Here is a 144,179-nt window from a genome sequence, read left to right as displayed (position 1 = left end):
GGATTGCGTATGAAAAGATGAACCTCATGACTTAAAAGTCAGGCCTTAAAGCACTGCCTTTAAAAAATTAAAGATGCCTATCTCTATTTTGTCCAAATTGCAAATCCTAGCTTTTTTTACTGAGATGACTTTAATTCTTAAATTTTACAAATATACAAAACAAAAGTAAATGAAATGGGATTCAGTAAGCTTGATATATATCTAAGATAGCTGCATAGTTTGATGACAATCCAAGTTGATTTGAAAAAGTTATTAAAAAAATTAAAGATGCCTATCTCTATTTTGTCTGAATTGCAAATCCTAGCTTTTTTTACCGAGATGACTTTAATTCTTAAATTTTACAGCAATACAACAAAAAAGTAAATGAAATGGGATTCAGTAAGCTTGATATAAATCTAAGATAGCTGCATAGTTTGATGAAAATCCAAGTGATTTTGAAAAAGTTATTAACAAAATTAAAGATGCCTATCTCTATTTTGTCCAAATTGCAAATCCTAGCTTTTTTTACAGAGATGACTTTAATTCTTAAATTTCATAGCTATACAACAAAAAAGTAAATGAAATGGGATTCAGTAAGCTTGATATATATCTTAGATAGGTGCATAGTTTGATGAAAATCCAAGTTGATTTGAAAAAGTTATTAGAAAATTTAAAGATGCCTATCTGAATTTAAATAATAATTTTTATTTTTACCTATTGTAAAAAAAATTTTTTTTTTTATTTCACAGCCAGTAATCAAACTACCTAATAAGCTTGAATTTTGTAAGATCAATATTTAATTTAGTTAGATGGGCTTCTTTATACCAGTCAAAACTAAATTTGAAGGTCAAGACTAGTCGAGACAGGTCGAGACTGGTTCAGACTGAATCGAGACTAGTCGAGACAGGTCGAGACTGGTTCAGACTGAGTCGAGACTAGTCAAGACAGGTCGAGACAGGTCGAGCCTTGGTCAAGACCATTTCAGACTACGCGGGTATGTTAATGCTGTATTTTCGAAAAAATGAAAAATGATACTTAAATTTCGACTTTTAATAAAAAGACTTTTTGACTCATTTATAGTGTAATTTATATATTTTTTTAGATTTGCTAGTAAGTTGACAATATAAATTTTCGTTTTCAAAAATAACATTCTCAAATTATCACGTGGTTATCACGTGACACTCAAAATCTATTTATAAACGTGAAAACAGTAAACTCAAAAGTGCTAGCGTGTAGACAGTCTTGTTTTTCTAAATATTGTTATCTGTGGATAGCTTGTATACCAAAGTATTAGAAAAGTGCTACTCGCCTCCTTTGAATAAAAAGATTAAATACATAAACGGAGATTTTCGACTGAATTGTGCCAAAAATACTTTAACCTTCAGATATTACAACGTCTAACACTTAAACGGTATTAACAACATGAACCGAGTAGCAGTTTTCGAAAAATATTAATATTCAGCTTTCTGTACGTTAACTTGACTCAAAAATTCATCATTTCTACACGCTAGCACTTTTGAGTCAAAGTTAACGTGTTTCACATTTTTTTGTGTCCGACATTGTTTACAAACGCACAAGTGACTTTAAAAGGGAAGTAATTCTGTAAACAGAAATAAAAATTTCAGTCATCGGGAAATTATTGCTTATCTTTATTTAAATGTACTTTTTGTTGCATCTTCTCCATAACCAAATATTTAATAAAAGAAACAAACTATTTAAATATACATATTTTACTCGGAGAATAGCATGAATAGATCAGAATGATTATAATTACACATCGGCTTGGGGTATGAAGCCCCTTTTCTTTCTGTTTGGTATTTTTTGGCAAAAAAAATATGTATTGAATTTTTCTACGGACTCTGTAGCTTTATCTACCAATAAAACATGACCTCCGTGTATTCGCACAACAGTGTGGGAAGTGTCGTTAAACACCATTCAATCAATCAGATAGCTCTTTGAATTCTATTTTGTCAGGTAAGGTGCCTCTCATGTTTGGGTTTTGCCACTTGTAACAGTGTAAACCTTTAGAGTGTACAATAAAATCATGAATCTTGCTCATTCTTCATAAATCATACAGACCCATACACTGTTCATCATTCAGTCGTTGGTCACAGTGGCAATCACACCATATATAATGACAGCTTGAAATATATATTCAATGTCCTGCTTTTTCTCTCTCTCAATAAATGTAATTACCACATGCTGATAGAAAACATACTTTAAGAAAAATAGATGATGATTTCATAACAAAAAAACTTATGGTGCCATGGTCAGTAAGTATGGGACTATTAAATCAATTTATACCAAATATATGACAGTGCAAGAGCTAATGGAAATTTAATTATATCTCAAATCCTGCAATATTTTTTTCACACATACCCTTTATACACCATGTACACATTCAATGAATATTCTGTGTCTCATTCAAGCATACTTAAAACTCCAAAATATGTATTTATTCTATGTATGTATATATATATATATATATATGTACCATTATCTCTGTAACTTATAAATTTGCAGAATATTTTCTTTTTAAATAAGAACAATGTCTATTTATTCACACATGTCTTTAATGTAGAACAATGACCACGGTCATCTGTAATGGAACATAAAACATTATAAGCAATAATAGGCACAGTTCAGTTCATAGTTATAAGTAGCAAATGTACATAAGCAATTATAACCCTCTATCTCCCCTTAAGTTTTTGGTTCCTGTAATGTTCCATTAAAGGTGGCAAATACTTGTATACTGTAATATGACTAAGATGATATCACACTAATCTCCGTTAGTTGAAATGCGAACTGAAAATTCAAAATGTCAATGTCATGATTGTTAATCCATACTATAATCTGAATGCCAGGCAGGTGGTCTACTAGCACGACTAGATTTACGTTGTGGAGTAATTTCTGTCGGAGTAATAATCAAAGGAGGAGTGCTGGTGGTCGGCTGTGTTCCTTTGTTCACTAGTGGCGTTTCTGTGAATTCCAAACGACGGCGCTCATGATGTGTGTTTTCAACTGTAGGACTTTTGAATGAAGAAAGTCCTGTCTTGGGCGTTTCCGGAATGTGAAGTTTTTGCTCGCTAGGCAAATCTTGTGAATAGGTAAATTCTGGTGTAGAGCTGTCCTTGGAGTCTGAAGTTGTCTGACCAAGTGGATAATGCTTGTCACGAGTAGAATCTTTAGGAGTGTCCATTAATGTATCAGACGTCGGTTGTGGTACTTGTTTGGTGTCCAATGATGACGGGACAGGTACATTCTTATAAAAAAGGTCATCTTGTATGGTCTTTGTTGTTTTTATGCCCTTGACAGGAACATACTTTCTGAGAAATTTCCTGTTGCGTAAAGTTACTCTCCCAGAGCCATCAACCTTCACAGCATATTGATCAAATTGGCGGACTTCAATGATGATGCCAGTTTTGTCCCATTTGAGTGGGTAATGCCCTATTTGGTTTTGAATACGCACACAATCGCCAGTTGCAAGTTGAGGCAATCTTTTGGTATGTTCTGATAAGCGTTCACCCTGTTTGATGTGGCGGTTTCTTAAAGCTTCTTCACGGGCATCTAACGTTTCCCTCCAAGTATTGTGAGGAGAATATCTTCCTGGTGGAATCGGAATGAAATCCCTGATTGGATGACCAAAGACGCACATTGCAGGGGAAAGTTTTGTGTCTCTATCAGGTGTATTTCTGTACTGAAGCATGGCCCGTTGGAATGCATCCGTGTCTAGATCACCTTTAGGACCAGTGTTGTCAGCAATCATGCGTTTGACGGTTTTTACTCCAACTTCCGCCCTGCAATTGCTATGAGGGAAGGACACTGACGATAGGCGATGGTGTACACCCCAGTCACGAAGAAACTGTCTTGTAGCAGTAGAGGTAAATTCAGGACCACCGTCAGATGCTAGTTCGTCGGGAATTCCAAAAGTGACAAATGTGCGTCGAAGACAGGTTATGAGTCCGGCTGCTCCATTTGATGATCTTTCAACAATTGGCCAGTTTGAGTATCGATCAACTATGACCAGGTAACAAATCCCTTTGTATTGAAAAAAATCAGAACAAACACATTGAAACGGGTAGTCTGGTGACATTAGAGGTGTAGGTGGAGCACTCGGGTTAGAAGGTGCTATCCGATTACAATGGTTGCATCCGGCTCTTTGTGCTGAAATAGCAGGGGTAATACCTGGCCAAAAAACTGATGACTCTGCTCTAGAAATCATTGTTGTTACTCCTTGGTGAGCTGCGTGTAAAGCAGACAACACTTCATCTCGGAGGCTGGGGGGAATGACGATTCTGTCCTTGTATATTATAACACCATCAATAGTGTAAAGGTGTTCACGGAATTGGAAGTATTCCCGTAATTGCGGAGGAAATTCATGACGAAATTCAGGTGTACCAGACTCAATTAAGTTGATAAGTTCATTCATATTGTCGTCACTTGCTGTAGCGGTACGAACTCTGTCCCAAGTGACTGATTTGACTGCAAGCGAATCAAGCGATGATACGGCTGATATAAAGACACTGTTATCTATTTCAGTAGCATCCAATTCTGAATCTTGATGGTGTATGTCTGATAAAAAAGATGTAGCAGGTGGCAACGACAGCGTACTATTCTTGATAGCTGCTATGTCATCTAAGAGAATAAGTTTTTCAGGATCCCCAGTTGGGTGACGTGATACACCGTCAGCAGCATGATGTTTGACGCCTGGTATATGAATCATCCGGAAACGATATCTGAGTGTTTTCTCTTTCAAATTTCGAAGGCGTGAATTCGAGATGTCTTCTAAAGATCTGTCACTGAATATTTTCAGGAGTGGTTTATGGTCAACTGCTATAATGAGATCGTCGCATCCCAGTACAAAATACCTCGCTTTGTCCAAAGCGTCGACGACGGCTAGCGCTTCGCCTTCTACTGGCGCATAACGGGATTCAGCTGGATGTGTAAATCTACTCCCGACAAGAGTTATTCGCCATCCTGTGTTACAACAGAATGGTTCACTTCCTTTACAGGAACAATGTTTCTGAAATAGCCAGAATCCGATACCAGTTTTTGACCAATCTGTAGCAAGACATGTCGGTTTACTTTTATCAAAGATGCGAACACCCTCTTCTATTTCGCTTATAATAGCAGCTTTCGATTCCTCGAACAGTTTGTTGATGTGTTCATCCCAGAAAAATGATGTTCCTTGTTTCAATAATTGCCTGAAGGGAAGCATCTTATCAGCCATGCTGAAGGCGTAGGAGACTTGATTAACGAGACCAAACCATGAACGTACATCCGTGATATTTCTAGGTGTTGGGAAATCTAGGATCGCCTTAAGGTATTTCATGCAAGGACGAACAGTGTTGGACGTGATCTCAAATCCAGCGAATTCTACAATATCTTGACCGAATATGAACTTCTCAGGATTGAGAGTGATGCCATGACGACCACAAATGTCGAGCCATTGTACAGCTTGAAAAAAACTTTCCTCAATTGAATCAGCCCATAGGAGGACGTCATCGACACATTTGGTTTTGTTTGGAATATCGGCAACAATTTCATCATATCGTCTTGTATAGGCGTCGCCTGAAGCTATGTAACCTTGCGGAGCCGTCTTGTAACGATATCTGCCCCAGGGTGTAATGAAGGTAGTCAGATGGCGATCTTCTTCAGGAATTGGTACACTATGATAGCCGTTCCAGGCGTCAAAAACTGTTTTCTTCTTTCCATTCGGTACAGATCTAGCCTGGTGAAAAGGTGAAGGCGTATGGTGTGTTTCACGTGTTGCATGCACATTAAGGGGTTGAAAATCAACAGTGCGACGTGGTTTTCCATTTTTCTTAGCACATACGACCATTCTATGGCACCATGTGACAGGTTCCCCAACTGGAACAGGTTCCAATACGCCAAGTCGGACGTCTTGATCAAGACCAGCTTTGACTTCCTCTTTCCAGTGGATTGGTACTGGAACTGGAGTGTGATGAGCCACAGGTTCAGCTTCGGGATCCACCATCAATCGCATTGGTGGTCCATCCATCAGTGGCAATGGCTGGTGATCACATGTATTGAAAGTACTAGATTTATAATAGTCCATGAGAAATTGTTTTATTTTTTCAAGGTTGTCTTCAGTTGCTGGATAAGGTAAGTTCTTTGGCATTGGAGGTGGCAGCTTCCGTTGAGGACAGTTACATGTGGTATCTACACTGTTAACACTTCCGGTGTTGTTTGTGATGTTGTGAGACTTTACAGTACCGAGAGTTTGTTGCGTATCGTCAATTTCACCAATTGTTGGGAAGCTGTCGGAGATCATTCGAAGAGCAATGCAAGCTTCTCTGCTGATAAATAGCTTATCAGAGTTGTCAGTAACATATGTCATTTGTCTCGTTTCGACATGTCTGCCTTGATCATCTTTGCCTGAAATGCGGAGTATGGTTGCACCAAGGATCGTGATACCTTTGTTGTTGGCAGCATGCATTTTCATATTGACCGGGATTAATTCAGTCTGATTTATTCCTAGACGATGGATGACCTTGATACCGGCTAGGCAGCTCTGGCATCCTGTATCCGCCATGGCAGAGATTGCAACAGTATTTGTTCTTTTTGTCATGTCGAAACCAAATGCTTCATAATCTTCCGGTAATATTCTTAAAACAAGGTTGACGAAGGGTTGTGGTTGCGATGCCTTGCTGATCCAGGTATCTGAGAGATTATCATAAAGGTGATGGTCTATGGCTAGCGTTCTACCATTTATTTTATATGAATTGCTGGACATGCTACACAGTAAATCAAAAACAGCACCTTCACAATCGTCCGTATTTTGAGTAGCCGTACCAGTTTTTGATTTGTCCTTGCTCCTACAAACCTTTTCAAAGTGGTGTTCACGGTTGCAGTATCCACACTTATGGCCATATGCAGGGCAATCTGATTTTCGGAGACGACCTGGTGCACTTTTGCCGTGTCCCTTTTTGCCACAATATGTACAAATTTCATTTTTGTCCCTCACGGCTGTCTGTTTTGCCTTTCTATAAGAGCTGCTAGCTGCTTGAACTGTATGAGAATCAAGTAATCTAGATGCAGAACGTTTCCCTGAATCTTTTGCTTCAACGAATTGAGTGACTTCTTCTAGGGTCATGTCTTGATTTTTGTCACCGAGGAGATCTAGTTGAATTTCTGGATCAGAAATGCCACGTGCAAGCACGTCACGAATAATGGTGTCTGTATAGTTCACATCTGTGTTACATAGAGGGCACTGTATGAAGAATTTGCAGACACCAGCTTGTCCTTGCAAACGTGCACAAAAGCTACGCACTGGTTCGTCACGGTCTTGCCGCATATTATGAAGTGTGACTCTTGCAACCATTGTATTTTCTTCACGAACAGCAAGTTTCTTGATTGCAGCTAACACTTCTTCCACAGGTTTGTTTGTTAGACTACCCCCTGCTGATCGTGTCAAGTCCTTGCGTAGCTGTTCATCGCAGCATTCTAGAAGCTGAACTACCTTGTCACGGCCGGCAATTTTCGTTGCTTCAACATAATCGGACCACCGTGATTCAAAATATGCCCATTCCTCACTAGTTCCAGCTGTTGATATAACCGGTCTTCTTACTTTTTCTACTTTTGCTGCTGTGACTGGTCCCGGAGCGTGTGTTGTACTATGAACAGTGATGAGTACAGCTACGATTGCTGCATCAAGATCGTCAGTGACATAATCACATCCAGGTATTGGACACTGTACTGCAGGCATTGTCGTATAAGTGTTGTTCCTCACAGGTCTTGAGTAATTACTGGCCGTGGTCATAAATAAGAACAATGTCTATTTATTCACACATGTCTTTAATGTAGAACAATGACCACGGTCATCTGTAATGGAACATAAAACATTATAAGCAATAATAGGCACAGTTCAGTTCATAGTTATAAGTAGCAAATGTACATAAGCAATTATAACCCTCTACTTTTACAGCTAATTTCATAAAGCTTGTAGAGTAAAACTTTGGTTGACTTGCTTGTCTTGTTTGTATAAATATTTACGTAAGCTTAAAGCTTAAACATGTTAAAGCACTTAAGATTGTCATCTTCAAACAATAAGTATAGGCAAACTTAAACCTGTAAATATTAAAGTGAAATTCAATTGGATGTTATCTAAATTATTATTGTACAATATACAAACAAAGCAAGCAAGGTAACCTAAGTCTTGCTCTACATGCTTTAGGAAATTAGCTGTAATCTCTTTTTAAGGTACAGGAAACAGAAATATAGGTATATATAGGGTGTAAAGTTTATTTAAAGAATATATAATAATAATTTTGCAGGGTAAAGAAAAGATGCTATTTGAATAAAAATAATAGAGAAACATTCTCATAGCAACTAATTGACAACCCCCCCCTCACCCCCCAGTTCAGACCCCAATTAATGAATCTGTGGCCTAAATCTGTATAAATTAGAAAAATCATGAACTTGGACAACTGTTTTGATTATCTATATTTTATTAATATCAATTTAATATATTATCTTTTATAATTGCAATGCTAACCATCAATGAGGTGTTTATTTTTAAGGATAAAGCAACATAAAACTAGCAGACATCAGTTTAAATCATGTAAAACTGAATAAGAAAAGTTATTATAATATTTATCATCTTTTAAAGCTTCATGTAATTAGATAATTGAATTAATATTGATAATTGCTCCTCAATAAGCATTATTTGGTACTTTCTGAAAAGGGTGTGTGAATGTTTTTGTAAGGGAATATATGATCAGTGTCTGACAGAAAAACTCAAAGTTTTTCATTTAACCCAAGTAATTTAAAATATACATTCACTGATTGATTGACTTGAAATTGTGTATTAAATGCAGCTAACATGACTTATTTTACTTCATGTGGTATGTTTTTCAATGTGTCACAACTTACCAAATAACATAGATTTTTTTTGTTTTTGTTATAAAACATGTTTCACAATCATTGAAATTAGGGAATGAGTGTTCCTATTGATGAATCTATATGCTAATTTGTATGTGAAAACATTTCATCATTCCTAACACTTTTGCTTTTGTTTCACATTATTATTAATAAACACTATTAATGATTTTGATTTTAATATTCCATGGAGCACAGCTAAATATAATTTATCCACTGAATGAAATCACAATTTGTACACAGTGACACATTTATGAAGTAAAAGTTCTGTGAAACATCCTCTCCTCAGTGATCATAATTAGGACACTATATCACATATGTATTCCACTTTCTTATAAATTTTTCCTTTGTTTGATCATGAACTAACACATGTTCCAGAATCATTGCAGTTAGTTATTCATTCATTTAAACATATTTCCTTTTCCTGAACCTGCTTTTTCACAGTAAATTTTTTTCTCACTTTTTTTTAATACAGTCAATTAACTTCTAATTTGTATTCCTTTAAGCACAGTTAAAACAGTCTTGATTCCATTAATTTTGTCACACATATGTATAAGTAAAGAGTTGTCTTTTCAGGAAAATGAATTTTCTCTTTATATCTCATGTACAGGAATCTGATATGAAAATAATATCCTTGTTTGGGTATCATTTGTTGATCTTCCTTAGAATGAAAAGTGCAGTCCTTGTGTCTTATTCATTTTATCAATTGTGCTATTGTATTGGAAGTAGCCATTGTTTCTCATTCATCTTAAAATCCTGCAAAAAAAATGATATCATTATACACAATATAATTAATTTATAAGCCCCATTGCTAAATATATATGCATACTATCTATTACTTCAATCATTGTACTTGATTTATATAATAATATGCTCTTAATGTGCCCTGTTATTAATATTTTGAACATAACAATTATCTTATCTATATTCTTATTCTGATACAAAAAGAGAACTTCTATATAATCAAATTTTAGTAAGCATAATAGCTATAGCCCTTTAATAGTATCAGCAGTGGTTGGTAAAACTAATAGTAAACTTACATGTTTGTAATAAAATAATTGCCATGCTTTTTTACTTTCTTAACACATAAATATAATAGACAGAGTAATCTAAACTCATAAGCAATTAATCTTTAAATAGCTTTCATATCACTTGATGTGACTAAAAAATATTAAAGTGTCCGTAACAATAATATAATATTTGAATGCTTACATCATAATGCAGACTTCCTACATGTCAACTCACTTGGAAGCAGTAAAAAAAACAGTGAATACAAATTCTGCAAAAGACAAATATAAAATTGCATTTATATAATCAAAAATTTTAAAAGCAATAAACACACCAAAAGTTTTTTGTTAAACATGTAGGAAATAGGCAATAAAGGAGATACTTAAAAAAAACTGTTAGGTATTTAATCTGTATGATATTGAAATATTTACATCAATGTAGATTGACACCTTTTAAAGTCACTTATTTGGATTAGCAAATCCTACAAGTAATCAATAGTCTTTATGTCAATTGAATGAAAGTGGTGATCAATTTAAAATTTTCATGTCTATTACTAAAAATTAAATTGGATAATATATTAACTGAGATGCGCAAATTATCTCATTTTGTAAAATCTCAGTAGCCTGATAACTGAAATATAACTTTAATAATAGTACATTTTATTTGTTTGAACATGCATTTATAAATTCTGGTATTTTTTATAAACTTAGAAATGACAATGGATATATAAATACTATTTGTGAAATAAATCCATGTTTTATTTTAATAAAATTTATGCTTAAATCACAATGAAAAAAAAATAATTCTGAATTGAAACAATGTCATTCTCTGTTGAAAATGTAAAAACACCAACACTGTTCATTTGCGTGGGTGGTGTATAAAAGTATAAACAAAAAATGACTAAGCTTAAGGATAGTTAGACTGGGTATGATAATATAGGGGGTGCACCCCTTACTACCAAAGTAAAAATGAATAGTTTTTATTTATTGCATACACTAAACCAAGGGGGGAATTAAGGGGGGGGGGGGGGGGTGTTGTTATTATTATGTAACAGTTAGCTTGGGAAAAATCAAGTCTATAAATATAACTAATATAATATTAAAACAATCTTTCTCCGAGCATTCTTTTGTTTCCATTTAGCTTACTTTATTGATTCGTTGATTGATTCATAGGTCAACGGTTTTCGTCGTCGGTTATCCAAATAAATGACGAATTTTAAATGTTTTGATTCACTTCAACAAATTCAACAAGAAGAAATGGGTACTGGTGATAAAGAGTTACAATTTACAACGTATTTACCTCAAATGTATGCAAAATCCACCTTTCCATTGTAATTTCCATGTGCCGACTTCTGTGACAAGGTGCTCAACAGCTGATAATAATGACTGTGACGTGACAAGCTAAACATTGACGTTGATGAATCTTAGTTTTTGGCGATTTTCTTACTTAAAACTGTAAGTGTTCAAGGGAACAATGGTCATGTATGAAGATATTGTTAATGTCGCAATGCCGTTGTCGAAAAACAACAAGTTGATAAATCTTTGACCTCGGTGAAGCCAAAAAATCACCACTCTATAGCAAATTCTCCCAACGTCCGATTTAGCCAATCAAAATTCGTATAGTTTCGAAAATGACGTAATAGATGAGATTTCGATGCAATCACCAAAAATTGTAAAAAATTATTTGAAACCACATTAACCTACCCGCGTAATTAAGTAAAGTCGAGACCTAGTCGAGTACACTTAAGTACAGTTAAGTCCAGTCGAGACAATGTCGAGACTAGTCGAGTAAAATGTGTGCTCGATTTTACTGGTCGAGCACAAAAACTGGTCAATTCAGACTCTGAGCAGTTTGTAGTGAATGCCCTGATGAAAGTTTACTAGAAATATAACACCACAATTTAGACGGACTATGAAGCTAACGAACATGTTAAAATAACAGTAACTGTTCACGTAAAAATCCAATGGCTCACTTTTAAAAAAATCTACGCTGTTTTTGGTATAAATATGGCTGTAAGTTCCTTAATTGATTATTTTTTCATATTTTGTTTTGCTGATTTAGTAAAGGAGAATTACGGTATAGGTTGTATCTTACTGTTAAAGATCGTATCGGTTGCATATTCATATAATAGTTATTGAAAACAGGTCATAATCATAATATGTGGACTGCCCACACGTCGTTTCATAATATCCATTTAGGAAATATGTTAAAGTGTAGTGTTCTTTTATTCAGGAGTGTATTTTTACCGGCCTGAAAAATACCGTTTGGAAATTTGATTTGTAAATAGTGTAAAGGAAACCTATAAAATTTACACACATAATGATTATTTACTTTAATCTCTTGCATTATGTTACCAGTTGACTGATAAAAGTAATTGAAATTTTACGATAATCATATGTTGATGGTTTACAATGGGAAAATATAGCACTTTAACACGGAAATAGAGGGATCAGGGAAAGTCATCTTAAGATCATATTTGCATCAGAGACCATGATGGTGAAAAAATATTCTTGTATACAAGAGATAACCAGGTATTGTTAAAAAAAAATGTATCAGATCGTGTCATAAGATTCTGTCAGTCATCATAGGGAGGATCACTAGTGATTATTCTCCGGTACTGTATCATTCTCTAACATAATTCTATATTATTACACCCGGATCAACCTCCCTTCCCTTTCCCCTCTTTCCATTATTCGGAGATCCTTTAAGAAAAGAGTTTTCAAATTTTTTACATGCATAATTTCCCTATTGGAAAGGAGAAATTGTCTGCAAAATGATGATATGATTAGTTTTCCATGTTGAATAAAACAAATTATAGAGATTTAATTAACTTGTAATAACGGTTACATGCTATTTCTTCAGGAGCACATGTTTATATCACTTCTGGTTTGAATTTGCATTGGTTAACACGTAGGGTCAAAATGTTCGTTGTTCGTGTAAAGTATCGGACACACCTTACCGGATAGCACGACCGGACGCCCAACGGATGAAAATAAAAGTTGTCCATTGACAAAATTGTTATCCATTGGGAGTCCGTTGATGTACTGACCGAATAAAACGGACGTGTAACGGATGCATAACGGACTCACACCGGATATGCAACGTACGAGGAACGGACACGTACCGGACAGAACGGATGTCGAACGATTATCCAACGAACGAGTACCGCATAAAACGGACACTTAACGGAAGCGTACCTGAAAAAACGGATGAACAAGATATACGGGAAAATCAAAGGCGACAATAATTATACATGTAAATCGCATAAATAAAAATATTTTCTGTGTAACTGGTTTTGGTTTGTTCTTCAAAATTCAGCCAAAGGGCAGTGTCTAGCCTGAATAAGAACTGCTTGATGTGAAGACGTGTCTATACTCTAAGATGGATTATGAATAATAAGAATTCATGAAACTTCAGAAATCTGACACACCAATAATTGGCATTTCTGACGCGAAATTTTCAATTGTCATTTATCCGTTTCAGATCCGTTGATCATCCGTTTTATCCGTTATACGTCCGGTAGAAGTGCGTTGGTGAATTATTCTTACAGACCTGCAACGGATGTAAACAGGGCAAGTAACGGATACAAAACGGAAACGAAACGGGCGAGTACCGTACAAAACGGACGACTAACGGACGTTCAACGGACATTTTATCCGTTGGACGTCCGTTCAATGTTTTGAAAATGCTCAAAATTTTCCAACAGACAGAACGGACGTCGATAGATAAAACATACCCTTAACGGACATGCAACGGTTATGGACGGACGTTTAACGGATAACAACGAACGTCTAACGGATATGAACGGATTGAAAAAACTATCTGTTAGGCGTCCGTTCGAGCTTTCCGTAAAACCTCGGTCACACCTTACCGGATAGCACGAACAGAAGCCTAACGGATGAAAATAAAAGTTGTCCGTTGACAAAATTGTTATCTGTTGGGAGTTCGTTGATGTACTGACTGAATAAAACGGACGTGTAACGGATGCCTAACGGACACATACCGGATATGCAACGTACGAGAAACGGAAACGTACAGGACAGAACGGATGTCGAACGTACATCCAACGGACGAGTACCGCATAAAACGGACACATAACGGAAGCGTACCAGATAAAACGGATGAACAATATATACGGAAAATTAAAGGCGACAATAATAATACATGTACATCGCATAAATATTCAAAATGTTTAAGTGTAACTGGTTTTGGTTTATTCTTCAAAATACCGCAAAGGGTCAGTGTCTGACCTGAATAAGAGCTGCTTGATTGTGAAGAATCGCCCTTATTCTCTTAGTAAGGTCGATTATGAATAATAAGAATTCAAGAACCTTAAGGAATCTGACATACCAATAATTGGCATTTTTGACGCGAAATTTTCAATTGGCATTTATCCGTTTCAGATCCGTTGATCATCCGTTTTATCCATTATACGTCCAGTAAAAGTCCGTTTTTCGTCCGTTCAACATTCGTTTTATCCGTTAAACGTCCGGTAGCAGTCCGTTGGTGAATTTATCTACCAGACCTGCAACGGATGTATAAAGGACACGTAACGGATACAAAACGGAAACGAAACGCACGAGTACCGTACAAAACGAACGCCTAACGGACGTTAAACGGATATTTTATCCGTTGGACGTCCGTTGAAAGTTTTGAACATGCTCAAAATTTTCAACCGGACAGATCGAACGTCGACGGATAAAACGTACGCTTAACGGACATGCAACGGGTATGGACGGACGTCTAACGGACATGAACGGATTGAAAAAACGTTGTCCGTTAGGCGTCCGTTCTAGCTATCCGGTAAGGTGTGACAGAGGCTTAACGGATATCTCGAACGGAAGCCCAACGGATTACTTTTTTTCAATCCGTTCATGTCCGTTAGACGTCTATACGTTATAAATAAAATATACTAGTCAACAAAAGAAACGATACACGTCTTTGGAATAAATTTTATCAAAAAGTATTAAAACTGAAACAAAATCAAATACACTATTTTAAACAGCTTTTATTTGAAATGTATGCACATATGATAATGAAAATCAAAACATATCGAAAAATAACTAAATTCCTTGTAAACGATCATAGGGTGCAAATTATTTTTGCGGAAAATTGGACACAAAATTGACACATAATTTTCAAAGTACAAAACACATTTTCAAATTTGTTTAAAAATATTCAATATGCTAATCAAGTAATGTTCATATTGTCACTAATTGGTTGAAATATTGTTTGTTTTTTTAAGTTTTGGTAAAAAAAAAGTTTTTTTTCTGTCATGTCAATGTTTTTTGAAATCTCAAAAAAATGCAAAAATATTAAAAAAAAATAACGATTTCTTGTGGGTCCAAACTTTGCTTTACACATAAACAAAGAAATTGTATGATTTTAAAAAAAAGAGTTGATGGCAAACATTGTCTTTATCTTTAAATGAGAGTTTGGCATCATCAGTTGGAAATTGTCATTTCATGCACATTTTGTCAACAAAAAAAAACAATTTCGCAAATGACGTCATGAGAACAATAAACTATTTTTTAAACGGATTTATATTTCCATGGTCATTAAATATTACTACCTTCAATATTAGTCCTTTAAACAGAAAACTTCATCTTTAATTTGAAAAACATGTCGTGTATCGTTTCTTTTGTTGACTAGTATAGTATGAGTCACAGATCTTTTTCTCACGCTACAGTTGAGACAAACTGTCAAGAGTTTGTATTAATAATACAGGAAAAAGAATGTATGTGATAGAAATAAAATTAAACGATATAATTTAAGATAAATATTAATTGACACAGTCACTGCCTCTTGAGAGAATATGTATATTCCAAGAGTAAATTAAATGTGAGACGATATAAATATACAATTACTTAGCCATATGTTCAAAAACCTCACGTTGCAACTATAAAAAGTAAAATCACAAAAATACTAAACTCCGAGGAAAATTCAAAACGGAAAGACTCTAATGAAATGGCAAAATCAAAAGCTAAAACACTTTAACGAATGGAAAAACACAAGCAGGACTATGAGCAAACTTTCATTCAGAGGTGTATTTTTACAGGCATGCAAAATATATTAGGGAAATAGAATTTGTAAACAGCGTAATAGAAACCCTATATATGTTACATGGGTAATGGTTATTCACTTCAATCTGTTGCACCTTTATAAGGGTCGACTGGGAAAAAGAATTAAAATTTTACGATAATCGTATGTTGATGGTTTACAATTGGAAAACATAGCATTTGAGCACTGAAATATAGGGATTAGGGCAAGCCATTTTAAGATCATATTTGCATCAGAGACAATGATAGCAAAATAATATTCTTGAATTCTAGAGAAAAAGAGTATTCATGTTGTTAATAATAAAGCGAATTGTATCAGTGATTCGTGGCATAAAATTATGGCAGTCATAAGTGAGGATCACTAATGAATATTCTCTGGTACCGTAACATTCTGTAACACAGTTTTAAAAAACCTGATAACATTATTCGTAGATCCCCTAAAAAACTCCCTCTATAGAATTTAGAGCTTTCATGACTGTTGCATGCATAACTTCCCTAGAAAAGGAAAAAATATCATACATGACAAAATGTCTGCTGAATGATGATATGATTTCTTTTCTTTGCTGAATACAACCCACTATAGTTTCTATACAATTTGTAACAACAGGTACATGCTATCTCATCCGGAACACATGCATATATCACTTTTGGTTCTGATTTCTATGGTTAAAAAGTTGGTTCAAAATGTTCGCTGTTCATATTAGTTTGTATAAGTTTTTCGTTCTTTTATACAACAGTCTTATTATTCTAGTGTAGACGATTCTAGAAAGGGCTATTGAATTGCGTCTCTATACATATGTCTAACTACTTTTGCATTTGTGAATGCTAATGAAGATGTTGGTCCCTTTTAAATTTTTACATATATACAGGTTGTTTTTGTACTAATGGGACTTTCTGGCCGAGTGGACTAAGAGGTTTACCGGCTGCCTCACTAGCCTGTCAACACTCAGTGGGGTTGTGCGCTTGAATCCCGCACGTGGCAGGTACGCTCCGATTACAATCTTGACAGGGATTATCAGTTTTCCTACCGATGGTCTACACTCTTGGCTTCTTCATTTAATAAAAACTGATCGGCCAAAAAAATAGTAAATAGTGCTGGAAGAGGCGTAAAACACTAATCAATCAATCAGTATACCACAACTTTGACAAACTAGAAGGTAGATCTGAAAGTATTAATGAAAAATACGATGAGTTGTGTCAATCGGACTTGTACACTTATATAACAATTTAAGTAAATCTCTGATCCATATACCGTAAATACAATAAAAAGCTGAAAGCAAAGCTGGAATCGACACAATTATGTTTCGTTAGACTTTCTTTTACGTAAAATATATTACTGGAAACACGTTGTTAAATGAGTGATTTGATCCACCAGATTGACCTGAATAAAATAAATAATTCAAGAAAAAATAATGTATTATTTAATAGAATTTTATTTTTTAGGACAGAGATATACTTGATACTGTGACCGTGACTGTATGTTCCATCCCATAAACAGTGCAAATCTGTCTGAGCTTATATGTCAGGATTTTAAATCCCTAATTGGAAAAATGAATAAATCTACTGAAACATTTATTATCCTTAAAACTATTTTTTTCAAATATTTACAAAATATAATCAAACCAGTTTTTTCCATACAAATGTCCAGAATTATCACCGTAGGTCCGTCTATTTCCCGATTGATAGTTTTTTTTTTACATTTGCTTCCAATGAAAGGAAAATCAGATGATTATATTACGAACAATTATAGATGATAACGTTTCCAAAAATATTAACAACTATTAACACTTTTTGGTCTTTGTCATAATGCGTGCCGACTACATTTTCAATACCATCTTCTCTGCCAAGTAACTGTCTTTTTTGTTTTCCATCAGTTGATATGAAAACGACATTATATGAAGCATTTCCTAACACATAAATGTTTCCATTTGCATCCGATGTAACGTTTCCAGGCGTGAGTAATAAATTTTTGTCAACGAACTTCCAAAGAATGTTTGCTGATAGATCAAAGAGTAGTATTTCGTCTGTCTCCTGGTCGCAAACACATAAATTACTGTTAGATATGGTAACACCACAACCAAAATTCACATAGTACCCAGGACAGTAAAATTCAGATACTGTATAATCCAAGAGTGTAACCATAAACACACCACGACCATATACGCAAAAATATAGAAGTCCCTTGTGATGTGCTATTCCCATGGCACTGGTTGTACTGTCAATAATTCTATTCGTCTTTTTGTTTATATCAACCAGACAAATGTATGTCTGCCCATCTCCGTCAGCATTACACGCAAGAGCAATTGTAAAACTATCTAGTATTGATACTATACTTAATGTGAACTTACAATTCATTGAAAATCTCTCCTGAAATGAACCATCCTTTTCACAGATTGTAAAATAACCCGATCTATCAACAAACACGAAGTTTTTATTTGGAAGTAAGCAAAATGCACAAATTTCTGGCTTTGGTGAATCTGCTTTCTCAACATTGAATTTATGAGCTATTCCTAGCTCCGTATTACGACTTCTGATTGGTATTTGAGCCCCTTGATACAACTCTCCTACTGGCGTTGTTTTGTGATTAATTGTCTTATTGGATGTGTTGTGTTGATACCTACAAACACTACATAGACCGCTTTCACATTCTGGACACCATATAATTGCAACTTTATGTTTTCCATTTTTAAGACAAATACCACAGCTTACTCCAGACGACGTAGCCATTTTACCTGTGAATTTTTAAATATTGTAACGTTATGCACAGCCGAACATGAAGTAAACATTCTCATAACTAAAGAGTATTTAATGTCACATAGTTTTTTTTATTTTATCGATGTGTATATATCAAAGATGGTGAATCTAATTACATTATTTTACATGCATCAGTTGACAAAGATTTGAAGAAAAAAAAAATATATATTTTTATTTGAGGATTTTCACCAGACGAGTCAGACTTGCACAGATGGATCCACGGAGAATTTACGAGGGAAAGTATTTTATATAATACAATCTCATATTACTATATTGGAATGACGAAAATATCGAGCTAATTAAATAATCAACTTGACACTTTACAGACCAATATTTGTAATTAAAAATGCACTTCTCATATATGCATCTTAAAATATATTTTCTTCTTGATGTTTATCAAAATACATATATGCTCCAAAAACAAATCATAACATTCCATACGTTTGAAATGTTTGAGCTTATGAATTTGCTATTTAATTAGGGTTTTCCGTTTTGAATTTTACGCGGGTTTCAGTATTTTTGGTGAATTTACTTTTTTTTCCACAAGGTTGAAAAATATTTAGCAGATATTTTCCGATCTTGTTAGATATGGAACACTAAAACTATTGCGCTGTGTTCCCTGAAACAAGACCATTTAATTTTGCTCTCTGTCTCATATCGGAAACACAAACAATCAAATACTTCAAGTCGAACTGTTGATGACCCATTTCTCTTATATTGATTTTAATGTCAGGTGTGCTTTGAGGTTTATGAACATAATGTATTTTCCTTGAAGTGTAAAATTGTACCCATGATGTATTCTTCATTTTTTATGATTTTTATTTTGTCATTCAAGAAAAACATCTGTTGCAAATTCATTTACAAAAACAAAGTCACTAGTTTTTAGCAATACGCAATGTTTATTTATCATTATTATTGAAAATGATTTTTTTATTTTTTTAAGGTGATTATTATTGTATTAAGAGAGCCTTATTGAAAATTGGTGTAATCCAAATCAGTTACTCTCTCTAAATAAAGGTATTATTATTATTATTATTATCATTATTATTATTATTATTATTATTATTATTATTATTATTATTATTATTATTATTATTATTACCATTAAGCATGATAAGGCTACGTTTTTTAAACCGAATTCAGCCTATTATTTGAAATGGTATAAGCAGTTAGTGCTAATTTCGTTGAATTCATGGTATGTACGTTCCTCTACAATTTTCTCCTTGATGAAAAAATTATTTATTCTGCACCATTATACACGTGTTTATAAATCACGGTTTCAAATCAGTTATATGAGATGAATCTCAATCCTCTCAACATTGATTACACAGATTAAATATAGTTAAAAGAAATATGATCAGACCGTTTGGTTTATATTTTCTGTAGATTTTCACAAAATATCATACCAAGGCTGTTGGTTTCTTCAGTTCAAGAGTTGATAAATAATTGCTATCCTGTTATTTACAATATTTGGCCAATTTCTATTACAAAATAAATCATCATCAGATACAACTTGTTTTACTGAAGTCAAATTTATATCAGAATGAAATATATTTTGCTCTGCATCCTTGGCAGTGTGTTTGGTTCAAATTCAACTACTAGTATATTTGTTGGTATAAAATCTTTCTTTTATTCAAAATAAGCTATTTTTGGAAGACATGCACGAAATCTCCGGACATTGGAGGAACTCTCAGAACAGGGGGCTCCCTAATTTTGGACACACTTTACAATACATCTTACAAACAGAAGATTATATGAAATACAAGTACTTTATGAATGTGTTCACGCAATATTATCCAATTATTGGTTTTATCTGTTGAATGAAGTGAAGTGATATATATAAGTCTTAGATGCGCGGATATACCGGACTGCACCGTACTTATATATATATATATATCACGGGCAATTGTAGATGACAACGTTTCCACCCGTATTTACAGTTATCAGAATTTGTTGTTCATTGTCATAGTGTATATCTGCTACGCTTCCAATGCCATTTTCTCTGTCAATCAACTTTCTGGCTTGTTTTCCATGAGCTGATATACAAACAACTCCGTTGTAATTCAATACGTAAATATTTCCATTTGCATCCGAAGTGGGTCTATTTGTCGAGCTTAATAAATCTTTGTCAAGAAACTTCCAAATAGTTTTTGCTGATGTGTCAAAAAGTGTGACAGTGTCTTCGTAACTATTGCTCATTGAAAAGAATTTAGAAATGGTGAACTCAGAAAGATTTGCCGAATACAGACCACCGCCATAAGTGCCCATCCATAGCAATCCATTGTTATAATCTAAACCATAGCATGCGTTCGAAGTTGGTATAGTTAGTTCCGTTTTCTGCTTTTGCTTTATATCGACTAGAGTAACGCGAATTTTTCCAGCGGCAACAGCAATTGTAAAGTCGTCAATTGATGTTATATCTCTAATTTCATCTAATTCAATGGCGAATTGGTCCTTGAATGAACCGAAAATATTACAGATTGTAAAAATACCTGCGCCATCGACAAACACGAAATCTTTGTTTGGGAGTAGGCAGAATGCAATAATTCCCCGCGGTTTTTCTGAATCGGACAATTTTACATTGAATTCATGAGCTATTCCTAGCTCCATATTACTGCCTCTAATAGGCAAGTGTGCCGTCTGAGACAACTCTTCTACAACTGTTGTTCTGTGATTAATTGTCTTATTGGATTGTTTATGTCGATCTCTACACATATTACATAAAGCACTTTCACATTCAGAACACAATGTAAAAGCAGCTTTGAATTTTCCATTTTTCAGACAAATACCACAGCTGATACCAGTAGACGTCGCCATATTTATCTGTTAATTATAAATTCAATTTAATGCACATGCTAGACACATTCAAAATGTGATGAAATTTTATAAATGAAAGATCGATCAATAAGAAGAAAATGTTTTCAAAATATTTATTAGAAGCAATGTACGGTTTTTCAAAATTTCGTAAGAAAATACAAAGTTATAAAAAAGATATAAAAAAAACCCTGAGAAAATCGTGTGAACATGCGCGATCGTAACGTATGCATTAACATATATACGTACAAATGTATACGCAATACAATGGTTCAGTGGGTTGTTTAGAAAATGCGACGTTAAAAATTGGAAAAATGAAAGCATCATTCACGCTGTACGTTACTCAATAAGCAGTAAATATTTTGTTTAATTAGTTCAATTTAGGCTGAAAAGATCGAGTGCGTGAGTTACATGTAATCCAAAAGAAATTAAGATTTTTTTCTATCATTTAATAAACGCATTAAAATAAAATAAAAAGTTTCAGTTGTTTTAATGTACAGGTCTAGATTAATCAAAATGTTTGAAATTACGAATATTGACTATGGGATAACTTGATAAAATGTAATACATTCTTGAAAATAATCATATAGACGAAACAGTGCAATCTATAGCATATATATGAGGATGAAAGCAAATACATACCTACGTTAAAAATGTACCATCGGTTTATCAAATTGTTGACATTTGCAGTTTGATATATAATACATCTAATCATTTGATACGTGGTTACTATTTAAATTAATTTGAATACACAACACCCTTATACGTGTACTTTTCAAACTGAAAAACTAATCCTGGACAATCATCTTCAAAGCATCATAAGGAAATGGGTGTACCATGTCAGGAATAGGACGGAATAAAACTGATGTTTTACATTCGTTTGATGATGTGTCCGAACTTTTAATTTTGCCATTTAATATGTGACTGTCTTTTTTTTAATTTTCCTACACAGCCAATTTTGCATAGGTACTATGTCTGTATCAAAAATCTGTAGTACTGGAAATCTACTTTTCATATTCAGTACTATTTTGTTACTCTAAAATTATTGTAATATTTAATTACCTGCTTTTTACACTACTTGATTTGTACTTGAAAATTTAAGTTCTACATTTTTGGGGTTACAACCACAGGCACTTGTTTCAGAAAAAAATCCTATATAGCTTTAATTAATATCAAGGTATATAGGAAAAAAAATTCTGAGACAAGTGCCTGTGGTTCAGTACAACGTTACATTTTCAGCATTTTGATAGTATGTCTATTTTCAAACATGGAATATTGTGATCGCGATTGGTATTATTTCTGTACCAAAATTTTTAGTGCAAATCAAGTACTGTAAAATACAGGTACGTAAATAGTACCATAATTTTAAAGTAAAGAAATAGTACTAAATATCAAAAGTAAATTTTCAGTGCTACAGATTTTAGGTACAAAAATAATACCTACGCAAAATTGGCTGTGTAGGATTTCGGTATTTTTGTTATTTTACCTTTTTTCATCTTTCAGTAATAATTTTTATTTTTACATAGATTTACTTCGGAATGTATTTTTTCAACTTTTTGCAAAAAGCATTCTTAAAAAAACGCTTTTCGTCTAATGATATGTTACACAATATACTCTATTTACTCAAATCATGTGTGATCGTCGTTAATATTTAGAATATAAAAAATGAATTAATAGAAATATTATTAAAAAATAAGGAAATATGATAAACATGATTACGTTTGTCAATAAGCAAACTATCCAAAAGAGTCCATTGAATTCGGTCTAAGCAGCTATATGCTTGCACGATCTTGAAGAATGACCATAATCCATATCATAAATTATAAAAAGGAAGATGTGGTATGATTGCCAATGAGACAACTATCCACAAAAGACCAAAATGACACAGACATTAACAACTATAGGTGATCGTACGGCCGTCAACAATGAACAAAGCCCATACCGCATAGTCAGCTCTAAAAGGCCCCGATAAGACAATTTAAAACAATTCAAACGAGAAAACAAACGGCCTCATTTATGTAAAAAAAAAATGAACGAAAAACAAATATATGTAACACATAAACAAACGACAACCACTGAATTACAGGCTCCTGACTTGGGACAGGCACATACATAAATAATGTGGCGGGGTTAAACATGTTAGCGGGATTCCAACCCAAAGTCAGTTTTAAAAGGCACTGGCATGAAAATAAAAGAAACAACAATAAGTATAAAACAAATATGTGACTGACACAAACCAACCACAATCACTGAATGATAAACTCTCGAGGCTTGGGACATACAGGAACATATATAACGTGATATGATAAAACATGCATGCATGTATCAGCGTTCGATTTTCTGAAATCTAGTTTAAAGCCAATAAAACAAATATATATAATAGAGTTATGATGGTTTCCGAGACAAGAGCGCCAATCAGTACTCACCAACGGATTTCGAGTACATACGTCTTAAACTGTCGAAGAAAAGCATGGCTTTATACAATGCCAAAATATGATTACATAAAAAAAATGGATCGAAGCTAGGACTATCATGCAGCTTTTGTATATGTAAAAGCAATACATATATAATCGTATATTTTTATTGAGCAGTCAAAAATACTATCCATCCTAGATCCGATAAAAATAATTGTAATTCAACTGAGATATTACTGTACGGTGTTAAATTGATATGCTTTGAAGATAATTAAGTCCCTGACTAGACAATTTTCTAGTTTTGCATAGATAACGAGAAGGAAAACATACAGTCGCACAGTAAAAAGAGGCCAAATGTATATAACCGTGCAAACAAAAATAAATGGTGGGAACGAAAAATCGTCTCTGTCGAGGTAAACAGTTGTGTTGATGTTCCCATGTGAAATTGAAGTATTCCAATCTGTGCTAGCGCTGTTGCACCATTTTATACGTACGCGTGTTCTCGTTATAGGAAAACAAATTTCGTAAGATATTAGTTGTTGACCGAATGAAGTATAGTAAAATTGAGAATGGAAACGGGGAATGTGTCAAAGAGACAACAGTCCGATCAAAGCGCAGAGAACAAAGGCCAACAAATTGTTATCCAACACATCTAGGAAATTTCGCACCCGGAGGCGGTCTTCAGCTGGTTTCAAACCAAAAATGTATACAAGTTCAGCGAAAATAGAATACCTTAAAAAACTCCGAACCATATACTTGAAGGGGTTGATCCAGCCATTTTTCAAAGAGAGGTTCCCAACCGAGGAGAAAAGCGGGGGTTCCAACTACTAGTAAGTGTTATGACGATCCCCATTCAAATACATTGATCGTCCAAAAAACAGGGTGAGGTTCCAACTGTTGGATCCGCCACTGAATTGAACGAAAATTTAAAAAAAACATACAAGACACACAAAGGCCAGAGGTTCATGAGAAGATGAGACTTGCGCAAAAAATGCAGAGGGTTACACATTTTTTTATGAGAAATCAACCCCTAGCTATCCCTCTAGCCAATGAAGAATAAACAATCATATTCATGTTCAAATTGATCATCAATATCTACTAGATAATTAATAGTTATCATAGTCGATAGACAAAGATGTTAACCACAAGGGTAAATAAATAAATCAAAATAAAGAAGGTAGAATGTTGTCCATCGGTTAAGTACTTACTTGGGATGGGTCAAGAAGTATTACATTGACATATTCGACTTCCGGTTACCGTATATTGAGGGGTTACTGCGTTTGTTACATTGTTAACATCGACTATTAAATAAAAGACCAATTTAAGAAATGAATTTTTAAAAGCTTATTAAATGTTAAAAGTAAAGTTTATCACTGTGTTACAAAATTAAATAATTTCAAGTATTAAATGTGTATTTATAACCAGCAACGCACACATAAGGAAATATATAAGGTTGTGAAATGCAGAAACAGTGTCGACATGATATTTTTATTGTCCTTAAATTTGTATATGCATTGACGTATACAAAATAAATAATTTAAAAAAGTTATACAGATTCTTTTATTTAATGAAAATCAAGTCAGGTTTCTGCCGATTCGTAATAGTCTCTCTATTTCCCCGCCCATATTCGATCAGATACATGTACATTTTTGAAATACCATGTGTTTTAATTAATTTTCCGTGTTATTATAATATATATAATACAAAATGAAAAGTATGCTATGTTAAAACAGCTTCTTGCGAATACCTCATTTTCCTACTGCATATCCATATCTTAACACAAAATTAGTTAACATTTTTTTTAAAACTGCAAGATGGGCCGGGATAGTCTGGCCGTCACACCTTTGCATTCTTTTTTATGTATATATCAAAAGCAAACGTCGGGGAAAAGATCAAATCAAAACAAATATTGAGAAATAAGTACCTGTCCCGAATTATCTCAACTATTAGATATAAGTATTTATTACTGATAAACAGTGAGGCTGAAGTCCATCAACATTGATTTTAAAGATACTTTAACACAACATTCATAAATATTTATTAATTAGTGAAATAGATCAACCATGAAATAGTCGCAACTATGAGGATTTTAGTGGAAACTGTTTTAGTTTTTCTTCTTTTCTATTTGGGTAAGATATGATTATAAAAAGTCGTGTGAAACGTACAACCAGGGAAAATACACTGTACAGAGAGTTGTCGTTCCGCCCTGTTAGATACTGAATGAACGAGCTGGACTAATACTAGTTCCAGTTTTCAGTATAGTATAATATTAATAATTTCGGAAAGACACTCGACTATCAACGTTTGTAAAACAGATACGGCTTACGCCTTTAAAAGAAATAACTTAATCAATACATGTGATATGTGACAAATCGAATTATTAATAAATGTTTACCTAGATTCTAAAGTTTCGATTTACAAATTTCTTGTAGTATGTGTCGCTGACTGAGCTTTGTTCCCCTCCTTTTTTTAAGCTCACTCCGCCCAATGAACCAAGTCAGCTTTTCTCTTCACTTGATGTTCATCGTTCGTCGTCCGTCGTCCGATTTTTTTTTATTAAAATCTTTTCCTCTAGCTTCACAATATTTTTTTAATAATTTTTTGTAAATTTTTGTAATCTTTTAAAAAAATCTTCTCCCCTAATACTATATAAAGAGACAAATTTCGCCAAACTTGGCCAACATTGTCTTTGGGTATCTAGTTTTAAAAATGTGTCTGATGTCTCCCTTCTGCCATTCACATATCCGACATCATGGCTAACAATAGGACAATGGGATAGAATGCAGTTTTTGGCATATATCTCTGAAAATAAAACATTAAGAGCAACAACGCAGTGGGTAAAAATGTTCATCAGTTTAAGATCCATCTGCCCTAAAATTTTCAGACAAATCAGACAACACGTAGTTGGGTTGCTTCCCCTGAATAGGTAATTTTAAGGAAATTTGGCAGTTTTTGGTTATCTGAAATATTATTATAGGTAGAGATAAATGATTATAACAGCAATAATGCTCACCAAATTACAATCTACAAATAAGTTAATATGATCAAACTCGTTAACTGACCCCTTAAAGAATTATTGCCCTTTGTAGTATTTTTTTGGAATCTTTTACAAAAATATCCTCCCCTCAATCTACTGGACCAAATAGAATTAAAGTTAGCCACAGTTTTCAATAGGGTATCTTGATTGAAAAACGTATCCGATGACCCTGTCGTTCAATCAACATGACCGCCAGAACTAAACATAGAACACAAGGGTAAACTATAGAAGTCTAAGGGCACTTTGAATTGTAAAAAAAACCACAATTTCAAATGGCAAACTTGAAAATAATTTGAATAATGATGAGAGGTCTTCGATAACTATATTGTACGACTAAATGATAAGATGACCTGCTTTTGAAAAAATTACAGTTCCAAATTAAACCAAAGTTGACCTTAATCATTTCAAGTTACGGTATTCAATACTATCTATTATATGATTTTAATCTTATTTTACATGATTTCCAAAAACACAGAAGATACAGGCGAGCGTGAGTGAGAGGGGTTGTTTTGTTTGCATGCAGTGCAATCATGAATGAGATAGGTTGTTTTGTTTGGTTTCCAGTAAGGATGTGAGTGAGCTTGAGATGTTGATTTTTGTTTGTTTACAGTATATATAGACGTGTGGGATTTTTTTTTAAATATCAATAAACTAGGGAATAAATTCCATAACGGCTTGCAATAGAGTGCTTCCGCATAAATCAGTGTATATAACATGTATAACAGGCTGAGATTACTCTAATATATATCTTATATACAATTGTGTTATAGTCATGATTCTCAGCTATCATTCCGGTGGATCACGGTAGACTCTACCAAGCGGAGCCCGGACACAGAACCTCATAGTTTAGCCCTCTGTGATCCCTACTATAAGTACGTGTTAGATCGTTGTTGGGCTCATATGGAAGGATCCTATACTATATCAGAGACACTAATGTCTCTGCCTTTATGCTTCAATTTTTAAAAGATATATATGTAGTAAGCCGGGAACGACCATTCAGTTACAGCACATTTCAGTCAGTATGTAGCTAACGGTAATATCTTGCTCAGGAGCTAATGTGTCACATTCTCTGTCTCCCCCTTTTTTTAATATAAAATTTCCGTAATTTATACCCGGTACGATTTTGATATATCAAAAAAGGGGACGTAACTATGGCGGGACAGTAGTAAAATTTGGATTGACAGTTGGAGAATGGTGCATAATCTGCCCATGATTTACACGTTGATGTATTTATCAGAATAATGTATTAATAGTATTATAAGGAAACATACATCTAATATAAGCATCCATTTGTTGCAATGAAATCGTATCTAAACTGTAAAACATTATTTCAAACATATGTACTAAAATTAGTCAGTGACTGTGGAATGTTATGTATGTAACTATTAGAATAAAATTTCATATTAAGGTTCCACTAAAGTCAAAATATAGGACACTTCATAAACATCTAAACTTTGCCTGTATTTTTCAACCTATAATGAATAAAGTCATAAACTATGAAAACATATGTTCATTAAAACATACTTTACATATACACACTGTGTAAATTGTAAATAAACTTGAAATTGTTATGTTGTGGCCAAACCGGTTCTTGGGGTGAACACTAAATTTTCCAAAAAATCTGCAGGCCTGCAAGACGACTTAATTTGCTTAAAATTGGTATGGACGAATAATATTACATGTGAGCCGCGTCGGATAGAAATCGACCTTATGCAAAAAAAATCTCAATTTGAGTTTTGTTCATATTAATTTTGCTGATAGTCATACAATTTGAATACAAAAAAACGTTTAATTCTAACTTTCTTCTTTAAAAAGTTTCGCCATTTCAAAGTTTTGACGGATGATTATATTTAACATCAGATCTCACGACAACGTCGTGAAATTAACGTTATCGTGCATTGATTTTATTCTGTATCGGTCCTTTTCTCGCAATAAATAAAGACATGAAATCATACATTGGTATACGATATTCAATTTAATTTATAAGATTGTTACAATGAAGCAATACATGATTCTCAAGTTTTCAATCCAACTGTAACCAGTATATGTAAAATGTTACTCCTCTGATGCATGAGGACAAAATTCGTCACGGAAATTAAACTGAACAAAAGGACAGACTTCATTGTACAGATAACGCCTTCTCTCCTCTGTGAGCCCTGCTGGCTGAATAACTTCTGGAAGTGTCGTGAGCAACTTCGGTAGGTTTGCGCTTTCCTTTAGGAGGACCAGTCTTTTCTCCGGTTCATCAAGAGTTTCTCTCGCAAATACGACTCCTACTTCGTCACTTGTAAATCTGAAGTGATGGAATTTTCCTATACCTCTGAGTGGTTTAAAATATTTAGTGAAGAAGTTATCCCATCTGTACCACTTTAAGCTGTTTTCGTCATCGTCATTTTCATTGAAAACTTCTGACCTATTGCATTTGGCAGAATTGTCAACAATTTTAACCAGTTGCGAAACAGTGTTTACGTCCGACTTTCTAAAAAAAAAATTCAACATGCTAAAACATGCGTCACATAAACATTTTGTGTGCCCAGCAATCATAAAATGCAAATTAATAGTTTTGTGTAAACCCTTTGCGCACCTCCACAACAGATAATGTAAAGTAGTTTATATTTGTTTTGTCCCACGGAATTATCAGCATGAAAATGACACGCTTTTTCATCGTAAGTATTACCATGCAGATAATGGTGGAGCATACTTAAAACAGCATTGGGTCCTTGTGTCCGACTTCCATTTTCTCCGATTGTTTGTTGCTCATCAATCAAATAATTAGTTTGCATTGGAAAGTTTTCATCGCAAACTCCAAATATTTGAACCTTTCGAGGTGTTAAAAAGTAAAGAGCTCCAACTTGTTGAGACGAATGTGGCAAATTTACATATTGTGAACATTTTCAAAATTTTTTGAACATGGAGTGTTATACTTTCCTATTGGAGACTCAGGTAACTTTAATTCATCACGTGATCTTTGTGTACATAATTTATAATATTCACGCTCCGTCCGCGCAGACTGTATATGGTCAATTAATTTTTGAGTTGTCACTAATTTCGCGTCTTCTGAAATAGATCCGGAAATATCCTCCCTCAACTGAAACATGTTTTACACAGATCCGTCTTTGGTTTCATAAATTGAATATGAGGGACACATGCATTCCAAACTTCTTTAAATACGGTTAGTTGAACATATTGTTGTTCTGAGTTTAAGCATGAACTAACATATTTGGAGTGTACATATTTCTTGCTCTCGCTACAAGGTAGTAGAATAGGAGGGGTATTGTCGGTTGCCCGAGGCGCAGCCGGGAGAGGGAGCCCAAATTCATCAGCATACCGCTTGATAAATTTGATCGTATTTTCAATCACTTCAAATGAATGTCCGTGATTCGATTTTCTTCCACAACGACCATGTGATCGAGGGGTTACGCCATTTGCATTTAAGTGCTGTTTTAAACTTTTAAATTCGCTCCTCCCAATGTTATAAATATTTCTCCATGTGAACTCGCATATCTCAACTCCTTGAAAAGAATATCGGTATCGTTTTCGTTCTCTTTTTCCTCCTCTGAAAACCGAGTCTATTATTTCTAAGTTTTCTAATTTTGAAAGCAAGTATATGTCACGCTCTGCTTTAATAAATTCACAAACAGATAACGATACATCAGAGGCCTGTTTTCTGAATGTGGAAAGCTTTGTAAAGCATTTTTTTGTACAATTACAGTCGTTAGCAAATAGAGCATTTATTCGAAGTCGGGAAGGATCCTCTAATTCATCATTTTGATTAAGAGAACATGTATTTTCCAATTGATCTTGAATGACGGAAGTGGAATAAAATTCCAGGGCCCTAGCTTGAATTGTGTTACATGTATTTTCAATATCAGATTCGTCATTTTCAATATCGGAATCGCTGTTATCAGACACATTCAGTTCATTATTGCTTGATGCCAAAACCTCTGGTATTGACCCTATAGATTGTTCAAAATAGGCAACTGCTTCATTTTCTAGTTCTTCGCATCCTATGTTATTGAACCAGGACGTCCATTTCAGAAATTTACTACAACATTAAAAAGGAATGAAATTAAAGACACATTGAACCAAGAGAATTTTTCTATACGACTGGTTGTCGCGCTTTGCGCCATTATAGTATTCCAGTGATTTGTGACAGGTAGATCAAAATCTCAAATACTATCTATGTAAATTAGAGTAGTTCAAATTTCAAAATAAACGGTTTTTTTAGATGAAATTTTGGTTTATTATTTATAAATCCGACATCACAGTTTTCATCTTCCCAAATTGTTACCTTATTCACGCAGACGGACGGACGGACGCAAAATTGTAAGACCCACGGTTGCATAGATCAGGAATTTTATTGCCCGAATACTAATTTTAAAGTTGTCGGGATATGAAAAAGAAGGTTTAAAAGGTTTTATTTTGAAAGTTATTAGTTTTCGAAATACATGTACACATTTATTATGCAAATGTTTCCCTTTGTTTTTCAATTTCTAAATAGAAATGTCATTGAACTAAATTACACGCAAAACATTTCTAAATTTCTGAATAGATAAGAACAGATAAATTGCACGCAAATAGTACAAAATCCACCTAGAGCACGTCTTGGTCTTTTTTAATATTGTATATTTGTGTTAATGTTTCTTTTTAGATTTTCCAAAATGCAACGGTACAATGATATGAATATATTTTGACTTAATTTTGTTTTTACATGTGTCACTGTCATGACTGTGTGTAGCAAATTTTTTCAATACAGCACATATTTCGTTTTAAACTACTAGAAATAGTTTTTCAGAATATTACTTTAGTTTAGTTCAGCTAAAGAATTGTATACAATTATTTCTTAAGACGGGTGTTATATGCCACTGAACGAAATGAAAATAAATTTTACTAAAATAGATAGTACTTTCACTTTGCATAAAAATGTGTAAGGGTTCCGCGGAACCCAGTGTCTCGCCTACTTTTGTTGTAAATCGCAGGCTCAACAACAATGAGGAAAAAAATCAATAAAAATATTCCTCTTGATACTATCTTTTGATTGTAAGAAGCTTCTGTCTAAGTTTGGTAAAAATCTAGGATAGTTAATTAATCTTATAAATGTTTTGAAAATTTTAACTGCAGACTGTATGTAATATTAACTGGAAGAAAATTATAGACCATTTAAAAGTAAAATACAGAAAAAATGGAGTTATACTTTTACAAAATTTACTTCTGGATACTATCTTATAATAGTCCAAGTTTGGTACAAACCCAGGATAGTTAAAGAAAGTTTTAAAAATTTAACAAATTTAACAACAGAGTGAATGTAATGTTTCCCTGCAGAAAAACTAAGTCCATTTAAAAGTAAAATACGGAAAAAATGGATTTATTTTTTTACAAAATTTACTTCTGGATACTATCTTATGATCATAAACAAGCTTCTGTCCAAGTTTGGTACAAACCAAGGATAGTTTAAGAAAGTTATTAAAATTCTAAAAACTTTAACCACAGAGTGAGTAAAATTTTTCCCCGCAGAAAAAACTAAGTCCATTTATAAGTTAAAATATGGAAAAAATGGAATTTTATTTTTACAAAATTTACTTCTGGATACAATCTTATGATCATACACTAGCTTCTGTCCGAGTTTGGTATGAATCCAGTATAGTTTAAGAAAGTTATTAAAATTTCAAAAACTTTTAACCACAGAGTAAAAATAGATCGTGAACGTAAAAATAGTTCAATATATAGAACGTATTAGGAAATACATACCTTAGCAAAGTATTCCTGTAAGCCAAAACTGATACTAAGGTTGAGAAATATGTTATTTAGAAAAGGACAGGATTCAGGAACATTTTTTTTTAATTAAAGCAGACGACACGCGACACGCAGCGCAGGTGACGGTTCCGAGATAATTTGGAAATGTTCATGTCGAACCGGATAAAGCGGTTTCCGTCAAAGATTATAAGCATTTTCTCCTAAACTTATCTGAAATAATATACTAGTTTTGTCCTATTTGTATGGAATACGTTAGCTAAAGGCCCTATTTATTCAGATTAACATTGTATGGTTTCCCTGACGTATGTTTTTTTTTACAAATTTCATATAAAACCCCACTAAAAAAAAAATTGTGAAGGCATATTATGTTTGATTTTCACAAATACGGAGTTAAAAGACGTAGAATCGTCTAAAGTATACTAGTTTAATTTGTCATAGTTTTGTCGTCCATTACTTTTGTTTCTCATGTTATAAAGATGTTTATATATACAGTTTTTACAATTTGATTTCGTTGAAATAGCTGAACAAAAACAATACTGGTTATATAACAAATTGAAATGTTGTACAACAAAAATCTATCCAAATAAACAAATATAACTGTGACAATTTTGCTTCTATTGGTACCTAGTACATTAAAATCAGACCAGAAATGTCCCCATAATAATATTTTGAAAACACGTAGTTTTATAAGATAGCGACATGGTTTTTTTTTATAACGTCAGAAACTACCTGTATGAAAACTTGTGAAACTTTATCGTAACGTTACTCGGTTTGACGTCGAGTTGCATAAGGTCGATTTCTATCCGACGCGGCTCATGTAATGCAGGGCAAGCCATTGTTGATTTTTTATAAAAGGTATTGATTTTCGAGTTTCAGTTAATTTCATGTAACTAAGTGAACTAATATGGAAGGTACAATACAGAAATTGGATAAATATGCCATTAAAACATATGTATGTGAAAAATCAACAATGGCTTGCCCTGCATTACATGTTACAGTATTCATCCATACCAATTTTAAGCAAATTAAGTCGTCTTGCAGGCCTGCAGATTTTTTGGAAAATTTAGTGTTCACCCCAAGAACCGGTTTGGCCACAACATAACAATTTCAAGTTTATTTACAATTTACACAGTGTGTATATGTAAAGTATGTTTAAATGAACATATGTTTTCATAGTTTATGACTTTATTCATTATAGGTTGAAAAATACAGGCAAAGTTTAGATGTTTATGAAGTGTCCTATATTTTGACTTTAGTGGAACCTTAATTTATTTATAACTGTGTTTTATAAACAAAACTAAAAGATAAAAATCTCTTTGCATCAAAAATTTGATAAAATATTACACAACATAACAAAGTTAAGTATTACAGACTAGGGGAATAGCTCTGGTAGCATGGATGGAGGCGATTACATATGGACACATAAAAACACATCAGCTTCCATTTCTACAATTTAATCAGACAAAGATGACGTCACAAACATAATAAATACAAAATACTGACAAAAGGGGAACAACTCTCTCTTACATACAGAAACATAGTCTATTATGCAAATTATTTGAATTGCATATTTGTTAACAAAATAGTTATTAACTTGGCTTCTGCTTACCTAATGCCAACAAAATAACATATTTTCTATTTTCAAGCACCAGCAACCGATTCACTATATTGCAGCTGGTGCCGGTCAAATAGCCATTTCTATAGAAATAGGCTATTTTGCCAGCTTGAATTAAGATATGTTTAAGTTAAACATAACCAGCAAAATAGCCACTACAAAAAATATGTGTGTTTCCTAACCATATTCTGACTACATATAACATGTATAACCAGTTCTTATTGAAAAATGACAGAATTCAGAACTTTAATTAGTTTCATGTGTTGACTAATGTGGAAAAAACATGCACATTGTAACTACAATTCTTAAATTCATAAAATGATAAATTAGTGTGCGGTTTATAGAAATGAGATTTGCTCATTGTTGAAGGCTGTATGAATATATATAGTTGCTTACATCCACATGATTTAGTTGTGGAGATATTCATTCACATTACCAATCATACCACTTATATCCATAATCTTTATATTTCATTGTATTTATAAACATGATAAAGCATGTGATAGTTAGGGGGTATTTTAAAGAAAAGGAAAAGGATTAAGTACATGTAGTATGCATAAATTTAACTAATTTCTCCACTTTATTCTACAGCAAATCAGAGTGAGGCTGCATGTCCTGTAAGTTGGAAAGAATACAAAGGAGACTGTTATTACATTTCTGAGAATAGATTCAGTTATACAGATGCAGAAATTACATGTTCATCCAGAAATGCATCTTTGTATGTTTTCCATAATGAAAAACAAAAGGTCAGTATATAAATTAAAAGATAAATAAAACTAAGGCCAAAACAAATAATATGTGTGTTTCCTATTACATCTTTGAAAAAGTAGGGTTTGTAGGTAGGGATAATTTTTTATTGTACCATTTGTTTTTACTATGTTAAGTCTATGGGAGGGACATTTTGACTACTGTGAAAGTACTTTTATTCGTAGGAAACCAATTTTTCATGGTTTTCGTGGGTGACTTTATTCACGAATTTAAGTGTTCAAAAAAATTAAAACAATCGTTGTCCAAATCAAGACATGGAAAGATCCCATGTAGGTTTGACTACTGCCAGATATTATATATCTAGAGAATATATTGAATATCACCAAATCTGAGAATATTATAATAGTAGTCACAGGGAAAACACACTATAAACTACAACTGCAGACAGGATTATACCCATTTAATCTTAAAAAACCTAAACTGTACAACTTTTTATCTTAATTCTCATAAAAAATATTTTTGATCGATGAAAGTTAGATTTCCGATATTGATATGCTATGATAAAGTGTTCATTTTATATCCTCTTAATTCTAGTACAGTACTGTTCAAAAATATCGATTCGATAACTTTTTTCTCCGATTTCCGATTTTCTCGGAATCACACCGAGTACCGCGGATTTCACTCCTAAAATCCTCCAAAGATTCTCTCCCAACACCGCGTGGCTGTTAATTGGTTTATTGCCCATCGGATGTACTTCAAATTAACGACGCGTGACAACATAATTGGATTACCCAGATAATTTACCTTTGAACATTTAATCGATCTTGGTTGCACAGGTGTGCTTTAAAATCACTGTATTATAAATTGAACAAATGTTTTCCTTTCTTTGACAGATAAAGATGTGACAATATCATTTAGAATAAGATAATTATTATCTTTTATATTTGTGTCTTATGCCGTTATCTTTAAAATAGAACGTACATACGAAAAAGTATGAAGAAAATTGTTATTTTGTGTTTCTATTACAGTCCGGTCAGGTCATACATTGTGTTCTTTCAGCAAGGACGATTTTGCCACAATTAGTTTCTTTTATAACTTATTCAATAAGCAATATCAGCGCATTAATTGTTCATTATTAAAAAATCAACTGGCTAATAAAATCATGTTTTTTTTCGGTAACCCGATTCATCGGATCATCAAGTAAACTTAATTTATTGAGCAATGTAAAATATGATGTTTCACCACCTCGGTACATTTATACAGACTTGAATAATTCAAATTACGAACAGAAACTGTTAAATGACAACTCTGTTGACAAAGGAAATAATTTCAAGTGATATTGATAGTGCTCGTCATTTTCGCATTTTACGGAACGGTTTTCAAATTGACGAAAGTATTTATATCAATTTCGTCATTTGAATTTGGAAAGTGAAAAATATTTTCACATTAATTATATTATAAATGTACTATAATTCTACCGGTGTTTGACAAGTTTATGACGCTCAATCATTTTACGTTTACAAAAGATGTTAAAAGTTGTGATGATAAGTAATCCGCTTATCGCTATCCGATAGGTCACTAATCCTTTAATTATTAATAAAATTTATCAAACCTCATAATTGCCCATCATAATATTCTATTCCAGTTAAATCAGTCATCATTTTATTTTCAAAATTTCCCAACCGCCTACAATTGGCATTTCTTTATCGTATTATCATGATTATTGTCATTTGAATACAATCAGTCACCCCGGACAATTTCCATCATAATTTCAATTAATACATCACCAACTGTAAATCTATATTATTGACCATGGACATATAACTAATGTACTTTCTTTTTTGAAAGATAAAACATTAAAATTCAAATAGTTAAAAATGTGTTCACGTTTATTCGGATAAGAATTATATTTTCCCGATAAATCAATTGTAAAAGGACCTTCTGGAGCCTCAATACGATTGCACAAAAATGTCGTTCTGCAACTTTAGAAACCTTGAATGGACTTTCCCACGGTCGGCCAGAAAGGTCACCTGAGTTTACTAGTACGCGATATTTTTTCCCGCCCTTTAAAAAACTCGTGCTGTGGATAACATTGATGTTAACTATTTTTAGCATTTAACATTGTTAAGTAAGTCAAGTTCAAGTTCAACCCAAACTGTTGATAACTGAGATGTGTATCGTGGAATTGTCTTCGCACGGCAAATAATTGTTTTTAAAATCTTTTGTTGAAAATACACAAATTTATATTCATTGTGCGAAAGTTAATATTAAACAAAGACGAATTAATGCAGCTGGAAGTATTCCTGTTGTAACGGAAATGTATTATTATTCTGCTGTACTGCCAACAAATCGTAAAACGAAAATGCCGTAATTGTTAAGCATAACGAATTGTGAATAATATTTTCCTTTTAACTTGAATATACAAAACTTTCAAACACGTAATTTTATTTAACTGCTCAGATTAATTTAGCGAAAGTTTCCGGTTATTTTTACACAAGTATGCTCATTTCGTAAATAAAATATTAATTTACTAGTGAATACATCGAGGGCAAAATTAAGTAGTTTTTCATTTTTTATAAAACTTAAATACAATTAAAAGAATTAACAACAACATTTTGCTTTTAAATCTTTTATTCATTCCAGCAATTAGATAATCGTAAAAAGAAAATGCCGTAGATTTACACAATTAATACGGGGCAATCATTTTGTCTAATGAATGGTGAATAAATTTTCCTTTTTACTTGCATATATAAAACTTTTAGACTTATAATTTTTAAATGAAGACTTTAACTTTGAAGTAGAATATTTTGTTTTTCACATATTCCGCTATATTTTATAATCGGTTTTTTTTTTAAAGCAAGTACATTAAGGTTAAGATATTTTTAGATGGGCTAACAAAAAATACGAAAATATTTTGACTTTAGGTTTTATTACCACAAATGAAATTTAATTAGTATAAAAGACATTTAAAATTGTACACCTGTTTGACACTTGAACTGGTACAGTAGACCGGAAATATAACTCTTTATTACTTCAACCTTTACCTGTCAGGTAATCCAATTACCCATTCAGTCTTGTGCCGGTATAGATCAAAGTAGGATAAGGGCAATTAATTCCTCGGTGTAGAGAGTGAGCTCGTTATCACAATAAACATTTACCTGATTTTGGGAGAGATTACTCCCAAATTCCTCCCAACATTTTGGGAGGAATCTCGGAGTTTGTCGGAGTGGCTCCGACATTTTCCTCGGTGTAGGGTGTGGGAGAGTTGGTACTCTTGAACTGTACTGTATGTATGGAAAATAATAATTTCATGCTGGGCTTGCTTTTGATAAGAATTATTTTTTTTAATTCAAGATACGTTTATATTATTTGTTTATGTAACTGTTTTCTTTAGGTGACTTGTTTATGGCCTAATTAACACCTTTGATGGTCTTTAATGGGTTGATAACTTTTTCTCAGGTTAATTAGTGTGATCACTACGATTTACACTGGTCAATGTATACTTTGCAGTTTCCGTCAATCCAGACAATTTGTAACTTTCGTTTCTAATCACTAATGGCTTTAATCATGTTAATTTTTCAATTTATTTTTTTTAACCTAAAATCCAGGAATTTAAAAACCCACAGACATGTAAATGTTGCTCAAACCACGAAAGTGATACACACAAATTAAAGTACTTTCACAGTATATATACCAGTGCTTATTGAAAAAAGAAAAAATAACCTTTAGGAAACAGACATATTTTTTTATTTTGTTTAAGGTGGAAGATGTAGTATATATTCTCACCACAACAGTTTAATAAAAGGGTATACATATTTGGTTGAGCCAACCAAAAATATGTGTGTTAACTGTACCCCTACCTACTCTGATTTTTTTATCCCCGACAATAAAATATTTTTGACCATTTTTGATTAAACACACACTGTTAAAGTTGAACAATGTTGCTCCTATAGACTCAATGTAAAAAAAACAAAATCCTTACCTATAGCTATCTATCCCATTTTTTATTCAGCATGTAATTATAGATTATTGGTGATCATCTCAACGAGATTGATTTTCTCGCTTGAGCCAGGACGGCCAAAGCGAGAAAGGCAATCGAGTTGAGATGAACAATGATAATCTTTTTATCGCTATTTTACCTATGACGATGTTGTCAATTTCATGTCAATTTTGTTAGCAACGCCACATGCATGCTTAGTTTCTAGCGATAATTTTCCATCTCAAGCGAGTAGCATGATATGAAAATTATCACAAAATAAGATCAAAGGAAAACTGCACAAAATAGCGATAACAGTAATTACGCATACTTTTTTGTTTGGCCTCATATCTAGACTCCTGTCTGGCAATAAAACTGATTGACATGATACATAGATATAGGAAGATGTGGTGTGAGTTCCAATGAGAACTCTCAAGCCAAATAACAATTTATAAAAGTAAACCATTATAGGTCAATGTAAGGCCTTTAACACCAAACAACAAGCTAAAAAAGGCCCCAAAATTACTAGTGTAAAACCATTCAAACAGGAAAACCAACAGTCTAATATGTACATGATGTATGTAAGACTGTGATTACATATTACAGTAAATTTCATAAATTATTGTGAGGTAATATTAAGTTAATTTAACCCTTTTGTAGACAAATTCTGGTTTACCATGATTCATACTAAGACAGCTGTCAATGTGTCCCAGATTACGAATATCTCTTGCAAATAGTATACTGCTGGATAATGATCCAAATAATAAGAACTCAGATATTGATATCAGATTAATATATACATGCATCTTAGGGATTTTTTCCCTGAAATTGAAATTATTAATTTTGCGTTTTTTGTCCTATCTTAGATAATTACATTAATTTCTGAATTTTCAATATTTGTGCATGTTGTGACATTGTACAGGTTTGTTACATCAACATATCTCACGAAAAATTAATAACTACAATGTAGATGACTAAAAAACAACAATTCATGCATGAATATTATAGTTTAAAACCCAAAATTGTCAAGAGCTTGGTGGGGAAAAAAGTCACCTACATTTGCATCATATGTGCATTATTATGTATACCAGTAATTTTTAATTAATTCTACCAATACTTGTCAGAGCTTCATGAATGGCTACAGAAACAACAAAACCAAAACACTGAATGATTGTCTGAACATTGTTACTATATAAGATAATAACCTGAAATGTTATATATACTTAGGATTATCAGTACATAATTTATATAGGTAATCATCTTATATTTATCAAGCATTGATAACAGACTCAGATGGTGTATTTAGTACTGTGAAAGTTTATCATAGTTTATATTATCATGTTCATCATGTGTACGTATATATATGATATGTCTCGAGCTCGTTATATAATACATGATTTTTGAATCATGTTACAAAATGCACCTAGAGCATAAGGTCATTTGAGTTCACATTTTATACATTTCTTTTAAAATAAAACAAGATTTACTATCAGCAGCGGTAATACAATTATACAGTACCCACATTTTGTACATTGTAGGTTTATGGTAGATTTTAGTTTCTTAGTCCTTAAATAGTTTTGTAGGTCATGTAGGTTTTAAATGTTTTATCATATATTTTTTTTTTTTTTATATTTTTCATATTTGCTATGGCAAAAACGTCATAGTTTTTTGCAGTAATGATCAGTAATGAGCTCTGTACCATCATTTGGCATTTTTTTTTTAATTGTTCCCTTAACATAGATGCCAACCATTACGATTTTTGCGTAGTTTCTCTGATTTTGCCATTAAAACTACGCTATTACGGTCAAAGTCGAATAGTTACGGATTACCAATCATCGCCGTTCAATTTTGTAAAACACGGATTTTTATCATTACTTTTCCGTCCTGGTCCGGTTTTTAGAAAACGCCAATGTAATGCTTCCGGTTTCTCGGGAGTTATCAACCTATTGTCGAGTAACTAACTGACTTCGGAATTATTATATATATTGCCAATGAATTATAAAACAACTAACTAAATTAGGCTGGTCTATTTGGTTTTCATCTGTTCGTCACAACATAATTGGTAGCACACTAAGGCTTGTTTTAAAGGGAAATAACTAGAGTTGTAAAGTGTGATTTTAAGATTTTTTGGGTACCATTTATATGTTGATTAAGTGGTTATTCATTGCTGTAAATTTGATTTAACTCATTAACTTGATGTTTACTTTTTTGGGGATTAGATTTGTTTAATGTCTGAAATCGAGAATTATCCAAAATGGGAAAAAAAACACCCCCAAAAACTAAAAAATACAATTTACTGTCATTATGACATGCATGGTCATGTTACTGTAGAAAATGAAGACTAAGAATAGACAACTTTTGAGTTTGATGGTCAAGGACTCAAAATTAGTCTACAGAAATTGTACTGTAATTACCTTTCTGTAAATCAATTTTTTTGTGTGAGGAAAACACCACTTGCGTTTGTTTCACATTTATTTGAATTATTTTTTCTAGCAATGGATCGATGATCAACTATTTCATGGTACTCGGATGGAATTCTGGATAGGACTACAACGTGTAAATAAAACATGGACGTGGATTGATAACACAACATATGATGCCAATTCTACGTATGTATAGTCTTGGATTTATTACAAATTTTCTAGTCTTTCAGTGCTTTTAAATTTTATAGATAATTAAAAATGGCAGTAACATGTACAGTCATTTAAGAATTTAGGTGAACTGATTCAACATGTATTAACTATTTATGATTTTTCTACCATATTATTCCATTATTTTGTTCTTTAAAAATCAGATGCCTTTTTACTAACATGATAGTGGCAGTCTGTGCCAAACAATTTGTAGACAATTTTCTGTCTTCAAGACTGAACCAAATTTCACAAGATCAATAATCTCCGATATTATATGTTTGTACATGTATTTCCTTCATTTTGCTGTAGGGAATAAAATGGTCCTTGCTTTAAGAAATAGAATTAAGAAATAAAGACAATATTATACAATTTATTTGATTTGTATCCCTTTGATTTAAAACAAATACCAATGACGATTTCACAAATGCTCTCAGATATTTATTTGACCCATCACCAGTGTTGATATGGGAGGTTTTGGCTACTGCTTGAAGTCACAGCCTGTAATGATAATTTTAGGTTAAGGGAGACTACCATAAAATGGAAACAATGGCTCGAGGATTCAGCTTTGAAGAAATGTTGATGCATGTATTGATTCTAGAATTTCTTTTAATATAAATATTGTCATAGAAGAGAGTTGATGGACATTCAAACTAAGTTGAAATAAAAACTGACTGTCATGGCAAAAAAAAAAAACTGACAAAATTACAAAGAATATTAACAGTATACAAAACACAACAAACAAAACTAAGACTTAGCAACACCAATGTCGCCTGAAACTGGAAAGGGGATGGCAGCAGTGGCGGATCCATCCATTTAAAAAAGGGGGGGTTCCCAACCCAGGACAAAGGGGGGGGTTCCAACTATATGTTCCCATTCAAATGCATTGATCGGCCAAAAAAAAAGGGGGGGTCCAATCCCCAGAACCCCCCCCCCCCTGGATGCGCCATTGGGCGGATCCAGAAATTTTCAGAAGTGGGGGCCCACTGACTGCCCAAGATGGGGCCCCGCTCCAGTCATGCTTCAGTGATTCCCTATATAATCAACCAAATTTTTGCCAGTAAAAGGGGGAGCCCAGGCCCCCTGTGCCCCCTTCCAAAGCTGCCTCTGAAGGTTAATTAGATTCTGCTGCATACTATGTACATGGCACCAATATCATTCCTAATACATATCATGTGACTTGAGGAAGCTCCAGGGTATAAAAATTTCAGAAAAAAAATAAACATTTTTTTTTTCTGAAATTTTTATACCCTGGAGCTTATAAACATTTTTTTTTTCATTACAAATTTTATTTATTAATTTTAAATTATTAGTTGTTACTTTATCATAAAGTACAAAAATCACTCTAATAAATCAATTAGTTTTGGTGCCAGATGACTTTTAAAATGTATGTATCATTGAAAAGGTATTCAAATTATCTCCTTTTGGTGCAAAATTGCCATTTTTTGGTATGAAAATTGAAATATCTTTCTTAAATCATCGGTGTCCTATATTTTTTTATTAATATTTTCAAATAAGCTGTACTTAAACTAAACTATTGTAAAATTTTAGCTATTTCTGTAATTAAGTTCTTTTTTTATTTCGATATTGCCTCGTTTTCTCCTAACAGTTCAACAGAAAATAAGTACTTTTTAAAAAATGTATGCTTCTTTCGAAAGCAGATGTGAGTGTAAATGGTGGGTGACCCCATTTTTTTATTTTATTTTTCTATCAAGTTTAAGATAAAGTTCATTCATAGAAAAATACAGTGAAATCCTATATTAAGATAAAAAATTGGTTTAGACCCGCGAGCCCTCTTAAAAGAAAAATTTCAGTATTCATTCCTCCATTTTGTACATTTATTGTACTTATTATTTTAGGATATGGTTGAGGAACCAGGTTGGTGTAGCAAATGATGCACGACACAGATGTGCTACAATGTATTCCTATAGACCTTATACTGGACAGATACATCAGAATGACTGTAACCGTGGAAATGGAATCATTTGTGTGAAGTCAAGAGGTAAGAATGTTTGATTTTGGAACATTTTTCTTTTATATCATTTATACTGGACAGATACATCAAAATGACTGTAACTGTGGAAATTGAATTATTTGTGTCAAGAGGTAAAAACTATTTCAAAATTGAAATTAAATTTCTGATAAAGACTTCAAATAAAACCACAGAACATCCATTAATATCAGATTTTAGAGATCGATAACTTTTATCATGTTAATTTCTTTTTAGAAATAAGAAGATGTGGTATGATTGCCAATGAGACAACTCTCAAAAAGAGACCAAAAGACATAGAAATTTACAACTAAAGGTCACCACTTAGCCTTCAACAATGGGTAAAACCCATTACTCATGATCAGATTTAAAAGACATAGGAACAACAAATGTAAATAATTCAAATGAGAAAACTATAGGCCTGAGTTATGTACAAAATAATGAACAAAAAAACAAAAGCATATGACAACCACTGAATTCCAGGTCCCTCACTTGGGACAGTCAGATATAGACTTGGGACAGTGATGTAAAAGTTCAACATAAGAACATCCTATGAAAATCACTTAAAAAGGCTGAACTCATACACTAGATCAGTACAAAGCAGAAACGCATTGTACAAAACACGGAGTGAATGTGGCAGGGTACTAACAGTACTTGAAACCTTAGGCGTTACTGTTTGACGTGAACTTGACTGATCGGTGAATGATCAGTGACGGATGTTTGACTGATCGATGAGTGATCGGTGATCGGTGACCCATAGGATCCGTCAGATAAGTCAAATAACATGTATGAGAGTTACCCTGACAACAGTCACCGATCGATCAGTAAATTAAATTTATGCACGGATCGGACGGATACGTATATATTTAAAATTCTTATGTAAACCGAACTCAACAGTGTTTACAATCGATGAACGCGGACCTCTACGAAGACACCTTAATTTACACGTTAATTTGTAATAAAATTAGTTGAAATAAAAAAGTGAAAATAGTATAACAGAATAAGATGCTTAGAGCCTTAAATTGTTTGTGTTGATTACTAGTTTTGTATTAAATATTGTTAACATCAGAGACATATATATTACATAATTGTATTATATGACTCTGTTAACATAAACTTCTTTCTACGAAAATGATTATTATTAACCGCCATTGTATTTGAAAACTTTTTATAGTTTCGAATAGGTTGTTTTTCCATGAAATTAAAAGAATGTCAAAGAAATAAATATAAAATTTTGTTCGCACTGTTTAGAATTACCAAAATTAATCTTCTTTTTATCAAAAATGATACTATTTTATTTGAAATCAGTTATTTTTACCATCTCGAGACAAGTCTTCTAATCAGAATTGAGATAAAATGAGAATTAAAATACATAAAATATTATTTTTTTAGGAATAGGAATGCAGTTATTGATTTATTTTGATACAAATTATTAACCGTCATATGATTTCAGTACTTTTCGTACATAAGCATGATAAGGGTTCGCTGTTCTTCATAAAATATACTTACTTTAAGGAAAAAGATATTAAATGTTGTACGCGTTGCCTAAAATGCAAATATCTTCATTTTACTGAAAATTATTGACTGCCATTGAAATCTTGTACTTTTTATAGTTTAGAATAGTTTTCTTTCATTATATTAAAAAAATGTCAGAGATATCCAATTAAAATTTTATTCGCATTGTTTAAAATAACCAAAATTCTTCTTCTTTTTATTAAAAATGATACTATTTTATTTGAAATCAGTTATTTTTACCATCTTGAGACAAGTCTGCTAATTAGAATTGAGATATAAGAGACTTAAAATACTTAAACTTTTATTTTTGTGGAATAAGAATGCAGTTACTGATTTATTTTGATACAAATTATTAACTGCCGTATGATTTCAGTAGTATTTGTACATTAGGATTGGCTGTTCTTAATAAAATATGCTTACTTTCAGGAAAAAGGTATTAAATGTTTGTACACGTTGCCTAAAATGCCAATATTTATTCATTTTACTGAAAATTATTGACCGCCATTGGGTTTTTATACTTTTTATAGTTTAGAATAGTTTTCTTTCATAAAATTTAAAAAATGACAGAGAAATAATACTAAAATTTTATTCGCATTGTTTAAAATAACCAAAATTATTCTTCTTTTTATTAATAATGGTACTATTTTATTTAAAATCAGTTATTTTTACCATCTTGTATTCTTGAGACAAGTCTTCTAATTAGAATTGAGATATAATGAGACTTAAAATACTTAAACGTTTGTTTTTGTGGAATAAGAATGCAGTTATTGATTTATGTTGATACAAATTATTAACCGTCATATGATTTCAGTGCTTTTTGTACATCAGGATTGGCTGTTCTTCATAAAATAGGCTTACTTTAAGGAAAAGATACTACATTTTTGTATGCGGTGCCTATAATGCAAATATTTCTTCATTTTACTGAAAATTATTGACCGCCATTGGATTTTTGTACTTTTTATAGTTTAGAATAGTTTTTTTCATAAAATTAAAAGAATATCATTTTACTGAAAATTATTGACCGCCATTGGATTTTTGAATTTTTATAGTTTAGAATAGTTTTCTTTCATAAAATTAAAAAAAATGTCAGAGAAATCCAACTAAAATTTTATTCGCATCGTTTAAAATAACCAAAATTATTCTTTGTTTTATTAAAAATGATACTATTTTATTTGAAATCAGTTATTTTTACCATCTTGAGACAAGTCTGCTAATTAGAACTGAGATATAATGAGACTTAAAATACTTAAACTTTTATTTTTGTGGAATAAGAATACAGTTATTGCTTAATTATGATACAAATTATTAACCGTCATATGATTTCATTACTTTTTGTTTATCAGTATTGGTTGTTCTTAATAAATTATGTTTTTAAGCAATAAGATTTAATTTTTTTGTACGCATTGCCAAAAATACAAATATTTCTTCTCATATTGGAAAATATTGTTATTTCAATTGCAATCAGTTGTTATACCCCCGCTTAAAAAAAGGGGGGGTATACTGTTTTACCTCTGTCTGTCCGTCCGTCCGTCAGTCCGTCAGTCAGTCAGTCCGTCCCATGAAACTTTCGTCACATTTTTCTCAGGAACTACAATACATGGATTTCTGAAATTTGGTTTCAGGGTTTATCTAAGTCAGCTATACCGTGTGATGCGTTTTCAGATTGATCACTTTACAACTTCCTGTTAACCGAACACTTGTATGATTTTACACATGATAGCCAAGTTGAAAATTTTCGTCACATTTTTCTCAGTAACTACAATACAAGGATTTCTGAAATTTGGTTTCAGGGTTTATCTTAGTCAGCTATACCGTGTGATGCGTTTTCAGATTGATCACTTGACAACTTCCTGTTTACCGAACACTTGTATGATTTTACACATGATAGCCAAGTTGAAAATTTTCGTCACATTTTTCTCAGGAACTACAATAAAAGGATTTCTGAAATTTGGTTTCAGGGTTTATCTAAGTCAGCTATACCGTGTGATGCGTTTTCAGATTGATCACTTGACAACTTCCTGTTTACCGAACACTTGTACAATTTTACACATGATAGCCAAGTTGAAAATTTTCGTCACATTTTTCTCAGGAACTACAATACAAGGATTTCTGAAATTTGGTTTCAGGATTTATATAAGTCAGCTATACCGTGTGATGCGTTTTCAGATTCATCACCTGACCAACTTCCTGTTTACCGAACACTTGCATATTTTTACACTATTAATATTATCCACTTGCGGCGGGGTATCATCAGTGAGCTCACAGTTTACTTGTTATAAATGATTTTCATATTTTTTTGTAGAAAATGTGAATTATTCAAGAATAAATATGCTTAAAATTATTTCTTTCTTTTTAAGGTATATATTTATGTTTACCACCATTGGATTTTTGTACTTGTTATTGTTTATGAGTAGTTATTTCTTATCAAGGTAAAAAAGACTATCAGAAAAATATAATGTAATGTTGTTTGCATTTTTTAAAATTATTCATATTTCTTGTTAGAAAAACAGCATTTATTTTTGTAATTCGTTATTTTAAAGGTACGATTGTGACGGGAATATAGAAAGTCCGTGATTATGATAAGTTTTTTTTAAAGAATTTTATGATGATATATAAGGATACAAAAATTTTAAATATTGAAAAAATAGATCACATTTTTCAATAACTGATCCTTTCATTTTGTTTTTCCCGAGTATGTTTGGAAAATAATAAGATCAAAATCGCAATGATAGACACCGATTTAGAACTCGCCAGGTTTGAAAACATATACCTATATGAAACGAAAAAAAAAACACTTTTTAATGATGATATTTTAGTTTAGGTTTTATCTGTACATTTCTTTTCATTTCAATTCATAAAACTTTGCTAAATAATTAATAAACAAAATGTATCATTGAACGTTCGATTTTCACGAGTCGCCATTTTAATTAAATTAAACGAAACTAAGATTCCGTAATTTGTATTAGTTTATCATGTGACGTATTAAAGTTCAATCCGTCATCAAGGTGGATCGGTACTATACGTCCAATCAGTCCGATCAGTCAATTACTTTTACTATAAGTCTGACGGATTGCTGACGTGAGTTTGACGCGAACTTGACTGATCGGTGACTGATCGATGACCGCTGATTGATCGCTGAAATAGTAACGCCTAAGGTTGCAAGTACTGTATACCATTTTGTATACCTGTTATTAAGTTTTTCTCAATTTCTAGGATTATTTTGTCTTCACTTTTACAAGAATTCTAGCAATTATTCTGTCTTTTCTTTTGAATTTCATGATTGTCAAAAATAATTTTTGGAGAAAAATCTTTGAAAACATTTTGTAGATTCTTTTGAACTATGCAACAGAGATGATGGCTGGATATTAATTGAACAAAAATGTGTTAAACTATTTGAGGACAAATCAGCGTGGCTTGATGCTAACCAGACATGTACAAACAATAATGCCAATTTATATAGAATGATAAATGGAAGAGAGGTTTGGGCCTTAGGAGAAGTTGTTGGTTGTAACACTGATGATAACCAGATGTGGATTGATATATCTGATGTGGTAAGATGGATTGACATAATTTGAAATTTATGATGAATTAGTTTATAACTAGATAAACTTCAAAAAAACAATTTTATATTCTATTTCTTTTTAGCTCACCTAGCCCAAAGGGAAATTTTCAGATGAAATGGGTTGTTCAGTTGCTGCCCCTGAATTGGTAATTTTAAGGATTTTTTTCCGTTTTCGGTTATTATCTTCAATATTATTATAGATAGAGATAAACTTTAAACAGCAACATTGTTCAGCAAAGTAAGATCTACAAATAAGTCAACATAATCAAAATGGTCAATTGACCCCTTAAGTAGTTGTTGCCCTTTATAGTCATTTTTACCAATTTTTCGTAAATTTTTGTAATCTTTTACAAAAATCTTCTCTGATGAAACTACTGGACCAAATTTAACCGAACTTAGCCACAATCATTATTAGGGTATCTAGTTTAAAAATTTGTGTGGTGACCCAGCCAACCAACCATGATGGCCGCCATGGCTAAAAAAAGAATATAGGGGTAAAATATAGATTTTGGCTTATAACTCTGAAACTAAAGCATTTAAAGCAAATCTTACAAGGGTTTACTTGTTTTATCAAGTAAATATCTATGTGCCCTGAAATTTTCAGATGAATTGGACAACTGGTTGTTCAGGGTTGCTGCCCCTTAATTTGTAATTTTTAAGGAAATTTTGTCGTTTTTGGTTATTATCTTGAATACTATTATAGATAGAGATAAACTGTAAACAGCAATAATGTTCAGCAAATTAAGATCTACAATTAAGTCACCATGACCAAAATGGTCAGTTGAACCCTTCTGGAGTTATTGTCCTTTATAGTCAATATTTTACAATTTTCATTAATTTGGTAAATTTTGGTAAGTTTTTCCAAACGTTTTCCTCTGTAACTAAAGGGCCAAGTTCATTACAGATAGAGAAAATTGTAAGTAGCAAGAATGATCAGTAAAGTATGATCTACACACACATCACCATCACCAAAACACAATTTTGTCATGAATCCATCTGTTTTCTTTTAATATGCACATAGACCAAGGTGAGCGACACCGGCTCTTAAGAGCCTCTAGTTTTATTATATGAGTGTTTTTAACTAAGATTTTATTAAACCCATTTTCTATGATACAATGTGGATTTGAAATTGAGTTGGTGGAACTGTATTTTAAAAAGGATACATCAACAAAATAAACACAGAATGAAACTTTTGTCTGGATCATAAATAAACATCGGGTGAAAAAACTATCAAAATAAATGCAATTTGGGTCATTCAATTGTTATGTTGAAAAAGAAGAGGTATCTCAAGGAAAGAAATTTGCATTTCAAATTTTTAAAACATTATTTCTATGAATCATTTTCTCATCTAGCATTTTTTGTGCATTGTTTAAGAATTGCAATAATAAATGAACAGAAAAATTTGCAATAATAATGATTTAATGACAACTTCTTTATTTCTGTTAATTTGTAGCCATACCCTGGTCAGTGGAGGTATAGTAATAACATGACAGTAAGGTACCAGCCATGGGCGTCGTCTGCCAGAAAAATATTGTAAGTTCATCAATTAATGGTATATTAAATATTTTAAACTCATTAGAGATCAGTAAGTTCTTGAGAATAAAAATAATAAAATTGTGAGCTGAGATAAGCTGTGGATTCATTTAATTAAGTGGATACCAATTTTTGTCTACGCAGAGAAAAAGGTTTTCTGTGGAAACTTTATTTCATGAATTTTCCAAAATTTCCATATAAGCCTACATCATGTAGCTTTGATAGACATTGGAAAATGTCCATCATGCCCTTAAAGTATATTTGCTTTATAACTTATCTGTTTGAAAAACTTTCTGTTGATTTAATGCATTAGGCGTCATAAATAAATGCACTTTTAAATAAGTCCATTTCTAACTGAAAAAAAAAATGCACAAAATTATCAGTTTCCTTTTTAGAACTCAACCAATGGCTTCATATTAATTTCAATTGTCTTAAGACTTCCCCAATCCCTTACAATCATTCAACCTTAAGGATAAAGTTTGGTAGATTGCTATGTACATTATGTACTTGAATAATATATTTTCAGAACAAAAGGAGGAACCTGTGTGTTTGCAAATCCACGTCAGAATTTCTACTGGGATGTAGAATTGTGTACAGAAGAAAAGAAATTTGTTTGCTCTAAAGATACAGGTAAAAACAAAATATATTTTTTAACAAATCATTCTTATAAGTCAGTATGTGTAAGATAAATATGCCTCTTTGATCTAGTTGCTATTATTATCAAGACCAAAGACATAAAAATAGGTGTTTGCTGTAAGCTTTACATGCAGCATTTAGGTGAAAAAGCAAAGACTGGATTGGATGGCTCAGAGTCGGAATATTGTGTCCTGGTAAGGTGACATGGCCAGCTCCATTTAGTCCAGTTCAAAATTGAGTTAATATTCATATACATTAACATATGTTCATCTGACTTTTTATGTCATCTGAAAAATCAGGAAATATTTCTACATTAGACATGTTAGATATAGATAATTTGTCAAATGTCTTCTTTTGGGATTCTTTTTTTTTTTTTAACTAGTTCTGATATTGGGGAAAAAGGATCAGAAATCAAACAGTAAAAGTGATTGTAAAGAGAAAAAAAACAGTCAAAGCTTGAAAGATTTTCTAATAGTCAAAATTCTTTTTCTTTGTAATATTGTACTTTTCATTGAAACATATTTTTTTCTACTTTTCAAGACACAAAAACCCGAACAAAGAGCAGATAACAACCAAAGCCACCAATGGGTTTACAAAACAGCGAGAAAATTGAAACATAGATTTTGATCTACATAGAAATTTCAATGATTTCAGTTTAATACTAATTTCATATTTTATTTTCTAGGAACCTGTCCTCAAGGTTGGGCTCAGTTTAGAAATGAATGTTTCCAGTTAGTCAGCATCTCTTCATTAAAAGACAGCTGGTTTGGTGCCAAAACTTACTGTGAAAATCAGAATACAAAATTATTAACAATAGTCAGGTAAATATCTGAGGGATATCTCGCTTTTGGGGTGAGGGATTTAGGGGATTGAAAATGTGAGTACTGAGGATTCATCATGATTCTTTGGGTACCAATTTTCGTGGATTTCAATGTACCAGGTGAACCACGAATTCATATGTTCAAGGAATTACAAATTTTATAGAAACTTTAGATTTGAATGCAGAGATAAGCAAAACCACGAATTCAAATATCCATGAAATGCAAGTTTTCCTCAATCAACAAAAATTGATACCCAGGAAAATAAATGAATCCACAGTATAAGGGATATATATTTGGTAAAACAAATTGGGATCTATGAAAAAGTTCGAAATGTGAAAAAAATTGCACAAAATTGTGGCATTTTGGGAATGAACACCCTCAAATATCGAGTTACTTAATTTACTTCCATTGATCATGTATAATAGAAACTCTAGCATTTATGTAATATTTCTAGGATAAAATGATTTTGATGCATGAAACACAAAATTGATGTAGTAAAATATTAAGCATTAAATTGGTGATGCGTCTTGGAAGAAAATATTTTTTGGTTTGGTAAAAAGAATATTATTGATTGATTAAATGAATAATGTAAATTTTTAAGAAAGAATCAAACAGGTTACACTTTTTGCTCATTTTAACATGGGTACACATTAATTTTATTGATATTTTACCCTGAGCATTTCAAAGAGAGCTGTAAAATATGGTCAAATATAATGTCTGGCAAGGTAAATATAAAAAGAAGATGTCGTATGATTGCCAATGAGACAACTGTCCACAAGAGACCAAAATGACACAGACATTAACAACAATAGGTCACCATACAGCCTTCAACAATGAGCAAAGCCCATACCGCATAGTCAGCTATAATAGGCCCCGATATCACAATGTAAAACAATTCAATTGATAAAACTAACAGCCTTATTTATATAAAAAAAAAAAAATGAACGAAAAACAAAAATGTAACATATAAACAAACGACAACCACTGAATTACAGGCTCCTGACTTGGAACAGACGCATAAATAAATAATGTGGCAGGGTTAAACATGTTAGCGGGATCCCAACCCTCCCCTTAAACTGGGACATTGGTATAACAGTGCAACATAAGAACGAACTATAAAAATCTGTTGAAAAAGGCTTAACTCATCAGATGGACAAAAATACAAGTGGACGTGGCCAGGTACTTGTACATCCTGACAACAAAAAGACACTAGGAACAGATCTGAGAGCAGCTAGTACAAAGCAACTAACAACTATTAAAAAAAAATCATGCATCTAAGACCAAACATACATGTATATGACGTTTTTAATATAACAATATATAGTAAATTTGACGCATAAACCAGGTAAAATATATATAATACTTTATTAGGATAAAAATGAAAGCAAGTGTGCATGTGTCAATCATATTTTGTGCTGTTCATGACACGGTTCTGTTTACAAAGCCAAATAAGGATGACATACTAAAAATCTGCTTTTATATATATATATATCTTATCCAAAGGTGTTTTGTTTATGACAATAAAGAGAAAAGGAAATATATGTGCCTGAGAAAATCTGAAATTACATTTTCATTATAATCTGCATTTAAATTATTGTATATTTACTTTCAGTTCTGATGAAGAAGGATTTGTACAGAATATGATGGTCAGTCAACAAGTTCAGCGAGCATGGCTGGGATTTTCTGGTATATACACAATTTACATAAAATAAGTTTTGATCATGAAATATATTCTACTTACAATAACTTAAAGTACTTGTATATTGTAGCTGTTATGCAAAAACTTTGTATCTAAGGTTTTGATAATTTAACAACAGGCAGTAAAAACTGAAATCTTTTTATCAATTATTTAGAATTAAATATGTATGTTCCACTGTTTGCAAAAATATCTTCTAACCAATCAATTACCAAGACGAGCAACAATTTCAGCACCTATATTGTATTTTCAAAGCTTTTCATTATTTCTAAGCTATATTAGCTTTGAGAACCTTAAATCGATAAAAATGTACCTTTTATAATGTCGCTGCCGTGCCATGTGTTTTTCTTTTGAGATACGATTATTTCGCGCAACAAAGTGTCTCAGCAATCCGACTACACTTTTTCGTCACATGTCAGAATTAGGGTTAATGATTGGTTAGAAGATCAGATATTTTCGCATACAGTGGAACATACATATTTAATTCTAAATAATCGATTAATACATTTCCGCAAAAAATTGAGATACAAGGTTTTTGCATAACAGGGACGATATATGTCTATACAGCATATAATATGTGTTGTGTGTACAAGATGACTCTTGTGTCAAAATCACAATTGCTTATTATTTTTATTTAAAATTATTTTTAATTTTACTGTGAATGGTTAATATTTATAATCCTTGTGATCATATCCTATAAATATTTTTACAAGTGTGCACTTATTTAAAAGTTTGTTCACTTGGGTATATGTTTAAGGAATGAAAAATTGTCTACAGCTTGAAGAGAAAGAACTTAAGCAAAAGGAAAAAAATGTTTAATATTCTACTTAGATGCAAGAAAAATTTAACCAAATATGCATTTCACAGCCAAAAACATGCAAAACATTAAAAACCTTTGTATAATAAAAGAGACAGGTACTGCATTAAAACATTTGTAGAAAATGATTAAAAAATCATTTAGAAATAATTTTTTGACAAATGTTGATCTCTTCTTACTTTAAATATATTTTATAATTAAAATTGATTTCCATATTTTTCAGATTCAGCAGCTAAACCTGATATTCTATCTTGGATTGATGGATCTTTGGTTTCTGCAGGAAATTATACTCACTGGGATTTAAACTACCCTAAACTTACAAAAAATAGAACTGATTGTGGAATACTTCAAGCTGGTAAATTCATAACAAATATAATATGTCATGACTATTTTGCTTATCATAGCATAGATGCCAACCATTACGATTTTTGCGTAGTTTCTCCGATTTTGCCATTAAAACTACGCTATTACGGTCAAAGTCGAATAGTTACGGATTACCAATCATCGCTGTTCAATTTTGTAAAACACGGATTTTTATCATTACTTTTCCGTCCTGGTCCGGTTTTTAGAAAACGCCAATGTAATGCTTCCGGTTTCTCGGGAGTTATCAACCTATTGTCGAGTAACTAACTGACTTCCGAAGGGGCAAGATTGCATTCCCCCTTTCTCTACTTCTCCTTGACAAAACGAAACTGTACGAGTCGAGAACATCTGAACAATTAATTAATGGAATACATACTACAGACAACATTATAAACGACAAATTTTAGTGCACATTACCTTGCAACCACTCGTCAGTATTTTTTATTGGTAAGTGCACATTTATGAATGATTACTGAAAACTTTTCAAAAATACGGAAAATTTCATAGTTTGTTACTGATTGTGTCAAAAGGGGGTTGGCATCTATGTCATGGGATATCATGGGTATAAGTGCATAACAAATTTTAAACATTAAACGAAACCCAAATTTTTGTTCGGTCTGTATGAAGAATGTGTTACAACTATTAAATAAGGTATTTATAAAATACAATTTTTTCCAGCCTTTCACTCTAGTTGACAAAGCAAGACATAGCCATCCTACATTCCATCTTCAGCCTTATTAACAACAAAATTTATGAAAAAAACACACTCCTGAGTGTTTTTCTGTCATTCCAAATTATAAGTTGATATTCCATAGTTTTGATTGACCTTCACGAGTACTTGTTAATGTTTATATAAATGATCTGTTTTCTTGTTTTCTAGGACGAATAGCAAGTGCTTGGTCCAATGGATATTGTTTTACATCCTTACCATTTATTTGTAAGGCAACAATTACGACTGATGTAGTACAGAAGACCACACCAAGACGTAAGAAATTTTTTATTTTAAACCTTCCATTCTTTTAAAAACACAATTTTTTTTAATGTGCTATCATTTCAAATTCCCAATAAGAATCTTCTATTATGTGAAAAATTCTTTTTTTATTGATTTTTTTGTCTAACATATATAATCACTGTTGTCATTTGAATTATAGTTTATTCTGAAATGAAAGACAAACATTTAACTGTTGTAATTTATAAAATGGACTGGTATCCTTATCAAGATAATATTTCTAATGTTTTTCTCCCTCCAGCTGATGTCCACTGTGATCCAGGCTGGATATTATATAATGGGCAATGTTATTATTTCGGTGCATCACAGAACTCTAGTGGATACAGTTGGGATGATGCACAGCGATTCTGTTACGCAGCAAATGGGGATCTTACCACCATCTCAAATGCAAATGAACAGGCATTTATTAATAGTAAGTGCTAGCAATATTACAATTACTGGTCCCGTGACACCATTTGGATTATTGAAAGACTGATTTATTTGAAGAAGTTTTGTTTTTATGACTACAAATGGTAATATACTTTAAAGAAGAGAACTACAAGAACTAAAAGCTTGATTTTATGTAAAAAACAACAAAGATAATATATATATACAGTAACAAATGAAAATCACCGAAATACAGGCTAAACAATCTTAACATTCTTAGTTAATTTGGTGAAACACTTAATTCTAATGACTTCAAACTTGAAGCTAAGCTAATGCAAATTAGTTTTGATTGTTCTGTTAATTTGTACACATTTTGTTTTACAGAGAACATATTGACAGTAGGCTCTGCCTGGATTGGTCTTAGGTATAGACCTACACAAAAAGGCTTGGCATGGGTGGATTATACTCAAGTAAAAATAACACATATTTCAGATACAATTCTTATCTAATTATAACAAATGGTCCATAGATATCTTGCCATAGTGTGTCATCATCGTGAAAATTCATTGATATGCATGAAATGTCAAGAAATAATTTTGTCATTTTTAAAAAATTAGGAAAATTCTATGAGATGTCAAGTTTCAGGTGCCATTTGCAAATTTGCCATTTATTAGGAGATCTTTTGAGATGTAATAAGATTGATAATGGCAATGGGGAATATGTCGAAGAGATAACAACCCAACCAAGGAGCAGACAATGGCAAAAATAGTTTTTTTAACATATCAGCTGCAAATTATTTGTATATTTATCGTTTATTATGAAAATTCTATGAGATGTCAGAAGATTTTCTTACACTTCAGGTGGTATTTATATACTTGTGATATTTGATTGGGAAAATACTTTTAGATGTCATGAGATTTTTCTTACATTTCTTCTAAATTTGTGTTTCATTAGGAAATTCTATAAGATGTCAAGTGATTTTCTTACAAAAAATTCTTACATTTTCAGGTTGTATTTGTAAATTTCTATCCTGGTGAACCTGATGATTTAGGTAATGGTCAAGACTGCATTCAAATTGTTGGTGGACGACAGGATTTTACAGGGGCTTGGGATGATGGAAACTGCACCAAGCAACAAGATTTCATATGTAAAAAAATAGCATGTAGGTATATTCTAATGATACAAGAATGAAGGTTGATGATAACTTTAATTTATTTCATATGAGCTGCTTCAGATAGATATCGGCCTTATGCAAGTGTACCTAAATATGTACATGTATAAGACTATGATTGATATTGGAACAAATCAAATCGAATTAAATATACTTTATTGCTCATCAAAGCCCCCACAAGGAGCAGAACAATCAACATTGATTACATACAAATGAATACAAGCGATTCAATATGATTAAGACACAATGTTATAAAAAATATTTTTGAAGACAAGCAGAAGAATACAACAAGCACAGTGTTTAGGAACATTCATGTAGGAGATACAAAGAAATAAAAGACAAAGTTTTGATCTGTTCTGTAGCACATGTAGCACACAATTAACAGTTCAACTTGCAAACAGTCCCAGACTTTCCATTAAAAAATTTTACAAAACCAAAATAAGTTAACAGATGTATTGATGTTGATTTGCATAAGGTCGATTTTTATCCGAAGCATCTCATTCTGATCAAAGGTTCTGGAGGGTCATCAAAACCCATAAAGTCTGAGAAACACAAATCCAGTAAAAAACCGGGAGTGTTCTCAGGTGCTCTGAAGGGTAAACAGATCCTGTTCCATGTGCTTTTTATATGTCTTAAAAATACAAATCAATGCAAAAAATGTGTCGCCATCTTTAGTAAAACATTTAATGTTTATATTAGACCAACAAACAGACAAACAGATTATTTATATCATTCCATTTTATTATAAAATGTCTTGGATGTTCAATTTAGATTTTATATCTAAAAGTATACCTTGAACATTATATATTAATCAAAGAATATACATTGTACACCTGCATGTCATGACCAAAGAAAAATATAATGTTAAGGTTTTTTTCTGGCCAAGATATGTTAATGTGGTTTATTATTATTCGTTGGATACCAATTTTCATGGATTTCATTGGTAAAGGTGAAACACAATTAAATTAATGAACAGCATAGGATTGTATGCCGACTTGCCAAAGCTATGAAATTATTTATCCACAAACACATTTTTCTTTAATCCATGAAAATTGGTACCCATGAAAATAAATGAATCCAGATTTTTATATTCTTAACTATTTAGCATTCATCAATACACACCTATGTTAACATGACAACTATTATTATTTCAGCTCCAGGATTTAACACTCTTGTTACTTTACCACCAACAACTTTAGGTAAGGGTTGTCATACAGATATGTTAAACATGTATGACAACTTAAATAAATAGATAACAAAGGTTTAAATTTTTTTAATTTCAAGTTCAATATGAAAGAATATTTTGTCTTTCACAATTCAACTGCTGCATGATGTGGATGTATTTTTAGTTCAGTTAAAAATATGTACTTTGATTATTGTTAATGACTGTATTAAAGTTAACATATAAGACAAAACTACTGATGTGAAAATATTTTTGAATCAGTAAAAAAATATGTGCTTTGACAAATGTTTGATTACTTTTTATAATTGTAAGTCAAATAAATGGGGAAAATGCAGAAACGCCTGGGGTTTTAAATTTTAAAATTTACCTGCCTTAAATAGAGATTTTTTTTATAGCACACTCAATGTTTCCATTTTTTTATGAACAGAGAAATATATAAGATATTAGTAGTTGTGATAGATATTCGGTTGTGTGAATTAAATTACATGCATTTTCTATTAATTGAAACATGAGCACAAGGCCACAATTAAAAAAAATTTGGTTTGCCCAAACCCTACCCAAAGGTTGAGACAACAACAACAACAACAACAACAATACTTTATTTTAAGAGGGTTACACAGTTAGCTATATAACTAATCTTCCCTGAGGCCCTCGTAATGAAAAATCAAACAAAACACAAACATATACTAGTACATTGCATACATACATTAGCATAAAAAGACAGTGGGTAGGTAGGTAGGCATTTTTTTTTTTTTTCAAAAAGAGAAATTGAAGTATCGGGTGTTTATTAGTCTTCATGCCTATCTGATTAAAAAAAACCTTCTTCAAATCAGGACAATAAAAGCATTTGAGTAGGCAGCTTTTTTTCTGGGTAGGTAGCGTTTGGGGAAACAAACCTATTCTTTTTTATGGCCTGAACCTTTGACGTCACTGCAAGATAATAATCTAATATTTTCAAGTATTAGATCCTATCCAAAATATACAAAAAAATAATGCTGTAAGATTAAATATAACATACCTTTTATAGTCTACCATACCATATGGGTTTTTCTCAATGTTGAAGGCCATACGGTTGCCTGTAATTTCTTAGATCTACTTCATTTGAACTTTGGTGGATAGATGTCTCCTTGGCTATCATATCACATGTTCTTATTTTTTTTTATGTATTCCAATAGGCATTAAAATAAGTTATTTTACTTTTGATTGACAGGAGTCTATTCCTATCGGTGTGGACCCCAGTGGATCTATGACTCTCTAGATGATTATTGTTACCAGTTTGTACTCTATCATCCTAAGACTTTTGCCAATGCTCAGTGGGCGTGTCAACAAATGGGGAGTAATCTACTGAGTATTACTGGACCAAGGGAACAGAGATATATACAAGGTATAGACAACTTTCAATATTCATATACTTTGCTTGAAATATTCTACATCACACAAAAGGCTTGTGTTATTAAGTCACAATAAGAACTGAGTATGCCGTGTATAGTGTTGTTTACATGGATTGATCTTGGGTCAACCAGGGTAACTCATTCATAAAAAACAATTCAAGATTGGTGTAAAGATTAAGATATGAAATTGTTAGCTTTTTCTTTTTTTAATGATGTAAATAGTTTTTGTCGGTTGTTTAGCAAAAGTAGTTTATAACTTTTTAGAATTCTAATGATTCACTAGGGCAATGTAGGGTATGAAATCCATAAATTTCAAAATATCAGACAATAAACAATACACATATTAAGATTGTAACCATGCAAAAGTTTAAGTAGAATTGTGTATTATACACTGTATTATGCAAAACTAAATATTCACTTCATTAGTTAGTTTCAGTTTGCTAAGAATACAGGTCTTGTGTCAAGCTTAACTTACACTGATCTGACAACACTCTGTTTTATCTTCTGTTCTGGTAATAATTACAACAGCCAATGAAATTTCAGCTTTCAAATTTTGGAGGTGTGTATTATTCTGACAAAACAAGAGGATCCTGAAAGATCTTTGAAACAGAAAGTAGAATAGACGTTTTAAATCCTTGTAAGCTAAGATTTGACACAGGATATGTATTATAATCAGATGGCAGTTAGTTTTGATATTATATGCTCACTTTTAAAAAAAATTTCAGCCATACTGAATACAGGAAAATATTTAAAAGTAAGCAGTAACTATTGGATAGGTGGATCTGATGCCACACAGGAAGGTGGATGGTCGTGGATTGATGGATCACCTTTTGCCTATCTGAACTGGCATCCAGGTATGGACTGTTTTTTTTTCATGGTTTCATTATATAGAGTCATCCATAGGGTCCGATTTGGGATATAAGTTCTTACAAGACTCTAGTTATGTATTATAATGATGAAATGTTATAGTTAGTACTGGAGTAAAAAGTCGATCAGAATATATTAAAGTTGGATACCATTTTCAGCTTAAAAATCTAAGCATTCAGTGTTGACCCATGGTAAAGTTTTTCAAAACTTGAGCATTTCCCCCCCCCCCCCCCCCCCCCCATTTTTAGGCCAATTAATGCTCATCAATCCCATTCTTCCAAAGTGGACTAATTATATTTATAATGTTTTAATCTAAATGAAGAAAGGATGGAGACATTTAGTGGAGGTTATACAACTTTGTTTGATGAGGAATATACAACAGTATGTACAAGCTGATAGTAGAACAGTGTGTAACTATACTCCTAATTAGGTCTTTCCACTTTTCTGTGGAAAGACCTATTGTTTTTCTTCTGATTATTATTATTATTATTTTTTTCTTCTTCCGCCACTTTTTTCTAACGGTGCTTTTTTGTTTCGCAAGATGTCGCTTAGATTTTTTGCATATGATATCGAACAGTTATTACGATTTTGAAACTGACCCTGTTAAGCCGAACACTTTTTATTGTAAGAGTTATCTCCCCAAACACTGTTTTTCTTGTGTACAAATCTCCTTTGCAACCGTTAAAGATTACGACAAAATTATTTCACCAATATGCTCGTTATATCCTCAGGATCTTAAAAATAATTTTGACCGAAGCGGTCCGGAAACTCCATATGAGAGTTATTTCCCCTTCTGTATTTAAAATACGTAAACTGTAATTGTAATTGGTAAACCATAAGTGATAGAGACCTAGGTTCTTTTGATTTGAGGTCCTTGGTCCAAAAAAAAGAAAATAGGGTCAAGGTCAAAGGTCAAAGGTCATTTCTAAATTTGGATTTTGGCTTATTTTCACCTCTTTTCAAACAGGATATAAGATATCGACAACATATTTTTACTTAATTGTTAGTTGCGACATGTCGTAACACATACATATTGGTTTAAAGGGTACGTTACTTAAAAATTAGAGTTTTCTATCCTCTTTTATTTAAAAATATGCATATGGTGATATAACTCATGAACCAAAAATAATCAAGATATAGGGTCTAATGATTTGAGGTCCTTGGTTGATGACCTTGAAATTGAGCTCAAGGTCATAGGTTAAATTGATGTTCTACATTTTGACCTTTGCTTTTACCTCATATGTATACATGATAAAGCCATGGGACTTTTTCCATTAGTTTTCAAGCCATTTAACCTTGGAAAAGCCAACCGGAAGTGGCCTTGTGTAAACCGGAAGTAGCTATTTTTTGTACTTTATAAATATAAAAGTATATAAAACGACATATTTTTGGAATCAGTGTCAAGTAAACTCAAATAATACCAGAAGAAACATTTTTCAAACCGGAAGTAACAAATTATCTCCCTCATTTAAAAAATATTTCATAGAAACCATATATTTTTGGAATCAGCGTTCAATAAGCTATCATTTGACGATGGAAATTACATTTTAAACCGAATTTTACTACTTTCATATCAAAATACATGGTTTTTGGTGGAAAGACCTTCAATTGTTCTCTGAACAATTGGTTTTTAATTAATTATTCTATTAATTAATTATTTTTGTTTAGGAGAGCCAAATGAACGAATGTTTTCCCCATCAGGAGAAGACTGTATTGAGATGGTGCCTAATTGGAATTATCAATGGAATGACAAAAGATGTGATAAAGAACAGTATTATATCTGTAAAAAACAAGGTTTGTTTAATGCTCAGTTAATTCAAAAACTTTTGCAATGCATTTAGTACAAAAAAAGAAATTCACAAAATAACTCAACTTTGAGGAAAACTCAGAACAGAAAGTCCCTTAAAACAAATGGCAAAATAAAAACCCAAACACATCAAATAAATGGATAACAACTGTCATACTACTGACTATATACAGGCATTGTTATAGGTAGAAATTGGTGGATGAAACCTGGTTTCACAGCAAAATAGAATAATTTATCTCACTTTTTATTCGTTTTGCTACATGTTTTACACAGTATACAATTGCAATAATTTTATGAACTAGCAAATGCTAATTGCTTTTTTTTGTATTGTAAAATGCATGTTCTGTTAAAGTTTTCAAACTCTAAATGAGAAATCACTTTATTTTCTGTACAGCAAGTAAATCTTTAGGGTTATTCCATTAAGATGTATGTGGAACGGTAGAAAGGGAAGTTTAATTATTTAATGTGGGTTATGGGTCTTTTCAATGTGTGTCTATGATTACCATTATGCAAAATTTTCTAAAAAAAATGGTTCTTCTTTGTAGAGATATTTTGAAAGTTCCTTCCCACTCTCCCACAAACATTTTAATGGAATAGCCGTTAAACAAATTGCTTACTTCAGATTTTTTTTAAATCTACTGGTACCCAATGTTTTATGAATTATCTGTTTTTATATGTTACATTTGTTTTGCAGCACTACCATTGACAACGACTGCATTGACTCCAACCTCAGGTCCTATTTGTAAGTTATTTAAATACAGGAATTGGAAATGACATCATCATCAGATATAAATGAGTCGTGGAAAATAAAATGTTTTAGAAATAAGATATTTCATGCTTTGTACACTATTTATTTGTATTCATCTAATACAAATTTGGTGACTTTTAAAAATTGTTCCAGGTTTTAAATGGGAATTTGTATCCTGGACAACTGAGGAAATTGAAATCAAGAGAAGCTTGTAATGAACAAGTAACTATGTATCTATTTAAAAAAAAAAATGTTAATAAAAAAAATAATTAAAAAGTTAATTAATTTCTCTTTCAAATGCCATTTTTAAAAACCTTGTTAAATGAATTTTCCAGTAGAATAAATGGAAAAAAGTTACATTTTTCCTACTGGAAAATTCATGTAAGAAGGTTTTTAAAAATGGCATTTGAAAGTGAAATTAATTAACTTTTTGTTTTTTGTTCTGAATTAGTTGATTAAAGCAAATAACTTGTTTGTCATTTGCCAGATTCTTTACTAAATCAGTTCTCAAAACTAACATTACCATAAAACTAACATTATTTCCTTTTCCAAAATCAAGTTCAGTAAAACATATTGTATTTCCTTCAATATGCAAAACGGATGAGAGACAAATTATGCAAATATCTAGTCTTCTCCCTTAATTAAAAAGATGCAGTTCCACATGATTATTTTTCATATTTTTACTGGATCACCTATTTACTGCAGTAAGTTCAGAAAATATTGTGTGCACTTGTTATTGCATTCTTGGCCTTTTAGACCAAAATGTCATTTGTATTTTTGGGATTTTGAGAAAATTTCAAAATGCGAGCTGAATTTATGTGATTATAACACTGTTGCATTTTTCACAATAATAAAAACATGGCAATAATTACTGAATGTAGGATACATAATACTTATCTGATATGATATCTTTATTTGCTTACAGACACATGTGGAAATGAGCCGATGATATCGGGGAACTACAGCTTGTTAGATGGTGACACTTCATTAACTGCATCATCAGTTCGAGATCCAGGTCATGGTCCATTTAATTCTAGGCTCTATTTACAAACTGGTCTAAATGGTATGTATTATGTCTGCTTCTTGGTGCAGGGTTTTCTTGCTGTATCATAATAATAATAATAATAATAATAATAGTAATAATAATAATAATAATAATAATAATAATAATAATAATAATCACAGTTAGTTACAATTACTAATCTTCCCTGAGGCCCTCATATACATGAATACAATACAAGTAAAAGAAAATAATAATAATAAGAGAAAAAGCAAACATACTGTACAACATTTAAACACAATTGTATAGACATAATAGTTCAATGTACATGTACCATGATTAAAAGATACAAAACAGTTACAGGTTGCATGTAGTAAATAGATATAATGTACAAATCATTAAATCATACATTCTAAGAGTAATAGCTGCAATCATTTTACTGAAAAATGCTAAGGTAACACCAGTTTATAAAGATGGTGATAAGGTTTCAGCAACAAATTATAGACCAATTTCTGTACTTCCATCTCTATCAAAAGTATAAGAAAGGCATGTCTCAAATAATATGTATAAGTACTTGTCTAAATTTAAATTTTTACATCCTACACAATCAGGTTTTAGGCCACATCATTCTTGTCAAACTGCGTATTGAAGATCCATTGATGGCCTTCAGCTTGTTTTTGACACATTCCCCATTTCCATTCTCTATTTCATAACTATGGATTCATTATTATTCATTGGATAACAAGAATTTATTTTTGTGGATCCCATGGGTACACATGAACAACAAAGGAGTAGGGGCATTAAGGCCTGGTTTTGGCCCAAGAAAATGAAATGTTTGATAACTATTTCAAATTGGCGCACAATGTTTAGAAATGCATAGGGTCAAGAAATATAAATGAAAAACATCCAAGATTTTTATCTGATGACGTCACAATTAAGTCATTAAATGTTCTGTTTTCACAAAATCAATGAAAAATACAGAATTAATGCTGTTTTCTATCTTTATTTTCATTATGGAAACATCGTGCGCAGCCAAGAAACATCAAAATAATTTAACAGAAGCTTTATTATAACTATTAACATTATCTCACCAAATATAGAGTTGTTTCTTGGGTGCGCACATACTTTTTCCGTCTAAAATATACTTAAAATTTTATGACAAACAAGGAAAAATCATGAAATTTGACAAAATATGCAAATTAAACTCATGATTTGTTGCCATGGTATTTATTCAATGTCAATTTTGCTTTGTTTTTTCTGAATACCTTGTACCTTAGTCAAGTTTTCAGTAATTTAATAATATGTATGATAACTTTTAAAATTGCAGTAATTTTTGGGCCAAATATGGGCCTTATTGCCCCTACTTCTTTAAATGTTCAATGAATTAAAAAAAAATCTATAAGGTTCACAGTGTTCAGTCATTTTGGCAAAACCATGGAATTAAATATTTATGAAATTGAAGTTTTTCTCAATCCTCAAAAATTTGTATCCCTCAATCCTCAAAAATGTGTATCCCTAACAATGAATGAATCCACAGTATACGGAGAATATAAGAACAGACAATTAGAATTTAAAAGAACATTGTTAAAATATTATAAGGCTCCATATTAAAGGTCATACTTTGACCTAAAGTGGTTTACTTTTATAAATTGTGACTTAGATGGAGACTTGTCTCATTGGCTCTCATACCACACCTTCTTGTATCTTTTTCAGTAACTGCAAGGATTTATTGATTATTCATATGATAGTGATATTTGAAAGTTTTGCTTGAATCTGTGTTTAGTGTGTTTTTTTCTCAAATGAATTTATACTGTTAATTGTTGAAAATATTTGTTATTCTGGTGAGTAAAGTAAAAAGTTGATAGTTGAGTACAAATAAAAGAAAAGATGTGGTATGGTTGCCAATGAGACAACTCTTCACAAGAAATTCACTGTAAAGCCTTCAACAATGAATAAAACCCAAAATGACATCTATTTAAAACAATTCCAACAAGAAAACTACCAGCCTATGATGAACAATTTTTTTTTATCAAAAAACGAATATGTTACACAACAACAAATGACAACCATTGAAATACAGGCTCCTGACTTGGAACATAGATACAACCATATATATATATGTACACATGAATGAGCCATTAACTGGAATTCAAATTATGTTTTATTCAATTATGAGCAGTAAATGAAATTCACTCAACTTTTTCAGGAGCGTCTAGCTATGCTAATACAGCAGGGTGGTCAGCACTAAGGATGAATAAAGGAGAATACATACAGGCCTACTTCTATAATCTGATCACATTTAAAGGCATTACAACAGCTGGTAAACCAGATGGTTCAGAATGGGTAACGCAATACAAAATTCAATATCAGTATGACTATTTCTCTGAGTTAGTTTGGTATGAGGAGCCACCAGGTACAATCAAGGTAGGCATGCATGTGTTCCTGGAACCTAAACTAAAATTAATTTGTCTCGTTAAATTTTCATAAAATTTTGACAAAAAAACTAACTGACCCTTCGACAAAAATACAAAAATTTGAAAACATTTGAACCAACCAATTTACCTGAAAAATTACACTGGTTATATAGCAGTTTGACAAAAACTAATTTTGATCATTGATATGCTTTATATATCCTTTACAACACAATGTTATCAAAACACTTAGCTGATTTTATCTCCCTGTTGTGTTAGGTACCATCATAAAAGTTTTGTCAGAACCATATCCCATTTATCATTGTAATAATAGCACTTGTACTTTCGTGTCTCTCACCAGACTTTATTTACTGTTTTCACACAAAATATTTTGTCTTTTCACAAATGTCACATTTACAAAAAAATCTGCTTAAATCAAGTTACATCCCAATGAGACCCACTTTTAACTGCATTTTTTTTTAAGTCAGATATTTACTTGAAAAACAAAAATAGTTCACAGTTTTGCAATTATATATTTCAGGTTTTTAATGGTAACACAGACAATACTTCACCAGTAACAAATGTTATCCAGTTCCCATTTCAAGCCAAATATATCAGATTGTACCCAGTGAAATGGCAAAATGCTATATCTCTGAGGTGGGAAGTTCTTGGATGTGTTCAGGGTAAGTGTACCCAGTGAAATGGCAAAATGCTATATCTCTGAGGTGGGAGGTTCTTGGATGTGTTCAGGGTAAGTGTACCCAGTGAAATGGCAAAATGCTATATCTCTGAGGTGGGAGGTTCTTGGATGTGTTCAGGGTATGTTTGTCTGACCATTAGTCAAGCTTTTGCCTTGTAAAGGACATTATATTTTAGAAGCTTCATGAAAAAATCCTTCCCTGTACATTATGTAACAGTAATCAGGCCTTGTTTTGTAGACATTTTGATGTATTTAAGCTATATTTTATCACACTCATAACATTAAAATACCGGTAAACCTTTCAAAATTTCTATTGTTAATTTTAACTACAAAGGGACTTAATCCATCTCTAATGGTTTTCTATTATGGGTCATTGAGTTTTCAGTCCAATTTGACTATAAAATAATATATATATGCATTTATTGAACTAAAGCTAAACTATTTATTTAGATACTGTAAACTCAGAAATTATTGTGTGCATTTATTATTGTGATTTTGTCTTAAATGCAATTTGAATTTTTAAGATTTTGAGAAAAATCCTGTTTAATTTATATGAAATATTTCAAAATGCGAGTTTAAATTATTGCGTTTACAACTCTGTCGCATTTTTCGCAATAATAAAAACCTTGCATTAATTTCTTAACTTACAGTACTAGAAAACCCAAAGATGACTATTCTGACAAATGACTTGCATATTATTTTAGAATTTTGTATTTCTGACTATGCCATCAGTGGGCCATTAATAACTACAGACAATGGACTTACAGCATCAAGTTCTCTGAGTAGTACAAATTCTCCAGCAGCTGCCCGTCTTCATCCATTAAAACCACAAACAGCCCCATCTTGCTGGAAGCCATCTGCTGCGGATAAGAATTGGTTCCTCCAGGTGGATCTTGGTTCGATAATGATAATAAGGGGAATAAGTATTGCGGGAAACCCTAATGCACCAGAATGGGTGACAAATTTTAGAGTTGCATATGGATCTAATCCAAATCTTGTCACTTCTTATTATCAGGAACCTTACAAAACTATAAAGGTGAGTCAGTTATGGGTTAAAATAGGTTAATGTAACTTAGGCTTGATTTGAAAGTTTTATTATTCATTTTTTGTCAGCTTCAATAACTTAAAATATTTTGCATAGTTAACATTTTATTTCTATTAATCTAATCTATACAATTGAAATAGACAATTTGGAGGGAAATAATTTTCTTAAGATAATTTAACATAATCACCTTTTTTTCTTTTGAAAACTATGAAAAAAGGACAAGGATTTTCTAAGATATGTTCAAAAGATATGTAATACAGATATGCAAAAGAAAGTAGGGGTTCAAATAGCGGATAAATTATTAATGGCGCTACATGGGTAAAACCAGAGATTTTCAAATATCTGACAAGGAGAATTCCAAAGGAGTAACAATTAAGTGATAACTTTAATTTAGTGTGAACAACAAATATCATGTAACCTTTTAAATTTAATAAAGACTCTTTACTTGTTTTAGATTGAGTAGTAATTATTAAGGGGCATTATGTTTTCTGGTCTGTGGGTTCAATCTTTTGTTTGTGTGTTAGTTTGTTTCTTTGTCCACTCATCCGTCTGTCTTGTTTCAGGCTAAAGGTAAATTTTGATGAAGTTGAAGTCCAAACAACTTGAAACTAAGTACACATGATCACTATGATATGATCTCTCTAATTTAAATGCCAAATTAGACTTTTAATCTTTCTTATTTAAATGCCAAATTAGATTTTTGATCCCAATTTCAAAGTCTGATGACCATAGAAAATGATAGTGCAAGCTTCAGGTTAAAGTTTTTGGTCAAGATAGTTTTTATACGCCTGTCAAAATTTGACAGGACGTATTATGGTATACAAATGTCCGATGTCCTTCCGTCTGTCTGTCCGTCCGGCTGTCCGGTGTAAACATGTTGCACTGTAACTTGAGAACGACTTATCCAAATTTCATGAAACTTAAGATAGTTGTTTCTTATGATGGTCAAATGATCTGTATACTTTTTGGTGAGAATAAGATTAAAACTTTTTGAGTTACGGCACTTTGTAACTAAAACAGGGGTGTGTTTTTTTTTACATGTCGCACCTTATCTCAAAAACGATTCTTGATTATGGCTTAAAACTTTAAACACTTCTTAGTTATATTAATCTTAATATCTGTTTACTTTTTGGTGATGATTCAAAATTTAATTTTTGAGTTATTGAGTATTTTGTAAAAAAGGGGGAGGTTTTTTTTACATGTCGCACCATATCTAAACGATTTATGATTATTGCTTAAAACTTTACACATGTCTTTGTTATATTAATCTCAAGACCCGTATATTTTTTGGTGATGATTTAAAATTTCATTTTTGGGTTATTGAGTATTTTGTAAAAAGGGGAAGTTTTTTTTTACATATCACGCTCTATCTCAAAAATAATTTAAGATTATTGCTTAAAACTTTACACACTTCTTTGTTATATTAATCTAAAGATCTGTATACTTTTTGGTTTTGATTCAAAATATTATTTTAGTGATATTTAGTTTTTTGTAAAAAAAAAAAAACAGGGTTGGGGGTTTCACATGTCCCGCCGTGTCTCAAAAACAATATATGGTTATTGCTTAAAACTTTCTCAGAAACTATTGATGATTATTGCATAAAACTTCCTCACAAGACGTCGGGCGTATCATGCGCTCATGGCGCAGCTGTTTATTATGAATTTGAAGTCCAATCAACTTATAACTTAATATGCATGTTCCCTAATTCTCAATTAAGGAGGCTCGCGGGTATAAGATTTTCAGAAAAAAATTAAACTTTTATTTTTCATTTCAAATTTTATTAATTACATTTAGCAGTTGTTGCTTTATTTTAGGGTACAAAAATCATTCCAAAAAATCGTTTCGTGTTGGCCACAGATGACTTTTAAAATGTAGATATCATTGGAAAAGCTCCAAATTATCTCCCTTTGGTGCAAAAATGCCATTTTTGGCGGCATTTAAATTGAAATATCTTTTTCAACTCATCGGTGACCTATATTTTTATGGCTGTTTTCGAATAAGCTGTACATAAACTATATAATTGTAAAATTTAAGCGATTTCTGTAATTAGGTTCTTTTTTTATTTCGATATTACCGATTTTTCTCCTATTAATTCAACAGAAAAAAAGTACATTAACAAAAATGTATGCTTCTTTAGAAGGCAGATTGTGAGCGTAAATGAACGGTGACCCCATTTTTTTATTTCATTTATTTATATAAGTATAAGATAAAGTTCATTTATACAAAAATAAGGCGAAATCCTATATTAAATAAAAAAATTGATTTAAACCCGCGAGCCCCTTAAATGTCGAATTAGATTTTTGACCCCAATTTCGGTATGCTAGTGCGAGTGGGGCGCCCATGTACTAAGAACACATTTTTGTTTTATTGTAGGTATTTGATGGTAATGTAAACAACAATGAGACTGTCACTAGATACTTTAAAGGACATTTCAAGGCTCGGTATATTAAAGTAGAACCGACTGCATATGAAAAAAATATAGCATTGAGATTTGATGTCATGGTTTGTCCTCAAGGTAAGGTATTCTATGAAGAGAATTTGCTGTCAGGTCAAATTGAAGTAAGGAATAATGTGATTACTATATTTCTATCGTGTTAGAAGTAGGAGATTGATATTACAGAGACATTGTTTTCCTTATACAATTTTATTCTTTTTTTACACTTTGAAGACTCAAATTAAAAAAAATTAAGTAGATATCACAAACTGAAATCTGTAATTAGCATTGAAACAAACAAAAGTACACAAATTCTTCACTTTACAGCTAATTTCCTAATGCATGTAAAGCAAAACTTTGGTTGACTTGCTTGTTTTGTTTGTATAATTGTTTATACAAGCTTTGTAAATAAAATTCACATCTTTAAACAATATATATAGGCATAGTTTAACCTGTATATATCATATTTGAATTTAATTTGGTGTTATCCTAATGATTGTACAATATACAAACAAAGCCAGCAAGCTAACCAAAGTTTTGTTCTACATGCATTAGTAAATTAGCTGTAAATTTACTGTTTGAAGATTTTCTCCTCATCGTGTTTTAGTTATTTATTTGACTTTTTGATCCTTAGAATTAACAAAGCATGAAATCTTGATTTACAATTGATAAGGATTCCAAAAAATAACTCTTTGCAATGCTGGGTCTTAACTTTTTCAAAAGAAACCAAAATTATCACAAGAGTCACTATCTTTATATGATATTTTTTTAATCTTGTTCATACTTAATTTTATTTATGACAGGTTGCAACCAGAAAACACTGCTGAGTGGTAAAACAGGTGTAAATGATGATCAACTCTCTGCCTCCACAACTCAAGACAATTTTGTGGGACCAGCACAAAGCAGACTGAACCAACTAGCAATAGGAAATACGGGGGGTGCATGGTCACCTACGTACAATGACCAAAGGCAGTGGATTCAGGTTAGTTTTATTATAGAATTTGGTCACTGTGACCTATATTTTAGAATTGAAGACATTAATTAAGTTCTGGATGGATAGATAGATGAATCAATGTTTAAAGTCCACATGAAAATCAAATGCATAATCAGGACAAGAACATGATAACGTGATATGAATATAGACCCTGCTCTGTATTAGACAGACATGCTGAACCAAATATTTTAACATGCTTGTTCACAATATAACATCCTTTTTTTTGTGTCTTTGGAAGACACTTTATTCTGACTCAGTGTTTTAAGTTTTGGAATAGCCTACAAAGCATATAACAAATTAAAAAGATTAGGGAATCATATATATAATAGACAGGGCCAAAAAAGAATTAAGATTGATTGATGATATCTTCCTTCCCACCTATAAACAGCCTTCCAGTACCCTGAAAATTTTATGACACAAATCATTTTAGATTTTATTTTCAAGTTTTTTTCATGCTTCAACATGTTTTCTTGTTTAAAAGATGTAAACATTTCATTGTGCGCCTTTGCTCTTACAAATTAATGTTTTCAATACAGGTTGATTTACAAGCCATGATCCAGATAACAGCCATAGCTACACAAGGAAGAGCAGGCCATGATGAATATGTTACTCAATATAAGATTGCTTCCTCACCAGATGGCCATTCATTTATTATGTATTCAGCCTTTCAAAGAAATGCTTTGGTTAGTCATACACAAGTTTACAATAAACATAGAAAAGCAACAAAATTTTTGAATTCACAGTATATTATCCAAAGACATGAATTTAATTCAAGCATTAATACCTTACTTTTGGAATAATAAAGACAACACAGATCTTTCTTGCATTTTAATGATATCTGTAGGCCCCCTTTTAAGTCAATTCTTGGTAAAGTGTACATGGTGTACATTTGAATGTATTTTTGCTAAAAATGTTTGCACAGTTTTATTGTGGTATATTTTAAGTCATAGTATTGAATTGACAAATATGTATAAACAGTGTTTAAATTATTTTAGTTCAGAAAATATTCAGATTTACCTTGAAAGTTCTCTGTACTGAAAAAAAAGCTTTATGAACAGTGATGAACAATTTTTTTCAACTGATTTTCTATCTCTGTCTAAGTGCACCCAAAATGCAAGATAATTTGAGTTTCATATCACATTTTAAATTTAGTTAATCATTGTTTCAGGTGTTCATGGGTAACATGGATGACAGTACACCTAGGAAGCATTACTTGACATTACCAATTGTTGCCAGATTTATCAGAATATATCCATTTGCCTACCATAAAAAGATATCTCTTAGGTGGGAAGTGTATGGCTGCCCAGGTATGTTTATGTTAGTCTAAAAATAGATTTTTCAGAAGTGTTTTTTATTTCAAAATATTAAGTATGCTCGCAGCTTTGTTTAGAAAAATGCAAGCTTTTTAGTGGAAGAAGACGTCAAGTCTTCTGAAGACTTAAGGGGCCGACCCTTGGCATTGAGTCTCCGTATGCCGCATTCATTTCGTGTATTACAATTTCAAAACAACTTAAGATTCCTGACACCGATTTTTACACATGATTAGGCATCTGAATCATTTAATTTGTAAATTATGATTGTAAAACAATCACTATCGTAAATATGACCCTTTTATTTATGTAAATTATTAGATTTCATCTCATCCACATGAACGTTATTTGTTTACTTGTAACAGGATGTTTTAACTGTAGATATTTGTATTACGCATGCGTGAATTTGGTATCGGGACAACTCGCCCTGTTTACAAGTTCGCCCTTGAAGTTACGAATTTGCAATCCTGCAGACAAGAAGATTTTGTTTTTATATAAATAAAAAGGATATATAAAGTGTTGTCTTTATTCATGGTTTTCCTTTGTCATGTGAATTAGATGCCCTTCGTATTACATACATGTGAACCTCCCGACGGGAGTACAAAACTCCCGTTTTCAGGGGTCTCCTCCCCTCCTCCCGTTTAGGAGAAAAAACTCCCGTGTGTATGAAATATTTCGTGAATGAATATTTGATCATTTCTTACTACTGTACGGGTGTAATTGACACCTGTGTTAAATTTTACCTGAACATCAAAGAAGATGTATAATTATATGGCTTCACTTGACAGCTTGGGTGTCAAACATACTAGTAATCAACGATGTTTACCTCCGGCTAACTGCCGTTGTGTTATCAAAACGATGTGTATTGGGAATATTGAAATACTTTTTTGTTACTTCCCTTTGTTTTAGCCTGTTTTCAGTTATTTTGCTTTCAAAAATGTAAATTGTAAAAAGACTATAAATGATTAATATTTTAATCAAATAATCATAAAATGATGTTGATTAAATGAATTTAAATGATTTTGGACAAATAAAAAAATTAATGCTTAAAATCCATGCAGTACTAGTGCTAGTGTATGTTATTTTTTTTAATTAATTTACGATGTTGCAAATATACATGTGGAGCTTATTTCTTTCTTATTTGTCTAAACCTTTACAAATGATAAGGAGATGGAGACATGAATAAAAATATATACAGATAAGATATATAAATATAATGATTCATTTGCAAGCAGTGAACAATCATTTGTCAAAAACAAAACAAAACAAGAAACAGATTCTTCTTATTATTTTATTTTATTCAAATAGAGAGGCAATAAAGGAACTATAAACATTACAATTTGATGGAAATTTGAAGAAAACACACAATTTCTACATCATTTGGTTACATTTACGACAAAATTTATGTCGATAAAAAAACATGATGTTTTGACCATTCAGTACTTAATAGATGCATAGTTCTTGGGGAAAAGTTTCATCAAATAATATGAATATAAATGACTTTTTTTGTGCTCATTTTTTATAGTGGGTTGTGATGATCTTCCAGTTAGTTACCCTCATTTGGAGTGTTGTTCCCAACCTGTTAAAGGTCCATCTTTGTGCATTATTCAAAATTGGAAATTTCAACAAGCATCTAATATTCTTAATCTGGAAAATAAACCCTGGTCTGCTAGCTTCATGTATATTTTTTCTACCGATTTAATATATAACTAGAATCATGCAAACAGACTTAAGGAAAAGGCATGCAAGTTCATCATACAAATATGACACTTTTTCTAGACAATCCAGATCTTGCAAAATACGTCGCTAAAAATTGTAACCTTTAAAATTGTTGTTGTGCAGTAAAAACCCATATGGGAACTTTCAAAAGTTGGCGGGTATGTAACAAGTCTTACTATTTTTATGCTCCATTTATGGGCAATATGTTTTCTAGTCTGTCCGTCCGTCCTGCTTCTGGTTATAAAGTTTAAGGTCGAGGTAGTTTTTGATGAAGTTGAAATCCAATCAACTTGAAACTTAGTACACATGTGTTCCTCTTGATATGATCTTCTCAATTTTACTGCCAAATTAAAGATTTTACCTAATTTTCATAGTCAACTGAACATAAAATATGATTGTACGGATGGGAAATCCATGTACTTATGACCTTTTTTTGTTTGAAGAAAAAAATTCATTTTAACAATAATGGAACAAAGCAGCCTGGGTAAGTGGGGCTGCTTTTATGGTAATTCAAGTTACCTTTTATTCACCTTCTTCCACTTCAGAGCTATCAGCTCTTTGATTAAATCACTGCTATGAATTGGTAGAATATGAATAAGGGACTTAACAAGCAGAATGAAATTAAAGTTAAGATGGAAATGATTCTCTTTAGAATACTCATACATTTTACATTCATTTGGCACACATTTTTTTTCAAAAGCTATAAAGAATTGAGTTTGAAATTGCATGATTTTGAAGTATGCTCTATTGTGGGGTTGTTGTCTCTTTGACACATTCCCCATTTCCATTCTCAATTTTATTAATAAATTTATCTGGACAATGCAAAAATATGATCCTATAAATTGTTAAGTTTCTGTCTGCCTTGATATGTTTAACCACATATTACATGAACTTAATGATATTGTATCCTATTTAACAAAGAAAGAGCAACAAAAATAAAAAGTCTAGTTTTGATGGATTTATTATGATTTGATAAGTAAAGTAAACGAAAAGGGAGGTAACAATAAAAAGATGGTCATTGAAATTGAACAATACTCCCTTCATTTATTATGATTATAGTATCATAGTGAAATATTAATATAAGCCATCATATGTGTGTGCCAAAAAATAGAAATTATTGATTTAAAGATAATCTTATTTATTTCAGGCCCAGATTCTGGAACATCAATTGGTTGCTATGCAGATGACAAATTAAGCAGGGATTTATCATATGAACCCTATGGCGACCCCTCAGTAGGCATGTGGCCACCAATGTGCATTCATCACTGTTTTAGCAAAGGATACTATTATGCAGGACTCCAGAATCGGTACATGTGTTTCTGTGGGAATTCCTACGGGAAATATGGTAGATCAAATACCTGCAATCAGCCATGTTACACAAGACCAAGTTACAAGTGTGGTGGAATAACATCTAATTCTGTTTATACCACTGGACTAAGTATGTTTATTCTATAAAGACCCTAACTGGACCAACTATTGAAATATATAGTCCTTGGAATGATTTAGTTGCAACTGTGAAATTTTGAAATCAAAGTTGAAAAGAAAATGTGTTTTTGTTGTGTGATACACTCACAGACCATAATTTTTTTCTAATTTGAAGCTAATCCTAATATTGATATGGATTATTGTGACCCATATTTATATTTAAAAAAAAAGTTTGTTTGTTATCAAATTGAATTTTCTCCTAAAGCTTGCCTACAACTATTCACTAGTGGAAATGAAGTGGAAGTAAGCAATTTTAGGCCACCATACAACCTTCAACTATGAGGAAAACTCGCACCTTTTTGTAAGCTCTTAAAAATGCCCATCATGGAAAATTGACCTGGAAACTAATAACTTATTTATAATGAAACAATTTACCAACAAAATTTGTCAGGCATGAACCAACGACAACCACTATAGTACAGATAGCAGGTTTAAACATGTATTTAGGGCCAGCTGAAGGACGCATTCGGGTGCTGGATTTTCTCATTGTATTGAAGACCCACTGGTGGCCTTTCAATGTTTTCTGCTCTTTAATCAGGTTTTTGTCTCTTTGACACCTTCCCAATTTCCATTCTCAATTTCATCATATATATTTTGACAGCGCCTGTGACAAAAGTGTGTCCACCCAATTGGAAGTCATATAATGACAAGTGTTACCTGTTGTTGTTCAACCAGACATCATGGCTGAATGCCAGACAAGATTGTCGTATAATGGGAGGAGACTTGGCAACAGTCAACAGCCAGGCTGAACAAGACCTGGTCTATAGTATCATGAGTAATAGTAGGTACAGTATTGAAAAAAATTATTTATGTCATTATGGTTACTCATTTCTCTGTAAAACTTATCAATTATTTAACAGTTTGCAAAAAGTTCAACATTGATTGGGATATAAAAAAAAACAAGTAGATAATGTGTAAAGATTATTTTTTTAGGTTGTTGCCTAATTTTGACAGATAAAATATGTGCCACACAAGGGACATTGAAACTCTGTTCTTTTATATGTTTTTAAAACTGCTTATGAATGCACTTGAACTGCTTGACAGAATGTATTTATGTTTTCATAATAATCTCACGCATATGATCAACACATTATAGTACCAATGTATCAATTCTTTTCAAAGCCAAATCAAAATTTATTGTCACTTTGCTCACAGTACATCTAGTGTATAGCTCATAACTTAAATTTAGTTAACGTTATATTGACATCATAACTTGAAAGAAAAGTTCTAATTATAATGTTTAAATCTGATATTCTGTCAGTTGATTTGCTGAAGTTAAAAAAAGGCAAGTAAATTTGTGCCCTAAATTATTTAAGTTTGTCATGAGCATAATAAATCAGGATTAATGTATCCCTGGAATACAGTTTTGTAGTCATAGCCAATTTTCGTGGGATATTTCTTGCATTATGCATCTTTTAAGTTACACTGCCTTAGGATAATGGAGTGTTAGCTGAGATATGACATATTATAATAAAGAAATTCTTTCAAGAATCATAATTTTTAAAATTCTAAGAATAAACAAACTTTACCTTTAACCCTTATATTCATTAATTCTTATCGGGAGTCTATAATTTCAAAAAAAATTATATTAGAGGGAGCTTCAGATGTTTGGATAGGACTAAATGATCAACAGGAACAGAACTTCTTTGAATGGATAAATGGAGAAGTTACATTGTACACTAATTGGAATGTCAACCAACCAGCCAATACAAACAGTGCAAACGAGAACTGTGTAATGATTAATCAAACTGTAAGTTTTCATTTAAGGAAATTCATAGAACGTTTGAATTAAATTGAATTTTATCCTAAGCCATTTATTATAGAAATAACACTATGGGGCATGATTACCATGAGATAACTCTCCAAAAGTGACCAAACGACACAAAAATTTACAACTGTAGATCATCGCTTGACTTTCAAAAATTAGTAAAACCAATACCATATAGTCAGCTATAAAAGCCCCTAAATGACAATTCAAAAGAGAAAACTCATTTTGGTCTTTTGTGGATAGTTGTCACATTGGCAATCATACCACATCTTCTTTTTTATATCATCGCCTGATTTATGTCAAAAATGATAAATGAAAATTAAATATGATATACAGCAACCAAGGACAGACAACCACTGAGTTTATAATATTGGCTCCCGCATTCATGTCTTCATTAACCTGTTTTCTTGCAATAAGTCCAATTTGAATAGATAGCACAGAGGTGTAAAGATTGGCAATTGTACAAAAAATTTCACAAATGAAACCATTTAAATTTTTGATGGAAGTTGAGTTCTTGCCTTGCCAAACTAACAATTGAATATGAGTTTGAAAATTTGTAATAATATAGTAAGTGTTGCAAAATGCAAGAAATTGGTTAAAAAAAGATTTCTTGTGTGACATTTTTGTTTACTATCAAGGTCATCTTTAAAACTATTTTGAAAGAGTCCATGACTTTACAACCGTTTTGATATTTAAGAATGCAAAAAAAAATGTCTTTAGCATTCATTGACTCTCCTAAAACTATCTTTCATTTCAGATAAAGCAGCATGAGTCATGAAAAGTCAATTTCGATTTTGTGATTTAATCTTGTGAAAAGTTTGAAAAAAAAAATGAATCGAAAGTCAGGTTTAGTTCCCACAGGTATTGCATTTTTATTTTTTAACGAATAGATTAAATTTGTCTTTGATTGTTGAAATTTGCTCAGATCTTAATGCAGTTTTGAATCTCTGAGATAGCAAATAAATTTTGTTTTAACAGGATGGTGGTTGGCAGGACCAGAATTGTGATGAACCACACCAATATTTATGTATGCAGGCTAAATCAGGATCATCTCAGCCCACATTACCACCTCAATCTCCCGGATGTGATATTGTAAGTTTTGGAAGCTTAAAAACCTACATGCTCTTCAGGTCCTGGTTTCCGAAAAAACCCGCATACGATTAAGGTGGTTCCCAACACTTGCACTAAATTAATTTGTCTCTTTTAATTTTCATAAAATTTTGTCAAAGTACTTACTTTGACCCTTTAACAAAAATATAAAAATTTCAAAAATTTTGAACCAACCGTTTAGTCAGAACAATTACACTGGTTATATAGCAGTTTGACAAACACCAATTTTGATCATTGAGAAGCTTAATATTCCTTTTACAAATCAACGTAATTAAAACGTTTAATTAACTTTACAGAGTTATCTCCCTGTAGTGTTAGGTACCACCTTAAGATTGATTTTAAGTCCTGAACAATTCAGTATACTTGCGTCCTATTTTAGTTGTAATGATTTGTGGAGTTTATATCCCTATTTATAATAATAGTGAAGTAATAGACAATAACAATCAAAACCAAGGAGTAAACAAAGACTCACAAAGCCAAGGGACATTTACATCAACAGTTATAAATAATAAATAAGAAACAACACGAACTCCACTACAAAACAGGAGTGTAATAGATTATTGGAATTGACACTTAAATAAGAAGATAAAGATATGACAAACTTTATAAACAATACATTTTGACTTCATTAATTTCTTATGAGTGTCATAATTCTGAAATAAAACTCAAAATATATATATATATATATACATATTTCTTTTTTTCTGTTTGCAACTATTAATTTTAAGCAGAATCATTTGTCAGTATTAATTTTATACTTCAGGGCTGGACTGGTTTTAGATGGTCCTGTTATTTGTTTATGGACCAAACTAGAAGTTTTGCAAGAGCAAACCAGGCTTGTAAGGCAAGGGGAGCAACTCTTGTACAGATAGATGATAGGTTTGTTAACCTGAAATGATCTAATGAAATAACAATTAAATAAAGCCTAATATGCTGTAGAACTCCATAAAAAACTTTTTTTATAGCTTTGAAGCTTATCATTTTCAGAAATGACAATTATAAAGTTCAAATACTCATTAAATGTATTCTTATTTTAATTATCAATTGTTTTTTTCTATGTTGTAAAAGTTCTTTAATGTGATTAATATAGAATTACTATAGCTGAAAAATGAATTAATATTTTTTTTTTATTTGAACAATTGTATTTTATGATTTATGGAGACTTTTCTGTCACTATATATATATATGTCGTTATGTTAGAAATTGATATTTATTCAATGTTTAAGAGCTGTTTTTGTTTCAAACAACGAAACTGAAAGTTAACAATCTACTATTTTTTTCTTTTCCATTGCAGATTTGAACAAGCATTTTTATCAAGCTCATTGAATTCTAAGTCAGGCATGTACTGGACTGATGCTACTAATTTAGTGTCACCTGGTACATTTAAAAACTTTGACAATAACAAAGAAGTTCTATATACCAACTGGGCTCCAAACAGACCAGGTAATGCATGATGTAGGGATGTTGAATTGAAATCATTTCGTCAGTGTAATGAAGATGTACAGATTATTGGGTTTTCTACTCATTGATATCGTAAAATATCAGCCGCGAGCCACAATGTGAACCTTTTTGGCGAAGTGAGCGGCTGATATTTTATGATATCTATACGCAGAAAACCCGTTTATCTGTTTATCGTTCTATTAATTGTCTTTTTTTCTCTCTCTAAGACAGTTTTACGCTTGACGAGAGCAAGCTTGATAACGTATCCTCTCGCATTGTGACGTCACTGATAACTTCTCCTCTCACATTGTGAAGTCGCTGATAATGCCTGGTCTCGTTTTGAAGTCTTGATATGAGAATTACTAAGCGACAGAGCAGGGTGATATAGGCATAGGGAAGGACGATAAATAGACATTATTGTATGAGAAACTTTTATATAAAGCTAGCTATAAAACCAGGTTTAATCCACTCTTTTCTACATAAGAAAAATGCCTGTACCAAGTCAGGAATATGACAGTCTTTGTCCATTTTGTGATGTGTTTGAACTTTTGATGTTGCCATTTGCTTAATATGAATTTTTTAGTTTACAATTTTTCTCAGAGTTTGGTATTTTTGTAATTCTACTTTTTGAATAAGATAATTTTAGATGGACAGATTTGGATGCTTAAGAGTTCTCATTTGCTTGTCTGGAAGGGTGGAATGATTTTTTTCAGATAACAGGATTGTGCCTTTGTTATTTCTGGAATTCAGGATAAATACTTTTAAGGACTCAAGAATTAAGAATTCATTTTTGGGAATCCAGGAAAGAATGGTTAAGATGTATTTAGATGATAAATATCTTCAAATTTTTCTTCAAATAGTTTTTTTTTACAAAGAAAATGTATATGTAGCTTTGAAAAGTAATTTTACATATTCACAATAGGTAATGCTAGATCATGTGTTGCTATGCAGACCAAGACACCAGCAGGTCTGTGGGTAGACACATCCTGTACAGTTTTATCAGGAGCTGTCTGTGAGAAACTTGGTGTCGGGCAGACAACTCCAAAACCACCTACAACAACTCCTGCACCTGTTCCCTGCCCTAAAGGATGGATAGAAGTCAACAACTATTGTTACCAGGTAGGTACCAGATAGATGAACATAAATTGTTGTAACCTTAAGTTCTTACTTGTAAGACAGAGACTGAAAATAATGTTCAAAATACTTTTTTTATTTTGGCAATCTTATACTATTGCTTTCCTGAATAATTTTCCTTGTAAAGGATAGTTTACTAATATAAATAAAATTGAGAATGGAAATGGGGAATGTATCAGAGACAACCAGACCATAGAAAAAAAAACCAGCAGAAGGTCACCAACAGGTTTTCAATGTAGCGAGAAATTCCCGCACCCGGAGGCGTCCTTCAGCTGGCCCCTACACAAATATATACTAGTTCAGTGATAATGAACACCATACTAATACTAATATAAATACATGGTTGCCTTTGTCCTGAAGTGTCTTGGGTATAAAGTGTTACCCTTGATGTTCCTTTTTTCTTTCTGACAATACAGACTGAGTGAACTTATAAATATGAATTCACTTGGTTATTCAGTGTCAAAAGTACAAGGATATTGCAAATAGTCGAGTAAGAAAAGTGCAATTTAAATGTGGAACCTTTGATTTTTTTAGACTTATTCTAAAAACAATACATAACTATTACAAAACTTTATGGTAACTAAAAGTACAAAATTCATAAAAGCATGTAATAAAAGCATAAGAGTGTAACAAATACCATAATCACACATTCCTTTTAATTCACCAGGTAAATGCTGTACAAGGCAGTCGACAGATGCCATACAGGGATGCAGACAAGGATTGTCAATCACAGGGAGCCAGTCTAGCAAGTTTTCATAATAGTTCTGACATGGATACATTGTGGAGAAATAATCTTGTGTAAGTGCTACTAGTCTCTATAGTATTTTTTTAATACAAAGTGGTGTTGCAGTATAGGTATAAGCTTGCAAACGCCAGTATTTTGATCACGACTGCAATGACTTAACTTCAAAAGATATAAATTCACTCATATAATTTCTTCTTTTATTCATATTTGACAATCATTCATATCGTAATTTATTTGTTTTCCAGTGGCTCAAACGTCAACTTCTGGATTGGATTAAATGATCTGACGTTAGTTAATACACAAAGAAGTAAGTAATGTGGCTTTACAAAAATGAAAAACTCACTTGTTTACTATAGCTAGTCAGCATAACCTTTTTACAAAATATTGATGTCAGCATTTCAAAACACTATTCAACACACAAGTATATTGAATCAGGTTCATTAATTCAAGATTTTGAATTTAATATCATATACAAATTATCTCCCTTAAAAAAAATTTCAATGAATTTTCAGATTTTGCATTAATGCTTGGTAGTTTACAGCCTTAATAAAAAAAAGAATTGTAGCTTTTAATATGGATTATTTAAGATTTTTAAAGAAAGAAATAAAATATATTGCTAATTGATATTCAACAAAATGGATAGTTATTTCATTTGCAGTCAACCGTACCACATCATATTTATATGATAATTTGAATAGATTTTATATTTGCAATCATAACACTACTTCTTATTAGATATGATTCAATTTATTGTTTATTTTATTTTACTTTAAAATAGAATACAAATGGACAGACAACTCACCACTTAATTTTGTAAACTGGGGTCCAAATGAACCAAATAATTTTCATGGAACTGAGGACTGCACTGAAGTACTAAGTGCTTCAGGTCTATGGAATGATCAAAACTGTCAGTACCATAGAAACTGGATTTGTAAAGTCAGAAAAGGTATTGTTACAGAATTTGTAATGTTATAGCTAACTGGGTAACCCTCTTTCGATAAAGAATTATTATTTTTAAGACCTTGAAAGTAAGATGTAACATAACGTAAATCGGTTGTTATATAGCTTAAAAGATAAAATATCACAAATAAGTAGTGCAGACATACTTTAAGTTAAGAAGTGTTTAATGAATTCATGTTTATTCTTGAGGCACTCATTTTTGTGAATTTGTTAAATTAAAGATTGACAAAACATTTCCCTTTATTATGGAAAGTTTTACCCTAATAAAATCAATCCACAATAAATTTGTTTAAAAAATGTATGTAAATAAGTACATTGCAGCAATTGTAATAACGTACAAAGTTATGACTTACATTTGCATTATTTGTAATAAAGACTAACTGTATTTTTAGGTGCCAATGTACATTCCAGACTAGTAAACAGAGCTCCATCTGCTGGTCCTCGTAAGTTTTTCTAGATTTTGATAAATATTTCGATATTATAAATGCATTTCAGAGTTATTTATGTGTCCACTTTTAAAAAAAAATAGTTTCTCTGTTTTGTAGTATATCATTTACTATTGAAAAAATAATCATTAAAAGCATAAAAAGGAATAAATTGACAAACCAATAATATGAATAATATGTTTTTACATTTACAAATTATGTACTAAATCTTTAAACTGCATATGGATGGATGGATGGGGAGGTGGATTTTTCAATTTTCAGTATCATTGAATAAACATGTTTTTTTCATGATATGTTAATGTGAATTGTAGAATTGGTTGCTTGTAGAATTGAATTGTTTGTAGAATTGGTTGCTTTTTGCTCTACGTGGCTAGTTTCTGATAATTTGTTTTGACTGGGTGGATTGGATGGGGAGGGGGCAATTCTCAATTTTCAATATCATTGAATAAACATGTTTTTTTCATGACATGTTGATGTGATTCATGTTTGTAGAATTGATGGCTTTGTGCTCTTATTGTTTGATAATTTATTGAAACTTTGAGAAGTTGCAAATATCTGAGTTTGAATATATATATATAGATATAAATTGTATTTCTAACATTATAATTTTTATTTTTCAGCTGGACAATGTGTTGGACTTATCAACTGGACATTCTACAACAATAACTGTTATATTGTAATGGATGGTTCAGGGAACAACGCTAAGACCTGGAGAGAAGCTAGACAAGTGTGTCAGGGATATGGAGCAGATCTAGTCTCCATTGGCAGCATGCTGGAACAGCTCTTTGTACAATACCAGGCATCAAACATCTCTTCTTATACACTGTGGACAGGCTTCAGTGAAATTGATAATGAGTTTGGATATAAGTAGGTGTATTGTATGAATAAAGTAAGAAGGTATGGTTTGATTGCAAATGAGACCACTCTCCACCAGAGACAAAATGATATGGAAGATAAAAACTAGGGTAACCGTATTGGACTGCACAATTTGACACTTGTAAGAAAATATGGAAAATTATAGAGAGCTTTCTGTAAGGGCATCGTAAATATCAATCAATCAAAAGTTTTTACAGTGAAAGGATTTATTGATTTGCGAAATATTGAATTGTTTATTTCTTGAATATGTAGAATGATAGTGTTTTAATTTGTAACTTATTTCTAATATATATATTTTACTCAGCAACTTTAAGTCCTAGTTTCTAGATACCAAGTTCATCTGATTTTGCAATGTATTGTGTGTAACACCAAGTTCATCTGATTTTGCAATGTATTGTGTTACACCAAGTTCATCTGATTTTGCAATGTAGTGTGTGTTACACCAAGTTCATCTGATTTTGCAATGTATTGTGTTACACCAAGTTCATCTGATTTTGCAATGTATTGTGTGTTACACCAAGTTCATCTGATTTTGCAATGTATTGTGTGTTACACCAAGTTCATCTGATTTTGCAATGTATTGTGTTACACCAAGTTCATCTGATTTTGCAATGTATTGTGTGTTACACCAAGTTCATCTGATTTTGCAATGTATTGTGTGTTACACCAAGTTCATCTGATTTTGCAATGTATTGTGTGTTACACCAAGTTCATCTGATTTTGCAATGTCTTGTGTGTTACACCAAGTTCATCTGATTTTGCAATGTATTGTGTGTCATGTCTTCAGTTGCTTCTATATTGACTTCTTGTTTGCCAAAACACTTATCATTTGACTTTTATTTCATATAATAGGTCATGCACATATAGGATACAAGAAATTAGTTCACATATTTTAGTCCACAGTTTTATAATTGGTTAGCCCTAGATTACAGCACATATTGATCAATGAAGCAATACATGTAGATCCAATGTTCATATAAAAACCTGGCCATGATTAACATATGGCCTTGGAACCAGTAGAAACTTTTTATAATCAAATCTGGTGAAGTATTTTGAGAATAAAAGTGTAAAGGATGTCTTAAAATCAGTTTATGAAGGTACAAAGTTTTTCAAATTTGTATTTAAGGTGGTCAGATGGTACAGTACCTTCTTACATCAACTGGAACCCTGGGGAACCCAATGATTATGCTGGAGCTGAAGACTGTGTAGAATTGATGGTGTTTAATGGTAAAGTACCATATCATTATTTGCAGATTTTTTCTTTGCATATTGTTTTTTTTGGGGTATTTTTGTAGTTTTCACCTACACAAGCAAAAAAGAAAGCAGGAATCATAATTGCTTGATGGTTTAATATTTCATTCAATTATTGTACAAAGAAAATTTGCACTGAATTTTGCCTGCTTAGCTGGTACTAAAGGGAATATATGTATTTTTTATCAGCACCTTGATTATGTTCACTTGAAGCAAGAAAGCAATTTTTGACTGCCATAAAGTCAATTCCTGTTTGTTGATATTTATGTTTCTATTGGGTGAAACGTTATCAAGTGACATGGAATAATTCAGTTAATTTTCATTCAATTGCAAGGAAGGACTAATAACCCTAAAAATTTACGACAGCGGTGAATAACCTATGGAGTTTATTGATTTGGACTTGAGTTACCTCCCATAAAAATGACATCACAGATATAAATAAACAAAATGGCAGCGTTCATGTTACACTGGAAGCCTGTCGAGAGACGAGGAAATAAGGCATTGGACATAAATACAGCTGAAAGTGCCAGCAGACAATGATATCTCTTATAAACAGTCCTTTTAAGGGCCATCAATATATTGTACAAAAAGAATCTACTTTTGTTGTACATTCGAGAAATTCTAGAACACAAATGTATATCCCTTAGGTATTTTCAAATATAGAAGAAATTAAAAGACAAATGTATTTTCAAACGTCAGTCTGTGTGTTATGTTAAAAATATAGACTATTAAGTGTTTGAAATGCCCTTCCACTGTTAGTTCGGTATAATAAAACAGTTGTGGCCCCTTAGAATCGATGAATATCAAAAATTGTCAACAATTCAAAGTTATTGCACTTCAGGATGTGCCCTCAATGAAATAGCCTTCTCGTGTTGAACAATTTTGGATATTCACCTTTTCAACGGGCCATAATTGTATATTGTACAAGAAAATGTTTATATCACATTATTTTCTTTAATGAAAGAGAATAATCTGTTATGCTGAGGTATTCATGTTACCGCAATCATATGCATGTAGTCATGCAAATCCAGACTTTTAGAAAGATCCCATCAAAAGGAACAAATTAATGAAGGTATTTTTACAATTTTTTATTATAACATCCTGTTTAGATTTTACCGTTAGTACTTCGACCTTGAAAACCTATTGTGCAGTACTTTCTAGGAAAAGGGACATTTCATGATTTATAATCATGATAATATGTCTGACATTTTCATGATTGATGATTGATGAATACGTTTAATAATCTTGATCTACATTTTCAAGATGTACAAGCTGTACAGTCTCATAAATCATGAATTATATTAAAAAGAATCCTAATTAAAATTTCAATTCTTTTTACAGGCAAATGGAATGATGCACATTGTGCAGAGAAGAAAGGATTCATATGTAAACAAGTCACTGGCGTTAAACCACCAACAACACCTACTCCTCTTATGACCGGGTATTGTCCGGCCGGATTTAGAGCTCATCGTAATAAATGTTATAAAGTATTTACCACCTTGAAGACTTGGACAGATGCTAATACTGCATGTCAGGCCCTTGGGGGTAGAAGGAAGGGATATTACCTTGCTAGTATTGGAAATGTGTTTGAGAATGGTAAGTGTACCTGAAGAAGAATCAAGAAAAGTTAAATTTGCAGAATTGAATACCTAATTTTTTTTAATTTCGTCCCCAATTACGGCAGAAAAATCGAAAAAAAAAAAAAAAAAAAATGTGTGAAAATTTTCATTCCACTAATGAAAATATTGTTAACTTTTTTGTTTTCAGACTTTTTGAAATTCCCACATTTGCGCAGAAATCTACTTTCTTTTTCCGGTCTCGTTGTCAGAAGACTTTGTGTAAAATATATATTTATCAGTCTATAGTAAAATATAAGAAGGAACACAATACCAATTTCATTTTTATTAGTTCTTTGATAAGAAAAAGCATTACCTGATGAAAGCGTTTCTTTGTTTCATTGAATACGACGTCATAACATAAAAACGTCACAACTAAAATCCCTAACAACAGAACCAAAATCGGAAATGTTACAGTATTTCTGTGTCTTTTTTTAACCTTTTTGAAGTTTGATTATGTTTGAATTAAAAAAAAATAATGCATACAGACTTCGTCCCCTTTCACAGGTTATGCCTGCCTCATATTAAGATGCTGTTGGACGGCTTTCTGGTGACATATTAACCTATCTACTTTGTTTTCTTACTATAAATTGCAACTAAAATTAAGTTTTTAAAAAATGGGAAAATTAAAAACATTGATTGGTTTATAAGGAATACCTAGTCACTGAATATTATATGAAAAATATCACTAAAACAGTACCAATTTTACCGCACCAGGCCTAGGTGCACATTTCAGCAAATAATGCCCCTACATTCAGCTTTATTCTAGCAGCATAATTGTTTATACTTTTAGCTTTTGTAACAACCTTGCTACAAGGTTCTGTTGTTGAACCATGGATAGGTTTGAAACAAAGAAGTAACCACCAGTTCTACTGGGTAGATAATACAGATTTGACCTATACCAACTGGGATGTAGGACAACCTGCACGTCCAGAAGTAGGACCAAGTGGAAATTCTGTAAGTTTATATAGAGAGCAATATTGACATCAGATTCATTTTATCGGTTCCAACATATTAAATGAGTATAAAGTGCAATAGTTGTAAATTACTTTTTTCTTCACAGTTTATCAAGGACCATTTGAACAAAATGACTTCATATTTGGTTCAGCAAAGTTGATAGCTTGATAAATTGTAAGGATTTAGTATTTTTCAGAAATGTCAGAAACACTTCTTGTTTGCAATCACTTGGAATTATTCAATATGCTGAAGAAAAATATTTTTTTTAGGAACTTTTGCATACAATGACTTCAAAAATGATCAACAGCTTGAGAGTGTTGGGTTGTAACCTTTGAGAAGCTGTCAGATCTGTCAGTTATTTTATGTTTTCCTAACACTTTGAATTATAAGTGGGTGTATGGCTATCATTGCAAAATATGCTACAATTTCTTGTCTCATTTATATGATGGAAATGATACATATCTGATGTAAATTCCTCAAGTAATGTGTGCAGTTATTATTGCAATTTTCAGAGAGTGGACATAAATGTTAGATAATTATTGCGATTTCACAACAAATTTCATATGAGATATGTATCAGATATCAGAATGCAAGTTCTTATTATTGCAATCCTTGACCAGTTGCATTATTTCCAATACAATACATTTATTCTAAAAACAGTTGTTGGCATGACACGGGTTATGTTCTTCTCATATATGTTATGATGGTATGATACTAAACCCCTTACGGGAAGGATTGTGCCTGATGTTCATATGATGAAATCATAATCTTTCAGTCAGTTTAATTGAAGTCTGGAGCTGGCATGTCAGTTAACTGCTAGTAGTCTGTTGTTATTTATGTATTATTGTCATTTTGTTTATTTTCTTTGGTTACATCTTCTGACATCAGACTCGGACTTCTCTTGAACTGAATTTTAATGTGCGTATTGTTATGCTTTTACTTTTCTACACTGGTTAGAGGTATAGGGGGAGGGTTGAGATCTCACAAACATGTTTAACCCCGCCGCATTTTTGCGCCTGTCCCAAGTCAGGAGCCTCTGGCCTTTGTTAGTCTTGTATTATTTAAATTTTAGTTTCTTGTGTACAATTTGGAAATTAGTATGGCGTTCATTATCACTGAACTAGTATATATTTGTTTAGGGGCCAGCTGAAGGACGCCTCCGGGTGCGGGAATTTCTCGCTACATTGAAGACCTGTTGGTGACCTTCTGCTGTTGTGTTTTTTATTTTGGTCGGGTTGTTGTCTCTTTGACACATTCCCCATTTCCATTCTCAATTTTAAGTTTAACCCCCGAATAATTTCTAAATAAACAGAATAAATTAATAGTTTGATAAAAATATTAATTCAGTTTCATGGTTTGTTTATAATTTTTAGGCGGTATGTACAAGAATTTATAGCGCCCTTCATAATGCTGGTAGATGGAGTGCTTCTCCTTGTAGTTTAAAGAAGGGATATATCTGTGCCACTAATAAAAGTAAGTTGCTTTTATATAAATAGCAATGGAGATTGATTTTAGTGCATATTTAACATAATAGTTTTATGGAAATTATTTATTCTAGGCTGCCATTCAATTCAAATGTTTCAGGCAATTTCAAATATAGAAATTGAATGTTGGAAATATGGTATGCCCTACCAATTTATGTTTAAAGAAGACATAAGAAATGTACGTATGAATTTCAATAGTTATTTTCTGTTTATGTTCCAGAGTCCTACATCACTACACCAGAAGCCATACCTAATCCCTGTCAATCTGGTTACCTGTCTTATGGCATGGACTGTTTCCAGTATGTACCTACCAAAGCCACATGGTCGGCAGCAGACGCAGATTGTAAATCAAGGAAGAGTTTCCTAGCAACATTATCTAATCCATTTGAACAGAACTTCCTGTTTTTGATGATTAATGATCCTAAAGTGAGACCTTCCAAATCTTCTGTTTGGATAGGACTCAATGATGTCCAGGTAAAAACTCAGTTCTGAATGTAGCTTTTTGCCTTTGGATGTAGAAAAATCTATATCTGTCCATATTTATAAAAGAAAAGAAAGGATATGATAAACCAACTCATGACACGAAATTTCTTCATCTCAAACTCACAATGAGGCCTTTTATATGCATTATTTTAAAAACTGAAAAACTTACATGAAAAAAAATGAACATTTACAGCTGTATATAAAGGATGTTTTCTTCTCACTCACTTTTCAATTATAATCAAAATACCTTTGTTATTTTAAATATGAAAGATTTTCCCTGTATATTATTAAGTACTGGAATTCTGGAAGCTATAGTTGGACACAAGCAGGTTGGTCAGTTATTTACACCAATTGGGACAATGGTCAGCCAACACGGGCATCAGGAGGTGGATGTGTGGCAGCTAATATATCTGGGCAGTGGGCAGATACTACTTGTTCTCAAGCTTTACCTTATGTGTGTAAAAGTACAACAGGTAAGTTATAATGCTGTGTACATTATAATAGGGTTGTTGAGGGTTATTTTCGTGCAAAGTGATTGTCGTTTTTTATTTCACGTTCAACATGTTAATACTTTTTTATTTGACGTTCAGTTGTGCAAGACAGGTGCCTCATTCAACGTGTTCTGCTTATTTAATTCTACGTGCATCGGGATTTTCAAATGCTTATTTTGCAAGCTCTGTAGTTTTCAAATAAATTTCAAAAAACACTAGACAGGGATCGTCAAGAGAAAAAAAATTGAATTTTGTTTTTTGATAAATCGGAAAGGCCTATGATGTTGTTCCTTTATTTGAAGTTTAAACATTCAGAAGATACTTTTTTAAAAGCCGTAAACCATGTGTATACTAAATGGGGAATATCACTGAGTAAGACAGATAGTTAATATATACATGAGGACATTGAATCAGTCACAAAAGGTTCAAATGAAAGTCTTTATTTTTCGTGCAACATTCATGACAGAAATTATTTCACGTTCAACATGAAATTGTGTCTTATTTCAAGTTTTTCCCGTGCAAGCACCCCCCTTTACCACCCTCTTATTAGTTTTACTTAAAAGAAGTACTTCAAAAAGTTTTGAATACTTGGTAGCTCTGCTCTAGTTAGAATTTAATTTGACCTTCCTAAATACAATTGGTAAACACATATATGGCTTAAGTTATACAAAAACAACTCAAGATTTGTACTAGCGAATCTTTTACATTAAATTTAACAGAATCAGGAATGATTTTTCACAAAAATTCTTATGACTTATATTAATCAAAAGAAAACTAATTGCATAAGACATCCTCCAATTATATGGGTATGATTTTAATTGAAAGGTGTTTTTTCCACTTTAAAGACCAGCAGAGCCCAGAAGAAAGCAGAATAAAATTGCCCTTTCATGATGAACGAGCAATTGAAAGTTCTTGCATGTTGATCTTTTTATTAATTTCACAAACCTTTTTCATGGCTGCTTGTTAAATAAAAATGGCAAAAACAGGTTGCACGACAAAAAACTTTACCACACTCATTATATATTATAGAAAGTAATTCCATTTGCATGATTTGTTTTAATAATTTTACAGGAACACCACCTGCCACCCCTCCAGGACCAAATGGACAGTGCCCAGGTCCAGGATGGATCTCATATGGCCCAAAATGTTATAGGTTCTATTACAAGACCTCTGTAAGCTACCTGGATGCCACACTTAATTGTAGTAGACAGCAAGCCTCCATGGTGTCCCTTCATAGCATGGACCAGAATAATTTCCTCATTAACACTTTGAAGTCCTATACAGTACAGTCAGAGGGATTGTGGCTTGGCTTTCATAAATCATCATCAGGTAGGTTTGATCATGTCATCTGAAAACTCAGTGGCTGATGCAGAAGGGGGTTAGGGGATTATCCCCCCCCCCCTTTTTTTTTTTATTAAAGATCAATGCATTTAGGTAGGATCATATGTTTGGAATCTACTTTCATCCTTGGTTGGAACACCCTTCCCTCCTTTAAAAAAGACCTGGACCTGCCCCTGGAACTAAATAGTTATCAAAGGTACCAGGTATAGTGTGTTGGAGCTAAAATTCAATAATCCACAAAGTATATGAAAAATTAATATGGTTACGGTAATCTACGGTAATCTAAGCCTTTCCCAATAGTTAAAAATGAGGTGAAAAGATATCAAATTGATATTCAGACTTATAAGTCGAACACTAACTGACAACTGCCTTATTGTCTTTACTTTAAGAAAATCTTTGTTGTATTTTCTGAATAAGTCAAATAAAATTTAACAAAATACAGAAATTCTAAAATTGTAAATTGTCTTGCAAAACAAATAAGAGTATTTTTGTTTAATTAAAATTGCAGCTGGATTCCAGTGGTATGATAAATCTACACCACAGTTCATTAACTGGGACAATGGACAACCATCAGGGAAAACTCAGAGAGGGAACCAGGAGAACTGTGTGGAGATCAGATCGTGGAATGGGAAGTGGAATGATGTAGATTGTTCAGAGACACGTGGATTCATTTGTGAAAAAATGCAAGGTATACTTAAATGGAATGTTTTTATTTTTTTGCAACAAATGTGTTCATAAGATTTGGAAACATGTGATTCTTGAAAATATCTAAGGACAACAGCTCATGAATGTAAACAATATAAGTCTGAATTGTGCTTGATAAAGATTCTTCTATTTTATCGAATGTGGTACAATATTTTTTCACTCGAGACAGATAAATGTTTAAAATTAAACTGTCAATAGTTGAGTAATATCTTATTGCACCAGATTTTGTGATGGAATAATAATTTTTGATAATCTTAATCCTTTTTTTCTACAACATGCAAGAAGATAAGTGACATCAAAGGATAATGTCTGTGATGTCAATAAGAATTGTAATAGAAAGCAAGAAAATTTGTCGTGATAATATTCAACAGTGTTGCTTAAATCCAAAAAGTTTGAAGGCCATATTTTAAAATATGAATTTTAAAATCACTTGAATCTAAAATTTTAGAGGCTTAAAGGAATCTTTGCTTTGAGTAGAAACCTTTTTATGCCCAGCTGTATCAGTAGGGGCATTAAGTTTTACCCTTTGCCATCTGTACGTAAATAAGTATGTACATCTCTCCATTCCACTGTACATCCCAAAACTGGTTTCCATTCTCTGACTTAGTTTTGGGTGGCGTCATTTAGTACTTATTACTACAAAACTCAGATCAAGTACAAATTTGGGTTGCGTCACTTTAACAGTTCTTGAGTTATGACCCTTTATAATACTACATGTATATGCAAGAGGGGGCACCATCTGTTTCCCATTGACATTTATTTTTAATAATTTAACATTTTTCAAACATGCTGTAGATTTTAATGATATATAGGTGGTCCAGTTAAAATGACTTATGTTTTTCAGTTGTAGACACAGCAGACAATTCCACCCCAGGACCACAGAGGTCAACAGTAGCCACGCCTACAAAAACACCAACAATAGTTCCCCCTACTATTACACCACCATACCCAGGGAAACAAACAGCAGGAATACCTTCAAGACCAACAGGATTAACACCAAGTAGACAAACTCAGAAAACAAATTCTCCATTGCCTACTATTCCTCATATATCTCCATACACAGGCACACCAGTACCGCAGTCTGTTCATCAAGGTATGAGAGTAGTTTTTTTAATGCCAGGCTTATGTTATTTAAGAGGAACTGATGCAATGTTTTTTCTGTGTTTTTGGTCTGTCTTAAAATTCCTTCTTCAAATTCCTGTATCAGGTTTTATTTTTGTTTTTAAGTAGTTTATCATGAAACTGTGACATTCAATCATAGTAAAGTTATTCTATAGCCATTTAATTCTTATGCTGTTTTCTGCTCTTTGGTTGAGTTTTATTCTCTCTGACACATTCCTGATTTTCCATGCTTAATTTTCTTCATTATGATCGACTTTTACAAATACATTCCAAATTAGGATTTCTGCATATAATTATTGTGTTGTTCTATGAAGATGGAAATATGAGAGTGATAGCAGGGCAGGATATCTGTTAGACATACTTTTAGATAAAACAACTTAATTCAGATTAACTAAAATAATGCAAGTTGCACAGAAGTGTTTTTAATTTAATTTATTTATTTGTTAACAGTTACAGGTAGCATACAGAGAGATGAATTTAATCAAGACTTCTCCATTTTATTTAAAGTTCAGTTTTGAAAAAAAGATGATCTGTCAACCTAATTCTTATTAAGAAAAAATATATCATCAACGAAAAAAATAACTGCAATTTAATTGAATTTGATTCAACACTTAAATTCTAAATTATTTCTTGCTCTAATCAATTTAATTTTATCTGCCGTTGTAGCTCCTTCAAGCAAGAATGGACTTAGTTCAGGTGCAATAATAGGAATGATCATTGGTCTAATTGTGGCACTAGCACTCCCAACAATTGGGATTGTTTTATGGAAAAGACGACAGCCACATACAAACCAGAATGGAACCCCTGGTGGTTTTGAAAATTCTACATATCAGCTGGACACAAAACATGAGACAGAAACCAGTGAAGAAACAGACTCATAATGATATTGGGAGAATATTGATTGTTGATATTGTTACTTAGCAACAGTGTTAAATTAAGGTTACCGCTGTCCATAAGGCTGGAAGGATATTGGACCATTGAGTTGTTTATATATTTGAACTGTTCAGTAAGATTAGATTCTATTCCAAAATTACTTTTTAGTTGGTCTCTGTTATTGTTATTCTGTATTTGTCTATCATCATTTCTGTACTAGGGTGGATTCATAGATATCTATTTGATATTTTTTTGTATGAAATGACCAATTTTGAGAACTCTATAAAAATTAATACTGTCTAAAATTAGTTAATTCATAGAATAATAATAATCTGCTTTGATTTATTTTTTTATTAACAACTCATCTCTGTAAAATGATAACATATACATGTAACTAGCATAAATATAGAAAAAAATAGGGAAATAATTGAAAGTAACATAGGTTTTTACAATCAACAGATTGTGTACAAAATAAAAAAAAAGAATGCTTTACAATCAGCCTAATGACATACATTCTTGTCAGGTACAGCTTTCGACCATTCAAATGAATTAAAAATGTTTTATTTATTAGCATTATCATTTGTTCAGATGTAAATACTTCATTTAAGCCTTTCATTTTTTTTCCCATTTCATTTTAGCTCACCTGTTAAGAATATGCCAATTGAGTTATTGACACTCCTGATAATCATTGTTACATTGTTATTAAATTATTTAAATTCTGAGAGTCTTTAAGTTTAAGTGTTGGTCTATTTTTAAAGTGTGACAGTAGGTGATGAAACAAAAAGGATGTCAATTTATGAATAAATTTAATACAAATTCTTAAAGACAGAAATCTAACAACTTGACTAAAATACAACAGGAAAAGTTGATATCAAGCATTAAGAAATGATAACGCAAGTTGAAGAAAGAGAAAAACAAACTTATGCACACACATTGCTTTACTTATTACTTGTCATCTCCATATCATTCTTTGACATGTCATTAGCTAGAAGTTCCTCTGTGACGAATCAAAGAGACGATAAATTGCAAATTCAACAATGAATCTGACTGGAATATAATTCTTTCTTAACATCCTATATGCATTTGGTAAGTAAAAAAATATATTTTGAAATGATTTGCATTTGAAGCATTTAGTGTCATGACTATTAACTTTGAAGTAGGTAGACCACTTCAGAATTGAATTAAAATATAAATAGCATTTTTTTGATAGTATATTTGTTTTGTAATAAGGATATTTATCTATGACAACATCACACAAAATTATAAGCTGATATAATCAGTGTCTTGTCTTTGTCTTGTATACTTCCATTCTACAATCACCCCATGCCTTTCAACACTGAGGTTGTGATTTATTATCATTTAGTAGTCATATGTTTATTGCTAAAGTATTGAACAAACTCATATTCCTATTGTGATTTAATATTTTACAACTTTGAACAACAATTTTGAACATGAATTGTTAACAGCCTAAAGCCACAAGTTACTGAGCTTTCCTGTTGGACCTACACTACACACACATTATACAGATGTAAATTTGTATTATGAAATCGATGTATTTCATTAAATTTAATAGTAAACATGTTTTTCTATAATGAATGTGTAGATGTTTCATTTAAGTTTTCTGGCCCTTAAACACCAATATTTTATTGAAGTCGCTTAAAAATTGAAAAAAAAGCTAGAAAGAAGACTGGAAAAAAACAATTTCCTAGTTATTGCTATATATATGATACATTTTTTAAATGACCAAATATCCTAATTTGAATTTTTGCTGGAAATAGGGGAAATATTCTGCCTTTTTTTAGTTATTCTTGAAGTGAAAGTGACTATGCTACATGTAGTTAAAATTTTTGTGTAAACAAGATCTTCAAATGACTTAGTACATACAAATTAATTTCATCAAGTTAGATTTTTCATTGTTTCATTTTAATTTAATCTGAAATTGTACTGTGCAACTACAAAGAAGATAATTAAATGAAAGATGCGACTAGTTTTTAATTTGATTTACTGTTGGTTATATTGATATATATATTGAATATTCATATTGAGTTTTGGTGTTTTATCATCACTTTTAAGCTACGCTTTTGGGCTATTTTGTAGCGGTCAGGGTTTTTTTTGGTGGAGGAAGTCAGAGTTCCCAGAGAAAACCACAGACCTTCAATTGGAAAACTGACAATCCTCTGAATATTCATAGATTTCAAGGAATGTTATCAGGTGTATTTGAATGTTTTTGGCATCAATGACTTCAACATTTAGTTTTCATGCCTTCCTCTGTAACTATTGAAGTTGTTTGCTCATACATGACAATAGTTCTGCTTTACAAAGCAAAACCTTTAGTACATAGAGATTAGTTATGAACTGTTGATCAAATCAACAATAAAGTCAAAGTCGTCAAAATTACCAGTCTGCAGCTTTTACATATTTTACGAATTACTAAAAGTCATTTTGACCAGCTAATGTGAAAGTAAACATATTTTGTATGATTGTCAATGAGACATCTTTTAGCCAGAGACCAAATTTTGTAAAAGTATAAGCATCAACAATATGTCACTGTACGGCCTTGAACAATAAGCATAACCCATACCGAAAAGCAAGCTAAAAAAGAACCCAAAATATAAAACAATTTAAAAAAAACAATTAATGAACTGGTTCATGTACATAACAAAAACCCGAACAGATAACAAGCACCCAACCACAGGCCCATGTCTTGAAAGAAGGACATATAGAATGTGATGGGATTAAAATAAGTTATAAGGTGCCCAATCTTTTCCTAACTAGAGACAGTGGTGTAACACCATAACATTAGAAGACATTATAAAGATCAGAAGGTTTGAGTGTTCCTGATGAAAGCTAATCCAGAAAAGTGTTTTGGACCCATGTAATTTATGCATTATTGTTTTCATTTTTTAAAGGACTTGACTTGTTAGATAGATACACACCACAAGTCTGAAATATCAATCAGTTCACATCCAACATCCAATAGATTTACTGAAAGACATCATTAACAGTCAGAGAAAAAACATGAACTTGTTCAATGTCAAAATATATATCGACAGAATGTAGTACCATGAACGTACTGAAATATGTGTATAGCAATAATACTTGGAAAGGTTTTGATTTATTGATAACAAAATAAATATTTATACAGATATTATAACTACAATATTCGAAGATCTAATATGGTCCCCATTTTTGTTTTGTTTTTACACAAAGTGAAATGTTTATACTAAACATACTAAACAGACCAGAAGTTCGAAGTTCTTTGCTATATTCTTCTGGATGTATTTTACATTTGTTGCTTTTTGGCTGTTATGATATAATAAAAACAAAAATAAATATTGGGAAAAAATGTGGCCCTAATAGCCCAAGGTCACTCAGCGATTGGATACAACTTTAGGCTCTTGGCGGTTAAGACTTGGCATATAGTACACAGGCTGTTTTTGTAGAAAACATAATGCTGACCATAAAATATCTATTGCTTTTTTTTTCGTCACTGAAATTTCTGTTTCATTGAAACTCCACTCCACAACGTATTTATACTCATATAAACAAAAAGGGATGGGGAAAGTTACGTTAATAAAACATATGGCATTAAAGCAAAATGAACACAAAAAAAACTTCTTGATACAGTAATAACATGATCTTTATTTTGTATATCATGCTTTTGGACTGTTTGGGTTCATGCCTTGCAATCTAAATGTAACATGTGTACCTCATTTTCTTCGTAACATGAACGGGAGGAATATGGATAGTCCCCCTTTTCCAGCTTTGTGAAATCATCTTTTGATAGTCTTTCACATCTTAAGTGAACCCAGTGCCCATTTACACATTTTACTGCTTTTGTTTTGCAGTTACACTTACATTCATAGCCTTTCTTTTCGATAGTACTTGCATTGCATTGATACATGTATTGTTTATTATCAGTCATATGATTTGGTGTTTCCCAAGTTTGTAGAGCTTTTTTAGCTCACCTGGCCCGCAGGGCCAAGTGAGCTTTTCTCATCACTTGGCGTCCATCGTCCGTCGTCCGTCGTCGTCGTTAACTTTTACAAAAATCTTCTCCTCTGTAACTACTGGGCCAAATTAAACCAAACTTGGCCACAATCATCATTGGGGTAAATAGTTTAAAAAATGTGTGGCGTAACCCGCCAAACCAACCAAGATGGCCGCATTGGCTGAAAATAGAACATGAGGGTAAAATGCAGTTTTTGGCTTATAACTCAAAAACCAAAGCATATAGAGCAAATCTGACAGCGGTAAAATTGTTTATGAGGTCAAAATCTATCTGCCCTGAAATTTTCAGATGAATCGGACAACTTGATGTTGGGTTGCTGCCCCTGAATTGGTAATTTTACGGAAATTTTGCTGGTTTTGGTTATTATCTTGGATATTATTATAGATAGAGATAAACTGTAAACAGCAATAATGTTCAACAAAGTAAGATTTACAAATAAGTCAACATGACCAAAATGGTCAGTTGACCCCTTTAGGAGTTATTGCCCTTTAAAGTCAACTTTTAACCATTTTTCGTAAATTTTAAAGATCTTGTACAAAAATCTTCTCCTCTGAAACTGCTGGGCCAAACTAATCCAAACTTGGCCACAATCATCATTGCGGTATCTAGTTTAAAAAATGTGTGGCGTGACCCGCCAAACCTACCAAGACGGCCGCCATGGCTAAAAATAGAACATAGGGGTAAAATGCAGTTTTTGGCTTATTACTCAAAAACCAAAGCATATAGAGCAAATCTGACAGCGGTAAAATTGTTTATCAGGTCAAGAACTATCTGCCCTGAAATTTTCAGATGAATCGGACAACCCGTTGTTAGGTTGCTGCCCCTGAATTGGTAATTTTAGGGAAATTTTGCTGATTTTGGTTATTATCTTGAATATTATTATAGATAGAGATAAACTGTAAACAGCAATAATGTTCAGCAAAGTAAGATTTACAAATAAGTCAACATGACCAAAATGGTCAGTTGACCCCTTTAAGGAGTAATTGCCCTTTAAAGTCAATTTTTTTTTACCATTTTTCGTAAATTTTATAGATCTTTTACAAAAATCTTCTCTGAAACTGCTGGGCCAATTTAATCCAAACTTGGCCACAATCATCTTTTGGGTATCTAGTTTAAAAATTGTGTGGCGTGACCTGCAAAACCAGCCAAGATGGCCGCCATTGCTAAAAATAGAACATATGGGGTAAAACGCAGTTTTTGGCTTATAATTAAAAAACCAAAGCATTTAGAGCAAATCTGACAAGGTTGAAATTGTTTGTCAGGTCAAAATCTATCTGCCCTGAAATTTTCAGATGAATCGGAGAACCCGTTGTTGGGTTGCTGCCCCTGAATTGGTAATTTTAAGGAAATTTTGCTGTTTTTGGTTATTATCTTAAGTATTATTATAGATAGAGATAAACTGTAAACAGCAATAATGTTCAGTAAAGTAAGATTTACATATAAGTCAACATGACCAAAATGGTCAATTGACCCCCTAATGAGTTATTGTCCTTTATAGTCAATTTTAAACAATTTTCATAAAATTTGTAAATTTGTACTAATATTTTCCACAGAAACTACTGGGCCAATTTCATTATAGATAGTGATAATTGTAAGCAGCAAGATTGTTCAGTAAAGTAAGATGTACAAACACACCACCATCACCAAAGCACAATTTTGTCATGAAACCATCTGCTTCCTTTATTTAATATTCACATAGACCAAGGTGAGCGACACAGGCTCTTTAGAGCCTCTAGTTTTTGAGTGTCTGAGCAAGGTATTGTTTTATTTAATATACGAATGTCAATACAGGAGTTAATAATTTTTGTATTAACCATGATATGTTGAAACTGTTGTAGGTCTCTTTCTTATAGCATGTCGGTATTGCCATTATGATAAGTAGGCTGCATTTAGTTAAATATGCATTAATGGTATATTCTAAGGATGGTCTATCAAACACACGAAATATGTGTTTAGTTTCGTTACTAATTCTGTCTTTAATTATTGTTTTATTGAAAGCTATCTATTTTAGTACTTGGGTTTTTAATATTGATCACAGGCATGCATAAATAGTTTAAATGATTTGAGGTCGAGCTGTATAGTAATGCCTCCTTGAGTAAAATTGAATTTATATTTGTGCAATCAAGTTTCTTCTTTAGAGATTTTTTAAAATTCAAAACATAGCTTTGGTTGTATGCAGATGCATCATAATCTTTTGCCGATTTGTTTTGATCATCATTATGATGGTGATGGACTGCTATACATATATCCAGGATTTTTAGGTTTGATAATATTTTTTAATTCAATAAAGAATTAAGCCAGTTTATATAAATACGGAATATAAAATTGTTCCACGTATAGTATATGTGTGTATTTACTTTTAATAACTAATAAATTCAGCAGATGCTAAGTTAAGGTTATATACATGTAAAGGCTGATATTAAAGATAAAATGCTTATAATTGTCAAATAAAAAAAACCAATATAAATATGACGTTGTGGTAGGACCCACCATTGATCAGTGGTTGTCGTATGTTGGTGTGGTTCATTTAATTGTGATTTAGTTACTCGATTTTTATATATATTTGACTGTTGGGTTTCCTCTTATATACACACATTTGTAAGCTCTAAATAGTTTTCTGTTTTGCTTGAGCATAGGCGACGTGATGAAGGCTGTTCTTTGACCTATAATGTTTTCAACAATTGTGTCTTGGATTGAGAGTTGTTTTATTGGCGCTCATACCATGTTTTCTTATATCTATATACAATGTATCTTCTGAATTAAATTGAATTTGGATGTGCATATGTGATAATAAAGTATCAATTAATGTTCTAATTTTCAGTTGTTAATATTGCCTTTGACCAATGACTAAAATTTTCCATAATTCGACAGAACACAAAGTAATGAATATCACAATTAATTAAATTACGTTAAATTAAAATGTCTTGAAACAGGCCAATATCAATCAATGCATTTGCCAATTATTTATTAATCGAAAAGACAAAATTCAATGGACAGATGGACCCAGTTACCAAATATGCGATTTCATATGCTATTTTCATTGTTCATGTTGTTTGAGATGAATTCATCATAAATAACAGGATTGATATGTTGAATTCGCGCTAGATGCACGTTTCGTCTAAATTAGACTCACCAGTGACGCTCGAATAAAAAAAGAAACCCAAAATGCCAATTTAAGTACAAGAATAAAGAGCATTGAGGACCAAAAATTCTTAATGTTTTGACAAGTACAGCTAAGGTTATCTATTCCTGAGGTAAAAAAAATACCTAGGTATTTGAAAAAATCAAAAATGTGTAAACATTTAAGTCATATGAAACCTCAAATTGAAAAAAAATATATGCATATGTTTTTTTTATAATAATTATAAGTAATAATAATAATAATATCTTTATTTAAAGAGAGTAACTCATTTGGATTAAACCAATTTTCAATAAGGCTCTCTACATACAATGTTAACAGTATGAATAAAACATAATTAATACACTATTACACACATGTAAACAATAGACGTATATAAAGTAATATAACAACAACAACAAAAACACCTATGGTAAACATAGTGGCTTAACTTATAAATTTAATACTTTTAAAAATAAAATGACTTGTAAGAGTTTTTGAATGCTGATATACTTTTTGATTTTTTTAATTTCACTGGACTGAATTCACACTTGTGTACCACTAAAAGAAAAACTTGATTTGTATAATTCTGTATTTGATTTAGGGACAATAAAATTATCGGATGATGAAAGTCGAGTTTTGTACGATTGTTTACTACATGTAGGTGCAATAAGATTGGATAAATATTTAAGTGCCAGTTGGTGTTTTGATTTATACATTAACAATGATTTGTGGTAAAGTATTCTCTTAGAAACTTCTCTTACTACTTTACTAGCAATGAACTTTTTATAACTAAATGGATAGTTTTCATATGACTTTAATTCGTTATTACGACTATATCAATGATTATTCATGTCAACACAAAAGTGCTGACTCTGGGCTGGTGATACTCTCGGGGAAAAAAAACTTTACTAGCAATAAACTTTTTAAATTAAAATAAACTTTTTATAATTAAATGGATAGTTTTCATTATAGAACTTATGTTCACATACTTTTTTCTAAAGAAAATTCTTTAATTTTTCAAGATTTAGAAGAAGTTTACTTTTTTAATAGCTTGCTTCTAGGAAGCCATTCGCCGACATATTTTCAGTATGCAAGTGACCTTAGCGTGATCCTTCCTCGTTAAAATCCGGTGATCGCAATACGTATTAATCTGTCATTACAATATACTATTATCTAATTGTACATATTATACATGTGATCAATATCCATGCTTCTTTGTTGATTGTTTACTATTAAATGACAATCGGTTAACTACATGTACGGCTTCAAAACACGACAATTAAGAAACTGCCATATTTTCACATCATAACAGACAGAGAGAATTATCTTTTTTGATTATACGATATTTTTGCGCCAAAAAAAATGATAAAATCGTGCACAGAAGACTAAGTTTATGATATATACATGCATTGGTTTAATAATTGAATAAACATTATTTTTCAGTAGTCACTCGTATAAAATTGAGAATGGAAATGGGGAATGTGTCAAAGAGAAAACAACCCGATCATAAGAGAACAGACAACAGCAGAAGGTCACCAACAGGTCTTCAATGCAGCGAAAAATTCCCCCACCAGGAGGTGTCCTACAGCTGGCCCCTTAACAATAGATATAATAGTTCAGTGATAATGAACGCCATACTAACTCCAAATTGTACACAAGAAGCTAAAATTAAAAATAATACAAGACAAACAAAGGCCAGAGGCTCCTGACTTGGGACAGGCGCAAAAATGCGGCGGGGTTAAACATGTTTATGAGATCTCAACCCTCCCCCTATACATCTAGCCAATGTAGAAAAGTAAACGCATAACAATACGCACATTAAAAATCAGTTCAAGAGAACTCCGAGTCTGATGTCAGAAGGTGTAACCAAAGAAAATAAACAAAATGACGATAATACATAAATAACAACAGACTACTAGCAGTTAACTGACATATAAAAAAGATGTGGTATGATTGGCAATGAGACAACTGTCCACAAGAGACCAAAATGACACAGATATTAACAACTAAAGGTCACAGCACGACCTTCAACAATCAGCATACCGCATAGTCAGCTATAAAAGGCAATGCTATGACAATTAAACTGATTGAAAGATTATATCTTCATCATATGAATATCAGGTACAATCCTTCCCGTTAGGGGTTTAGTATCATACCATCATAACATATATGAAAAGAACATAACCCGTGTCATGCCAACAACTGGGCTTTAAAAATGAATGTGTTTAGTTCCTATGCACAGACCCTATAAGTGGATCAATATTAACGCCAAAATGTGCAATCTTTAATGACCTGACAACAGTTCACAGCTACTTTAGAACAAGTTATCTCGATGTACCGTTCTAAAGATCCATATCAAATGTACATCTGTACATCAAGATTACTTGTACTAAAGTACATGTAGCTGTGTATCGTAACTGTATCCCTTCTTAAAAAGTCTATTTAAAGGCTTTGTTAGCTTCTGAGGTGAATACTGAAATTTTGTGCTTTGTAGAGAATGTTACTATATAAGATTGGATGTGAAATACCCGAACGTATAAGAAGTCTGGATGTTGAGCTATATTTACGAATGATGGTCTTATACCGATGATAACATTTAGTAAATGTTTTAACTAGTTTGTGATATCGAAAACCCTGCTGTAATACTTTTTCAGTTATACATAAATTTCTCTCGTTAAAATCTAAAACATTGTTACATACAGCTTTATAGATGTACACTTTATACAAAGCTTTACAGCTGTACAGTTTATATACATCTATATAATTTATCAGCTATCATTTATATATTTGATACATTCAATGACATTGACCAAAGGTTTTTCTTTTGACATTTTGGATACTATCAACATAAGTTACAGTAAAGTATCATCAAATACATCTTTGAATACCTCTTGCAGTTATCACAAAGTTACCATAGAAATGTTTCGTATTGTTCTTCGGTATAAGTTTGAGTCTGTTTCAGCCCACATTCATGCCTTTTTTTGCCTCTTCTGTGCTTGCAACATCTTTTTCTGTGATAAATTACGATTGATATTGTCATTATAGCAATGACAGTGACTGATCCAGAACCAATGGCATAAATAAGTGTGTTGTTGCTCTTTGTATCTGCGAAAATAATTGAAATGTTAGTCTTAACTCTGTTTATTTATGCTCAGAATTAGATAGTCAAACAAATATCAATTATTTTATTATATCCAACAAAAGCATTAACAGTTGACATTTTTCATGAGCGTGTACAAGTGTTTTTTTTTAAATATTTGTCACTAATAGAAATAAAACATACCAGATACATTTAATTTCTCATGTTTATATATCTATTAATATAATTAGAAGTCAATAGATAAATACCCATGCATTACAAACTGAAACGAAAATGTTCAGTGTTCAATCAGTTTTACACAACTAAGGTGGAGGAACTCAATTTTGGATTGATTGGATTCATGGGTATGATGTTTTATTTTAAATAATTTATTACAACAGTCACAAAATATAAGAAGATATTGTATGAGAGCCAATAAGCCGTTGAGACAACTGTCAATCCAAGCCGTAGTTTGTAAAACTTAATCCATTATAGGTCAAAGTACGGCTTCCACCACGGAGCCATGACTCACACCGAACAGCAAGCTATAAATGGCCCTAAAAATGCAAAAAGGAAAACCAATGGTCCAATCTATTAAAAAACGAGAAACAATTTTGAACATCATCAACAAACGACAACCACTAAACGACGGGTCCATGAATAGGACAGGTGCAAACAATTGCCGCGGGTTTTAACGTTTTAACAAGCGCCAACCTCCATCATAACTTGAATGTAACATCACAACATAGAAAGACACACTATAAAAAATCAATTGAAATGGCTTAACTCAATTAAAAGACAAAAACGAGTTAACATACACTGCACGATTAAATTTAATTTATGACAAAATGCAAATACAATATTAATTAAAAAACAATAAGGGGGAGATGTAAAACAATATCAGAAAGACAACTATAACCTTGGACAATGTGATTTTTTTAGAATAATGAACATATAAAGGCAACAGTAGTATACCGCTGTTCAAAACTCGTAAATCCATGAACAAAAAACATAATCGGGGTAACAAACTAAAACTAACATATCAATTTTGTTGTAAGTAGTAGGTAAACGAGAAAAAAGTCACAGGAAAAAAGTCACGGGGGAAAAAGTAACAAAATCCCTAGGAAAAAAAGTCACAGGAAAAAAAGTCACAACAAAAAAAGTCACAGAAAAAAAAGTCACAATATACTTTTGAGTAAAATTATTTATCAGAAGTTTGTTGGAATGCACATTAAATAGTCACTATGGACATGAATGTACATTTTTTTATAATAAATAATTAAATTGGAGTTTTTATATGCATAGTAAAAAGTCATAATATACACGTTCTTGTATGAGATCAATTATCTTTTTATTTCAAAACTGACTTTTTAACAAACCTTGACAAAGAGGGAAAGCTCATTATTTCCCTTTTATTTTATAACGATCCAAAATTGTATTTTTTAGGTAAACGAACAGAAAGTCACAGGACAAAAAGTCACAGGACATATAGTCACAAACTTGATAGGACAAAAAGTCACAAGACAAATAGTCACAAATAATCATTTGACAATTGTTTGAATATATAAGAGAAATATCTTGAAATATTTACTTTATAATACATATATTCATATAAAAGTTTAGAAAATGTGTCATTATATGTGGAAATGAAGATTTATTAAATTTTAATCATGCAAAAGAAAGATTTCTTGTCATCATGCAGCCATTAATGTGCCAAGCCACTTTGACATTTTGTTTTTTAACAATTATTTGATCATCTTAGACATTTTTTTTGATACATTTTGTTTACAAAGTTGGTTTATATACAATAGTTCAAGAAAAATACCAAAATAATTGTAGAAATAAGCGTTTTTTATTCAAATAAAATAATCAGAAAAAAATTATTGTGACTTTTTGTCCTGTGACTTTCTGTCCTACATTCTTTCATTAGTATGGCTTCCTACCTATACACGAAGTGAAAGGTCTATAAAGGGAAAAGTGCCACAAGAAACCACTTATCAATATCAACAGTTCCTATCAATACATGTAACTGTTGTAAATACTAAACTATTTATAGTAATGACAATGTCTTTTTTTTAATTGTTTATTGAATACTAAACTGAAGGGCTCTTATCTTCAAAAATCAAAATAACATGTGGTCAAGCCATATACTAAATTTTGAACTTTAACCCAAAGTAAAGGAAATTGTTGCTGCCTAACTCAAATCTCCTTCAAAAGAGATACAATTTAAAACAAAAACAATTACAACATAAAATGTATCAGTAGCACACCAGTATGATTTTTTTTCCCGTGACTTTTTTTTTGGGCGACTTTTTTTCCTACATTGAAGGAGTACATGGAGTACAGAAATATCTATTTTTAAAAGTAAATACATTTGTTGTTCATTGTAAGAGAATGAACTTTTCGTCTTACTAAATACTTGTCAATGGGGGTATATATTTAAGAAAGTGAGACGTGACATAACACAAAATAAGTAAACATTGAATAACCTTATGATAAATATGTATGATGTTCTTTATAGATAAACATGATAAAGTAACCTTTACTTATAAGTTTTCTTAAAGGTGCGATGAATTAATACGGATCACATTGTGATCTCCGCGCTTTCAATACAGTATTACCTATATAAGGGAATGAAAAATCGTCTCTTTGTCGTAAATTTTAGTCCGGGGCTTCCCTTGAGAAATTAAAATGTATTAATCTAAAAAGAACTACTACTACTGTTTATGTTATATTCATATAAAGAAATTTTTTTTTGGTAAATTTCCGTAGTATATTTACAGAACTCTTGATTATTTAACGAACATATATCATCGAGATAATGGTAGGTTTTGTTCAATGTATCAACCAAATGTAACAATTGAAGTATGTTTACTGAGTTTGGTCATAGCAATATAGGAATACATCTGCTATTAAAAGAGTGCAATGAGTGCCTATATGAATATCTGATACCCGTCATCACGTACTTATATGTTGTTCAATGATATCATAATTGACGCCTTATGTAACTGACTTATAATTAATAATTAAACTTCTGGTGGTTTTGTTTTTAATTCAAATACGATAAGTGATTATGTATTATTAAAATATGAAGGTATTTAGCAAAGGATAGTTGAGTCATTGAGTATAAATGTACTAGGTAAGTAAATAAGATCAATACCTCTATTCACTTGTCTTTTTTTTTAAAGCAAATTCCGTTTCTGAATTTTAGATTGATCGATTCCAGGAAACAGCCTAATTATGATGACAAACATTTTTTTTGTTATTTAATGTTAACTTATTTAGTTTTATATCTGTTCTCACTATTGATCTGATGAGGGTTTGGTATGACTATAAATTTTCACTTGTGTTCTCATACTATGAACCACAAAATATTTACTTTGAAAAACATATTTCCGTACTCCTTGACTATAACCTTAAAACAAAATTATTTTTATTTACATGTGTACGTTATTCTAATTGGTAGAATTTTGTCCAATGTTATGGTTGTCTTTCTTATATTTTTTAACTCACCCATAATTTTATTAATTTTGATTATGCATTGTGTCATATATCATTTTTTTTTAGCTCTGTGTATAGTCACTTGTTTTATTAATATGTCTTTTGATTGAGCAAAGCCATTTCAATTGATATTTTATATTGCGTTTTTCTACGTTGTGATATTACACAAATGTTTCAGGTAAGGGTAAAGGTTGGTACCTATTTTTCAAAACGTTTAAACTCGCTTTATTTATTTTCATCTATCTTAAGTCAACAACATTATGTTCAGTGGTTGTCGTTTGTTGATGTGATCCATACGTGTTTCTAACTTCTCGTATTTTATATTGGTTACACGATTGGGTTTCTTGTTAGTATTGTTTTACACTAGTCATATTTTATGCCCTATATAGCTTACCGTTCGGTGTGAGCCAAGTTTCCGCTTTGAAGTCCACACTTTAACCTATAATGTCTACTTTTTACAAATTCGGACTTGGATGAACAGTTGTCTTGTTGGCACTCATATCACATCTTCTTTTATCTATCATTTACTTTTGTAAATTAAGTACTGTCCAGACCATTTTTTCTATGTTGTGATGTTATGCTATTGTTTCAGAAAAAGGGGGAAGGTTTGGGCCCATTAAAACGTTTAATCCCGCTGCAAATGTTTGCACCTGTCCTAAGTCAGGAATCTGATGTACAGTAGTTGTCGTTTGTTTATGTAATATATACGTGTTTCTCGTTTCTCGTTTTGTTTATATAGATTAGGCCGTTGGTTTTCCCGTTTGAATGGTTTTACACTAGTAATTTTGGGGCCCTTTATAGCTTGTTGTTCGGTGTGAGCCAAGGCTCCGTGTTGAAGGCCGTACTTTAACCTATAATGGTTTAATTTTTAAATTGTTATTTGGATGGAGAGTTGTCTCATTGGCACTCACACCACATCTTCCTATATCCATTCACTGAGGTCAATGCAATACTGAGCAGTAGCTTTTCAACAAAATTAAAAATGTTGATGAAGCGTACACATAAATGAAAACTGTATATACTTAACAAAGACTGCATACTGGAAGCGGATTGTCTGAACAATCCTGTCTCTAATAAAGTGGTACAGTCGAAATAAATTTATTAGCCGAAAATGATCTAATGCTTTTATTGTTCAGTGTCGAAAGAACTGGTCAGATCTTTAACAAGCGTTTAAGATCCAAATTGATTTACAAGTGGATGTAAAAAGATACGTCTGTTTGGCAAAAAAGTTATAAAAGTGTATTTATATCAAGTTTGATAGTAATGATATGTTTAACATAGTTTCCAAACTCTCAAAGCTTTAGTGACAGGACATCCTCTATATAACAGAAAGTGAACTAAAAGATAAGGCTAGCACCCTCAAATTCTTCCTAATAAGATCCCAAAAGAAGTATGTAAAAAAGTATAATACATCTGTCGTCAATGTTTCCTTAGATAGTAGAACTTAATGATGTATTCATAGTTGACGGGATAAAGTAAAGGTTAAACTTTCGGGACAATCAGGTAAAAATGTGAAATTGTGTATGTTCCTGTGCATTCAGTCCGTTCCTTTTTAAAAATTATTTTTTCCCATTTCGATCTACAGAATAAGTGTCAATCAAAACAAATTAATGTTTATTCACTGATGTATTTTCGAATAAACAACAAACATTCAGTTCTGTTTCAAATGAGATAAACATATATTGTTTGATTATAAATAAGAGAACAGGCGACTTGAAAACGTTGCTGTTAGCAGCACCATGTTGCCATACGACCGTTCACAATCAGTCAATATCAAAACAACATTGCAAATGTTCAAGACATGGAAAAATTAAAAACAATTGAATGAAGAAAAACCAAAGAGCAGATTTATGAAAAACAAATTCATACAAACAAAATACGATATGACTAACGGCACTGATCTAAAGGCTCCTGACTATAGACAGATAGACATATGGTATGGCGGTGTCCATATGCTTCTTGGCAAGAGCCCAACCCTGTCGAAGCTACTAAAATCTGTATAGCCAGTCCAAAGGCAAATCAACAATTGATATACAGCATACATCTGTGAGCATGATTTGTTAGGATGTGTTTGCCCTAGTGCAAGTTTGCAAACTAATTTTGACCACATGCAGTCAATAAAAATTATGATATGTCATCAATAAAACTAAAAAAAAAACCACCCCAAAACATTAAAATAAAACAATTGTTTTTTTTATTTTAATTTTATTGTTGAAATATCATAAATTTTATATATTTTAAATGTTTTGGCTTCTATTATCACTAACTAACATAACTTTTTAAAATTATGTCTGATGCATTGTACGACATCTCTTTTTTAAGCTTGACCTTGTTAATTTTTGTACTGAAATATTGATTCAAAACAATATTGTGCGACAATAATCAGTTCCTTCCTTAATCATGTTAATGAATTTTGAATACCATGCTGGTACCAGGTAATAAATGGACAACACTATTTAATACCAGGAAGTACAACAATAAGGAAGTATAAGAATAATAGCTATTTGAATTAATTGTGAATAAACAATCGATTCAATATATCATCAGTGTGTGTCAAAATGAATACGCTGCAATATTTATCATAGTGTCATGTATTTATCCTAAGTTTTATTACTTGAAACCATATTGATTCTTCGATGAAAAGCAGAAATCACAACATATAGAGAAATAAGGGCAATACGACAGATCTTACTCACCTTAATGTTAAACAAATGAATTTATATATATAAGATGCAAATTGTAAAAGAGAAACAAAAGGATCAAAAAGACAATTTAGTTTGTATGGCCTATTCATTTTGCGATTTCTGTTTGGACCAATTATATACTACCCTGTTTTAAAGTAATGCAAAATATAATGTTATTTTGGTATTAATGTTTCAATATAAGTCTAGTGGTAGATTTGCCTTTATTGTTTTATTTCCAGAAACAACATGCACAACATTTAGTTTGCTTCATAAATACGATCTCACTCAATAAACATGGAATGCCATCTCTCAATAAAGTTCACGAACAAACAAAACCATGACAATAAATACATATTTGATATGACCTTTGTAAATTCTCCATACAATTGTTTAGATTAAACACTGCTCATTATTTGAACACTCCTGTAGTCCAAAATCATCTTTTGTTTTAATTTTTTAGGGATTTAATAAGAGGTATTGAGGTTTGTAATTTTGCAGGAAGTGATATCTTGAAATAATAATTATCATCGGTTACTTCCAGCATGAATACTTAATAACATGCTTGTACAAGGAATGGACGTAAAAGTTCTAGACAAAATGCCATGACACGCAAACAAAGTGAACATCAGCATCTGTACTTATGTCTTTTGTGATATTGTCAGTTGTTGAAGTGTTTTATTTTGATCAGATTGAATTGATTCTTATAGTTTGTTATTATATTATGCGGTTATACTACTGTCATGGGTTAGAAGGAGTGGAAGGCGCCCGCAAAAAGTATTTAGCCCCGCAACTTTTGGGATGGCTATTCTCCTAGTCAGTAGCCCGTAGTGTAGTGCTAGTCTTTTTATGCTGTTTATCAGATTTATTTTTCGTTCATCGTTTCGTAATTAAATCAGGCCGTTTTTTCTTCTTTTTAAAATTGTTTTACATTTGTCATGTCTTGGGTCTTTTAAAGCTTTCCATGTGGTACGGTGTTGTTCATTGTTTTTTTGATGGCTTATTATGACTCAATTGTCATTTGGTCTCTAATAAAAGAGGGGAGAAAGATTCCTGGACATTCATATGTCAAACATAAACTGACAACTCAGTTGCGAAAAAAAAAGACAAAAGGACAAGCAAACCACTTCAACTGTTATTGTCAATATTTTAATCTTAAATGAACAGTTGGTCGTTGTGATGTACCTTATCGTGTGATTTGTTATGTCAGTGTACCAAGAATACGTTGATAATTTGCGTTAACGCGCGTTTATTACAATCAGTTAAAGTGTATTTACTTTTTACAAAAATAGAAGAAGCGTCTAACTTCGCGTTCACGCGGAAGTGAACGCAAAAGTAAACGCATGTTTGCTCTTAATTAGAAGACGCGCAGTTGTTGCGTTTACGTGGAAATAAACACGAAACATGCGAAAGTAAACGCCTGTTTACACAGAGTTAACGCGGCGTTAACATGAGGTGAATGTGAGTGTACGGCACGTTTCCTCCTTCGGCCTACATGTAACGATTGATCTGCACCTAACTGTCGTGTTTAGCTCTACTAATAGAAAGTTTCCTTAATTGTTTTACTTTTGTTTATGGTAAATTATAGTTTGAGGTCATATGTAATCAATTATGACATCTAATTATATACTTCGTCTATGTCATCCTATATATGCATTGCTATAACTAAGCCATATGCAAAATATTGGTAAAATTGTGACTTTCAATTTGAACCTCTTTTCCTCTCATTTTACGAACAAGTCAGTTGTCTAAAATATGACCAATCAAAATTGACAATGGACATGGGGAATATGTCAAAGCGAGAACAAGCTGACAAAAGAGCAGATAGCAGCTGAAGACCACCAATGGGTCTTCAATGCAGGAAGTAAATCCAACACCCGGAGGTGGGAAGCTGGTTCCTTAAATAAAAATGTGTTCATGTTCATTGAAAATGGACGTCATACTAAATTCTTATAGATGGCTCCGTGTTGAAGACCGTACTTTTACCTGTAATGGTATTTTCTTTAAATAGTGACAGAGAGTTATTTCATTTGCACTCATACCACATCTCCTTATATCGATAATATTAAAAAAAACAAACATACAAGACTAAAAAAGGCCAGATGCTCACGAGAACAAGCTGTACCGAAGAATATCTTTACACAAATCAAGATATTTAATAAAAACATTATGTATTATTATTATTTCAGTTTTGCTTAATCCTACAGTTTTAAATGTTTTGCAGTTAGCGCAAAACATTTGAAAGCTAATGTCATTACGTTTATGGTACTATGAAAATATGAAAATTAATGTATGTCACACTAATGTTTAAAGATTTAATCTGAAGAATGTAATTTAACAAGTTTTATTTTCAATGTTCAGCACTGGGTAGATACTGTCGATGTAGACTCCCTTTTGTATATCACAGTGTATATGTAGCTCTTCGTGTGTATTGGAACTTATAAAGTATTGGCTTCAACTTTAACCGTTTCGGTTGAAAGCTGTTTCATAAAAGCTCTTCGGATGCAAGCACGTATTATGTTTAAGTACTGGAATAAGAATCCTTTATTCTTGTTTGCAATGAATTATCTAAATTCATTTTGTAGCCTTTTGAAATTGATCAAACTTCCTCCTTCTGAAAATTCGCGTTTTAAATGCAGCTAAACCTACATTTTTATTCTAAAAAACACAGTATTAAATCTTATAGTATATTTACAGTACACAATGTATCAGAAGTAAAATGAAACATGCTTAATATATACACAACGTTATGTATGATATATATGTATACATGAGATAACAAAGTACAGTGCAAAAAACTATTTCTCGTATACATATTCAGATATAAAACTAGAAACAGATATATTAGAATTTAGAATAGATATACGAGATACATGTACATACGAAAAACAAAACATGCATGTAAATATAAACTAAATATTTGTCCAATATAATAACTACTAGCATGGTAATTGGTCATTTTACGATCGCTGTTCAACATGCTTAACACAAAAGCATTCCTTTTGGTCTCGATTTCATGAACATTTCTTACAATTGTAATTTGACATTCCGTTCAGGAGTGACCTTTTTCAAGTAAGCTTTTCATGACTTTTTATGATAAATGCGGATACGCTATTCGCCTATGACAGCATATGGACCTTCACATCTCTGCATGTTTTCACGCTGCGGGAAAATCTGTAATTCTCTATTTGATGTGACTCCGGTTTTCATTGAATGTCTTTTTGCACTTGCCTTTGTTGTTTTGTTTTTGCGTTTAAGACAAACAACACCAGATCCAATGAAGACGGTTAATACAAAACAACACACAACATAAATCGTTATATGCGCGTTTCCATGGGTAAGCTCTGAAATAAACACAATGGTATTGTTTTTTTAATTATCCAACTTTTGGAGAAGATAACTGTATTGTATTTTAAGCTTGGCTTCCGTAAAACCCAGATTTTCGCAAAATGAGTTCAACTAGCGGCGAGCAGATAGGTCAACTGATATTTGCAACAATAAAACCAAGTTTTACGAAGGCAAAGCTTAAAATACAATACAGTTATCCCCTGCTAATGCAACATATTAAAATAAATATCATTTAATAAATATTTTGGCTTTAAAATTGCACAAATGAAAAAGTCCGCGAAACTGTTTCATCGTCATTAGCATTTAAACAATGTGACGTCATATGTATACTCTGGGTGTCAAACACGAATACTGAACGTATTTTTACTTTTCGTACGCTTCAGAATGGTTTCAATATAGAGAAAAAGAAGATTTTAAGAGATTACATACCCTTAATAAAATCGGAATTCAAAATGGTGGCTTTCTTTAAAAGACAGTCGGTTAGAAGACCCTGGTTTGACCTTATTTCTTTAAACAACCATGGACGTCATGTGATTGCCAGATATGGGCATTTTATAAGCCAAAAAAGTGAAGCTCGTTTTTTGAAATTCGTAGTTTGTTTCGTGAATTAAAACTAAATTCCTTTGAAGTGAACATTCTTGAGTATGTAAGAAATATATTACTCAACTCAATTATGGATTTAATTATTTTTTGTCTCTCAAAATGTGTCTTCAAAGTCAAGGTGTTGACGAAAAAAATGGGTCACAGAAAATTAAAATCGTAATTTTCTTTCTTAACTTCTCTGGAAGCTATGCTGAATTTAAATTATGTTATGTAACTTGGACTATGATATGTCAAATGTGTGCCACTTGATACGTTGGATACGCAAATGTGCCACTTCGACGTGTCGATATTTCTGACGAAACGGGGCCGACGATAATTCATGAGTTACGTCCCTTTGTTTGACACTATCATGAACAAACTGATGTTATATGAAGCACCGTATACTGTTATTTACATGTAGATATTATCAGAAAAATCCTATTAAACATATTTTGATACTGTAAACATGTGCACAAAAATTAGAGAAAAACATTTTATCACTTTTCAGAACTAAGTCCTAGTGAAATAGGCCCTATGTGTCCCTATATATGTGCCATAATAGGGATAATAATTTAATATTAGTTTAATATTCCAAGAGTTTATTTAATATTTATGTTTTTGGTAAGTATTTTTACTGCTGTAACCAAATTTTTTTAACACAGAAATAAATGACTACCCATTTAAATCAAGGGGGGGGGGTCAAAATATTCATGAATAATGGATCAAGACAGGATTAAAATGATAAAAAAACAGGAGTTCCTTTTCATTACTGATACCTGGACCTACCGTTTTCATTTGAACTTAAAAGAGATCATAATGAAAGTATTCTGAATGTAAAATCTTAATTAGTCTACATAAAAGGAAATTAGTTTGCAATCCTTGTATCAAAGCAGCACAAACTGCATTTGTCAAACTTTACAACCACATGCATTGCTTACTGATATGTGTATTTCAAAACAAAACTAAACAAGATTGAAATATGTGAAGTCCTGTGACTGAATGGCAAGGTTCACATCAACTCTAGTGTAGAGTCGTGTGTTTGACGTCAGAACGTAAACGGCACACAGGAAGAGACATAACATAATTTTGTCTTTCCAAGTATTTTCAAAATTATCGTAGAACAATAACATAACGACGAGATGTTTAAAAGAACAGAGCTACGTCATATTTTCAAAGGAAACACAAAATGTCACACGTAAAAAAGGAAACAGCCAACCATTTTGCATCAAAAGCCTCTATCAAAATAAATTGCAACGTATACGTATAGAACACAATGTTGAGTAATTTTACCGACTAATTTGAATAAAAACACCGTCTTTAATCTATCAACAACACCTTTTCATGACAAAACAATGTAGGAAATTAAAGTCTGCAGCTTGACTTATCTTTCCGTATGCATTTCGTTATGCTTGTCCGTGCAAAAGATCTCAGTAACAAATTTCATCTCCTGATAACTACATGCTTACGTCAGCAAATATGGTGGAATCTCAATAGTGATCGAAGTATAAACTTACATCAATGCGATGTAAATAATGCATTTCCTAGCGTTATGTTAATATAACATGTTTAAAATAGAAGGTATAAAAATTAAACAGTTAGTAAAACAAGGAGTCGTGACGAATATGTCTTCTATAAACAAAACACCATAACCAATAACAGTAATTCTTTTTTTCAAGACTGGTATAGGCAGATGGTCATAGACTTTTCTTGAACAGTCTTGTGCTAATTACAAAATTTGGTCTTCCGACGATAAATTAATATGATTTACATACTACAGATGCATTAATTCAGCAGGTAAAGCAGACAGAAATCTATTAAATTCACCAGATATGACTGCTTCATTTAGCAGTGAAACATTTATTTATTTAGGGTTACTTTCAGAACTGGAATGAGGAAAATTATTTCTAGGAATACTAACCTGAAAAAAAGAGTAACTGGCAATAAAAGACGAGATTAGTTCTGATCAATGATTTTGAGAACATGCAGACAGTCAAGAACACAATATTATTTCAGCAAGTTATCCTTTCAATCCCACATGCAGTAAGACAACACATTGGTTATATGGAAATATTGTAATCAAAAAGAGTTTTTCATATTAATATTTGCCTTATTGTGTTTGTTTTGAATATCTAGTTAGTCATAATTCTGAGTATGCATGGGAAACTTCAATTACTAGTTTTTGGAACACGCACGTTGCAAATGACCTCTTGATTAAATCGCAAAGCATATCTCAAATATCTATATAAAAGGCAATAATGAAGGAGGATTTTAAAGTTTGTCAAATTATTCCACTGGTTTTCACTGATGTTATATCAATTATTAGATTAATTTCTGTATGAACAATATAAAAACCAACCTGTTATTGTGGAAATATCTACAAATACTGTACTCGAGGTTTGTTGATGAGTCTTCAGATCTTCTGAAAATATATCAAATTACAAAAAAGAACACGTCACTCGCTGTTTCAAATATACAAAAGTGTTGCAAGGAAAGATATTCAATTTAGTATTTATAAATACTGTCATAGGTTTGGGAACAAAAAAAGCAATAGAATCATACGTCCCGAAAAAAACCAATGACGAGTGCTCATTATATGTGAAAATATCCTATAGGCATACTAGAAATTGATCCTCTTTGAAATTTTTTTTAACTTTTAGGATGTTCAGTCAATTTCGATTTCTCAATTTAACAGATAATGTGATAATAACAAAATCAGTAATATCTTCCATGAAATCGAAAACATATTATTTTGAACATGTTTAAGTTACGTAAATATTCTTGTACACCGTCGTGAAAAAAAATAGTTTGCTTATTTCTAAATACGATTAGAACTCATAAACAAAATTTAAAATATATTACGAAAAATGTTTTTACTTACAGCAATTGCCATGCTATTTGACACTAGCGTGTTCTAGATTACTTAAACTTTTTCTATTTATTCGTTGTTTTCCTTGTTTAATTGATGTGCATTATGTGAATTTGAACACTGTTAAAGCAGATGATATGGTTGTCTTTGTTGTGTATGCTGCAAATCTTATTGTTACATGATTGTTCAATATAACACACTACAACTGAACCAATTTGTCACTTGTATATCCATCATACAATATCTGTATGACTAGAATATTATTTGGGACATAAATTTAAAGAAGAAAATGAAGAAAAAATACATTTTGTTGGGGAAATTGGGACGACGAATACATTGAAAAACGCACCTGTTCTATGACCAAACATACACCCGTCTAGGTAGTCACACCTAAAGAAACAAAAAAGAGTACTTTAAGTATCAGTATCGGCAAATCTGATAAACCATATGTACTGTATAAAATATAAAAGGAAAGATGTGGTATTATTGCCAATGAGACAACTCTCCACAACAGCCCAAATAACACAAAAATTAACAACTATAAGTCACCGTAAGGCCTACAACAATGAGCAGAGCCCATACCGCATAATCAGCTATAAAAGGCTTTGTTCTTTTGAATCATTTATTGTCAAAGTTGATATTATAATGAGCATAAATTTATTCTCTGATTGTAGGTCTGGTGAGGAAGAAACAATAATTTAATTTAAAGTCTGATATCAACATGATCAATGATTAGTTAATATATGTAATACACAGTCGTAAAACAACATAATTTCAGTAAAACTATTTGATTTCAATAATTTGGACCATCAAAACACGATTAATTTTTAGAAAATATCTAAATATCGCAGAGATATGATGAAGGTAATCCTTAAAGTGCGGCATTCGGATGCCGCTGAATTATACAAATTATATGCAATCATTTAGATATTATTTGGTAACATACAACTAGTGTTATTGTCAATACGTTTCTCTTCATATAATGAATCTGGTTAATATTGAGGCTAAATAACCTTCATCAAACAATACACCGAAAAAAATGGCATTTAAAATTCACAAAATCAATATAAATTAACAATATTTCAGTCAAAAAATAAATAAAAACTAAGAACTTCTACAAATTTCATAAAAAAAACCGAATGACTGAACATTATGAAATCCATCAATCAATATGGGAAAAAGGAGAGTGGTTAAACTCTGTATCTCCTGAAGGATACGTTTAACCCATTAAATCGGATTATATATCGAGTTCGGTAATGTTAGTATGCAGAAAAAAAGACAACATGATTGTTAGAATTTGATAAAACCAGTGAATAACTTGTTTAACTGCTTACCTTTCTGAAGCGCATTTGCATTTACTTGCGCAACGCAAACCATAAAATCCACTATCACATTGAGTACAGGGTAGACCATTTACTGACATAAATCCGTACTTGCATGCTTCAAGAAAAATGCTGAATATTAATAACCTTATTATATTTATCTGATATTCATAGCAGATTTTCGTATTTGCAAGTATTAAATTTGTTAAACGCATTTAAGTTTAATATTACACGTGTAACTAAGATACGTAATAAAAAAAAATAATTGTTTAAGTAGTCTTTATGTTTTATTATATTTGTTTGTTAATATTACATGGTACCTATACGATATATATTTTTTTTTTAAATTTATAAAAAAGCGTAAGAGATCAAATGTAACGGATGGAAGCAAATACAGGCAGTTGTACGGCCTTCAAAAAAGAGAAAAACTCATGCCGTATAGCTGCATTTATCTGTTTTCGTATCTCACCTTTAACTTGTTAGAGGTAAAGATATGTATGAAGCAATTAACGTCGAAAATTGTCTGTATCCAGTCAGGAATACGACTGTTATTTACCCTTTGTTTTGTTGCCTGAAAAAGTCTTCCATTTGTGATTGTCAGTTTTGATAACTCTCCACGTTTTAGATAAAACACGTAGGTTGATATTTTCGTTAAACATGCTGAGCTTATTAACTCCAATTGAAAAATAATCTAGAACTGATTTTTTTTATATGTATGTTAAATATCATGTAGATATTTAATTTCCTTCATATGTACTAAAAAGTATAATTTGATATTCCAAATGTGAAATCTAGCTTAAATCACTTATATAAATGATATAATACTTAAAATCACTGCAGCATGATGATTGAGGCTAAATGTTTAATCCGTTATTTCTTTTGATTGGAATTAGCATTTACCTATGCATTGGCCACTGATATTTTCGTAATGGGGACAGCAGCGCTTTTCAGTGTAACTTGTGATGTTTACTCCGTAACTTGTAAAGCTTCAATAAAAAATGTACTGTTTTAGAAAATCACACCATATTTGAATTAAAATCTGCGTAAACAAAATTAATGTGAAATATGAAGGAAAATCGATCAATCAATGGCTAAACAATCTTTTTGTTGTATGTGTTGCTTTTTTAGGTGATGAAATATGTTCACCTTTGGGTTTTTAATATTTTTTTATAACATTTATCAATCACCATTAGATAGAAAAAACTGTTGTTGTTGAATAGCTGTATTTGCTTCTTTTAATACATTGTTTTTCTGCGTATTTAAAGAGTTTTGACGCGGACCAAATATGTATGTCGGTGATAATGACATATGTGCCGAATTAGAGACCACTGAAATTCGTGTGAAGGACTGTAATATGCAACTTGTTCGGTCACGGATTGTTAAACAAACGAAAAAGCATATTTTGGTCACAACTAATTAAAACCTTAAGCTTGTTTCCGTTGTCTTAGATCTATCTTTTGATACACACATTATTTGTTTCGTATTTACAGAATTTGCCATTTTTTCTTTCGTGTTTTTTTTTTTGCGCATTGTCTCCGATAGCGGGAAATGCACACAAAAATGTATTAAGAACCGGCTTCCTTTAAAGAGGCACTAGGTTTACTTCGCTGGCCACTATGCGATTCAGTCAGTTTAAAGCATGACTTTTAATATATCGTTCATTTGTTTGCTCGTAATAGGTTTGATAAAGTTGACAAGTTGACCACTTGATAATAAACTGTTGACTCTTACGTTATCGTGAAACGATCAAATTAATATCATCAAAACCTGACCGGTGTAACATATGAATATGTATACCTACTACAAGAAAAGTTGGTTTGACAGAACGAACAGCTATAACATTAACATCATGCATATACTTACTTTTTAAGCTTTATACATATTGAATTCTCTCCCGAGTGTCTTACAAATAAAAAGATAAAAAAGTATAAACACATCATATTCAATTTCCACTGACGCATTTATCATGTTTATACAGATATAAAAAGGAAACAATTGATTTGTAAAACTGTAAAATAATATTAATACTTCCAGGTACTACAGTACACTATAATATACATGCTATAGTTAGAGCCCTTAAACGTTTAATCAATCTTTATTATTATCACGTTAGCCAATAATGTCAATTTCGGTTGCTTGTACTGTTTTGCCAAAATAGTCAATTGTTATACGAAGGGGAAGTCCAGCTTAAACCAGGTATTAAATTTTCAAAGAACTTATTGTGTTAAAATGGTGATTTCTTAACACGAGGAGCCGCATCACGAAAGGATTTTCGTGGTATGCTAATGTTTGGAAAAAGTTATCTCTCTTCATATTCTGAAAATTTAACCACGTGTGTGAAAATGTCACAGCTTCGAAACGAGCTATTATATATATCCTAGTTTACGATATGGACTGACCTACAAGAAAAAAGGTTACCCTTTCAGCTTATAGAAAAACAATTAAAGATAAAAGTAGAAATGCTAAACAATTCTTTTAGAAAATTGGCCAAACGGTATTGATCAAGCGAGAAAAACAAAACAAACATTCATCTCCGTTCAACTATAAACCCTACAAAGTAATTGAAAGGAATTGTACAATATTTTCATCTAACAGAGATGGTGAACACACACTTACACGAAATATTTAGTTTTATCTTTTCTAACAATTGAATACAGTGAGGAAGAACAAAAAGAATATTTTACTAGGCATCAAGATAATAATTTATGAATTTGAAAATTTAATTAATAGTGAATAAGGAAATGACTTCCAAGGTTTTAATTGTTATAAAAAAATTCGATGAATTAAAGTACATTTAATTATAGGAAGGGCGATATATTCAAAATTAACATTGAAACTGTCTTTTATTGCTTCGTTATTTGCTCTAGAATATAGTTATTTTCAATGGACGAATTGCAGAACTGATAAGGGTCGTTTCTTTCAAATATACATTTCTATCATGGCTCCTTCAATATATAAAGTGTTTTACATTTTCGGTCATAATGTGAAAAAAGTACAGCGGCATATGCTCAATCGAATAATGCATATTTTAAGGTTTTTGTTATCATCGTAGAACACACCTCGGGGTGTCAGGATTGTTCAAAGAAAGAACTTCCTCCGGTTGGTCTTTCATTTGATCAATCATGACACCCCTCGGTGTGTTCTACGACAATTAAAACCTTCAAATATGCATTATCTATAACATATAACCTATAATATCTAAGTATGTATTTTAATAAAATCAACGGTACCAATTTTGTTGCAACAGATGCGCATTTCGACAAAACATGTCTCTTCAGTGATGCTCGTGGCCAAAATATTTGAAATCCAAAGCTAATATCAAATATGAAGAGCTATAATCCAAATGGTCCAAAAAGTATAGTCAAATTCGTGAAGGGAATCAGAGCTTTGCATGAGGGAGATACATTCCTTAATTTATAATAATTTCTAATGTTTTGTAACAGTAAATTTTAATAACACAAAAAAATCCGTATTTTCATGCCAGTACCGAAGTACTGGCTACTGGGCTGGTGATACCCTCGGGGACTAATAGTCCACCAGCAGAGGCATCGACCCAGTGGTAGTAATAAAATCAACGGTACCAATTTTGTACCCTTAGTTTCTTTCGCCTCACTTTGGTGTATACATTAACAATAAAATCAACACAATCCACAGAACAAAAAATCATAATATTTCACTACAGGCATTTTTTTGAAAGTTATTAACATTTTTTTGTCACTGTTTCAATTGAGTATGCATGTGCTTTGTTTAAGAGTTGATATTTATTCAACCAACCAAAAACAAACAAAGGCGAAAAATTACTTTAGGACATTTAAACTGTAAAATTAATACAATATTTGAAAAATTTACAACTTCATGGCTTAAAACAAGAAAGTCAAACAGACGATAAACACACAACCTAGAAACTAAATACCGAGAACCACGAACATGACTTTTTGTGACTTCCATTCGTTTGTTTTTTGTCGGATGAACTATAATAATAAATCTAATTTGAACAGAATACGATACATACAGCTAAACTGAAATTGCAGCGAGTATAATTATCTCCTTATTCCTTCTTTTCTGTCAATAATGGAAATTCACAAAAGATACCGATGATTAAATTAAGACGAACTATGCAGTAGTTCGACAATTCAAAAACTAATAAGAAGGCTCCATGGAATACACCAATACAGTTTGCAACAGAGTAAAAGGTGTCAGACAACCCTTCAAAAATCCCTACCTGTTCAAATAAATTTTGCAATTTTTACAGCTGGCCTTATATTTTACCTTAAGTTTACCTTCATATAAACCATGTATATCCTGAATTGTATATGTATCAGCTTTCTACACGCCAATTTTCATAATACCTTTAAAGCCTTTTAAGAAAAAAACTGACACTCGAACAGAGGTACTCCCAAAATAATCCCTGGTTTTCTGGAAATCTTTAATTAGTATACTATAGAGCGCATTAATCCTCCATTGGGTTATGCAAACTCATAGACAAGTAAATTTTGGCTAAAATGGGCTTTACATATTTTAAATTCACCAAAAATTCATTCCTGCAACTGTGTTTCTTAGTTTAGGTAAACAAGGACATAAACAGCACTATTTTGTGTCAGAGAAGGGCTAATGTTACATACGTTTCAAATTGATGGTCTGACACGTAAGGTCGATATAAAGAGGTGTAAATGATTGAAATTAAACTCAACGCTATAGTTTAAATGACGAGCATGTAAACTACAACAGACAAACATATTATTGCCTTCCACAATGAGCAAATTATTTGGAATTCTCACTCGGTCGATTCAAAGGAGTAGGTCCGGTAAGGACCGCTTTTGGCCTTAAATGTCGGGTTCATCTGACGAAAGATTTTGAACCCTTTTTAAACACTCAAGTGTCTATTTCATTTGATTCAATTAGCTTATGTGAGTGATTTTAACTATTTTAGTCATTTAAAACGATCCGATTCAAGTTCAAATATGAAAAATCTACCAAATATTCCGAAAAATATCACTTTTCAGATAGTTTTTGTCGAAAATTAAAGTGACCGCATCCGTGTTCATCCTCAACCTTTATATATGTTATGTATTATCATCAAATACAACTTATTACATTTCAATATTAAGGATAAACACGAATGCGGCCACTTTGGTTTTACACGGAAACCGTCTAAAATTTAACTAAAATACTAGAATGAAGATTTCATTAATTTAGAATGACTAAATAGTTTAGTTTAGTATAGTTTAAACATATTTATTTATAGTGGAATGGGAAACAAGTTTTACAACTTATATAAATCCCTTTCCACTTTGCGGGTGCGAGTGCTGCCTTGTAGCGGCATTTGCCTACTCTTTTTCGAAATCTACAAGGTTGTCTTTAACGTGCAAGAGATATGGCTCTCTCTTAACACGGGTCAGTCATTTATCGTCCCCTTCCGACGGACTATCATCGTTTCCTCAAGACCATACTCGCAAATGGTGTCAAGGGAGAGCCGAACATTGAGTTCCTGAAATTTTCATCCCGAATGGGAATCGAACCAGGAACCTTTGTGTTAGTAGTCCGATGCACTAACCACTACACCACGGCTCTCTAAATGGTGCTAGTACGCGATATATGTGCATTGTATTGTCAAAAACAGCACATACTTTTGTAGCAGAAGCATTCCACGGTTCAATAAATAACAAATAGTTCTCATTTTAACAATTTTGTAAAACTGCTATATTTTGGGGCCAAAAGGGGGTCTTACTGCACCTTCTCCTTTACACATGTGTCGAATCAGTTCGACCTTTCTGACTGAAATACAGTAATGTTTATAAGCCTTTGCTCTGTCTTAATCAAATTCCGACTATACAAGTTTTGCAATAATCATTCTAAAACCGCGGTGTGATAGTATAATGTAAATGAAAAGTATATGTATATTTTCATGTTTTTGTTTGAAATGTTAAAATGTTTCACCCTCATTGTGAATATCTTCGAGAACAAATATCTTCTACACATGACATTGTTAATATGACAAAGGTATAATCCGGTAAACAATATTTTGTGTATCTATAATTGAGTATAATCAAATGATAGCTATCGATACAACAGGTTTGTTATTTACCTATTCCATGCTAAAGCCCTTAAGGGTGATGAAAAGGGTGCATGTGCATAAAAGTACTGCAACTTACCTTAAAAAAGACGTTAAGTTAACGAGTCTAATATTCCGGAATAACACACGGCTGCAAATTGTTTTAAATGCTAGAATAATATCTGTATTTTTGTGTCCGTCTAGTCGTAAACAGTTTCTATGGTTCAATTTTTGTCATTTAGCTCTTTAATGGGATACCCTCAATTTACTGTTTTGGGTAGTAACCTAAGAATTTAAAAACTTGTTGGTTTAATTTCCCGCTATTTTCGATGCACATATCATCAATGATAATCAGAATGATGAAGAAATAAATATAATACCATCCCCGAGTAAAAAAAAACAAATTTAAAGTTGGCAGTTTTGAGAATATGATTTAATGTGTTTTTCTTTAAAAACGAGAAAACATATGATTCCAAATAGTATTTGACATTTGAGAGGGAATATTATGTTATTGCGATACTACATGCAAATTTAGTTGGTCAAATTCCACACAATTTTGACAAAAAAAAAAAAAAAAAAATAAAACATCATTTGTACCTTTTTTAATTACGGAAGTCAGCTCTCCCATTTATTTTTTCCCTCACAATGAACGATAGTTTCGAGGTGATAATGTACATTATCTAGTATAATTTTTTTTTGAGTGATTTGAATATATAAAGTAGTTCTTCTGTGTATTTTCGGTAAACGAGTTAATGTTTTGTTAATAAAAAAAAGATATTTTATAGAAGTTAACCAAATCCTTTGGATAAGATGTTTTTCCGGATAATGACTAGTTGATATTGTGTGGAAAAAATACATTGTATGTCAATATTCAACCCCAGAGCAATAACGATGCACTCAAGGAGTCGGGGGGAAATGTACTGTTGAAGTTTCGCAGATATTTGATGTGTGACAAGGTGGTGCTAAAACCAACTTCTTTTGATATTCTGCTTTCCTTGGGCAAAAAAGTGGTGCATCATCAATGATGTTACAAGAATTACACCAGAAGGCAAAAATGTTGCATCTTTAACTAAGAAATAACAGAAGCCATAAATGTGATCGAGCTGATCCACATGTATCCTCACAAACTACTACTTTTATACGACCTCCCGCTCAGTGTTCTCCTCTTAGTTTAAATACGAAAAACTGTTTTTTGTGTAAAAGTAAAACCTTTAAAAAAGACAGAAAACTACACACAACTGAATCGTCTGATCATGAACGTGTTGAGAGTCTTTTGAGATGTGCTAATGTGAGAAATCATCAATCCATGCACGACAGAGTACAGATTTATTTTCAAATGCAGTCTACCGTTCAGCATGCATTACCGAGTACTTATTGAAGTCAACACCTGTGCAATTAGGTAGAACAGTTACTGAAAAATACTGAACTTGCTGTCAATTCATTTATAACGATTGAGTGATGGTCTGTTCTTTCATATAACGGCACATCCTTGACATATTCCGATCACTTTTACCCAAGATTGACTCCGATGCTTACCAAACTGCCAAACTAACTAGATATTATGACATCTTACAATTTAGACACAGCCGGGCCAAGGGATATCAAATACAGAGTTTATCTCTTAACTCGATATAGAGGATACTATATCTGCTAATTGAAGTCTATGTTACGACTTTAAGAATTACAACAAGGTGTGTCTGAATATATCCAGGATACATCAAAAATAGAATGATGTACCGGGACGACAAAAGGTTTTACTTTTACAAAATTACTTCACTCTGCCGTCAGCGCTGTTATGAGCTATGGGTTTCTATGCAAAAGATGGTATTTACTCTACAGATGGCATTGTTTCAAAACACCAAAGAGAATTTTTGACGAAGAGATTGATTCATATCCCTATTTAATGAAGACTAGAGCGGTTGTAGGTCGCCTTTAAATGACTAAATTATGATCCATGGAGCTTTGATAACTATTTACACCACTGGGTGTCTGCCACTTGACATAAATATAAAACAAATCAACATACTTACGTCACAATCTTAATCTAAAAATATTCAATGGATATAAAGCAGTTTGACAATCATCTGACGTTTTGTCCCCGAGGGTATCACCCGCCCAGTAGTCAATATTTCGGTGTTTACATGAATATTGATAACGTGGTCATTTGTATAAATTTTTATAAATTTCCTGTTTATAAAACTTTGAATTTTAAGAAAAACTATGGATTTTCTTATCTCAGGCATATATTACCTTAGCCGTATTTGGCACAACTTTGTGGAACTTTGTATCCTCAATGCTCTTCAACTTTGTAATTGTTTGGCTTTATAAATATTTTGATATGAGCGTCACTTATGAGTCTTATGTACATTGTAGAAGAAACGCGCGTCTTGCGTACTAAATTATAATCCTTGTACCTTTTATAACTATTTACACCTCTGTGTCGATGACACTGTTGGTGGACGTTTCGTTCCCGAGGGTATCACCAGCCCAGTAGTCAACATTTTGGGTTGACATGAATATCAATAATGTGGTAATTTTTATAAATTTCCTGTTTATAAAACATTGATTTTTACGAAAAACCAAGGATTTTCTTATCCAAGGCAAAGATTACCTAAGACGTATTTGGCACAACTTTTTGGAATGTTAGACCCTCACTGCTCTTTTGCTTTGTACTTGTTTGGCTATTTAAATATTTTGATATGAGCGTCACTAATGAGAGTATGTAGCATAAACGCGCTTTTGGCGTACTAAATTATAATCCTGGTACCTTTGATAACTATTAAAAGACAAGTTACATAAGGGTCATGACTGATTTTAAATTACAACATTTGCAAATTGACAATACATTGTATTAATTTCCATCACTTCCCTGAAAAGTTGATGAGTCTTCACTTTTTTCCAAGGATAATCCAACTAAGACAAGGTTCATGCACCAAACTGACTTTGTTTTACGCTAAATTAATACAAGTCACGCTTTTGTATTTTTTAACTTCGCATTCGCCTTGGTTGACTATGCTATTTTTTGTGTTATAACTGATCTGTCCAGGCTTTGCACAATACGTATTTATCTATTACTAGGTACTGATTTTCACAAAATACACAACCTTTCAAATGCAAAATTAAAAACACTGGTTTTTTTCAAAGATAGAAAAAAATTATGAAATAACTTGATAAACTTGTGTTTTATAGTTAGGAAATTATTCTGTAATATACTGTAGTGAAAAATGATACGCAATATGAATGTTTATGGATGTGAAAAGGTCAAGGTCACTTCTTCTGTTGCTATGTACTAAATGGAAAAACGTCAGGTGGTTCCAAATCAATGTCATATTTTAATGGCAGCGCTTAATATAAGTATTTAAATTTGTCGTTTTAACATCGTACATAGCATATGCTTATGATTTAACCATTTTCATGTTTTTTTGTAGCATTCTATTGAATAAATATCAAAACATTTTCCTTTTTGTCCTTGTGGTTGAAATATTGATGTTAAGGTCTGAACTTTAACCTCACTGTACCAAAAATGTGACCACTCTGAATTTTAACGAATTTTTCCTATTTAACACGTTTTCATCCTTCCATCGATATATAATTTAGCTATGTGTTCTTCCTGAACATTAAAAAAAAAAAAAAAATGAACTCTGCTTGCATTAGTATAATGTTCTGCTTGATTTTGAGTAAAGCAGGTATACTACGTCTAACTTACACGCTTTATTGCATTTCCGTTTCAAATCAGACCCATAAATTAGTAATATAACCGAGCAAAAAACAAAAAACATTGTCTGAAATTAAAATACAATTGAGAATGGAAATGGGGAATATGTCAAAAAACACAAAAAGCCGACCAAATAGCAGACAACAGTCGAAGTCAAACAATAGGTCTCCAAAGCAGCGAGAAAATCTAGCACCCGGAAGTGGTCCTCAGCTGGCCCCTCAATTAAATTATGCACTAGTTCAGTGAAATTAAACGTCAAACTAAACTTCAAAACAAATGAATGCAATTGATGTCCATTAGAACAAAGTGGGATTCGATAAACCAGATATACAATACATGTTTTATCTTGTGTAAATACGAGATAATCTTTCTCAAACGGTTCATTTTGATTCGCTCAATTATAAATTATAAAGCTTTAGCCACCACCATCAACCCCTTCCTTTCAAACCGATACCCTTCCCGAAGGTCAAATCTCAAATTAAAAAAGGTCATTGAAACAGTATATTGCATGATCCCACGATTGTATTATACTTTTACTTGTAGCACTGAAAATAGGACCACAATCAGATGTCAGAATTTTCACAATATATATTAAACTATTGTATAATTGTATATACCTACACATTGATGATTAAAAGACGTTTCACCAGGTTTTTATGTTCCAGAAGAAAGAGTAAAATAGTTAAAGATAGAATTCTGTGAAATCGTTTCTAGATACCCATTTTAAGTATCTACGTTCTAGAGTTGTGCATTCTCTTTTTTTAATCAACAGAAAAAAATTACGTCATTTGATCGATAACATTTAAAACAAGATTTTGTGCACAAAATCAATGTTACGGTTAAAAAATAAACCCTAGTAATCATATGACTTCCAACCAACCAATTAGAAATCAGCAAGGGTACATATCAATAATAAGGTGATTTAAAATAAAGACATTCTGGTGTGATGTGTTTACTTTGTTTAAAACCATACATAGTTATATCGAGATAAAATCCAGATAAGATAAAACATTAAGGTAAGATATTAATTTTCGTTGAACAGGACATTGTTTGGTTCTGTTGTGAATATGTCCTGAATTACTTACGACTTTGTGTTGCTTTTACTATAATCGACACTGCTAAAATTAGACGTATTCAATGACAACCGGTTATACATAATCTTTTCGGTCTATAAAATTTAGTTTTAAATTACAGATTGTTAAAATACCTTTAACCATATGTCATTTTTAAATGCTCTTCAAATAAATGTTATTGAAATGAACTACACAATGTCACAATTAAATCAGTTTTTTTTATATAGCATGTCGTTTATTGAATTTACATAACCTCACAATAGTATATACATCTAGCGTTACCTTTGATCATAGTTATTATACCTCTCTATCACGTAGTTGTATTCAAGGTGATTTTTTAATTGTTTAAATTTAACATCAAATAGAAACACGTTTTGTTTGGGTTTTACCACAAATGTTTAACTTTCGATTTAAAGAAATGTCATAGTCGGGGAATACTAAACAAAATATTTAAGACTTAAGGTCAAGTTACGGTAAACGGGCTATGTCACAGATTTCGGTAAAACTGTGCATACAACTTTGGCTCGATGACCTGCAACTGAAAATTGAAAAAATAATGCATTTATCTAATATATCGTTTGAATTATTTCTGATTGATTTCTTTCATGGTGTATGACAATTTGTATAGAAAGCATACAAAATCGACTGAAAGCTTTTTAAAATTTGTCTTAAAATCATATAATCTCTAATTCTACTTCATAGATTTTTTGGAAAAAAACTATATGTTGTTGATACTTAAAGGGGCACTAGCTACGAAATATATAAAAAACTAAAGTAAGATTTGTTTTTGGTCCATCAATAATGAAAGTGAAATAGTGAAATGATAAATCGCTTTTAGCAGCCAAAATGGTTCAATTTTGTCAAATAAAGCAACGAAACATTGATAATTACTTATTCACTTTCAAGTGAATCAGTAGAACTCATTAAATCCATATTCATGTGAACTTCAATTTAACCCCTTGCTAGAGATTGACAATGCATGCATTGTACGTGTACTGGTTATTTAAAGAAAAAGGATGTCAACGGTTAAAAGCAATGAGGAAAATATATTTTTAATCTATAAAATAAACTCAAACAGACCTAACAAAATCCAGTTGCACGTGCTGGTTTAATCTATTCATATCTTTATTCATGTTTACATCGCTTATATGGTCATCTGAGGTTAAATCGATATTTAATTAAATGGTGTCTGGACTAAAATACACAGGAAACGAACTTACATATTATCTACCCAATGCTCTGTAAACTGTTAATTTATTTTAGACTTTTGGTAGTTTGGATAAATGTTTTACATTGTTATAAATCAAATATGAGATTTTGAGTCAAATCGGTGACCATGAATTTGACAGCTAGTGTCCCTTTAAATTTCCATTTTAATGGTGCAACATAAGATAGGGTCACCGACATTGTTTTTACGGTATACATCATTCACAGTCGTGTTCTTTCTGAAATCACCCCATCAAAACGTCGAAATAATCGTAACGTCATCGCGTTACAGGCAGTAAAACCCCACATGTGACGTTCTACATGGTGAAATATATTCTTATATCGTTGTTGCTTAAATTTCAAAATATATAAGCAAGCCATGATAATTTTTTGGTTGATTTTTCAATTTTACTTTTTAGTTGTTTATTGTTGTCATAATAAAAACCCAGGGTGAACATGCTTATTTTAACAAGACTCCTAGTAAATTTATCTCACATCAACAAAAAATGATTGTTTTAAGCTTAAGGGACTACCTAACATTACAGGAAGATAACTCTGAAAAATCAAATAAACGTTTTAATTACGTTGTGTTATAAAGGGAATACTAAGCTTCTCAATTATCAAAATTAGTTTTTGTCAAACCGCTATATAACCGTTGTATTTTTTTTTCTTATAAAATGGTTGGTTCTTTAAAATTTTTATATTCTTGCCAAAGGGTCAAAGTAAATACTTTGTCAAACTTTTATGACAATTAAACGAGCCAAATTAATTTTAGGGAAGGTGTTAGGTACCACCTTAATAAAGAAGCTACAAACTGTAAAGCTTAGTTCGATATTCTGTATTCCTTTTAAAACAACGTTTATCATGTTTATAGCTTTGATAATCGTTCTACTATATCATGTATTTATTAAGGGAAAATTTATGACTTAGAAATAAATAAAAAAGATTAAGTGTGGCATACAAAGTAGTTATAATGAAATGTTTACGAATCCACAAATAAACTCATCATAGATACGAGGATTGAAATTAAGTACATGCGCCATAAGCGCGTTTGGTCTAAAGAGGTAGAAAAGTCTTAGAATAAAAAAAAAGTTTTGTAATCAGTTATTTTTTTTAATTATTACCATATCAGTGTTAATTTATGTCAAACACAGAAGTGCTGAATACTGTGCTGGTGAGTGCGAAAAAAATCCTCACCATTTATACTAGGATTTGAATTTAGTATTTGCGCCAGACACGCATTTTGTCTACAAATGACTCATCAGTGACGCTAAAATCTTTAGAAAAAAGTTGAAAAGGCCAAATGAATACGAAGTTGAAGAGCATTGAGGACCCAAAATATTCAAACAATTTGCCAAACACAGCAAAGATTATGTATTCGTAACGTAGAAAATCCTTAGAAATAATTTTTTTTTTTTTTTTTTAAAACAGTCTATTGATGATCATGACAATATCAATGATAATTCATTTCAAACACAGAAGTGCTTACTACTGGGCTGGTGATATAATAGAAACCGGGATTAAAGTATAAGTAGTTGGGCCAGACGCACGTTTTGTCTTCAAAAGACTCATCAGTGACGCTCGAATCTAAAAACAAGTAACAGGGCCAAATACAATACAAAGTTGAAGAGCATTGAGAATAAATATTACCAAACAAATATAACTAAGGTTATCTATTCTTCAGGTAGAAAAAGCCTGAGAGTTTGAAATAATCACAGTTTTAAAATGACACTACAGATACGATTTTGTATAAACGTTGGAAGATCGTTTAAAAATTTGGAACATAGATCTAAAACAACTTTCTAAAATAAGTACCCATTTCTTGACATGCATATACATTCACTACAAATTTCTAAAAATAAAATATTCAGTCTGATTCAGTACATGATAATCTTTGTATAGTCTGAAATGTTCTTAACAAAAGCTCGACCAATCTCGGCTAAGTTTCGACCTGTTTAGAACAGTCTCAAATTGTTTCCACCTTTCTCAACAAGTCTCGACCTTAACATTTAGTTTAGACTGATCTGAATCAGCCAATCAAACTCAATTTCTATATTGATCGAACGATATTTGAGGTTACTTGGTATATTGCTGTCCAATTAAAGATTCGATTAATAGGTAAAAAAGCTAAAACTTTCAGTTTTGACTAAACTTAGATAGTTACCTTTATTAATTTCTAAATATGTATTTAAAAAAATAATTTGGATTTTCAAAACACTTTAAGCTATCTCAATTATACATTGGTCTAAAAGCATCTAAGGCTGTTTGGTCGTTTGACGTATTGTTGTCATTTCTGAAAAATTCTAGCCTTTTTTAACCTATCAATCAAATCCTTAATTTGTCAGCATAGAACTAACCTACCTAATAAACTGGAATTTTGTAAAATCATTTTTTTTTTATCAGATCTGATTGTTTATCATTAAAATCAAGCTTTAGAGTTACATGCATGCCGTGTTTATTGCCTATAAATTATCATTTCAGGTTTGAATAAAACAGATAAGAATGATTGTTTTATTGGCGTTTACGTTTCTAACTGTAAGTATACAACAAGAAATTTAACAAGTTATTTGAAATATGTTAGGTTGTGAAGGGATAAAATATTTGATATCAATGAAATACACTCTAAACGAGGTATACGCTACCAGTAAATAGTATTGGACTTACCTCAGATAGACGAGTTCAATCGTCATTCCTCATACTTGAAGTTTGTAAAAAGAAACGAATTTCAATAAAGTGTTGCTCAACCTTATGGTCGTCATGTATAATGTTTCAAAGAATTAAATAAAACAATTATGAATAATTAAAATGAACATACAATGTTTATTTCAAACACACAAGGTTTAATTATGGAATTCACCATCAGCATAAGAATAAGATTTTATAAACATAGATTACTCATTTTAAACATTTGCAACATAATTTCTATGCAAAGATAGTATAATAGCCAAAAGTGCAATGCTGGCCTAAAACAAACAAATAGAACATATAAATTCTTAAACGGTATATGAAAATGACACATGCTAAATAATTGATAGAACATTTAAAAAAATCCATGATGACTAAATACGTTAACGATTAAGACGGCCATGTAAATCAAATATAGATTTTTAAATAGAGAAAAAAAAAAGGATGGACAAACAATTCTTTCCATATCGAATTTCTAATTAATTGATGTGATGGTTTCCTCAAAGAAACTATTGGCTTTCAATCTTGAACATAACATTACCATATATGTTTTTTTAATACTTGTGCTGAAAATAAGGTAAACAATTTGCTATATCCGGTTTATAATTAATTTTCGGTTCCAAAAATATATGGTTTCTATACAATTTGCATGAATTAATAAGGGGACGTAGTCGGATCCTTCTGATTAATTAAAGGTTACTTCTGGAGAAAATGTTAGGTTATGTATGTATTTGAAAATATTTAATAGTTCTAGGTGTTTCGTTATGAAATTAGCGTAAAATGTCTTCTTCTGATCTACTCGAGGTCACTTTCGATTGATATTTTCCAAGGTCATACGGCAACCAACATTCAGCACTAACCATATGGCTTTTATGTGTACCAAGTATCATACCTACATCACATCTTATGAAGTGTCGGATCAGATCATAACACAAGGAAAAGTAAGAACATGATCTTGACCTTTGATCTTGTTCCCTATTTCATATTTATGAACCAAGGAAATAAACCTATCATAGCCACCAGGATGAAAAGTTTGTATTTGCGCCAGAAACGTTAACGCACATGTCGTCTTCAAAAGACTCATTAGTAACGCTCGAATAAAAAAAGGGTTAAAAAGGTCATATATAGTACTAAGATCAAAATACGTAGGTCTCTTTCATCATCATTACTTACCATTGATATGATACATTTAAATATCAGAAAAGAAAAATAATTTTAATATGAAGTGTTCGTATCGCTTTTGTCAAAATTGGACAAAACTTCCTGTAGAAACAACGAACAATTTGAAAATGATTATTTTTCTATTTCTGAAACAGTCACGCAGAAAATCTTTGCCAGTAGCAACCTTTCATCAAGGTAATAAGGATAAAAGAAAAAAGCTTTTGGAATATCGAAACAATTTTGAAATTTAAACAGCATTTACAGGTCCTGCTGAATTATTTTTTTCCATAGAAATGGAAAGTGCACAATAAGGACGCGTGAATCAACGCTTATATCATAACATTTTGTTCTCACTGACCTTCATTGTCAATTTCTATATGTTACTCAAGCTATGAGATAGACCTAATTGTATCTGTTGTATCCTTAATTTTAAATTCGCTTGGATAGAAGCGTACCACATAGTTACCAAACTGATAATGTCACCCTACAATGAACAGATAAGTTATCATGAAGAGGACCACAGTCTATTTCTATGGGAATACCGATTGGTTATACCGCAGTCATACTACACTACGATCGCATTACGATCTAGGGAAAATACAAGTTTTGACGATCGTAGTGCAATCGTGTATATTGCACTACGCTGGTATCATGGTCGTGATGAGATCTCCAAGATCGTTATGAGCGTGGCCAAGTTTGAACAATCATAGCGCTGTCGTGACGAAATAACGTCGTAGTGGGAGCGCAGTTAGGTCGTGGTAAGATCACAAAGATCGCTATGCCATCATAGCGAGAGCGTAACTAAAGCGTGATTATATTCGAAGAAACTGCGCTACGATCTCACAGCGACGTTATTACGACCTCACTACGACCATCACGTTCTCTGCGCGACTAAACTACGATTCCAATACGACTATAACACGTTTACACCACGCTGTTCAAGACCATAGTATGATTCTAGCACGCTTATGCCGTCCTCATCACGCTCGTCTTGGGACCTGACTACGTTCATACTGCGATGATTATTTTGTCATTTCCACATTAATTATATTCAAGCTCTCCAGGTTGTGTTTGTATGTTATTTCGACCTCTTGTCCTTCATCTCTAACGGCAAAACCACGCCTGACACATATGTGTCATCCCTGCGATCGTTCGCTAAAACACAGCCATTTGAGCTTGATGGACTAGCTATAGGTTGTGATTCAGGTTGGATTGTTCGATTCGACATATTCCTGCTGGATCAGGATTCGTTACTATCAAAGCTGCCTCTGCCTCTACATCTACTCATACAGCCATACCCACGTGTTCTGGTATGTTTTGGTTGCATGACTGAGAAATCTACGTATCAGTTAGAAATAGAAGGAATGGAACAGTGTTGATATGGAACATGATTTTGACATTATTGCTGAGAAATAGTAAGATCGCGGTATGAAAGTGGTATCATCGTGGTAAGCACGTGCTATGATTGCAATAGAAGCGTGGTAAGATCGTGTTGCAGTCGGATAACTCGCGGTATGGTTGTAGTGAGAACATGATCATCGTAATAAAGCGTGTTCAGAACGTGGCATAATTGTAGCAAGATCAGGATCGGTGTAGAAGCGTAAGGATGACGTAATATCATCGTAAACAAAACATCGAAAATTATGCCGCTCCGTGATCTCATCACAATCTGAATTAATTTACGATTGCGGTGAATTCTTTACAGTACATTGTATACAACAACTCTGTTTCAATTTTCAAGAATTCGAAAACAAGACTTTGAGTATTGACTTATTTTTGAGTATTTTCCTTATGTGCATGTTTTCTGAAATAAAATGTCCAGAACTTGAAACTATTCTGATAACAAATTGGAAGCAGTTCAGAAAGTTTAGTAGTTAATCATTCCACCATTTAAGACTAAGAAAATATCCAGCCTAGTCTATGTTTTCAGTCCACATTTTACTGTATGCCTATTTAGTATTATTGATATAAGTTCACAAATTCATCCTCGAGTTCATTTATATGTTTAAATGCAAAAACTTATATTTTAGAATTTCCTTCTACATCTATGTTATGAATTTGAATGTCCAAATTCATCACAATGGCAATTGCGATCAACTGCAATTTGTAACTCATCAGAACTATATGGGTGTCTGTGCGACAAGATTCAGAACAAATATACCGAGAGATGTATCAATTCACCAAGTGTAGAAAGAATTGGTAAGTTTTTACCTGTGTCCGTATGCATAAAACCACTTAAAAAAAGATTTGTTTCCGAATGAACGGATTTTTCATCATGTCCTACACTAAATTTTCGTCATATCCTACAATAAATTAGAAAAATCGATTGGATATCATAACTTAACTGGTTTTATGCATACGGGCCCAGACCCTTATGTTGTTTCATTAAAATTAAAAACACCTCCTATTTGTGATTTCAATACAACTAAATCATATATTTAATGAACAGTTTGTAATGTATAATTTCAATAAACTGCATACAACGCATATTTATTACAGGAAGAAAAAATGTATTCAGTGGAGGGATTGATAGGGTTCCGTGTGAACACAATAGATTTCAGCCTTTTACTTTTTCGACCAATGGTAATGACGAATGTGTGTATGCAAAATCGATCTGTAGCTTAGAAGGGCAGGTCGTTTTTCATAATGGAGAATCTGATATTGATACATCATGTACATGTGATTACACATATGGATACGCTTTTCTACATGAACCTGCTGCAAAATGTAAATGTGATCCTTTTATTGAGGACTGCACATGCTACAAGAAACTTTGTCCACAAAACAGTGTACTATCACCGGGTAAGTAGAAGTGTATAGTTTGATGTATATTTTGTTCTAATCATGCTAATGATACATAAAACGAACATTAGAAATCACAAAATATACTCCACAGTCAATATCAGCTTTTAACAACTGAAGTTTAACCAAACAAACATAGGCAACCAATAAAGAAGCCATATAATCTGGATTTGTAACCATTGGTTACAGTCACCAAGTTTTTTTCTTGTAATGTAAAAAAACACCTCTTTATCCCTTTTCTACTAATATCATGATTATATTTAATAAAAAATATTTTTTTATATAGTTGTGCAAAACCTTGTATATAAAATCATCATAGGTACCAGGTTTAAATTTGAATTTACGCCAGACGCGCGTTTCGTCAACAAAAGACTCATCAGTGACACTTGAATCCAAAAAAAGTGAAAAAGGACGAAGAAAGTACGACTTTGAACTTTGCATATAAGACTGATTCCGTTTATTTCATATCTTGTCTATTAATGTAACAGTATCGCATCATTATATGCCTGATCATTTTCAGACAATTGACGCTGCAGTTTTTTCTTTTTGTATTACTTTTGCATTCCTTGTTTAGTTTTACATGTTTTACTGTAATGTCATCATTCATTTCCCTCTATTATATGTAGTCTTTATTAATTCCAAATAACGAAAATTATGTTAAAAATATAGAAATCTCCCATCTCTTATTTGGCTTATATGTCATAGGGAAATAACTACATATATAATTTTTCAAAACAATATTCGGAATTTCATAGTATTATGGAGTTCGCTTAGTGGCCCGAATGTAATTCGCATCAGTAAAATATTGTCCTGTTCCGTACTAAACACAACATTTCAAATAATATTTTATTGCATATAAGAACATAACCATGGCTAGAGGTTAAGCAATCAACATTTCACCCTTTTGTTCCCTATGTTAAAGCTTTAGAAACCATGTAACCTAAAGTTTATAAAACATTCTAAAGAAACACCAAATAAAAAAAGGTGTTTGAAATACCCACGATACATGTTTAAGAAAAATACATAATTTCGTACTACTGTTAAATGCAAGGGAATATATTTTTCTTTTCCGTATGCCACTGGAGGAGACATTCTATGATTTAGTTGTAATACACATTTTTGCGAATCTTTTTCTGTAAAGATTTCATTTGATTCCCCCAATATACTTTTCGTAAACTGTTTTATTGCATGAACTTTTATTCGGCAGTACATGTTTATGTTTTGCATGATGCCTGAGTGAATAAATGTAAAAACAACACAATTATCCGACTATTTTTTTCAAAAGAAGCACCTAGCATACATAAAATTGTCAATGACAAACGAAAAAACACCTTCTCATGTCTTCTGTAATTCTACCAATATTAATAATGACAAATTAACTGACTTTTTATGTGAACGTAGTCCAACCCCGTTTTGGTTTCATACGATTCCTTCAGGTTTTGTTTGCTATATTGATTAATATCTTCCCAATTAATCTAATAATTTAATCTACTGAATTACGACGAACATTAATGTTATTACTACCACTGGATCGATGCCTCCGCTGGTGGACTGCTAGTCCCCGAGGATATCACCAGCCAAGTAGCCAGTACTTCGGTACAGGAATGCAAATACGGATTTTTTTGTGTAATTAAATTTACAGTTACAAAATGTTAATAAATATTATAAATTAAGGAATGTATCTCCCTTATGCAAAGCTTTAATTCCTCTCACGGATTTGGCTATATTTTCTGGAACTTTTGAATTATAGCTCTTCATCTTTTGTATAAGCTTTAGATTTTACATAGCGTGGCCACGAGCATCACTGAAGAGACATGTTTTTTGAAATGCGCATCTGGTGCAGAAAAAAATTGGTACCGTTAATGTTATTACTACCACTGGGTCGATGCCTCTGCTGGTGGACTGTCAGTCCCCGAGGGTATCACCAGCCCAGTAGCCAGTACTCCGGTACTGGCATGAAAATGCAGATTTTTTGTGTTATTTAATTTACTGTTACAAAATGTTAAAAAGTATTATAAATTAATGAATGTATCTCCTTCATGCAAAGCTCTGGTTCCTTTCACGGATTGGCTATACATTTTAGAACTTTGGGATTATAGCTCTTCATCTTTTATATGAGCTTTGGATGTTACATATAATGGCCACGAGCATTAATGAAGAGACATGTATTGTCGAAATGCGCATCTGGTGCCGAAAAATTGGTACCGTTAATGTTGTTACTTCCACTGGACCGGTGCCTCTGCTGGTGGACTGTTAGTCTCCGAGGGCATCACCAGTCCAGTAGCCAGTATTCCGGTATTTGCATGAAAATACGGATTTTTGTGTTATTTAATTTGCTATTACAAAATGTTACAAGTATTGTAAATTAATAATGTATCTCCTTCATGCAAAGCTCTGATTCCTTTCATGAATTTGGCTATACTTTTTGGAACTTTCGGGTTATAGCTCTTCTACTTTTATATAAGCTTCGGATTTTACATATTTTGGCCACGAGCATCACTGAAGAGGCATGTGTTGTCGAAATGTGCATCTGGTTCAGAAAAATTGGTACCGATAATGTTATTATATGTCTTGAGGAAGATCGGTGAATTTTTAATACCGATTGGTTGATTCTACTGCTGCTTTAAGTCAGTACTCAAGTACACCATGCTATTTGTGTAATAGGGGCATTGACTGCAGATGAATGAGTTGTAAATATAAAAAAAAGATGTGGTATGATTGCCAATAAGACAAATATCAACAAAAGACCAAACTGACACAAACATTAACAACTATAGGTCACCATACGGCCTTCAACACCTTAAATTGAATATAGGAAAACTAAAAGACAATGATATAGGGACGGCATTTCAAACATATTCGCTGCCAACTTTTAAAACCTTAAAAAAAAACCATATTATTTAAAAAAATCTATGATTAGAGGGTTGCCCACTGTTACGACACATGATAACAGTTTAAAAAAATATTTGGACCCCTGAATTACATGTTGACTTATGTGTTGTGTGTTCTATATTGTAAAAAAATATGTTTCATTTCAGTATATAGATAAACATTTACTATCTAATCTATTATGTGTTTTTTATATGGTCCCCGCAATGTATTTAACAAAATTTTATTCCCTGCGAATTAAATCTGATAATTAAAATCATTGAACAATTCATTCAAAATATAAAAGGACAACTTTACATTTTTATTCTTTCAAAGTCAGAGCAGTGTAAATGTTTGCATCTCGAAAATTGAAATACATTTTAACAAAAAAATGAAAGACAATTACATTGAAACCGTGTATAATGCTATATTTTAACAAACAACAATTGTCTTAAACAAATAAACAATTCAAGTGAGTCTGCCAAACAACAAACATTCGTAATTAATAAAACTTTTAAATAAATTTGACAAATACAATTCTATTTTGTTTTCAGATTTTCACTGTATTACTGTAAATAATTGGAAGGGATCAATCACATGTCCCCTAATAGATGCAACTAGGTGAGTTGATCTGTCAATACTGATTATCCACCGAAAAATGTTTTAGTAGATCTGATTCTTTACCTCCTTCTAAACGGGGACTCGAAAAAGGATTTGTATCTTCTCACTTTTTCGACAAAACCATTAAGCATTGTACAGACACCTAATCCTCCTCCTCAAGAAATCAGGTTTTGGTTCGGGAGAAGTTGCCTTCTTGACGGTTTCACACAAGGACATTTCATAACAAGTTAATTAAATTTTATAAGAATGTTCATCTCGTATTTTTTCTGTTAAATCATAGGAGGCGTTACCATTTTATTTTTAAGAAGCACACAATCCCGAGGAATATATATTTTTCTCTACTTGATTTAGCTCTGCATTGACCAAGTGATGTATCGCGTTGATAGGTTAATGTAATTATAAGACTATGAATCCAGTTTTACGTTAAATAGGTATAAAAAAAGATACAACTATTAACATTCGAATGCAATTGAATCGTACTTATAATCATTATTTGGGCTTTGAATTGTCATAAACGAGAATTTCCGTAAATTTAGCATCTTAATATCTTATATTTACTCGGGGCGTCAATTAAAAATTCAATACTTAGATACTATGGGGACTTCATATAATAGAATATAAGAATTAAACACATAATATTTGAAAACAAAGTGTCAATCCTTATAAATTTCTTAATTCAAAATGGCAACAGACTATAGTTACAGTCCAGTAGACCATGAAAACATCGCCCTTTAACATGCATGATGAACAATGAAAATTGTTTCAACGTCATTTCAGACGTTTTTGTTCAGTTTTTTTTTTAAATATTTAAATTCTAGAAGCACAAAGAAAGAAGACAAACATCCAGCCATGCCAACAGTATTTCGAGAGAACGATGATAAAGGTATGTACATCACAACTTTGACACTGAGAAATGTTATCTTGGTGTAATCAGGGTTTTACAGAATTTTACACCTTGGTTGAAAATGCAGACACCCTGAGGCGTAACGATGTACAATTCTGTACACCCCTGATTACACCAGGATAACGAATTTATTTCTTATGAACAATTGTATCACTTATTTTAAAACCAGGATGTAATAATTGAAAAATGGTAATGAAAAATTTCCAGTTCAACAGTTTGCCATAGCGAACTTGCTGTGCATTGTCAACTACTTTTTTCTTTATTTTATGGAAAATTTTGTGTTCTTATAATTGCTGGGGAAACAAAATTAAAAATATTTTTTTTGTTTTTATTTAGCAAATTTGTTTAATTTTTTTTTTACTGAAAAATTTCAATATTTTAAATTTTGGGCTAAATTTTATTTATCCCCGGGTGAACCAGGGTGGGGTATTATTTACACCGGGGTAATTAATAAATCAGATTGCAGTATTTCTGCTGCATAAGAAATAATAAATATTATTCAAATTAGATATCACTCTGATAAATTTGTCTTCAAAAACAACTTAAGTCTAAAATAAAAAAAAAATCAATGTTTAAGAAGGTTATGATAAAAACCACTTTTATATGTCAAGTACAACGAATCTCAGAATGTTTCATACAACATCGACAAATCTACGTTTCCCTGGAATTAGTATAACCCATCCATACAAACAGTTTTCAAACAAAACAATCAGTGGGTACCAAGATATAAAAGCATAACCAAAAGAAACCAGCAATAGAAAATAATTACGTAGAAAAAAAGAATAAACAGAAAAAAAATATTTATTCAGCAAAGTACAATAATAATCCAAGACGATCATATGAGATGAGTACGGAAAGAAGAAAATGCAGTTTGCTAGACTGTTTTTTGCCCTCGGATTGTCTTGCTGTCTTGCTGACATATGTTTCGTTAACATTCTCTATAATCATAATTGATTATAGGTCCTGCTTCATGTAAAGTACATCTCAGAGTGTTTGTTATACATGAAATACAAAGGCTATTGACTTTGCATAAGCAAAATGAAATTTACATGTGCCCATCTTCATTCGAACGGACTTTGATTTTAACACGCAGCATTCCTGTATAATCAGTAAATTAACAGAAAATCAACAAAAATAATGATTTGTCATGACAGAGCAAAATAGGCAAAAATTATGAGTATTTAGCTGATGATCCCTCGAGAACGATGCGTTGACCGGTTGTGAAATATACTCTAATTATCACATGTATTGTTTGTTACGTTGTAAAACCAAATCAACATAATAAAATAAGAGTTTGAAGAGCAATAAAAATAAAACTTTTCAAAAGTTTTAGAAAATACGGCAATGACTAGGTTAGAACATCCTTAGTATTTTGATTAATCATGTATCACATTCAACGTCAATTTTAAACATATCGATGATATTTTATGAGTCATAGCAAAAAATGCATTGGTGATTCCCTTAGTTGCAAAATATTAATTAACTGCTGCATAAATTCTCATGAACCAGTGATTGTTAAAATATACCAGCCTTATGATTTGTTTTTGCAAGAATAGAGG

The 144,179-nt window shown here is 31.9% G+C and overlaps 1 protein-coding gene, 1 long non-coding RNA gene and 1 pseudogene across 2 annotated transcripts in view; 1 reads left to right on the top strand and 2 right to left on the bottom strand.

Moving 5' to 3' along the window:
* LOC134696105 (uncharacterized) overlaps positions 1–62 on the bottom strand; it is a 1,952-nt gene extending 1,890 nt beyond the window's left edge. Inside the window, exon 1 of the long non-coding RNA XR_010102897.1 lies at positions 1–62. This exon is cut by the window's left edge and continues 792 nt beyond it. This is a non-coding gene — a long non-coding RNA (uncharacterized LOC134696105).
* A 25,892-nt stretch (positions 63–25,954) lies between these two features.
* LOC134697374 (uncharacterized) lies at positions 25,955–95,310 on the top strand. The gene is made up of 50 exons (XM_063559617.1): positions 25,955–26,058; positions 34,927–35,081; positions 41,513–41,628; positions 43,506–43,648; positions 48,479–48,702; positions 50,167–50,246; positions 50,773–50,876; positions 51,568–51,703; positions 53,316–53,389; positions 54,440–54,571; positions 55,460–55,564; positions 55,830–56,000; positions 56,339–56,424; positions 56,963–57,116; positions 58,280–58,324; positions 59,519–59,692; positions 60,425–60,553; positions 62,235–62,360; positions 63,068–63,115; positions 64,047–64,184; positions 66,328–66,545; positions 67,074–67,189; positions 67,258–67,283; positions 67,937–68,268; positions 70,651–70,792; positions 71,515–71,693; positions 72,242–72,388; positions 72,874–73,012; positions 75,882–76,172; positions 76,821–77,000; positions 77,812–77,969; positions 78,966–79,079; positions 79,861–79,976; positions 80,392–80,540; positions 81,460–81,656; positions 82,339–82,469; positions 82,662–82,723; positions 83,195–83,362; positions 83,769–83,819; positions 84,443–84,689; positions 85,825–85,925; positions 87,291–87,545; positions 88,359–88,522; positions 89,896–89,995; positions 90,227–90,480; positions 90,782–90,962; positions 92,052–92,309; positions 92,830–93,009; positions 93,871–94,119; positions 94,815–95,310. The coding sequence occupies exons 1-50, from the start codon at positions 26,010–26,012 to the stop codon at positions 95,027–95,029; spliced, it is 7,509 nt and encodes a 2,502-aa protein (XP_063415687.1). The 5' UTR covers positions 25,955–26,009; the 3' UTR covers positions 95,030–95,310.
* LOC134696843 (uncharacterized) lies at positions 29,022–34,739 on the bottom strand (annotated as a pseudogene).
* Positions 95,311–144,179: the final 48,869 nt, after the last annotated feature.

Source organism: Mytilus trossulus, chromosome 14, assembly GCF_036588685.1.
Source record: "Mytilus trossulus isolate FHL-02 chromosome 14, PNRI_Mtr1.1.1.hap1, whole genome shotgun sequence".
NCBI classification, from domain to species: Eukaryota; Metazoa; Mollusca; class Bivalvia; order Mytilida; family Mytilidae; genus Mytilus; species Mytilus trossulus.
This window is presented reverse-complemented; position numbering and strand designations above follow the sequence as displayed.

Bases quoted from the DNA above. Each gene is read 5' to 3' on its own strand.
- LOC134697374 (XM_063559617.1), top strand. From the start codon at position 26,010: ATGAGGATTTTAGTGGAAACTGTTTTAGTTTTTCTTCTTTTCTATTTG. The intron at 63,116-64,046 runs GTAAGTTATTTA...ATTTGCTTACAG, and splicing joins TCCAACCTCAGGTCCTATTT to ACACATGTGGAAATGAGCCG. The intron at 79,080-79,860 runs GTAAGTTTTGGA...TTTATACTTCAG, and splicing joins AATCTCCCGGATGTGATATT to GGCTGGACTGGTTTTAGATG.